The sequence below is a fragment of the Stegastes partitus genome, unplaced genomic scaffold (genome assembly GCF_000690725.1).
Source record: "Stegastes partitus isolate 25-593 unplaced genomic scaffold, Stegastes_partitus-1.0.2 Scaffold383, whole genome shotgun sequence".
Taxonomy (NCBI): domain Eukaryota; kingdom Metazoa; phylum Chordata; class Actinopteri; family Pomacentridae; genus Stegastes; species Stegastes partitus.
Window position 1 is genome coordinate 77,607 of NW_007578114.1, and position 134,951 is coordinate 212,557.

At 43.5% G+C, this 134,951-nt stretch overlaps 3 protein-coding genes across 6 annotated transcripts in view; 2 read left to right on the top strand and 1 right to left on the bottom strand.

The window, feature by feature from the left end:
• The first annotated feature begins 36,837 nt into the window (after positions 1-36,837).
• On the top strand, positions 36,838-69,842 carry kirrel3l (kirre like nephrin family adhesion molecule 3, like). Of its 2 annotated transcripts, none has more exons than XM_008284983.1 (15): positions 36,838-37,472; positions 57,355-57,510; positions 58,159-58,308; positions 60,284-60,441; positions 61,877-62,027; positions 62,175-62,280; positions 62,550-62,698; positions 62,814-62,941; positions 64,177-64,303; positions 64,941-65,041; positions 65,736-65,934; positions 66,737-66,856; positions 67,030-67,139; positions 67,310-67,399; positions 67,530-69,842. In XM_008284983.1, exons 1-15 carry the CDS (start codon positions 37,433-37,435, stop codon positions 68,019-68,021), a joined length of 2,277 nt encoding a protein of 758 aa, XP_008283205.1. In that variant the 5' UTR covers positions 36,838-37,432; the 3' UTR covers positions 68,022-69,842. The 2 variants fall into 2 exon arrangements, with proteins under 2 accessions (XP_008283205.1, XP_008283206.1); XM_008284984.1 differs by having other exon boundaries at positions 66,737-66,844.
• Positions 69,843-70,229: 387 nt separating this feature from the next.
• On the bottom strand, positions 70,230-97,929 carry st14 (ST14 transmembrane serine protease matriptase). 2 transcript variants are annotated; one of them, XM_008284986.1, is made up of 19 exons: positions 97,719-97,929; positions 88,039-88,183; positions 87,264-87,424; positions 86,039-86,109; positions 84,375-84,547; positions 83,622-83,657; positions 82,912-83,137; positions 81,412-81,551; positions 80,035-80,138; positions 79,499-79,608; positions 77,935-78,065; positions 77,329-77,433; positions 75,587-75,694; positions 75,126-75,239; positions 74,517-74,636; positions 73,876-74,056; positions 72,822-73,090; positions 72,103-72,239; positions 70,230-71,982 (listed from the first exon to the last, which is right to left on the bottom strand). In XM_008284986.1, exons 1-19 carry the CDS (start codon positions 97,743-97,745, stop codon positions 71,821-71,823), a joined length of 2,520 nt encoding a protein of 839 aa, XP_008283208.1. In that variant the 5' UTR covers positions 97,746-97,929; the 3' UTR covers positions 70,230-71,820. The 2 variants fall into 2 exon arrangements, with proteins under 2 accessions (XP_008283208.1, XP_008283207.1); XM_008284985.1 differs by having other exon boundaries at positions 82,912-83,140.
• Positions 97,930-102,224: 4,295 nt separating this feature from the next.
• aplp1 (amyloid beta (A4) precursor-like protein 1) overlaps positions 102,225-134,951 on the top strand; it is a 43,775-nt gene continuing 11,048 nt past the window's right edge. For both annotated transcript variants that reach the window (XM_008284987.1, XM_008284988.1), the window contains exons 1-6: positions 102,225-102,457; positions 127,623-127,802; positions 128,707-128,836; positions 131,823-131,935; positions 133,074-133,258; positions 133,362-133,660. In XM_008284987.1, coding sequence (XP_008283209.1) covers positions 102,392-102,457; positions 127,623-127,802; positions 128,707-128,836; positions 131,823-131,935; positions 133,074-133,258; positions 133,362-133,660 — 973 coding nt within the window. In that variant the 5' untranslated portion in view covers positions 102,225-102,391. The remainder of the gene's footprint in view (positions 102,458-127,622; positions 127,803-128,706; positions 128,837-131,822; positions 131,936-133,073; positions 133,259-133,361; positions 133,661-134,951) is intronic.

Genomic DNA, 134,951 nt, shown 5'->3' on the forward strand with positions numbered 1-134,951 from the left:
ACCATATTTGACGATACTGAACATCACTTTTACCTTTAGATTTTCAAAACACACTCAGTGTTTTCAGCTTTAAAATGGCATTTTGTTGCCTTTCTGTCCACTTGGTTTTCCATCATTAATACCTGTGGCCTACACCATCAATCGGTATTAATTAGCATTCCAAGTGTTTTCCTGTCACAGAAACCATTTAGCTTTTGCAAATATCCAAACACACCACTGTAATATCATTGCAATGCTATATTTCGTTTGCAAAGTGGCTCGCGGGGCAGAGCTGTCGTTTCTCATCGTGCCTCCACATTTTTATTATATACAATAAATTGAACCTGCTTTACAAGAACCGCATTTTGAACTTTCCTCACACATTGAGATGGAACGCATAAGCAATAAACATCAAAACTATTCAGATTAAAACCTCCCTTATTAAAATGTGCAGGTCGCCACTTGGAGGATCTGACACAGATAGAACTAATCGTGAAATGAACTCTGCCTTTCATTTAGATGTGAAGCATTGGTTTCACTTTTATCAAGATGCTCTTCACTTGTAGACTCCCCGCCATGAAGACATGCTGACATGGTCGCAGCTTCATTTGTACACTCTCTGTCTCTGCAGCGCATGTGGTCACTCCCACGGCGATATGGGGATGAAGACAGACCGAACGATGCTTTGTAGTGGATTTATCCTTTTGTGCGTACAGTCTTATCACTTGCCTAAGGCACTTTGCTACAACCCAACAGGGGTCTTGAACTTGTTCCTCTCCGCCACGTGTCCTATCTACCCCTCAGTCTCAGGGGGTCAGTCATTCTGCCGAGGCTGAACTCAGGGGGATAGAAGCAGCAGGAGCGAGATGAGCCTGGAGGGGATCTTCTCACCCTGAGACGAGTGATTACTTCGCTGGGACTAAGTTATGCTAATGCATTCATCTCCAAAAGCACCGTGATTATTTAGAGTTCCTCACCAACTGTTTTAGATTTTGCCTGCTTGCTATTTTATGCAAAGATGCTCTTTTTTTTTTTTTTTCCTCCCAGTGCTCCATTGGCACAGTGCTTGCCGAGCTGAGGGAGATAAGAGGGGAGAAAATTCAGGAGATTGTTGAATTCTTTGCCCTTATTTTAATGTGCCCTTGATGTGTGAATGAATGCAAATCAAAATATGTCTACTTTTTTTTCCCCCCTCCTGAATGTATTGCATGTTACAGTTTTACAGAATGACAGTGGAGTGGAATCGAGCAGATGATGGCATTGCATGCAGTATATCATTTCCGTTACTTCTCTGGCCCTCTAAATTGCCCTATGTTTTATTTAAAAGGTGCCAACGCTTTCACTTTAATCCATACAAAGTGTATTTCCTTCCTTCCTCTGCCTCAGAACTGAAGCCCTTGTTGTCCTATTTAGCCAGTTTTGATGCCATGTTCCACCTGGTGCTCTGCATGCTGTTTGCGATGAGGCGGCGTCCTGGCCTGGCTGTGGTGTTCCTGTGAAGCAGCGTCAGGGGATATCAGCATAATACCAGACTGAATATGTTAGAGCACATTCCCTCTAATCCTGAGCACACTGTAATCAGAGGAGACTGGGCTTCCTACCACTGTGACCGCGCAAACACGTGCCTTTGGTCTGCTGAACTCTGCAAAGTTGGGCGAGTGCGGGTGGGGGTTAGAGGACAAAGAAAGTGGAGGTAAAAGGGGTCTAAAGAGTTGGGAAGGTTGCAAAAAAAATCCTTGATTTTGGATCTATGATAGGTCAGGGAGATAAAGTGGCGATGCATGTAAGCTGAAAAAAGAAAACTGCTTAACAGAATGTTTTACTTAAATGCATCGGACACAACCTGACATGAAAGTACGTATAAACACAAAGCTCAGTTGCATGAGTAAATAGCAAGAACACTTCCTCCCTGGCTTGTAAACAGCCTATCATATCCCTTGATAATAAGGCACTTTAAACCACCATTGCTTGCCCTCTATTGCTGACATGCATCAGTGCAGGTCTCCCAACGCATGCCAGTCTGGGCGCCTCTCATCAGCACCGTTGGAGGCGTCAACCGGCGTGGGACTAGTGGTTACCCCGGCGAGATAAGCTTTGTAGCCTAAACACCCTCATGACACCGTGTCCCCCTCCACCTCACTAAAGTGATGCTATAGCAGTGACGTGCGGTGAGGTTCATGGCTGGTGAGGCACTTCATCACAATCTGATTTACAAATATATGCACTCTACACAGTCGCATATTTGCCATTTGATTGGCAGCAGTTTACAGGTTATGTTTCATATCTGCATTCTTTACACATACAAGCTGTTGCCCACAAAACGCATGTTTCTTCTTTCTTTTTTTAAGTTATTGCGGTTTTGCATGCAAATTAATTCTTCTTGTCAATATTTTGAGGAGATGTCACTTTGTGCTTAGTTTCACCCAATGTGGTTGTGACTGGTTTGAAGAAATACAAACAAATGATAATGTGACTTGTCAGATCATCCTGGGTTTGGCTACATGAGACTAACAATACGTGTCCACAGGATCCGTCATTTCAGTGCTTTCCATTCATTATGTATGTAAGCAACTGTGTGATGCATTCTGGTGGCATCAAGACAAGTTGAGGTCTAGGCTACCTTATGCAAAAGAGCAGTGTCCAACAACCACTTGACGCCTCTGGGAACCGTAGAAAGACTTTTAAACCAACCACTTTTTAATCTAAAATCAAGACAGATTCAGCAACTGCATGGTCTGTTTAAATGAAATGTTTTCAGAAACACCTTTTGGTGATTTAAGCTAAAGCTTCCAAATTAGGGGCCAGTTTAAAAAACAGGAAAACTGGGAGGTGGATACATAAGGGGCTGCAGGGTGGCGCAGTTGGTAGCACTGTTGCACTGTTGCCTCGCAGCAAGAAGGTTCGTGTCCCGGTGGGGCACCGGAATCTTTCTGCGTGGAGTTTGCATGTTCTCCCCGTGCAGCGTGGGTTCTCTCCGGGTTCTCCGGCTTCCTCCCACACAGTCCAAAAACATGTTGAGGTTAATTGGTGATTCTAAATTGTCCGTAAGTGTGAATGTGAGTGTGCTTGGTTGTCTGTCTCTAAGTGTAGACTGGTGACCTGTCCAGGGTGTCCCCTGCCTTCGCCCTAAGTCGGCTGGGATAGACTCCAGCGGTTAAGTGGTGTATAGATAATGGATGGATGGATACATAAGTTAACATTAACATTATTATCTGTGTAGCTTGATAAGCAGGCTAAAGTGGTAAACTTAAAGAAAGGAAAATACTTTAAAAAAACAATCATTTTTTTAATGTCAATAATTGTTGATCAGACCCAGAGAAAATAATGTTGGAGTGAATTTATCCCCATTACTTTGAAACAGAAAAAATTAAAGTCAATTTCTTAATTGTGATGCATTTTTTTAAAGCTTTATCAGCCATCCTACTCTATAAAACAATATTGTAAGGTGTCGACCTGACCATGTGAAGCGCCCTGAGTCAGCTCAGGTTGTGAATTGTCCCATATAAATAAAAGAGAAGTGAACTGAAATAACGTTGTATGAGATGCAGAATGCCATCCAGTGCAGGAATGAGGAGGAGGAGGTGGTGGCCAGGAAGCAAAAGGGGGGAAATAGAAGAAGTTGCAGAGAGGTTTGATAAGATTCTGAAGGCCTGCAGGGATTTGCAGAGAATTTGGAGGAGATTTCTGAAAATGAGAGCACTGCCCAGATGCGCTGCAGATAGCAGCATCTGCAGCATTAATTACAATAGCCCCCCTCCCTTACCCCCGCTGTACTCCACCACCTGTTTCCTTTCAATGGCCCCGCTATACGTGAGTGAAATCCAGGAATCCACATTCAGCACTATGGCTGATGCAATCCCATACAACCTGCATCCCTCCGCCCACCCATCCACCCACACACACACACACACACTCTCACAAACACACACCCACATACACTGATACCATGAACAATTCCCTGTGGGTATCTTGATGTCTTATCTATTAGGAAGTGAAAGTGAGAAAGGGAGCAAATAAAAGCTCTCTGTCACCTAAGATGTCTTGTCCGTGCGGTTCGTTTCTTCCTTGCCGCTGAATTGATTTGGCGACTCAACCGCCTCGCTGATGGAGAGATTGCCGACCCCAAGAGGACACCGGCGCACTCTGTTTTTGTGGCGTGGCGCGCACGTTGCCATGTAAGAGCTGTGTCGTTCCAGTGTTGCGGCCGCTACATATTGCTGCTATCTGAATCCCAAGATTACATCTGCTCGGCTTGGGATTGTTTTCATGCTGCTCTCATGGAAGGATGGTGAAATTGTATCACAGATTAAGCTCAACCTATTTCGCAACCTTCTGCCAGCGATGAGCTAAGTTGTGGGTCAATCTTTTACCTTCTGAGGTCGCGAGGTGACAGCAGGACAGCGTCCGTGAAGCAACACAGATTAATACAGTATGCCAAATGTCTCCAAAAAGAAATATCTGCGCAGGGGATTTGTGGTTAAAAAAAGCACCAGATCAACTCTCAGTGTCTGCAGATTTCGCTCATAAAACCAAGTGGTAAAGGCTTGGGCTTATCTGAATGGAGGTGAAGGATTGATGGGGGGATGCAAAAGCACTACAAGCCTCTTATAATTGAAGATCTCTTCCAGAGAGAGAGCATGCTCATGTGACAGACCACACCTCCCTGCTTAACCCGCAGGCTGTCAGCTCTATTGCCCCTTCTGGCCCAAATACTGCTGGGCTTTCCTCACTGATCAATTAAACAATTTAGTGGCAATTTAGAAATTTGTTGGCGAGATCAATGATATGGATTCCAGAAGTCTGAAACCCCACCGTTGAACCAGCAACACAAGCAGAAGCAACAACTTCTGAAGGATTTCTCTCCCTCGTCTAAACAACACGCGCATGCTTACGTATGCAAGCGAGATGTATAATTCGAGGTCTACAACAGAGGAGGGAGTAAGCTGCGGTGAAAATAATATCAGCTGTTACAACACTAATGAACACCAACACAGAGGCAGAATAGAGACAGAAAACTACATTTCCTTTTTTTTTTTTTTTTTCCTGCTTGACCTCCTGCTGAGATTCAGAGGCTTTAATTCTCCTGGTGATGTTGGGATCCAAACAGCTACAGTGAATAAACAAGATTACCCATTTGGACATGCCAGTAAATCTTATCATATTGGAGCAGGGAGAGGGGCTGGGAAACGGCACCAAAGCAATAAGGTTGACAGAGGCCAAGACACAGGCAGCCATGGTGGCTGAACACAATTCCAGCCTCAGACAAATCTTCCTATTTCCTTTTGTGACTTACTGTAGATGTTGGTCTTTGTTTGTGGAGAGGCTGTGATGCTTCCTATGTTGCGCGAGCGAAAAATTATCAGTCTTCACAGGCATGAAGCATCGAATATTATCCCCTGTCAGATATTAATCACCACTGGATTTGCAAGAAGGCTTCATTATACAACCAGATTTCTTCTTCTTTTTTTTTTTTCTTCCTGTCTTCCTCTTTCTGCTCAAGACATAAAGCAAAATGAAACTTTCCGAAGGTTGCTGCTGGAAAAATGTCTTTTCAGAGAGCAGCGCAGCCCCCTTGTACTTGAGGATGCTCTCATCACTTTGAATCGGATTTGGTGGAGATAAAAGCGGGAAGTCTTATTGGGTTTCTATATGCCAAGATTGAAGTCTAATTGTCTTGCTCAACATAAAGCAATACAGCGCCGAAGCCTCTTGTTGCTAAGCGGCCTCGTGCCAGATTTGGTTCTTAGCATGAGGCTAAACAGAAGCTGTGCAGCGTGCTGTAGGGCTGGGCATGATGAAGGTCGGGGGAAGTCAGACATGGCAGAATGCACCAGGCTCCACCAGACGCAGAAGGCAGCCGGCGGAGCTGTGCCACAGACAGGTTAGTCATGGAGTCGCTCCTGATTCCATCACGAGCGTCATGCCTCATCACGATGAATTCTCGTGACTGAGATCATGAGAGGCAGTTTTTATGGGACCATAACCTGTAAATAAGATGATTACAACAGCAAACATAATGTGGGTGGGGGCTGAGCACGAAGAAACATCACTGCGCTAAGCATACATGACAACAACAGTGATAAAGGATTTGGGGCTTATGAGAGCAGAAAGATGTGGGACTTGTTACCACAATATATTTGACATGAACATGCAGGAAAAGATTATGAGACACTACACACACACACACACACACACACACACACATACACTTGACTGCACTTGATATAGGGATGACAAAAAGAGGAAAAAAGCGATTTTTTTTTTTTCTCCTTCCACTGTCTCTGAACAGACGTTGATCTCCTCAAATCCCTGTGTATCTCATGTTAAATCCGTGTAATGTGGATTAGGACCTGTTGAAACATATATATAGTTATATCACAAGAACAGATTGGGGTGGACTTCTTTGCCAAATCCTTACTTATTTGCCCTAGAAAAATAAAATGACATTACTGATATCATACCATTAACTATTCCCTTAACATCTGCGGGTGTTTAGGCCAGCATGTGCAAGTAAGTATGATTGTTTTCTTGGCGCCGTTGGATTTTTTCTATGATTTTATTTTTCTTCGGATGGATTATATACTTAGGTTTGTCAGTATTAGTGATTTCCATTAGTCCGAATGGAAGGTAAGGAAGGTAAGGAAACAACCCGAATGGGGAATATTTATATATTCAGAAAAGCTAGTCTCATGCAGATTTCTACAATGTGCACACACACACACACACACATGCACACATCTAATATGACACTTAATCCCTGCTCTGTGCAGCCCTGTGTCACCCACTGTCCATTAGGATCACCACCAACCACCAAATCCTCCCCTTTTAGCTCAAAAAACATAACATTCCTCACTGAGTCTCACTCTCAAACAACCATTTGGTCTTTTTTTTTTCTCTCTCACTCACTCACCTCATGTCAAATTTCAGGTCCTGCTTACTTTTCCCCCCCAAAAAAAATTTCTTATAACGCATTATTTCTGAAACCTGTATTCTTGCCGCTATTATCATATTTTAACTCCCATCATTCTTATGGCTTCCCGCAGTGAAAATAGCAATAAGAAAACCTCCCCCAAATGACAACCAGAGAGACAAAAACAACAACATTACTCCCGCAGCAACACACAGGAAAGCAAAGACATGTAAATATTTTCCTAGCCGCAGAAATTAATAAATAACTAGCTAGCCCTTCCTTACCACGTGTGCCGAACACCTGCTAGCGGCGGCAGATCCGCAGTGTCCCAACCTGTGATGTTTTCATCCCACAAATAAATAGCAGCCAGGTGAAAATGGTGTTTTCTCCTGACTCCGCAAGGAGACCTCAACCCTACCCAAAGAGCTAGCAGCTGTCAGCTGCAAGTGAGCATAAGGGTGGAGAGCCGGGGAAGTAATGAATATACCAGATCGGAGTGACTTAGACTCTCTAAGAGCTGCTTGGAATATTTGTACAGACAATGCACCGCACACACTCCTCACCATGTCTGATACCTTTTGATCCCGGCAAGAGTGGAAGAGTCGGTGAAAGGGACGGGGTGAGACAGATAAATAGACAGAAAAGGATGGAAAAACTGTGTGCATGTGAGACGGGAGAGATGGAGAATGTTTGTGTGAGCGACCGAGCTGCTGTGCATTCATCTATCTGATGGTGCATATGTTCCCAGTGACCGTCTTGTCACACATGACCCTGATTACATATTGCTGCAACGCACGTACAGCGAGATATTATATGAGTATAGATATTTGTGTTCGCTGGGTGGTGAATGAATTGAGCTGTTTTGATACAACCGCTGATCCGGTGTTGGCAGCGAGAATGACCACGCTTATTGAATGGCTGCCTGAGTACTCTAATGAGGTAATATTACCACACCAAATGATGAAAAATTCATGTTACAAGTTGGTGTTGGTGCTGATGGCTCTCAGGAATTTCATTTGCTGTTTGATATTCTTACTTGCCAGCTCAGCAGGCACTATTGTATGATTGGAGCAGAAAAAAAAAAAAAAAAAAACACTCAGAGCTGAAAGCCCAAGCTATTACCACGAATAGCCTGTAGACACAGCAACACAAGTGGAAAAGCGTGTTTGTGTATGCACCTCTGTGCTTTGTGTTTGAGTTCATGTACTGTAGGTGTATGTGTGTGTCTGTTTGTGTATCTGTGGGCAAGAGTGTGTGAAACACAGGGCAGTGTAGGTGAAGGCATGCATACTGAATACTAAGTGATTATCCTGCCCATCTCATTGGCATTGGAGGGCTTGTACAGCTCTGATAAGTGCATTTATGGAAAAGTCAGCACAGCTTTATCTCGTCATTGCAGGTTAGATCGCAGATAAAAAGGATTGGAGTCCAAAAAGTAAATAAAAAATCAAACCTGAGATAAGACACCGGCTTCTAAGCCATACCAGCTTGCTTGAGACTCACACTGCATCATGACTGCTCATCAGTATGGCCCCTATCACTAACCCAGGGCTGTGTATGAGGCCTCGCTAAGACCGCCGAGGATGGTTCAGATAACATTTTCCTGAAGAAACTACTGATGTGAGATTGTGCTGCTTATAGTTGTCTTGAGCTGATTTTTGAAGGCTCGCGCAAAAGCGTTTCCCCCCTCAAGGCTACAGCGGAGCAATCATCCTGGGTAACATTTTGAGGTATGTAAATTCAGTCAGCTATACCTTCAAAGCATTTAATCCCACTCTACTATTTTTTTTCCCTCTCCCCTCATTCTTACTGTTTCCATACACTCCCCTGTCCTCGCCAATCTCTGCATCTGTCTTCTTCTGTACCTCTTTAATACATTCCTTCTCATTCACCTCAAGACATTCCTCTGAAAACCTCCTTTCTCCCTAATATCCTCATCCCTTTCTATGCCCTCAAGCCTCTCTGTCCCTCCTCTATGTGTTGAAATAAGGCTCCAGCAGTGGACCCTTAGGGTGATGGTGATGGAATGCATTTGGGGGGCCAGCAGCTTTCTCTCTCCAACCTGCATGCAAAATCATCCCAATGGGGAATCACTGGCTCCTGTTTACAACACAGAGAGGGGTGCGAGCACCATGGTAACACCACTGCTCCCCCTAGAACCCTTGGCAGATAGGTCTGCACAATCACCCCCAGTTAAAACGTTTCACTGTTGGATAAAGAAAAAAAAAAGCTGAGGAGAAGAAAAAAAAAAAAATTGGCTGAAAGTATGCTGGCGCACATCCAGTCACAGTGGAAGTCTGTTTTTTAATTCCTGTTTCATGTTTCTTGACTTAGAAATTAAATTTATGAGCATGACAGAATGAAAGATGCCTTTATAGTCGCATAAACACATACTGTAACCATAAATCTGCTCGAATCAAGTCGCGCACTGTACGCACAGACGCCCCAAAATGTACAGTCAGTGGTGCAAAAATGCCCGAGAAAGGACTCACAACCAGGAGGAACATACATGCATCCAGGCATACATGCATGAAAAACCCTCCCTCACATGAGCTTGGTGTTGTCAGAAATTGCTGCGTTTTTTTTTTTTTTTTTCACTCTGTCAGAGTGCTCAAGAGATTAAGCTCAGGGTAATTTATAGTATTTTTGGTGAGAATAAATGCTTTACCCAGGTTTCCATTTAAAAAACCAATTTATTGATTTCCACTGTGGGTTTTTGCTAAGTGACCCTGGCAGTTAAATATTCATAAGCCATTAAAAATAAAAGATGCACATTTTGTACGTTTGACCCGTTGTTATGTACAGCACACTCTATAATCTGTTCAATCCGGTATACTGTCCCACTCAGAGGTGAAGCGAGCACTGTTTTGCAAACAGAAAAACACCATTAGTTTCCCACATGTTCGGCGTTGATTAGAACTGGATGAAAGAGACTGCAATCTCCTCATTTGGCAGATAGAGAGGCCCACAAATATCTTCATAACATTATTCTCTTGCTGTTGTTGTTCCAAAAATGCATTTTTTTTCCCCCTCTCTTCAGAGTTCGAAAATTGCCTTTCATTATGGCATTTAGATAAGATAACTGGAGAGAAATACAAAATGAAACTTAGGAAAGCCATAAAACCTTTAATTAAGATGTGGATAAGTTTGAGAAGCGATAATAGTGTATTCTGGAGTATCCCTTTATGGAGAATGAGGGAGATGAAGGTGAAACGAGAGATGAAAATAGAAAGGTGAGCTTTATTCCCTTATATAAAAGCTGGGAAGGAAATATCTGGCACTTCTTTATCCAATAATGAGCATTTACTTGGAATTTTATCTAACTGCTTGCTCCCTCTGAAGGTGTCAGAGAAAAGGGTCACGTTTTGTTGTTTTTTTTTCTCGTCTGCTCAATACTGTCTTATTTAGTCCTTCGATAAGCTTCTCACATGTCTGCCATTGCAGGATTGGGACTCACTGGCTCAGTGTGAGTCCCCCCATCTTGAGAAATCATGCATTGCCTGCGATGCTCGCCGCTGAATCCCTGCTGGGGCTGAGCGGTGTTCTGGGATGCAACCCAAGTCTAATCATCCGATACAAGTTTAAAAGTAGCCATGGGTAGTTTTTCAGTGGCGGGGAGGAGGGACCACCATGAGGGGGGGCCCTGCAGAGACGCTCTGCAGAGGCAGTCGGCAGCTCCATCCAACTCTCCTCACATGAAGCAGGGCAGGTAATGAAAGGCAGAGACATAGATGAGTGATCTGCCTGCAGGACCCACCAGTCTTGATTAGTGCTTGTGTGCTTCTGTGTTCTGACTCTGTGTGTGTGTGTGTGTGAGAGTTGTTCTTTATTTCTGCCATCATTAAATCACTCATTCCACATCACATTCATTTCATTTGTTCAAAATGTTCCTGCGCTGTGTCCATTTGGTTTGGGAACATTTTGTCCATCTCAAGTGTCTCACACGAACACACACACACGCCCGACGTGACCACTTATGCATCCTGTGTTAACATGCAAATGTGTCCATGTTTGCATAACCAGGAGGCTAATTTGGATCTTCTTTGAATTCATTATCACTCCAACATTCACCATCACGGTCACCATCAGCAAAAGTAGGGTTTCACGTTTATTTTTTTATTTATCCTGCCTTTTGTTGTTCCTGCAGCTGTTTAGCATGTTGTGCGGACCACGTTGTTGTCCTTGTCGTACTGCTTTGACAACAGATTAGCGACCCTGAAAGTGCATTGGTAAACTGGTGAAAGGACGACTTGACACCAGGGTCAGACTCTGATTACTGTACTAGATGCTTGACCAATGTGTTTGAGAGATATATTAAATATCAGACATTGTTTGAAAAGGAGGCAGATAGCAATATATATGTCTTTTGAGCTAAACAATGAATTGAAATATTATCGCCAATATGACCCCATGAATTGCAGGAGCATCATTTCTTTTTTTTAAATTTAAGGTCAAATGTGTCCCAACATACAATTATAAAGAAGCATTATGGTGTTACAGAGATGGCCCGGCCTTCAAATCAGTTTAGTTTAGATAACTGTGAAATCATATTATCATTTTTATATTTGTTTCAATGAAAGAGAAATGCCCATTCCCACTCAAATCTTGACTCATGTTGCAACATCTGTCAAAATAATTGCAGCAGGACTTCCTTTTGCATATCATTTAGTCTATTTGCTATGCATTCTATCTGCAGCAGCCCACCACAACATCATTGGCTGCCACATATTGATTTTCCATTCGATTTTATATTTTAAAGTTAGTAAAATGTTGTTTAATTTTTCTTTCACCTACACTGTCTGTAAACAGTCTCTTTGTGCACACTCTGAATCAAATCATGCATGGGAGGAACAACGGCTTTTTTCCCGCGGACTAGAATCAACCCATTGTTCACGAATGGTTAGAATAACAAACCCTTCTGCACAAATTTGTCCAAAACGAATGCACTGAAGTTAGCTATCTGCTCTTGACACAATGCTATCAATCTCGCAGACCCAACTCTTCTTGTTCCAGATCGGCAGCCAAGTATCATCACTAACACTTAGCTGCTAATTCTTAGCTGCTCACTAGCCTTTACTGTCTGGAGCATTGCACGAACTAGACCTTCACTTCCTTTTCTGGGAGCGAACCCATTTGGATAACATTTTTACTTAAAGGTCGGTCTTTCTACACGCTTTACGGCTGATAACAACAGGCCAACCACCTCTGTCGGCATGCCGTTCCAATGCAGCTAACCTCCATCTCCCACACATGCAACTCCAACTGCCAGGTCCCATTAGTGCATGCTTTTAATTGCACTTTACAGAATAATTATGGAGCTATATTCTCAATGAGTGAGACCAATAAATCAATAAAGATACAAAAATCACCTATAAAAACCCTAAAAAAACTGCCAATGGACTCAACCAATCACCAATGTACTCGTCCAGTCGCTGAACTCTAAACCCTATAGGTCAAGGGTGTATGTTGGGTACTTAGGGCGTTCCCATGTGTGAGGCTCAGAGGGATTTGCCTCATCAGTATGGCCCAGATCAGGATGCTGCAGTATTAGTGGGTCAGCAAGTCATACAATAATTAAGAGGCAACACTTATTGACATATAGAAACACGCAGCATTCAAAGAAAGACAGAAAACAAACAAACACCCTGATTACCTTTCAGGGGCCGCATCTCCCAAAAAAAAACCAAAACACCCAACATTCCTTCACAAGTAAACTGCATCATTAATCACGTTTAGAGGGGAACATATTTTCCCCCAGATTGCGTATCACCATTATGTTTCTAATCAACATGTCTTTGTCATTTGTTTTATTGCCGTCCAACTGTTGGGACATTTTCAGCCAACCAATCATATATCAGATAGGGTGGGACGTAGCACCCAGGTAACCCAGAAGAAGCCAAATCGTGCTATTTTCCAAAACGTAACCAAGTGGTGCCTGAATGAAAGGAACAATTTTACTAAATGCATGATTTTTTTTTTCTTTATTTAACCAAGTAGTTTTATTTCCTAAATCTAAGCAAACAGTGAGGACGAACAAAACTCTGAAATCAATGATTCTTTGTGCAGCACAAGTTCCAGCTCCTGGGTTAAGGTCCTGTGTCACCTCCACCCATCCAGTCTCTTTGCAATTCTTTAAAAAGTGAGCGTATTTCTTAATACATCATACAGTTACCGTACTGAGAGAATGCAATTTAGCTGCAGCATAATTTCTGTGAGACAGGGTTGCTTTCAGAGCTCTCTGCCATGTAAATAACCGACCAACCCCTCCTGCACCGTCTGCAGCAAAGTAAGACAAGAAGCCAAACACCCTTCCCCGCTACTCTCCTATCTCCCATCCCTTTATCCTCTTGTCATTTACTCCTGATCCCTGATTTTTTTTTTCTCCGTAAGCCGACTTCACTTGGATAACCCTGTAAATGCTTTGAGATTCAATGAGGTTATCGCTCCTGAATATGCTTAATTACAAGCGCGGTTGTGGATAACACGGGTGTGTTTACAATAAATCGGGCAAAAAAAAACCAGATAAGGACGGATAAACAATGAAGATATAGGGCAGATGACAGATTTTCTCAGGTTGGTTCCTCGTGTTTTTCAGCTCATCTCACAAAAACAGATAACTAGTCACAAAGCCTCATCTCAGCCACTAAGACATATTATTCCACCCAATAATGAAGCAATAAACCGCGCGTCTTTCCCGTTGTTGGGATGTCGTGTTTATTGGCAAACACTGTTTCTGTTTGATAGTTACTGTGATTGGAAACTGGGGGATGACTGTTGATTCCTGAGAGACTTCCAGCAGAATTTTCGGTTTTAATAAAGCAATATAACCAATTTCTGTTTCCCTCGGCTAGCCGCTCGCTTCTAAAACCGAGCCGCAAACACAAGCTCGAAAGGCTGAATGATGGTTGAGGTGTTGAGGTACCTCCAGCCTGTGGTGTGCACCTCCTCAGAAATGTAATTACAGGACACATCAGGGCTGAAGGGATGTGTATGTATGTGTGTGTGTGTGCGACTGACCCTCTTGAGCAGCTTTATGTTTTCCCCCACACGTTTCCAATGCCGGTAGTGTTCGCTGATAGTTTCGACGACATGCAGCAGGTTGAGGAAAGGTTAAGTAATTTTCTCCTCCGCAGTAATGCCGGGCAAATTTCTATTTTGTTATCGAGCAAAATCATTTCCAGACACAACCATCTGCTTGCTGCATTTGTCATTATCAAGTGAGTGAGAGACAGTAAACATGATTACTTCAGGTGTATAAAGAAGCGCTACACAGCCCGATAACACATCATCTAGTGTTGTGGCGGCGCAGTCAATAAATTTCTATGCTGCACTGTATGCCTATAGCCCGGGTGTCTACGCTGTGACTATTAAAGCGCTGTTGAGGAAAGGCATAATTTAGCCTTTTAGTTTGTTCCTACTGGGGATGCAGCTGCTCAGTCGAAGTGGGCATTTTTACCCCCACAAGTTATTTTACTCTTTTAGTGACTTCCGTTTTTCACAGCAGCAGCTCTGACATATGGAGCTTTGCTAGGGAGAACTAACAGAAAGTTAATCTGCCCCTGATTCCCATGGCTTGGTCAAACTCCCCCCCCTTTTAATAAACTAGGTCACAACTAAGCACAGCCAATCTAGGAGAAGAAAAAGCCCCACCAACTAAAAAAAAAAAAAAGTGTGGTACAAAGAGGGAAAGGGAAAAAAAACAACAACACCATTAAGAAATCAAAATTAGGATCTCTTTGTTCTGAATTTGGATCATTCACAACTTAATTCTTCCGCTGCGGTACGGAGGGGTGGAAACCGCTCGCAGGCCAAGAACAACCATTGTCTTTGGATGAGACAATAAAAGAAGGAAGCGCTGAGAAGCCTACAAGCACAAGTCAACCCCCAGTCTTACACATGAACACCGAGCTGGTGTAATCCACTATAGACATAAGCTGCGGAATGTAATTGAAACAGTGCTGACAGCGGTGCAAAAGACGAAACACAGGCACAATGGAGGGAGGGTGAAAATGACAGTAGAACGCACTTCTTTTTTTCTTGTGATGCGGCGAGAAGCCCGTGTTTGGTTTTCCTGGATCGTCTCTTCTGTTCAATATACGGCGGACACGTTTCCTCTGTCATCTCTGATAACACAATAGTTAGGGGGGCTTATGTCTTTCAGACTGCTGACCACCTCTCTTCTCCACTTCTATCCTTTCCTTACCTCTCCCGGGCCTCTCCTGCACTTTGTCGTGGCAACCCTGCAGGCATGCTGTCTCTCCTCCCGAGCTCAAAGATTCTGCAGCACCTTGGATGTGCCTCTCGTGGGGAAAGAAGACGAAAAGAGAGCCTAAGAGCAAGAGAAAAAAAAGTAGTGTAGGAGAGGCGAAAGATGGGGATAGATAGGGGAAAAATGAGTTATGTTTTCATGTTCACAGCCTGTCCTTTTGATGTACACACCAAAACAACCTGAGGCCCACAGCAGCCAATCCCAGTGGCTAACATGACAGTCGGCTTGGCAGCCAGTCTGCACGCTGGAGACTCCGCTCCGCCTCTATTCCCGCCCTGTCCTGCCGCGCTCGCTGCCATCCCCTCCCTATCCTCTCTACCTTCATGGCGTCCCCCCCTCCTCGCTTCCCCGACTACCCAACCCTCCATCTCACATGCCAACGCACATTTGGCACCTCAGAACCAAGCCTTCCATTTCTGCCAGCCACTCTCACTGTCATGCCAATGGTTTTGGAAACAAGCGTGCACCATGAAACTGGCACACCATATGCAACAGAAAACGCTGCCCACTTACACTAAACTTTCTAAATAAAAACGATAGGCGGGGAGAAGCCTCTTTGTGTGCGAGAGATCTCCGTTGGACCGATCCCAGAACGAGAGAAGGAGGAACAATGTCGAGCGCAGACCCACATTCAGCAGTATTGCATTAGCGCACGGCTCCACATGAGCACACACATGACACACTCGAAGTATTATTCATTTTCATTACAGAATTCATAACAATGATAAGGCCAGTGCCAAATAAAAAATAATTACAACAAAGGAAAGAATACTAATTAAGATATGGATAATCATTGTATGCATACATGGCCAGCAGTGCTGTGATCATCACTGTTATTGTTTTTTATTGTCTTTCATCTCTGTTAAGAGGCGATGAAAATCAATGGCAGGCTCTCCCTGCGGCTTGGCAACCATCTGCAACACACTGAAGAGGATGGAGATGGTTCTGTGTTATAGCTTCAACACAAACACACACACACACACGGGCACATCCACATGTGTCCTCATGTATGGTACAAACACACACACACACACAGACACACAAACTTCTCCCACCATTGGCTGCTGCAGAAGAAGATTGCTATCGTGGTGAGGCAGGGTTTTAATTGATCTTGGTCACAGTTTAATGTGAGGCAAGGATTAGCTGTTATCGGTGGAAAGGGAAGAGGGAGAGGGGAAGGGTTTGGGGAGGAGATATCACAGTCTCTGACGTTAAAACCCGCCGCCCTTGATGACAGGAATTCTGTGATGTGACCCACAAAGATGTGAGAGTGCTGCTGGGAAAGTGCGAGTGGAAAGCTGGGCAGTGGAGAGACAGGCGACATCAAGCTGAACTTAATCCCAATTTCCCTGTGACGTTTTGGGCCAGATCCTGGCTATTTCGAGCCCTGTGTGGAACGAGGAAGAGAGCTGGTGCCAGGGGTTTGGCCTGCGCTATTTAAATCCACAACTTGTTATTAAGCCTTATTGGAGCATACAAGACATGAAAGTGAGGCACATTTGATTATTGGCAGGTGAATCATCAGAGAGCTAAAGGGCATAAAAGAGCGGCCGGAGAAGAGGTATGGGACTCCCTTTGCATCATGTACTGGCATTCAGAGTCAGAGTTTCTGTGGTCTTTGCGATTCCCTATGGTTCAATGAAATGGGAGATAAATAAGTTATAGGGCAGACGGGGTCAACATTAATCACCAAATTACACAGGTTCAAACGTGTGTCCTGTGCCCACCACATATCAGCGGGGATGAATATAACTTTTTTTTTTTTTTGGAGCCACAGATTTCAAAGAGTGCTTTCACTGTAGCTTAAATGCCAGGGCAACATGAAAAAAAACAAAAAAACAGTACAGTGTGCCAGTTGGTGAAGCTTCAAACTGAATGAGGGAGAAAAACATCACAGCTGAATGGCTGCTTCGTTGTTTCTCTGTACACAGCTTTTTTTTTTCTTTTTTCTACCAAAGAGAACATTGTGAAATTCCTAATCAGACAAAAAGAAACAGGGAACTTAGGAACAGAGAATGAAAACAAAAAGCAGAAAAGCTACTAGTATGACTACTAGTAAAGCAGCTTTAACACTCCAATCTCATGACTTTGTACATGGCAAAGAGCTACGCTTGGTTTTTCTTCAAGTGTGTTTCATTGATAGTGGAAGCTGGCGCCTTCAGGGGGTGTAGACAAGCAAAACAAATCATCCTCGCCATGAATCTGTTGCTTCTTCTGCTTCTCTTTTCTCCTCTTGGACAGTTTTCTCATTCAGCACTCTCCACTGACAGTAGACTATAGTTCAAGAGCCTCTTAACAGTCTCTCTCACCCCACTCCACCCCCAGCCGCCTGCTTTTCTCCGAGTTCCCAAGACAACACTTAACCCAAAGGATGGATGAAAAATCAGAGGCAGCAGAATGTTCAATGTCTCCGCAGAGAATCCGCTAAATGAGACGGGGTTTGATTTGAGATTGTTGTGCTGCTTTAGATGCATTTGTAACTTTGTTGTGCAAATGGTCAATTCGGTGCGTCGTAACGGCGTCGTCTGCGAGACAAACCGAGAAACAAGAGAGCATCGGCAATCAAGTCCTTTTCTTACACCGAACTCCTGATTTACGGCGTGTAACACTCTGAACTATGATTGACATGCTATTGATTTTTATATCGTATAAGCTAATTAAATTAGGAATGTTTTATAACCTCCAGCACCGAGCGGCATACTGTACAGCCTAACACACACACACACACACACACACACACCTTTATGAGCACCAAACATCTCTGTGCCCCCACTCATTCAGGGCCATAAAAACATATTTATGAGAGCATCAGGCCATTGAGCCACAGCAATGTTTGCCATTTTCTCTGCGCTCTATGATTCCATCCAAGCGTCAAGATTGATTCTGAGAGCTCCTACTGTGTCACCCTCCATAAGGAATATGTATAATTCAACAGTCTGTTTTTTTTTTTTTTTTTTTCCTCTCCTTTTTTTTTTTTTTTTTTTATAAACATACACTCATACTATTACCAGCCCTCAGCGACGAAGCCATCCAAGGAAAAAAGAGGATTGTCTGCTTGGGGGACAGAGCGGCGGAGGGGTGGTGGTGGTGGTGGTGGTGGAAGAGTTGCTGGTGGATTGGTGCAGCTTTTTATTCCCCTCAATGCCCAGAGTGCTGCTAACACTAGTCCCATGTTGTTCGTCATGCAGAGACACTAACAGACTGTCACATGGTAGGACACTGCCAGCTGAACAATCACCAACACCAATCCTGCCTGGCGATTGTCAACCTGTCATTTCTAATGGCCACAGTGGGCCAGATGCTCACAGAATAGGCAAAGGCAGGCGAACACACGCAGCAGCAGCCGCCCAGGTTTTGTACCTGAGCCTGGAAGGGGAAGCCACAGTTGTGAGTCTGTGTGTTCAGGCGCTGGTGTGTATGAAACCCTTTAGGGGGAAACAACTGAGTGTGTGCAGCAAAAAAAATGGTGTTTTCTCTGTGCAATTGTGTGTGTGCATGCATGGATGATTGTGTACAAAACAAAAAAAAAAAAAAATGGTGTTTTCTCTGTGCAATTGTGTGTGTGCATGCATGGATGATTGTGTACAAGTGCATGCATGGTGTGTGTGCGACTTTGTGGGCAAGTGTGTGTTTCTGTCAAGCGTCTTCCCGGCGACGGAGGGCTCACTGGGCTAGGCAGGACTACAGTCATTACATCCACGCTCTCGCACAAGCAGATGGCAAAACAGATGATCCTCGCTCATCTCACTCATGACCATCCATATTTATTTCATGGTTGCTGGCCCACAGACTCCCCATGCCTATCACTTCTCCATGAGTGCCTTGGCAGGGAGAGGGGCTGCCGACGCACACAAGTGTTTGGAAAACAAAATAGGCATGAAAAAGTAAGCAAGTGAGAGCGAACACAAGAAAAAGCTGTGAAAACCAAAAAGGGAAAACAATGGTACCCGCCAATTGGTTGCCCATCAAAGCTGTTAAATAACTTCACATTGATCAAAGACAGCAGCAAATCCATGTGTTGTTGTGAGCTACTGTTCATGACTAAGACTCTGGTCGATGCCGCTTGACGTGATTTATACCGCTTCTTGGAGTGCCAATAAATGAAAGGTCTGATTGGCTCAGTGTAGAACTGGACAGAATGGCTCTTCACTCACTGCCTTTGATCTCCTGCTACTTACTGGGGAAATGAGCAACCTAGCCTGAGACAAACTCACAGAAAGCCCCATACATTACCGTCCTATCCCCTGGAGCTAGGCCAGAGCTAAAAAGCCCAAATTGGTCCGCACCAACGTTGTTTAATGGAACCTGGTCTGACGACGGGCCATTTTTAAATTCACTTGACCAGCTCGATACAGACTGTGTGACATAAATGCAGTAGTCCTTTTGCTGAGGCAGGAAAGTTGGACCTTTTACCTGGTATCCTAATTATCTCCATCGTCTCTTCTCTCTTTTACGTATAGATTTGAGCATTAATGGGTGGATTTTTTTTTCTGCCACCATCATCAACTCTTACCTCGGCCTTCTGCTCACCCCTCTCCCTTTCCCTCCCCTTGCTCTTTTTATTGTTGATGTCTCAACACATACTTCGTGGCCTTACCAGATCTGGCAGCAGTCCTGGACGATGGATGAAATTTAGGTTAATCATAGGAAGTGACACAGAGGTGTCCCCCAGGGCCAGTGGCTGAGTGAGTAACTCAATTAAAAGTAAACAGCCTCAGACAGGGCCACCCATGCAGGCTTGATCTCCGCGAGCTTTGGGGGGAGAGGGAGGGGGTGGGTGGAGGGACATCTCAGCAAACTCTTGCCTGCCTTCTCTTTGCACTCCCTGGGCAGGCGATGGATTCAGCACTGGCACTGGCAAGGCAGAGCCAAGGGGCACAGTGACCGTGTGCTCCAGTTACTCTGTCGCAGATGATTCACCATAACTGAGGGGGGGCTTCGAGCAGGACATGTGACACACACAGATGAGTGGACAGCAGCTTTGTTCCATTATCAGTCAGCCATGGGATTCAGAGAATTGGGGAGGTGGGGGGGGGAGTGAGGAGAAGGAAAGGGCAGCAAGAGTGGGAATCATAAACATCACCCAAACTGCATTTCCCTCCCTCTCTTTCCCTTGAGCCAGACTCAGAGAGGGGGGCCATGGTGGGGATAGTGATAAGGACAGATTGTGACCATACTGTTACCAGGGGTATAGAAAGAGCCAAGAGGCTCAGAATAGATAGCTGGCTCTATCAAGGCTAAGAAAGGGCCCTTGAGTCTAAGTGCCATCATTTCCAATAGCAACAAGCAGATAAAAACAGCTGGTGCCCGTGGTGGAGCTCTGCTACTGATTTGTTTAACCCCGGGGCAGGAGACAGGTGAAATCAAAAAAAAAAAAAAAGTTGTGTTGCCAGAGTAACAGAAAAATATGGTGCTTATTTTCCTTCATTGAAAAGATATTTTTGTGTGTGTGTGTGTTGTATTAAAACGATAACAATGAGGCAAGATTGATGGATGCAAATTAAGCTTCTGTTAAAATAAAAAAAACTCAGTATTTTCTGTGTGATGCTGCTCAGTAGAGCTTTTGCATTAACATATCAGTTAAGAACCAGAAGAGCTCCTGGTTCCACAGTTTTTTGAGTTACAGGTGAAGTTGGCAACAGTCAACATCACTGAGTGCAGCATGCAAGTTTGGCTGCCTCCTCATTATGACACACAGTATGCAGTGTTTCCACTACAGAATGAACTCTGACTGCATGACTCAGGGGGCACATGGACAGAGAGGTGCAGTGCAGGATGTCAGAGCAGCAGGAGGTTTCTATAGTGGAGGAGGTGCAGTGTTCACCTGTGCTGCGGGAGCAGGATGATTCTGGAGCCAGAAAGTGCTTTGGCAGGAAGATTATAGGGTTCCTGCAGCCTTCTCCATTACATCTTTTCTTTTTATTATCTGTATGGGCATAATATTAATTCCTCCAGTGTGTATGCAAGACTCTCTGGAGCATTATCAAGCTTCTCACACCCATTACAGTCATAAACATGCTCGCAAATTAGAGCTCCATAGTGGCGAGAACCACGAAGTAGGTTGTAAGTCTGGGTTTGGGTCCTTTATGTGCCTTTTGTTAGTTATTCTGATCGGGCTCTTTGGTCCATACCCAGCGCTGTTAGGCAATCTGACAAGGAGGATCATGTACAAAAATAGTGAGAATTTCTAAAACTATTTCCAGAGGTGTTTGGAGAAATCTTTGCACTGTCATAGCAGTTAAAGCATGAGGACCACAAAGCTATTCAGGCTTTTGTTTTCTTTCACATTGATTTCGCTTTCATTTTGTTGTTGTTCCAGAGGATTTGAAGTCAATAACGCATCCATGGTATAATCAAAAGGGAAAAAATGTATTCTGTCAACCAAACAAACAATGATAGCAGGTTCCATTGTTGGCTCTTTCAAATAAAAAATGACTAAATATTGCCTGAGCTACGCGTTTTATCAGCTCAGGTGTGTCAGGGTAAGGCTCACCCACCCATCTAGGACTAAAGGAGAAGGATATTTCAGTAATTATGTTTTAATTACATGTTAAAAGGAGAAATGCTGTCACCTATTTTTTTACCAATTTTCCGTTCAGTGGATTAAATTTCCAGTCCATGCGAATGTGGGACATCGCATCAAGTCCGAACCTGCAAGGGCAAAACCTTTAAAAAACAATAAGAGTAGTGATGCAGATGACTGCCTCGCCGCCATCAATCACACAGGCTCATAGTGACTGGCAGGTGTCGCGTCTCCTCATCTCATTCTGGTTATCTCCTCTTGGCTCGATGGCTGACTAGCAAATAAGGTACAAAAAAAAAAGAAGAAAAAAAAAGAGGCGGTAATGTGCCATTTAACGTCACCTTTGAGTGCTGCGGGACTTGTTTCTGTGGCGATTGTAGAGGGCAGGTTGCGGCGCCCTGACCTGTAGTCTTTCCAAAAGGATAATGAGCCTCATGGCTGCCCAAATGAATGGCGTGGGTGGCCAAGGTTCAGCCTGTTTCCCCATAATGAGCTTCCATCCTTTCAACAATAAGCCGCAAGGCTTTTCTAGCCTTTTTAATGTCTACTATAAGAAACAACTATGGACAAAAAGCAGAGTTCAAATATGTAAATAGCCTAAAGCATGATCATGCACACCATTGCGTGGAATAGTGAGAGTAAACAATAAGAAATGCAACACCAGCTGACATTTTGAGGTCAGCATCATTCTGCTCTTCATCTCCGGCTCCTCAGCATTCCTGATTAGCTGTAGTGGCTTTGAGGGGGCCACATTCTAACTGTTTGTCCACGGAGCTAATTAAGAGCGACACACAAAGCAGCAAACAAAATAACATATCAGCTACATTAAATCTCCTCTGAAGGCGCTGAGCAGTACAAACATGTCACTCAGTCAACCTCCCACCCCCACCCTCAGGCCGTGGTGCGCTCGCTGGAGAAGGTAGACAGTGCAGTGATTTTGTCCATCAAACACATGTCATCTTCCCCGAGTGGGCAGGGAACAGAGGTGGCCGAGGGAGACAGTTGTTGCGGCGCACTATTGTGTGATGGCTGAATAATTGTAGTGTTTGTGTGTGTGTGTGTGTGTGTGTGTGTGTGTGTGTGTGTGTGTGTGTGTGTGTGTGTGTGTGTGTGTGTGGCGGGGGCTGAGGGGACCAGATAAGGGGTAGACAGGAGAGAAAGGACAGTCACTCACAGTACAGGGACTTTTCAAGTGCAAGCCTGTCAAGCATGGACTCCTGTGACAGCCACACTGAACTCCTGGTGAGCTACTATTTCCTCGACCATGGTCAAGATTACAATGATTGTCCTTTCTGCAAAGGCCACCCATGACTCCACAGACACAGATGTTTAGACAGACCGGCTGGGAACGACGGAAATTCCTTGCGCCCGCGGTGGTATAATGTAGACGGGGAACTCTGTGAAATCAGCATGTCGAGCTGTGTGACACCTGACTCTCCCGCCGTGAATTATGCAAGCATGTGCCATATTTATGGAATAACATTTCGAGTCCAATCATCCGTGCTGAATGTTTTCGCGAGGATGCCTCAGATAGTCGAGACTTCAGGATGAAAAGTGAAGTAACACCTTTATTGAAAAGGTGGATTCCACTTACCCTTTTGTGTGATAAATCATTACGGTGAGCTGCTAAGGAGAAGAAATAAAAGCGTTAATGGCATTTTCATTGACGAGATAAAGCCACCTGTAGACGGTGAATTAACTACCTTCTTTGATACCATCGTGAACTCGAAACACGTCTCCTTTCTCACCTTATTGTTCACTAATTAAAGGAAAATACAGGTGTGAAGTCAGTGTAGAAAAATGATGGTGTTTCGCCGCCGCAGAAGCAACCGGTCCCCGTGGAGCGCCGAGGGGTCGAGGGAGATCCGGTCGCTGGCCCTGCAGACTCTCAAACAGCCCCTATAATGACAGCTCTCAGCGAGGGTCTGATTTCGTTGAGGCTTTGATGTGACTGCTAATGGCTGCTGACAGATAGGCTAACACCCCACTCATCAAGCCGCGTCTTATTGTATTTTCTCCCGGCCTTACCAGGACTGAGCTCTTGACTTTACCAAGAATTGATTTAATCTGACCTTTGGCAGAGTTGAGTTAAATCCACATTAACCTGTCTAGGATTAATGAAGAGAGTGGAAAAGAACCTATTTGTTATAGTAATCCAACAAAGATGACTCAAGCTGGTGGCATTAGCTGTGATTGTGAGGTCTTGCCTGGCACTACGTTGCCTTCTGTCGCCTACATCTGCAGGATGTATCTCCGTCCGGCCCTGTCTCTCGAAAATGATGTTCCCGTGACGAACCTGCATTTATGTTTGGAAGGAAAAAAAGTTATTAAATCATGAAAGGTAAGACTGCGACAGAGTAGGAAAGACTGCCAGTTTCAGAGAGCCACAAAGTCCACCTAATGAGGTAGGAGGGGAGCATGGAGGCCTAAACAAACAGTACACTGACCCAGGAAACCAGGATTCACATCTCACCTAATTATTCTTATATTTAAGCTCGGTTTTGAGGTTTAGGCACCAAAACCAGGTCGTTAGAATCAGGAAATCGTGCTTTCGCTAATACTTTCTCAATAACAAGTACATGTTAGAAGCTTAATGAAGTTCAGGCACCAAAAGTACCTGGTGTGGTTTAAGAAAATGTCAAATTTGGGGTTAAAATAGCTGTTCTATTACTCTAAAATATATACTCTATTTTCTGGTTTACCACAGTGACAAGTCCCACAGCATCTAATATATGATTGGCTGGCTGAAAAGGAGCGACAGTAAAGCAAAAAAAATAAATCAAGTCAAGTCACCGTTATTCATACAGCACATTTAAAGCAACAGCTGTTGAGCCAAAGTGCTTTGCAGTAGAAAAATAAGATTGGCATTATGAATTAACCTAAATATCAAGGTTAACACCCTACAGTGTTATTTATGGTGTGAATTTACCTGAATAATTCAGGATTAAAACCCTACAAAAGTTATATAAAATAAAAGTATGCTCAACTATAATAAATATTAGATAAAAGCAGCCCTAACTAGTTTAAATATTAAGGCTAAGACCCTACAGTGTCAACAATTCTAGAGATTAATTCTCACGATTTTAAAACTATAGCTACAAAAATATAGATAGAAACCCATTAAATCCAAGGATCCTCCAGAATGAGCAAACTTTCTTTTTATTTCTTTTTTTTTTTTCTCCCTAATCTTGTCTGTATTTTTCTTATTTATATTCACAACAGCGAAGAAGACCGACTCACCTTTAACATGACGAGACCTCCAGCAGAACCAGGCTCAGGGAGGGCAGCCGTCTGCCTCCACCAGTTTGAGGAGGATAAAGGGGAGAGAGAGAACAATGACAGCAAACTAAATAAACAAAACAACCAAAAACAAGATATCATAATCGCCCGATCTCTCGGCACTACAGGTCATGGCAAAGATGTGTTGATCCGAAACGTATTTGTGTTACATCACTAACAAACCTAATGCAGCAGAAAATGCATTTCCCTCAAAATGTAATTGCGAGTTGAGTTAAGCTGTAAAGGAACATAAATTTTGGGAGACAGGGCTGCTCTGTCTGTGTCTGGTCAGATATGTATTATGCTGTGTTTGTTTAAAACTTGCAAACAGATGTTCGGGAACACTCACCCTCTGACATATTACGCTTCGTGTCAGGCAAGGAAAATGCAACCCATCATTTCATGCATGGATACAGACATGCACACGTATGCATATTCTGTCAAACATGCACGTGGGCAGTCACACACACCCTCATTCCCATAGTGGACTGTTGTTTATATCCCCTCCTACCCTACTTGAGCCGTGGCCTGGCCAGCCAACCATAATATTTGCCATGTGGCAGTCACAACAGGTTTGACTCCTCATTCGGCCCAGTCCGTGCACATTGAGTTAACAGGTTTCAGCTGCAGTGGGGGCATGTCAACCCAAGAATGCACTAATCAATCATATTTCACTTCAGGCACGCTCAGGCTAAACCACAACCTACCGTCATCCTCCCTCCCTCCTACGGTTCCTTCTTTGCTTTCTCTGTGTCTCCTGAGCACATAGTGCGGGAAACGCTTAATGAATCAGACAAGCTGTTCACATGGACAATAATGAGCAGGTTTTGGTTGAGGGGAACCACAATTTCTGCTTTCCACTAAAGTACTTGAGCTAGTGTTACAACAATAATGAATAGTACCACAGGGATCTCTGTTTAATATACTCCTATTAAAAGGTCAGTGCTAAACCAGACGTGCATGTTGTCGGATGAAGTGTTTGGCAAACGCATGCAACATTTTATGCCGCTAACACAACCAAGTCAATGCCAAGAGTCTCCGGAATGTAAAGCGAGAGCACTGTTTAGGAATTCCTCTTAACAAACTAAATTAGGTTATACAATGTAAACAATGAAAAAGCATATCTGTAGCAATAAGCCACTTAAGAAGGCTTTGATGTATTCATGGATAAATTGCCATATCCCCCCACCCCCTCGCACTGGCCCTCAGGACAACATCTTAACTGATATAAATCAGCTTTACTGCAACTGGTCAGAATTTCCTTACTCACATCAGAGCATTCAAGTGATCATCTATCAGCAAAGCTAATCTATTTTCCTCTCAAAAGGGGCCCTTTTTCATTTCAATTCATGGATCCACTTAATTTGAGCACGACCTGTTTTAATACAACACGTATTATGTGGAACGGTTGTACCCTTGAGCAATGTACTTTACCTGCATTTCACTGGTGCAAAGCTCAGCTTTGCAAATGGGTTCCAGAATTTGTGAGTCACTTGGGATGAAAGCCTGTGCCAAGCCATGAAATAATAACACTAATATTTACATAAGGTCTCAATTTCTCCTAACTCTTTTATTTCCTGCCGAGCATAATGGTTTGGGAACAGTGATTGACAATTCATGACAATCATGTTGTTAGCTGCGCTTTTGACAGACAGTAGGGGCACAACCTTGGCTTACAACCCCCAGTGTAAAATTTAATGAAGTCACGGGGGTAATTGGGGTGTGTCGAGGTTCGGGGCATGTTGCTTTGGTGTGACAGGGGTGTGATAAACTTCCTCTCAGATTCTATTTTCTAAAAACAGTTCTAATCATGGCGAGGATGTGGCCTTATATATGAACTGCCAGGGAAAGTACACAGCACACAAGAACCGGGGACGTGGTTGAGACAGGGATGAAAAATGCAATCAGGAAATACTGGAAGGAAGGCAACTGCAGAGAGCGAGTGGCCAGCTAATAATAGAGCTGATAAGAGAGCAGTGCAACCCAAACAATACACACACACACACACACACACACACTAACTGCTTTAAATTTGGTCTTGCAGAAAAAATGCGTTAATCATTTGCATGACTCTGGCAATCCCCCCTGAGCTGAATGTGTCGATGAAATCTGACCAATATTACAACATTTTGGATTCCTTCCCTCCTCCCAAAAAAAAACAAGTAGTCTACAACAAGTTTCACATAACAACTAATTCAGTTATCATAGAAATTATCACAGTCGCATTAAATGCCTTTTAGGTGATTTCAGCTCTGCGAAAAAAGAAAAAAAACAAAAAAACAAATAGATGTTTTGCAGCTTTCAACCTCACCCATAATCCTCCAACGCAGTCTCCGATGAAAATCATAATTTGTTATCTCCTCCGCTAGGCGAGGTCAGGAGACTAACAGGAAGGCTTTGTGGTAAATCAAACCCTCCTTTTCGAATCAAAACAACCTTTTCTTCATCCTCAAAAAACAATCTGTTAGGCTGCCCTATCTCCCAAGATGTCCCCAGTAACAGATGCTTATCCTTAGCCTATCCAGAAGAGATGAGGGAATGAGGCGAAAGGATCCCGTTCTCCAGATGTGAAAAAACCAAACAAAGGGGCATGTTTTTAGTGGCAGGGGTCTTGTATAATATGATATGATATTCTGTCTTTTCTTTTTTTTTTTTTTTAGAGCTCCTGCTTCCTATTTAACGTAGAAACAACAGAATCTGATGTGCTATCGAATTGCTGGAGTTACAGTGGACATTTTTAAAAACATGAAGCTGGAAACCTTTTTTTTCTTTTTTTTTTTACTTGTTGTATTTCATAACATTGATTTACCAATCCTGACCTGCCTATGGCAAAACAGAGGGGGTTGTAGGCTCCTTTAGTGGAATGGAAAGGATCTATTGACCCCTAAGACAGCTGAGTTACACTAGTAGATCTTTAGCTCTCTTTCTTGGCCAGTCTTTAGGCCTGAACACAAGGGACCTTTGTGTCTCTCTCTCTCCTTTGGCTGGCAGCTGTGGGCTAAGCACTCATCCATAGATCCACACATTTGCAATTTTGAAGAGGTAGAAGGCAACACAAGTCTATCTTTTTTTTTTCTTTTTTTTCTTGCCTTTCCTTCCCTTCTAATCTTGGAAATCTTGGAAAGGAGGCACAATAAGCACAGCCAGGGGAGGTTGATTATTCTGGCTGTGTATTTACTTCACACACACACGCTACCTTTTTTTTTTTTACTTCCCAAGAAGCAACAAAATAAGAAGACGACGACGACAGCAAGTCAAACTGGAAATGGTGGACAGTGTGAGTTAATTAAATAATATGCAAGAAATCTAATGGATGCACTTCGTAGGATGAGTGCAACAAATGTGAGTGGTTCCTATAATCACAGGGAAAATAAGATACGTGTTCAGGCTTACAGTGAAAGGAATGTGGTATTGATTTAGAGCATGTGGGTATTAACTTAAAGGCTTTTTAGACTTAAGTAGGGGATATGCGTATACGCTGGTGTATTTTTTGTTTATATCTCTGCTATATTCATGCAGGACCGTGAAGGTATGTTGAATAAGTATGCCCAAGCCATTCCAGATGTTAGATTTTAAATCCTGTCATCTCCACTTAGTGTAACAGTCCAGGAACTCCATTTGGAGTAAAAGCCCTTTAAACAAGGTAGTTTTGCCGAGCATTTGGTGGGATCAGCAGTCTTTGATCCACTCTCTTCCTCCTTGGCTGTTGGCTCCCCTGACCTTTTGCAAACCCAATGTGACATCCACCTTTTGAGCTAAGACTATTTGACAAATAAGTGATGACCGTTCACATTTTTAATTTAGAGGTATGATGAAAAATTAACCGTGGCCAACTCCAGACCTTGATTTTTAAACAGGTCTACAGTCTACCTATCTTTTCCACCTTACTTTCCCTCTCTCTCTGCTAGAGACCTTCACCAGTCCAAAAATCTTGGCCGGATCCGATATGGTCCCATGAAAAATCTATCTGAATAGGATAATTAGACCCAATCCAAAATGCGGCTGACTCTAACAACGAGAGAACACACCGGCGGCCGCATGATGCACTATCAATCAATTTGACCAATTAACAAGCAGCCACTGTGGGAAAGAACAGCATAATTATAATAGTAATGCCGTGGAAGAAAATGTAAAGTCATGCAAACGGAAATTATTGATGTGCTTCTAAGACAGTTTTATGCCAAAGGAAGCCTTAGGTGCACATCCTGCACAATAATAAACGTTGTTAAATGAATGAAGATATACCTTAGGCTCTTAGGTGCATTCAAATCTGCTCGGGTTTTGAACATACGAGGCGGCTATCCACGGCAGATATTAGAGTTTTTAGGAGGTCTTTCAGGTGTAGGATTAAACAGCGACTGCGACATACAAAACAATGACAAGTAGCGTTTACTGGATGTCACTGCACGTACAAAATAGAACAACAGAGGTTGGTTAGGTTAGCCTGTATGCTGAATATAATGAGTTTTGTGTTTATGGTGCAGATGTTAGAAAAGAAACTGCAACTCGATGAAGACATCCAGACAACGTAACCAATCATGATTTGTCTTGTCCGAGTTAGACTTTTTTTTTAAAGCCAATTAGAAATGCTTTCCATGAAGTAGGACTGTTTTGGGGGGAGAAAACAGTCCTGAAAAAGGTTCTATGGGGACAGGTCTTGTGATCAGATCACATACAAAGGTTCAGGCTGTCCTAAAATGACCCATAAGTTCCTGCAGTGGAAAACAACTTATTGACACATAGACCAAAGACGCACTACAATAAACTGCGTCAATGCCTGACCCAATTAGACTGAGTGTAACTGGATCACAAATATTCGGGTCTCGGTCCCTCAAAAATACAGTAGACCAGCAAAAGCCCGTACTGTCTGCCATCCATCTCTTTCCCTCCGCATCCCACTATTGCTGATCTGTTCCCTCCATCCTTCCTCCCGTCCCTCTCCCCCCTTTTCTGCCCCATAACTAATCCTTATTATGCCTCTCACATAAACTGTGGGTCTGGCACCAGGCTGCCAGCCACACAGGCTAACAGGAACAGGGTGAGAGAGGAGATTGGAGAAGGATTCTTAAGTTGTAACAACCCAAGTGGCACAAAAGATGCTCCACAGACCCTGTTTCCTTCCCTCATTTGGGACTTCTTCCATTATATTCCTCTGTCATCCCCTACTCAGCATAATAACTCCTGAAAGGTAGATAACTATTAATAGAGTTCGCACAGCACTGCAGTCATATGGATTGCCCCGCAGCGCTGTGACTAAGTAGAACTGATGTCTCCTGTGACAAGCGCTCGTGTTGCTGTCATCCAGGACGTGCAGACACTCTGCATACATTACTGACTGCTGGCTTCCCCCTCTCCGACCCCCCTTTTGGATGGCACCACAGCTGTCCCAAAGTGAATCCCAAATGAGAGGATCTGTCAGGGTTTGTTTGCTGCAGGCCTTGATTTGATGCTATTACTCTGCAGATGGAGAGACTGGCTCAGTCTGCAGGAGCCGAGAGCTGCTGGTGGACAACACTTGCCTCGGGCCTGGCCTGGTGGCACCGAAACACATTTTGAACAAACAGAAAGCTGAAACTGATAAGGCGGTAAAAACTGTTTTTACTTTCTTGGTGTCTCTCCCTAAAACAACATCCTCCTCTGATTCTTCAACACACCCTTGTGTTTGTGTTACAGAGGCCAAATGACTAAATCTTTCTCATATCTTTCTCTCATATTCCCCCTTCAGCCAGATGTTCCTCATTCATTTTTCTCAGACGCAGCTGCATGTGTAAATAATCTATGATTTCTCCTGCTGTATGGGTGGATTGAGGCGTATTGTGTGTCTGTTTAAGTAAGCAGTCTCCTCTTTTGCACCAGGGGTGTAGACCTGCTTTTGACTTTAGAGCAGCATCGTTAGTTTTTCATTGGGTCTGAGGGCGACAGAAAGTCTGTCAAGATGATGAGGTCAATCCCTTAACCACAACCCTGGCAGCAGCACTTTAGCACAGGTTATCCAACGCAAGCAGATGGATGACATCTTAGCTGAAAGTGCTTAGATACTTGTTCCAGGTCAAGTTAGATTTCCTGCTGTTGCTAGTCGAGCAGAGTCTTGCCGTATCACCCCTCTTGTTTCAGGCCCCCAAAGCATCTCTTTCTTCTCTGTGGCAATCATCAACCGCACCGACCAAGAGGAAGACTGACAGCCGACCCGCCGAGGAGGTGTGCAGGCAAGTCGACCAGAACAATAACAAAACTGGAGTCAGAGGCAGAAAGGGGAAGAGGACAGACCCTAATAATGGCCAGGCCGTGGCTTGACATGCTATGAAAAGTGACAGTGGACGAGTCATCCATTATTTATAGCAGTGCAGAGCTGGGTTATTTATTTTTTCAGCAGCATGAGCAGCAAGGGATCATGGCACAAAACAAGCAGCCAGTCGTGGCCTATTCATGTGATTGTCAGAAGACAGCGAGGCAAGCCCAGTGGTGAAGAAAGCTGTGACTGTAGTCGTGGCCTCGTATGGACACTGCATCCAGGACAGGATTCACCTTGACTGCTGCTGACTCTGTCTCTGTCCCCCTCATTGTCTCTCTTTCATGTCATAGACATGTGGGGTCAGTGTCAACCGTGGGTTGCTCAAAACAACGCGCTTGCTTACCTTTAACTCGCATTTTAATGGCATGATGAGGGTGTGAGTGCCGCTTTAATGCAATTTTCAGTGTTGGAATATAATTCTGTTCATCAGATTGTTATTCAGCTAACTGCATTAACGCGTTGGCAGTTTAATGTGTTGGCAGCTCGCTCAGTATTTTGTTTCATAACACTCCTCTTTTCCTCTATGTAAGGACTCATCATGGAATACTCTCCAAATAATCATGAACTGTTGATAGAGCCAACAATCAACTGACACATTCATCAGTGAATGGCAGAGTTGCTGATCTCAGTGTGAGACTGCAGCGGCGAAATCTATGCGTATGGATTAGCAGAAGTGTTCGATAGCTCCGTCCAGGGCGACCGGATCACTAGCGTTGTCTCAGATATTTATCACGGCTGAGCGGAGCAGTGTGTGTGTCTGGACATGGCTTAGTACAGTAAAGATGCCACGGACGCCATCAGGGTTTTTCTGGCACACAGAAACGCGCCATGACATCAGGAACAGATGTTGCACATGGTGAGGCCCATCAAGGGACAACAACTCTGCATCAGTGCATGAATATTTCAGACAGCTTACTGCTGTACTTATCAGTGAAGACGCAGTCAGGCTGGCCAAGGACCCAGTCAGTCTGATCTTAAATTTCAGGGATGTTGTAATCACTTTATTGGAGAAGTGGATGAAAACACACACTAAACTGATGAAGTGCTGGCTTGCAGAAAGAAGGAGTCGCTTTTACTCTGAGGCATTTTTATGACATGATAACAAAACTGCCTTCATCTGGGCTCAAACCTTGGCAATTTTGTCAAAACTTTTGTCCTTCTTTATCTACTGTAACATAGACTGCAGATCTTTTCCCTATATCTGTAAAAAAGCGAGGTCAACAGCCACATTCCTGTAATCCACACCCTTTCCCGAACACAGCTTGAACCAGAAGCCTCAACCTCTCCTTGACCCCTGAGGAAAAGAATCCCTCAAGCAGATCCCCGGAGAGACTTTCATTACAGACAAAAACAGAATCCATGGGTGGCCAGAGTCATATTCTGATATTAGGGCAGAGGACATGGATTTGATATGAGCCTGGAAATAGTCCTATAGACTGCAGAGTGAGCCTCGGGTCCACGTTGAGCTTTAATGGCCCTCCTTCTGCTCGTCAATCACACATAAAGAAAATGCTTAATTGCAAATTTCAAACCAGTGCAGTGGACTGACGTCATATTATTGGAATGGGAGAGAGGAGACAGGTTTTGAATTGCTCGCGAGCCGGGCAGATGGATACCACTGCCTCGCAAAGGTATATGTCCTTATGAGTTATGAGCTTGTAGCAGCATTTAGAGTTATGGTTGACACAGATCAGCTCAACATTCAATATCACAATTACAGTAAAAGCTGGTGTAATGTTTCTCATATGGATAGTAGCATAAACCTTCGAACCCTGAAGGATCCGAAACACTGCAATATGGACACACTACAGTATATAGAGCAGGATGTTAATCAGCCCAGCAGACTATATTTCATACCCCGAGACTCAATTTAGCAAAAGTGATTAATGTGTGTTTTAACAATAAAACATGATTATTTTATATTCCCGTATGAAATCTTTTGTACAACCAGTGTTTTCATTGAAAACTATGCAGAGTTTTCCCAAAACATTAGACGGTTTTGAAACAAAACAGGGCTCACATTCCTCAGCTTCTATCTCATGCTATGCCGAGTTTACTTTTGAGGGAGAAACGTCTTCTTTTCCTCTGGTAGTAATAATGAGGTTGATTTTATTCAGTTTGATATTCATTCAAACTAAACACACGGTTTGTGTCAGCGCGAACACATTTTCCTCCACTTGAATGTCCTCCACTCTCCGGCCAGACAAAAGCATTGTAATTTCTGAGGCACAGAATGCCATTCGCCATGACGGACGTCTCTCTTTTAATTGACCCCGGGTCAAATAGGGACTGAGATAATATTTTGTTAAATTATTCTCATTTCCCTGCGAATCGCATTTCCATATATCTCCACTTCATGCCTTATTTATCACCTCCTTACAATTACCATGCAAACGATGTCTTAACTGTCACCCCTTTCTCCCTCTGAACAGTTTAGTAAATATCAAACCATATTTATTATTAATAAACCCACAGCTGAAAACACCCTTTTTATCTATAAATTATTCACACGCTCAAAAGCTTGGGGAGTATGGGCGCCCTCCATTTGATGCCACTGAGGCCAATATAATTAAGACTATTGGCTCAAACCGATGCTGATGCATGCATCATCTGCTTCGCCCTCATCTATCTGTCCATCTGTGCGAGCCATAGGAGATCATACATTTCAATCACAGCGTCGGGCCCGGTGACAGACTTTGCACAATGGATGTTGGTTTTATTATCACAGCACAACTGGTGAGGACGCCCCGCTGTTTTACGGCTCACCCAAGCCCCTGCTCTTCAGTCACTCATTGACGGCTTCACACGTGCGCACAATCGCCTGGCAAACACACACACACACACACACACACAAAGCTGTTTATGTGACCAATGAATGATTTCTTGCGATTACCGTCTCGCACATTCGAGCACCGAGGACCCAACCTGAATTGCACTCGCACACGTGAAAACAAGAATCTATTTTTACACGCAAGCACACTTATGCAAACACGCGCACAAACACACACACACAAACACACACACACACACACATTCAGACACGCTCATTTGCCCATGTGCTCAGTCACACTAACCTGGGTTGGCTTCCCAGCTGTGCAAGCTGTTTCTTCCATCAACATGTGTTTACTGGCAGGGGACCCTTATGTTTGCATTACAGGGAGGCAATAAACAGGAAGGCCAACCCCAGGGTTTGAAAACTACTGTTTGGGGTGGGGTGGTTGTGGTTGGGGGGGGAAGTGGGGGAAACCCTCATGAGGAGTGAGCCCTAATCACTGCGTGGTTCAGGGTTTAATTAAATGCAGAGCGAAATGTCAAAAAGAAAAGACTCTTATTTTTGTGGGCTGATGTTTTCTCGAATCCACATATGCCGAAAGTCCTCAGTGTCCAAGTCTACACACTTTGATGAATTTTTTACAGTCTTATGGAGCTCTAACCACCTGGATGAGGGCATGTGTGTGTGTGTGTGTGTTTGTGTGAAGGGGGAGGGGGTGGCGGTGGATGTGTTAACATTAAATTAAGTATTTGCTTGGTACAATATACAAGTGAAAGACTGATTAACCAGATGACTGCAAGGCCTATTATTTTGGTTAATCAATAGATCCTTGAATAACTAATGAACGACATCAAAGAACAAGCCGACAAACAGCCACAGGCAAGTGATAGACTGCAGTGTTTTCATCTCTTTATAGAAGCCTTAGCTTTTGTTGAAATATGATAATGATTCTGTTCTCTGCTGTTCATTTTAGCACCCACAGTATGACAGTGAACAATAATTAACAGAATAAACTTAGATGAACTTATACTGCGATAACAACAAAAAAAATTTTTCTACATTTCCATGTTGATTGAAATAGTAATAGTTCAATTGTGTTTGGGTTTCCAGGTAAAGCTGATGAAACAAAAGACAACAAGTTCATCAAAAAAAGTGTTGACGGGTTAACTTTTTTTTCCTGACCAGCTAATTGATGAAGTGCTGAGGTTTTCGAGTCAAGTGATCATTACGCAATTTGGCAAACATCTGCAGTTGATTCTGCACTAATGCGCGTCTTGATTTCCAAATCTGTTGGGTAACGGGAAGCTGGGATTGACTCAGAGACAAAAAAATGACTGACAAAAGAGAAGTGTTGCTCTGGAGTTTAGTTTAAACGAAACCAATGCTGGGAATTTATATCATTTCACTTTGAAGTTAAAAGGGTATGAGGGATTATTTCAAAAAGTTCTCAACCTCCTCAGAAGCGAGGTTTGTAGCTCCTATTTTGGGGCATAACTGTATAGCATAAAGCCTTATATCACTGTCCACAAAAATTCAAATGTTATTTCTTTGCAGGTGGCAGCCTCTGAAACAAAAAAAAAATGGACAAGAAAGAAGCCTTAGCTGTGATCAAGTATTTCCATTAGATGATGTTTAACACCAAGGAAATCCACATAGACACACTGGGTAAGAACTCACCTTGCTAAAGAAGCTGGTTGCTGATTTGAAGCAGGGCAGGGAGAGCACCAAAGATCATCCAATCGGGACGCCCAAAATCAATCAAGTGGAGGCCATTTGGTCACAAATGATGGACATGTGTCTGTCCAGCACATACCTGAAACTGTGGACATCAGTTGGTTTCAGTCTCACCTGCTGACTTTCAAAAGCATCACCTGGAAAGAAATGACAACTAATTTCTGAGTTTTGTGGACAGTAATATAAGGCTCTATAGTATACAGTTAGGCACCAAAATGGGAGCTACACAACTTTCCTAAAGTACCCTTGAAAAAGATTACATGAAATCATAGGACTTGTTTGACCAACTAATAGAGGATTGCTGAGCTTTTAGAGTCAAGCGATCATTACACAATATGGCAAACATCTGCAGTTGATTCTGCACTAATACTTACACATATCTCATCTTGATTTCTAAATCTTTTGGTTAATGGGAAGCTGGGATTGATTCGGAGACTAAAATTGACCTATGGCTGACAAAAGAGAGGAGTTTGGTTGAAGTGAAACCAATGCTGGGGTTTCTTATCATTTCTCTTAAACCTCACTTTAAAGTTTAGTGACATGGTAAAGACTGCTTAAACTCACAGGACGTAACATCAACTCATGATTAAATCATGAATCTGCGATTATGGCTCAAACTGAAATTTGGGTTCACATCTGGAAAATCAATGCATATGTTGAGCCAGTTGCTAGTAATGACACCACTATTCTAAAATACTCCTGGAAATGATGGTGGATTTGCAGTACCTTAAATAAACCTAATCCCCAGATGAACACAGCAGTCTGCATTTAGCTGCTAAACATGGACCACATTGTCTGTCTATCTTTATATCCTGCATTTTAACATGATTCAAGTCTCAGCAAACCCCAAATGCAGGCATTTAACTGGGAGTAAGTGTTTTAAATGCCCTCCTCGTGACGCCCCCTTCAGCCAATAGGAACCCCCTGGGGGTGGGGGCTACCGGGTCCCCGCCACCACCACCCCACCCCTGGCAGGCATCTGTGGCAAAGGGGCTCCTCCGACTCAGTTGCAGCCAGATTTGGTGAACTCCCCATCACCAGATGACTGTCAGTGCGCATTTTCCAACTGGCAAGAGGGAGTGAGAAGTAAAACCGGGAGAGAGAGAGAGAGAGGCAGAGAGAGAGAGTAGAGAAGAGGGAGCGATAGTGTGTTACAGTGTGGAAGTGAGAGCTGAAGATAGTGAGAGACTTCCAGCGGAGCGGAGGAGGCGAGAGGCAACTTCACCGGAGGTTATCACTGCGCACTGCCGAGCGGAGGAGAGATCGCTTACTAGCGCAGCATGCAGGTTAAAAAGTGGACCGTGGATGAAGCTGCTGATTGAAAAAAAGAAAAAAAAACAATCCGCCCGATTCACTAATGGACTGCTAGTGAGAGAAAAAGAGCGCAGTGAGAGGAGGCTGTGCCACAGTGGCAGGGAACGGACACTGGAGAAGAAGAAGAAGCTGATGCAGAGGGGAAAGTTACCAACTGTGGAGATGTATTTCTAACTGAGAGTTTACACACTGCTCGGACTATTCAGAGTCATTTCTGTACGCTGGATGCTTTTATAGACCAATCTCAGCTGTCCGTCCGGTGATCCTGATCCTGGTACCGCGGTTGGACCGTAACCAGCTCGGTCGGAGCGAGAATCTTTCCACGCAGACACAATCAGCGGCCAGAGCTACTACAAAAAATGTCTTCGTTATACCTCATCTTTTGCCTTATGGTCACAGGTAAGACGTGCTTCTTTTATTTCCTGTTGTTTGTTACCCTGTGGCATGCAGGTCTTTATTGATGGAGAGGCTCCGACCGCGCTCCGTACTGGCGCGCTGCGTCAAGCCAGTCAGTGCGCCGGTACAGTGGGGCAACCGATCTTGCTGCAATGCTACATCTCGCTGCCGTTAATTGCCGGTAAATGTTTAATTAGTTTTGAAAGAGTGATTACATCAGGAGGTTTCTGTGTCTGCGAGCGAATCCTGAATGAATAATGGCACTGCGTAAATCGGGTTTGCTGTGATTTGTGTCTGTTCTCGTACAAATCTCGGATCTCCGAGAGAAGCGATCCGTCTGTTTCAGTGGACGAGGTTATGGCTTCGGGGCGCACGAAAGTTTAACTGGTATGATTTTTACGCATCAGAATGCCGCGTCTTTCCATGCGCACAATACATTTCCTCGTGTCTGTTAAACCGAGGATCGAATCCCGAGAGTGGATACATAAGCAGGTGAGGATAATACAAGCTCCGCGCAGTGCTCTGCATCTTCTCTCCTCCCTCCTGAAGTTAGTCAGTGGTCCCCACACTGATTTCCATGAAACAAAAAAAAAACTAGAGCGAGACGGGATTTCTGTGGCTGATGTGGTTGGGAGTGAAGTTTTTCTGTTCGAGTCGTGCGTAAAAACGGACATAAAGGTGGTTTGTCTCATGCATTTGTGATGGAGCAAAGCAGACTGTGAGTGTGAGGGGGGGAGAGAATGAGTGAGATAGACAAATTGCCAGAGAGAGAAAGCATTTGTTTTTTCTGGAGACAGGCAGAGACATAAAGCACCTGTCTCCCCCCTCCTCACCCCTTCACCCCTCCTACACACACACACACACACACAAACACTAAACCTCCTGCTGCTTTTTGTTTGCAGAACTGAGTTGCCCAGTTTGTTTATGAACCGTCATTTGCAGAAGCCATTAAAGCATCAGTGTAAAATTAGACTCTGAGCTGCGTTTTAAGGTGAAATGACTCCAATTAATTGCATTTTCTTATTATTAAAGTAATCCTGTAACAGAATGAAGCTAAAAATAGATGCGTTCTTCAGCGTGAATATCATCACTGTGAACAAGCAGGCTTTCTGAGCAGCTGGTACAATTTATTTCACTAATTTTGCGCTGCTCTTGTGACAAAAAAAGAAGCTTTCAGCAATTAACACTGAGCAACTGTTGACTTATCAGTGTTTGTCAGAGTCGATAAACTGGTATTAACACTTTGGGAGGAAATAATTAAATTTAAGAGGACGCACAACAGCATCACACTGACACAGATCTCCTCTGGGCGGGACAACAGATAGAATAATGAAATCTAAATCCTTTTTGGCTTTTTATATCTTCTGAGCCTCAACCCGGCACTGTTTGTAGGTTTCCTGACTGAATCACACAGTGAGCTCTCAGCAAATGGCAAAGCGTGCTTAATAGCCATTTGTTGTGCATACATCTTTACCTTCAGCGCTGGTTCCGCATGGTTTTGTCATTATTCAAAGCTCGGGGGAGGGATATGATACCCGTAAAAAAAACCTCCGCTCCCTGACTGACTAGCAACAGCTGGATGAGAAGGAGCGGTAGCCAGACAGTGGCATATTTCCCCCACGACCCCAACCCCACCACACACACACAACTCCTCTCACTCCCTCACACACACACACAAATAATGAAAATGGTAACAGCTGCCCTAATTAGAACCTAAGAGACCCTAGACCTCATTTATTGTGTCAGTCTTAAACAGAGCCACAGATGCTCGAAATTGGCTGCATTCGTAAATGTATTTGTAGTATCAAAATTTGGCCACAACACACGGCTTCACTTTAAGAATTTTCATGTATGGCATATTGCATACATTTGTATGTATGTAGTCTTGTACAACACAGATAATTTACTTTCTCGGATAGTCCCCTGGGCTCCCAGAGGAATTGGATTCCACACTGCATCAGTATTCTGAGTAATCTTCAGTGAGCTCTTCTTTGGAACCTTTTGCTTTGGGTCGCTTGCGTCTCATCGGGCCAAGTTCAAAGGCTGTGAGCTGAGATTACAAGTTTCTCTCCCTTCCTCTTAAGTCATGTCGCCACTCACGTCTCACTATAGTGTAAGGCTGTGGAAATTTTCCACCTTGCTTCTTCTCACAACTCTTTTGCCTGGTTGCAGAATGTGTGACTGTGGAACACGAGGACATGAGAGCGTATCTGCTTAATGGGCCTAAGGCAGATGGCAGACTTTCACCGAAGGTTGAAAGCCGAGCTCACATACTTCATACAGACACAAACATGGAGCTGAAATTTAGCTGAGGAAGTGATAAACCCAGACTGCGCCCCTCTCCTCCCTTTCCATCCTTCCTTTCCCCATTACCAGAGATTTGTCTTTCCCGCATGGAGCACATCTATGCTTGTGGACGCAGTGGCAACACGGCCCAAGAGGTTTGTTTTAGAGAACAGTGCATATTTTATGAACCGCCGCTCTTTGAATTCTTTCGGAGGGAGTGAGGGGCAGAGGGAAGCACAGTTTGCGATGAGCTTGGTGATGGAAGATGGAGGGAGGGGGGAGTCTTGGAAAGGGGATAAGACTTGGATGTGTCACCAGCATCTTGATGATTAAGCGGACAAGCAGCGGGTAAACACGGAAGAAGACTGCAAAGCATTGTTAACCTTTTCTCCGTCTCTGCACACTAACACAATCACTCTCTTTCTCTTCCTGTATCATGTTCATTCCTTCTCCATGTCTCTATGATAGAAAAAAGGACTGGAGATAAAGTCGGTAAGTGGTATAAAGTTTGGAGGCAAGAACCCCAGCCAGCCGATGAGAAGTGTGAGATATGAGGTGCACAATAGTGCAGACGCAGCAGAATCCGAACACAGCTGAGTCGTGAACAGAAGTGTCTTGCATTATTTAGGAGACATAGTCATGGCAAAGATATAGATAATTTTTTGGGCCAGTTTGATTTCCTGTCTCTGTGAGCTCTGCGTAAGGGTTTCGCTGCGAGGGTTTTGTATTGAACACTTTCTCTGAATCTTCTGGATTCACTTGTGGCCACAAATCAACTGTAAGTCATTGTATTTGTTCTAGCTGTATCTTAATCTATAAAAACAGACATGTCTTTTAGTTCTCTCAAGCGTTCTACCCGGAGAACTGAAGGTTAGTAGCCGATTGGTTTCTTATAGAGGGACATTTTCACATTATTTGCTCGTGCAGACACACATGCAGGCAAGCCACCAGTAATGAATGGCCAAGATCTTGAATTCCTCAAGGCGTGCCATGCAAACTTGGCATTGTCTGTCTGCCCTTCTTCATATCCTCTCATTCCCCCTTCCCGCACACGCACTCGCAACATTTGCGGAAGAAGAAACTGGAAGGAGAAAGGAAACAATGGCGCTTCATAATGTTGCTTGTCTCTAATCAGCTTTGCCATGCGGGTAAACACAGATAAAGAACTTGGCAGTGTGTCCTGAGGCTTTGTTATCAGCTGTTAGCAACTTAACTGGATGCGCGCGCTGGTATGGCTCAACGCAGGAAGCCGCAGTAGCCAGGTAGCAAACTGTTGATGGCATGTGGCCTCTTACAGTGTTATTTTTACCTCTGCACGCTCATCCTCTTTTTGTCGTCACTCTCTCCTTGTGTCTGTCTCCGCACATCCTCACCTTGTCTTCCTCTGTGGCGGTCGGAGGATCCGGGGAGGAAATGACAGGGAATAAGGACAATGGAGGGCCGTGTCAGCTTCCTGCCATTGCTTAGAGTCTTCTTCTTCTTCTTCCCCCCGCTACGGCTCCTCAGGCTGTATCATCAGCATACAGACCGGTGGGGACGGCACAAATGTGTTTACTCTTTTATTCTTCTGTACAAACACAGTAATGGAGAGAAAAGAGAGAAAGTGTGGGATTAATTCTGTGCATGTCATTAAAACAGCCCCCCAAGGGAAACAGTCACATTTATACAGTAGCAGCTATTTTAAGAAAGACTTGTATTGCATTTATCTCCCCCCCCTAAAATGCAAGTGTCACTTCCTTCTCGAGAGATGTATCACCATTTCAAAAGGACCCTAAGCCCAGAAACCAACATACAACAGAAAAATCGCAGAAGTACTCGACCACACATTCATTTTTATTTTCCAATCAATTCCTGCCCTGCAAGACAAGAATTTCATATCTCCTGCCGAGACACAGAAACCAACAGCAAATTGAAATTTATCTTCTGCGTTGCAGCAATATCTGTTCCTGTGTTATCTCCACCAGCCGTGTTCCTTAACCTCGTATTAAACACGGCTCTATTGGAGAAGGATTGTGGCAGCCGAAAAGGGGGTCTCCGGGTAAAAAGAAAAGTTCAGTCAGGAATACCGTCAGACAACATTTATCTAAGATGCTGATGTATTTTCCTCCACTTTTTTAAATGTAGTTTGATTGTCAGTTGCACTCACTAAAATAGAGGAAACATTTCAGCAGTGCACACTGAGGCTTTGTGGCATGTGCACATCATCCAGAAATGACTCACGAGGAGCTCACGGAAGCAGCACCCTTAACACACATACACACTCAGAGGTCAAGGGCACACGCTGGGGCAGTGGATGATAAGCCGAGATGAGTGTTTGGCATCTTTAGGGCTGTGTGCTCTTTCTGGAGCAATTAGTCAAAGTCCAACTGTCTAATTAATGATGCTCCAGCTCTCAGGACATGTCATCTCCTTAACCAGCTAGGGGTGAAAAACACATTCAAGGAAACAAGAGATTGCCTGCCTGCTGCTCACTTTATTAGTGGTGGAAACAGTGCATACCCTTGTGGGACTAAATATTCCAACAACTCGTTCCTTGAAGTCCGCCCCCCCACCCTACTTATTCTTCTTTTCATCTCTCCATCCTGTCAGTTCAAACTGCCTGGAACGCCAGGGCTAATATTGTGTTAGTGACTCAACCATTAACCAAAATAGCGGGTTGGCTGTGGCTCAGTCTCTTCCTCCTCGGCACAATGAAAGGCTGCTCTGTGTTGTTGTGAGAGGCTTTTTCCTTTTTTTTTGGAAGGGTTGGAGAAAGTGTAGCTTTATTTTTCAGCGGGGAATTTCGGACAGGGCTGAGAAACTCGCCCCGGGAGGTCCGTGAAAGACGGCAGCCAATTTGCTATCAGCTGAGGGATGTCAGTCAAAGCTTATTGATCGAGCTTTTAACTGCGGCTCCCTCAATGGCCAAACATGTTAATGTTATTGAGCCGTTTGGAGATGTGAGTAACAGCGAGGTGTGTGGGAGGTTGAGGTGGGTGGCGGTTGAACTGGGAGGGGTGGGTGGGTGGGTGAGGGGGGGTGCAAGGTGTGTCTCTCTCCTGCTGTCTGTTTGGGCAAAGAAAGCTGATGCTAAGACAACAATGGACGCAGCATGAGAATTGAGGGGAGGGAGCGAGAGAAAAGAAAAAGAAGGCAGAGGGGTCAAAGGGATTTACTGCCAGGAGCCTAGCATTTCAGGTAATGGATATGCTTGTATTGGTGTAAACCAAACCTGCTGTTTTTTTTCTTCTAGCACGGCAGAGGTGAAAAAAACAACAAAGGTGTAACTGACTGCAAGTCTGAGGGGGATTAATAGAAAGTTGATATTTCAACACCTCGGGCTAAAACATAAGATCTCAAGCGTACACTTGGACACGCAGAAAGTGATTGTGTGTGAGTGTGGAGCTGTGGATAGCCGGCGTATGAGGATGAGTAAACCGGGAAGCTTTTTCTGCTTCTGCCACATTCCTGTGAAGCTGCAGCAAAGAGGGCAAGAACACATGGCTAAGTGCTTCCCAAGCTGGCTGAGGTAAACCTAACACCCCTCCTGGAGGAAGCAGCCCAACCATTGTTCCAGCACATTGCACCCGTCTGACTGAGGCATCCTACTGCTGCGCAGATCCCAGGGGGCTGGAAAGAGAACGAAGCAGAGGAGGAGAGGGACTGATTGTTCCCTGCTCAGACTATCCACAGATGGGGCTATGGCACAGGATGCTTGCTGTTTGCTTTAGAAAGTCCCAGGCGTTTGCTTTGCAGTCATGGTGTATAGAAAGCTCTCGGGGATAGAGGAGAGTACCTCTGGAGACAACAGCAGGGGAAGGGAAAGAGACAGTGGAAGGGAGAGGGGAAGAGAAAGGACGGGATAGAAAAGGGACCTTGCTTAATATGATGTCAGTGTGAATATAGTGTCATTGCCAAGAAGGGAAGACAGATGATACAGCCATACAATGATAGGGTAGTTGGGCGAGAAAGTGCTCAAGTCCTCCCCTGTTTCCAAACAGAGACATATAGAGCTGGAGATAATGGAGAAGGGAGGGAGAGCAAAGAGAGTGAGTGAGGAAGGGAAAAAGGGGAAGGGATGAGATGCAGGGAACCCGGGCCGCATCCATCATGTGGTTTGGTGCAGAAGCCATTTGTACCTATTGTTCTCCATAATTTGTTTTCTCGGTGCCTGCTACGGGAGGGGTGAAGGGGAGACACAAAAGCTACGGCAACCATTTATTTTTGCGCTAATTACATAAGTGAGACAGAATAATTAGACGTATAGCTAAATAGACAATAGGCCGAGAAGGAGATGCGCGCAGAGAGATAGACGGGGAGAGGTGTAGATGAAATTCAAATAGACGAGAGGCGCGGCCCTCTATTTCACATTCAAGAGTGCAAGGGAACATGTTAAAAGGAGTAAAGGGGATGGAGAAGGATAAAGGAAAAGGAAAACGGAGAGTAAAGGAGACGGGGCGATGGAAAGGATAAAAGATAAGAGGGAGGGAGAGAAAAGCCCTCTTCACAGACTGCACTTTGAGGTGCGGCCCAATGCTGCTGGAATAGTCACCTCATTTAATACACCTGCTCAGCGGGAGGGGAGGGAGACATATAAGGAGATGTTGTAAAGAAGAAGAGAAAAAGGGCAAGAGAGAAGAGAGGGAAAGAGGAGACAGATCTCATCTCAGCTTCTTCAGATCAAAGGCAGAGAGTGGCTACAGAAAGCTGTTTGTTGTGGCTTGTTTGGGAGGGTCTCAGTCTGTGTGGGGTCATGGGTTCACCAGGTCTGCTATTTTGCTCAGGCGGGGATTGCGCTTCAACACAGCCGCACGCCGAAACCCCTTCACGGGCGGCGTGGCCCGGGACAAATTTTCTAGAGAGAACTTGCGAGGTGGCGAAACTGCGGGAAAGCAGACGGAGAAGTTTGTCGAAAACCGCGGCACGTTGTAAGTTAAATGCGAACCGAATACGGTTGTGCATCTGCTCAGGTTGGTGTGTGTGGGCGGCACATGGGTGTGTTGAGCGTGTCACCGGGCTTTTAGAACTGTGCCACGGGGAAAAGATAAATAGGCCCTTAATGAAGCCACTCAATCACGGGCCGGTTAAAACAGCTGACCAAAGATTGAGGGGCAGTCAGGCCTGATTGGAGGCCTATTGAAGAAGCTCTCGAGTCGTCACACTTTAGATTAACCATTCACTGCACCATAGACCTCCGCCTAACCACCCTTCATTCTCTAAACAGTCCTCTGACACACTATAGTGGCCCAAGTCAACTCCCTGATTGTTCTGGTGAGTTCTTTAAAAGCCAATTTAAACTCAGTCCTTTGTTTAACTCCCCAGGAACTCAGGCTGGGACATATTGTATTGGTTGTGTATTTTTGAGTGTGTGTGTGTGTGTGAGAGAGAGCGAGTGTGTGCGCTCTTTTTATGGCTTAGGCTTAAGTTTTGTGTGAGCTGTCTCTGAGCATGTGATGTTTTGTTAAAAAGAACTGGATGTATCTCAGAACTGGCACAGACTAGTTTTGTGGGTGAAAGAGAGGGTGCATGAGAGAAATCAATGGCCCAATTCAACCTATTACAGCCATGACTGTTGCTGTAATGGTGTGGAAATGGACAGTGGTCATGTGGATCCCTTTTATACCTCCAGGCTCGGATCGCAACTGAGGCTCTGATTCATTTCCTCCCAGCTTTGATTTAAAAAAAAAAAAGTACTCCGAGGGTTTTCAAAGACTCTCACATGATGGTGACGAGGGGAAGAGATCCTCCCGTTTTGTGGAGGAAACTTCTATTCTGCCAGGTTTGCCGAAGGACAAGCATAACACTGGGCTGCAATTTTCCTCAACAAATAATGACTCCTCTAGTCCTCTCTCTCCTTGCAGCCGTTGCCTCTTTGATCCCAGGTAATGTGTTAACAAGCAATGGGTTCATGGAATACCCATAACGTTAGTATGTGTATTCACACCGAGGTGTTAGAGTGTGTGTGTGTGTTTGCACATGTATGGCTTCATGGGTGTGTGTGTGTTTTCACACCAATTAATGAATTGCTTTATGTGCCTGCTGAGGTGACGATGGCCTGTCTCCAGTGGGGCTTTGCTTTTTTTTTTTTTCCCTTCTGTGGTACCCTCAACCCACGATGGCCTCGGCCCTCTCTCACACTAACACGTTAATGAGACCGGTCTAATTAGTGCTTGTGGTTCCATACAGGGGACCAGAAACCACAGCACTATTGTGAGTCGGCCTAATCAGGAGACCACTCGAAAAGGCAGAGGACCCGCTACTGCAACAGTGAGAAAGTTCGTCATATAGAGAGACCTGCTTAGACTCACACTCAAATTAGCACGTCGCCTCTTTGGGATAATAGTACAGAGAGAGGGGGGAAAGAAAAAAAAAAGACAGACAGAAAGCGGTTGTATTTTCAGATTTGTGACCACTGAGGATCAGCCAGTCACTCCCTCCCATTTAGCTCCCTCCCTCCCGTGGGTAGCGCTCCTCCCCAGGGCGATGCAGAGAAATGATTTTGCTCTCCTTCATCCCTCTTCTTCACTCCAGATAATTCAATCTGTTTAATATCAAATGATATCTCCCAATTTTTCAGCCTATTTTAACCTTATCGCTCAAACAGCCACCTCTGGGGGATGAGCCTCGTTCTACCTTGTTAAAAAAAAAAAGAAGGGAAAAGAAAGAAAGGCAGAGGTAGCCCTGGAAAGAAGGATGGCAAATAGCTCTCCAAGGAGTGCTTTTAAAAGCCTCTGTTTGCCATTCTCATGGGCCATATGTGAAACAGTGGGCAAATAGATTCAAAGAGAGAGAGGAATAATAAAGGATGGAGAGGAGAGGGATAAAGGGAAGACAGAAACAATCTACAGAAAGGGAGGGGAGCGTAGGTGATGTGAGTTGTGGTACTTGAGGTCTGGGGCTCTAACTTGTGTCCCACAGCACTTAACATGCCCCCAGCCATCTCTCCTGGCAGTTAATTAGAATCCAATAAGGTTGCCGCCTGTTGGTCATTGTTCCTCCAGTGTGTTTACCCTTTCCAGAGGCTCCATTCGCTGCTTAATCTGCCGAGAAGCTGAATGTCAATAGGTCAGGCCAAGACTCCAGAGCCCTGAGAGAGAGGCAGAGACAGAGCAAAGGGGGAAGGAGAGAGGATTCGGGGGGATGAAGGAAAGGGGTCATTTTTCTCTTTTCCCCTCAATATTGTTCCCCGCCGCTCCGTTCCCCTGTTGTTGTCCCCCCTCCTCCCCTCCTCCTCCCGCCATCCTCTCGCATCTCCTCTTCTCTTCTTTTCTTCTCACTTCTAATCCGTCCTCTTGATTGTTCTAAGCTGCTTTCAGCCAGCCCCTGGGAGGGTGGGGGGGTTCTGGAGTCTGTTTTAATTAAGATTTAAAAGACGGCTCCCTCAAGAAGGGAGATTTAAGAGCAGGATGGACTAAGCAAAGCAAATGAGTGAAGGTAGGACAGATTGTAGAGAGAGCTCAACAAATATCAGAAATCGGTATGAGGGGAAAGTTAAAAAGTTATTATTTAACAGACATAGACATGCACGTCACACACACACACCTACACATTTGCACAAACACAGACAGACATTCAGGCAGTTGAGTGCCTAAGCCAAATAGGATTTTTTTTTTTTCATTTGTAATCACGCGGCACAATCTATACAGATTGATCTCAACTTCCTGTGATTCATACCATATCCTGCGAGGGTGATATGGGATCAGTGGTACCCAGCAGGCAAGCTGAGGGAGTTATCTCCACACTCTGTCTAATGATCGATCATCTCACCAGATGGGCTTAAGAGCCTGCAACGCTTCACTTGTTTATCAGAGCCCCAAACCTGGGGGCTCTCGGTAGATGTGACCTGCAAAGAAAGTCTTGTTTTGCAGACAGACAGATATAGTGCATGAAAGAGCTCAAGAGGCGTGCTTGAAAAGCTCAAAGTTGGCTTCTATTGTCTTTGTAGTATGACCAGACGTGGATAGAAGCTCATTTTCATTCATAAAGTGGCTCTACGTGGGTGGCAGTGTGGCTGCAGTGGAGCTACTGCTCCACGACAAAAGATGATTTAAACTGTAGATGTTTCGCCGCCAAAGATGCAGACGCCGTCACCTTTCAGCAGTGAGCAAGACGACGTCTGTGTTCATCTGCATGTGTCATTGCGGGCCAAGAAAAGGCGTGTGCTTTTGCGTTTTGGTAAAACAGTCACATAGCACACATCTGCCCCTACTGCAAACCTCGCATTCTTCAGCCGGGCTAAAACCCCCTAAGAAAACACACCCCGAAACAAAGCGCACAATGAAGTGTTTAAGTTCATCAAACCACAGACTCCGCTGCAGCCGGTTAAGGTGTTAAAGGCCAGGCAAGGGTCAAGAGCCCAACCCATGGCATTCTCCGCTATGATACATCCCAACACACAGCCACCATATGTCCAGGGTTTCACAGTCAATGAGCCAACCCACCCAGAGTGACAAAGACCTATTCACACCCAGTTGACTCTGAGGAAATCTGCAATGCCATGGTATGATTGGGGCAGAATGCAGCACTAGTCCAGCCAGTGCGGCCGTTGGAGAAAAACAATAGACCTGAACGAAGCGGAGAAATAAAAGAGGTGTTTAAAAAAAAGAAAGGGCTAGGTAGACAAAGAACTTTATACGGGACTTTGAGTGGATAAACGTAAGCATGATCTTGCCCTCAGCTTGCTACAGCTCCATCGCTTGCCTCCATCAAAGCCCCCTGAGACTCTCCCGGCACACTCTGCCTCCGTCACTCACAACTCTCTTAATAAGGCCAGCAGTAAACGGCAGGAAAAAATATGCAGGGATGAAAGATCCTTCTCTCATGTTCTTGCTTTGAGGATGTGTTTCCGGGTGTCAGGGGAAGGTTGGAAAATGCAGCTTTATAGAGTAATGCTGCATTTTAATAGAAACAATAAACCCATCCGCTTATAAAATAATATTTTGTGTCCCATATCCTGTTGTGTAGCAGCTCTGGGGAGTTTTGGCAGGTCTGGAAAAAAAAAAGGGGGGGAAGAAAAAAAACACCTCAACTAAGCTAAAGGTATAGAAGAAGCCCATGCCAAAGAATAAAGTGTGCAGAGCTCCTGGGGGAGTGATAGATCACACATATATTCTTTCACCGCAGCGATTAATATCTAGGAAAAAAAGGTCAAACTTGACTTGAAACGGTCCAGTATATCACAGTTACATTTGGAGGCTGCATTTCATACATCAATCCCTGCTGTGATGTCTCATCAGCCTGGTCACACCGGAGAGACCCACACTGCAGATTATCAAAGATTGATGGGGTGTCCTAGTTAAAGACAGGGGAGGAGAGATGACTGGTTAGCGAGGGGAACTTTGTGTTACCCTCGGCCCTTTCTGAGTTGTTGATTACGGCTTCCTGTGGCCTTTTACGGCCAAACACATCACCACAACTGGCAAACGTTATGCCAGGCTTCGCCGCTCGTGAAGACCCGACCCCAGTCATCTACAGGTAACTTGCAACTGCAGCACTTTGAGGCGCTCGCACAAGACGCCGGCGGCTGACTCAGGAAGCTCGAGACAAGGAGCGAGCCTTCCATCTCCTCCCATCCCACCGTCTTCCTCTTCCTCCTCTGTACCAGAAGACAAAACAAACTGACAGAACAAACAGGCAGATTATCCTAAATCCTTTTTTCTCTAACACACAGCCTAACCATCTCTTATATCCACTGTTCCCTGTCATCCTACCCATTTCTTGTTCAGAGTGCTTGCTTAATAATTAATTGATTAATTAGTTCGCTCATTAATCATTTATTCATTAATCATGGCCTGATTTTTCTAGAGGAAGCGGTGCAATCTGAAAAAACCCCTGACTTCACATTTCACTCTAATTATGCTCCTTTACTAATCAACGCTTAAGAAATGGAGTTTCAGGAAATTAGTTTTCCCCTTCCATTCTTTTTCTCAGCACAAAGCAGGATGTATTGAGGTCGGCAGGTAACATTTTTCCCTCCCGTTCTTGTGTTCTGGAAGCTCTTAGTCATCAGTAATTTTAAAAGAATGTTTCAACTTACAGGCAATCTGATGAGCGGAATATAAATTTGATGTTAAATTAAAACTTGTATTTTCCACACCTCTAGATGGAAAAGAGCAGAAATTCTGGTCACAGACTAACCACAGACATTGATTAATAAGTGGCAATTTGAAGGCTGTTTGTAAGAACAGAGAGGTGGCAGCATTGTGAATCACGCACTTATTGTTTTCACTGGATCCATGGCTCTCCTGGGAGTGGAGGTAATTTGTTTAATCGCCAGGAGTTATGTTCTCTGGACGAAGAGATGGGAAGATAGGACAGTTCAGAAATATGCTCCGTAATGTGGGCTGAGCATGAGAAAGGGAGTGAAGAGAAACATTTTGAACAGGTTTAATTAGAAGTGTTTGCGCGCCTTTGTGTTCCTGTTGGATGCAGAGTTCACAACACAGCTCAGCTGCTTTCTCTGAAGAGGCTCTTGTCAGCTGCTGACAAAAAAGAATTATGCATCAAATTAAAAAGAGCTCCAGTGAAATGGAGGCAAGTCGGGCATTAACCTCTAAGCTTCAAAAAGCACACATATTAAGCAACACTAATGAGACTCTCATTGAGCTAGTTGTGTTTTATATTCAAACACACACAAAAGCACAGCTTTGACTTCAATGTGCCATCGCTGCTTCTGAATGAGGTTGTCTCTCTTATTCATCTCACCAGCAGCAAACACTGCAGAAGTGAACAATAGCGTAGATGGCCCTTTTACTCTAATGAGATGCATACATTTACAGCATTACCACCCTCATTAAAAAATAATAATAATAAAAGAAAAAAAAAAGTATTAATTATGAAACGCACTACTTCCTATCGTGGAGAGCCAAGGGGGTCTCCACTGGGCTCAATTAGGAAGAGCAGGCCGCAAATCCCTTGACTAAATTAATTGATACCCCAGAGCATTAAGCCCAGAGTCCCAGTACAGAATCTATGTAGAGAATTCCTTTGTTTTCATTTCCACAGCCTTTTAGAAAAAGCAAGAGATGGAGGCAATTTTAACATTATCTCCTCATTGTTTTATGGATTTTTAATCTATCATTTATTAATATATTTATTTGTTTTGCTTACTTGTTCTGTCTGCAGCTGGGAAATGATTATTGTTGTTTCTCTCTCTCCCGTTCCTGCCCATCTTTGAGCTGCTGCCTCTCCGCCACATGTCACGTATACCGGAGCTGTTTCATCCACCATGTCAGCTGTTATGAACACACTAAAGCAGGGCTTTTGCAAACAGCACAAGAAGTTAATGATTTAAAAGCACAGTAAATTATACTGAAAGCCCCTTCCATCCAAACACTGGTGAAAGAGGGGGTGGGAGCCAGAGAAGGGAAATTGGGATACAGAAAGAGAAAGAGAAGCAAAAAATAAAAAAAAGAAGAAGAGGGGAGGGGGGGGGACAGAAAAGGGCTGGAACTGTGACATAGATCCAGCCAGCAGCTGTCTTGCAGGGAAAACACCAGGGGGTAAGCAGGAACGAAATGACAAGACTAGCTCAATCAACATCTTGTCAACACTGCTGGCTGATGTGTACAGACAATTTCATACCACCACCACCGACTCCCTCCTCTTTTCTCTCTCTTTTTTTTTTTTTTTTCATATGGCTTTTTATTTCCTGTCCTCCTGCCAGCCAGCCAGTCACTTGCTATCTGTCTGCACGGAGTCAGCTCTCAGCTCTTTGGCTCTTGGCTTCAGAGTAGTGAGGGTGGTGGTGGTGGTGGTGGGGGGGGGGGGGGTTTAAAAGCTGTGCTAGAATTATACTCAGAGAGATGCTTCTGCCCACTAGAAACCCTAAAGATACGGGACTGTGACACTGAGTGCGCATCTATGCGTGCGCGAGAGTGGCGAGTGTGAGGAGACGCTATAAGAATGAGTGTATTTATGGCACATTGTTGGGCACTGCAGCACAGTAACCATTCACTCACACACTGACTATGTCACATCAGCACTCTTGGTCCCCCCCCACCCCAGCCCACCCCAGCCTCGATCTACGCAGCCAGCCAGCCTTTTTTCTCCTTCCTCTCCTTGTATGCATACCACTCTATTACACTATCCACTGCATCTGTTGTAGCAGCTACCCAGGGAGAAACTCTGCCGCTGCTCGCCCATGCGATCAGCCTCGCTGCTGCCCTGATGTGTGCAGCGCCCTATTCCAGCAGGGAAAAAACCTCGTGGTGACAGCCTCGGAGACAGACTGATTACAGCATTCCATCAATCCCCTCTCAGGCTCGCTCCTTTGCAATTGGAAGCTGACAGGAGACTACTTTTTCCATTTTTACCTTACCTCAGTTTTTCTGGTCTTTCTAACATATAGTGTTTTTTGTGTGTGTGTTTTTTTTTTCTCCTCCTGTTGTTCCCCCTACCCTGCTTTTCTTGAGTGTTGTGTTGACAAGCTGACACAAACCCCTGTGATTTTCACACCAGGGATGCAGAGAGCGAGAGAAAAGGGACAGGGGATACAGGAGAGAGAAGGGAAGAGATGGGGGGGAGAGAAAGTGCAAGGGAGAGTCTGGCAGGAGATGGCAGCTGACACAGTGTCTGGAAAAGCAGAGTGAAGGCAGAAAGAGGCATGCAGAAAGCAAATCAACAATTAGTAACACCTTATATAACTCTCAAGGGGGGCCTGCTAGGCATTGATTTCAGGGATCACGGCTCACTGAGTGTAGACGTATGAGTGATAAGCAGAGGAATGAGAGGATGGATTGTACATGGATGCAGGAATGGAGAGCGAGGATGCCCTGGGTGGGGGTATCGGCAGAGCAGCAGGAAGGAGGGAGGCGGTGTGTGTGGTGGGGGGGGAGGCTGGATGGATGAGCGGGTCCACTCCCTAAAAAGGGTCTAGGTCTGAGCCAAGATTTTCACAATGGAATAAAGGCTGAAAGGGGAGGCTAGGAGGATTAAACTCTGGCAAAACAGCTCTTAAAAAGCTGTTAGACTGCAATTTGGGCACAAAAACGCAGAATGGGAGAAAAGATAGTGAGAGTGGGTGGGTGGGAGTGCAGCTGAAATGCAACGTGGGAGAGAAAAGGATTGAAGAGAGCCGGGGCTGCATTAAGGTACGAGACCATCTGCAGAGAAACAAGTCGGAGCTGTTTGCAATGGTCCGAATCAAAAAGAAAACAAAACGCAAGAGGTGCTCGCACACATGTAAGCGCATATGTTGGGTGTCGTACCGCCACGAGCTGGTGGGTGGTATCCGCTGTCGGCCCCCCCCTTCAAACCTCTCCCGAAGTTCTGTAGGAGTCATGGTAATGAGCTTAGTAGCCAGATCAAACATGATATGGGTGCAGGGTCTCCTTTGGGACGTACTCTCTGGTTCAGCTACTACTCAGCGCTACTGTCGGTTTGCGCGCACACACACACGCGAGCACACACGCAGGAAAAGGAAGACAAAAGAGCCTGACTCAAAACAAAGGGATAATAATTCCATACAGAGAGAAATGGAGCTCCCATTTTCCAGCCCGATTTAGAAGCCTTATCTAGACAAGGCACAATGGATGGCATTTGGGGAAAGGGGTTGTTTATTCCAAGCTTGACACTTTTTTTTTTGCCAATTGCCTTGTTTTTTGTACTGTTTTCCTCCTCATTTTCTACTCTTGAGCTCTTATTGTGGAAAACTCACACCAGCTGGTCTAAGGCCTTTTTTTTTTTTTTAACCAACGGGCAAAAACGCAAGTAGATATCTGGTGCTATTTTTTAACATTTTGAATTATTACTGCGCGGAAGCAAATCGTCCAGTCAAGTTGAGAGCACTTATATTTATAGACCCCACAGGACTGGCTGTTGCACTCTTCGCACTAGATGGGAATGAGGACATGGAATAAAATCAGGACTAAAATAGGGACTCTCTCTGCGAACACGCTCCTCTCAACAACATATGCGGTTGAGTGTCATTGTAAAACATGGGAAAATGAACAGAGTGCAGGGTTTTGATGTTATTTTGCGTTTTATTCGAAGGACTTGACTCGCTGGGTTAAATTGACTTATGGCCTCAAATGCATTTTTTTTTTTTTATTCTCGTCAGATTGCGTAGCTGATTATGACTGTGCTGGAGACTTGGTAGCAAATGCACTGTGTGTGTTAGACCCACATTTTATCTAAAGGTCATCTGCAGTGCCATTATCTTTCACAGTCTTTAGCATCATGGCCAGTGCTTACACATACACATTTTCAGCACACACACACTCACACACACACACGGGATGACTGCTTCAATCTAATTCTATCAAGGCAGATGTCCAGCGGTGGACGGATCATTGCTGACATCTGTCCATCTCTTCCTGATCCTTCCTGATGTGAATGTATCGCTATCAGTTCAGATGAAGGAGAGAGAGAGAGAGAGAGAGTGCAGGCAGCGCCAGGGTCAACGCAAAAGCTCTTTAATAGGTTGCGTCCACATCGGGGAAGGCTGTTTTTTTTTTTTTTTTTGCACTTAACTCCAATCATGTGACAGAAACAGCAAAGTCAGTGTGTCAGAGTAACTGCTAAATGTGCCCTCCAGTGCATGACAAGTTGCTCTCCCTATCAACACTGCCCCATCTTCAACACTCATTCACACATTCGGATGCACCCACAGACACAAACATACATACGTGCACATTTTCAGACAGGCAGTCTCGAACTGAACTCACACAGCCAGGCAGAAATGCACACACACACACACATAAACTTAGCCTCATGTGCATCCAGCGGCGTGAAATGATATTCCATTTTGAGAAATCCGGATTAAAATGTATCAGGCCAAATGTGTTTTGACCTTGTTACTGGGGGATGGAAAGCCACACACACTCAAGCAAGGTAAGAAACATGCATTTTTTTGTAGCGTGGACTGGCAAAAGTACATTTCAACTGCATTTAATATAACATTAAGCACATCACACGTGCTACGACTAATCTGCTCCGCACATATTTACCTGCGCAATATTCAAGACAACGTGATAAATAAAAACTCACATCCGCTGCAGAAATGTTGGAATTTCATGGGGATTGAAGTCTTTCTTTTTGAATGCGATTCAACTGCAGCCAATACGCCTCATTTTTAGTCTGGGCGAAAAACACTGAAAAACTACGTTTGTGTACATGCATGTGTGTGTACGTGACACTGAGAAACGAGCCTCTTCACACCCACAGCTCCCCTACTTCTTCTGACTGCCTCTCCTCCACTTCTTCTTTGTCTGGTTCCGTTCCTCCCTCTCTCTCTCCCCGTCAGAAATGTATTCATGTAATTAAGCTGCTAATACACCGTCAAAGAATTGTCTAATTCAGCAAGGAGGAATTAAAGGAATCTGGCATGAGTCATTAGCCAGTCGAGATGTTCTGTTGAGCATTTTCAATAAGGGATCTGGAGAGCAATGAATCACTCATATGGTGTGAAGACATTCTCTCCAGCACATGCTCTCTGTACTCTATATTTGTACGGCTGCATGTACACATGTGAGCGCGCGTGGCGTTAATTGCCATGTGCAAGCATGAGAAATTGCATGTGGGTGAGGTAAAGAGAAACAATTCAGTGCATGTAATCCATCTAAACAATCAACCAATGCAGTGAATTATTACCCATTGTAAACATTTAGATACTCTGGGCAAGATACTTAATTGCAATCAATGTTTGTACTGTTGCAAGTACAAAGAGCAAAAATCCCCCAACTCGCTCTGCAGAGGGGAGGAATATGAGAACGCTCAATAGCTCATAAAGGCAGAATGTTAGGGACAGACGGGCAGACTGTAAAAGCAGCATTTCTGAAGGTATGACGGGAAAATGCCAGCCTTCGCTAAATGCCTAATAGCCTGAGCTCCAAGACGTTTCACTTCTCATTGACGCTCTCAAATTGGCCTCTTTTGATCCACGGCGCGTGACACACATACAGTCTACCTGTTTGCGCCCACTGCTCAGTCTGGCTTTTAAAAACCTCTTTGGTAAAATGATGTAGCGGGAGACAATATTGGGGTGCTAACATGCATTGTTCTCTGATCTTTTTTCTCTCTCTCCCCCTTTCTCCCTGCTCAACTATCTATTAACGCCCCAGATGGAGAGTTAGAGACAATGAACGCATGTGAGAAAATGGGGCTTTGAGGCGGATTGTTGAGAACCCCGCAACGGTCTTGAGTTTGTGGAGAACTCACGTTCCTGATGAGCTCACTGTTTGGCGGCTTTAATTGTGCTGTTGCGTGACAGAGGCGGGAGGGTGCAAAAAAAAAAAAAGGGGGTGAGGGAAGGCGAGGTTCAGTCCGCGGTGCACCCTGAGATGAAGTGGGTAATTGAGTGCGGAATAAACACTGCCAACAACCTCGGAAGCCCCCTTTTCAACAAACTCGAGAGAATGGAGTGAGAAAGAGGGGGAAGAGAAAAGGGGTGAGAGAGGGAGAGAGAGAGAGAAAATCCCAGCTACCCTCTGGGGGGAAAAGCTGCTATTGAAAAGCTATTAAACTTGCATTTAGCAGGATTGATTGGAAATGAAGAGGCCTATTAAAAGAGAGGGACAAGGGGACAATAGCGCGTCTCTGGCCGCCGTATGTTGCCCTCCTTTCAGTGGCTTTCTTTGCCGCGGGTTGGTGGGGGGGTGGGTGGAGAGCAACCCTGTCTGTTTAAGCGCTCCCACCAAGAGAAGCAGTTCAGGGGGGGCTTAGCACTGCCTGAATAGAACCCTCTTTATCTTCCTCTGTCCCCCTTCCCTTCCATTCTCCACTGAGCAACAAAGAAAGAAAGACGGAGAATGAGGGGAAGGTTTTTTTTTTAAGTCCTCTTCCCCAACTCGCACAGACACCCTACTTAGATAACCAACCAACCAGCCTCCCTCCCCTCACCTCCTACCTTCCCCTACGGATTAGTTACCTCTGGAGCGTTGCCATCTTCCCCTTGCCAATAGGGTTTGTAATACTCAATCTTTAGCATAGTGGCACAAACAGTTTGGGAGCTGGGAATCCGTATTCACACTGTGTTGCTGCATGCGTGTGAAGGCGAGCCAGCCAATCCGAGGAGAGAACGCGGCGCCGTGCTTAAACACAGCAGCAAGGCGGCGGCAGGCAGGCAGGCAGGCAGGTGTCTCCGCTGACTTTCAGCAGGCTCAAACGGATGGGTCCCCCGGGAACTTTAATGGAGTTTTGATTGTTTAACATCCATTTTTACAAAAAGCACAGAGTGGCAGATTTTTCTCCCTCTCTAGAAGTGTGTTTGCTTCATGTCACTGAGCATATAACCATATGGTCTTGGGAAAGAGTTAAATAAGTTATGAGGCACAGCTGACTCTTCCTCTTAGAAGCCACATTTGCAGGGGGGGGGGGAAGAGAGAGAGAGAGAAATAATATTTTCACACGTCAGCCTTGTCTCAGTAAGTGCCCTGAAAACAACAGAGTGGGCCGACCACTTCATGGGAGCCTAATTTTTTTCACACCCCTCTTATAGTTCACTTTTCTCTTACTGCGTCTCTGCTGGCGCTGCAGAAACGTGCTGCCGTTACAGTCTCAGAAATGCCATTAACAGCACTATGGGCACCTGTATATTTTATAGCTATTTAGTTAATATTCGAGTGAATTGGTCAGAGATATGATGTTCACATTGTCCTTTTTTTTCCTTTGCTTCTCTCAGCAGCCACCCAAGCGGCCTACTTCTCCCAGCAGCCCCAGGACCAGGTGGTCGTAGCCGGTCAGTCGGTGACTCTGCCTTGCGTCATCGTGGGCTACCGAGGAATGGTACAGTGGACCAAAGATGGCCTGGCGCTGGGCGGAGAGAGAGACCTACCAGGTACGAACACTGACCTCTTGTTTCTGTCTGTCTGTCCGTCTGTCTCACCCTTTCCTCTACTGCCCTCTCTGTGTTTATTGCCCTCTCCGTCTCTCTCTGTCTCGCTGCGATCAATGCCAGGTCTCATTAGAAATCAAGTCTCTCTCTGTCAACCGTTGGGGGTTTTACACAAATGAATGGTGAGAGAACAATGTACTGCAGACAGGTCGGCGACTGCTGCACACACCGAACTTTAATTTGTTGGTTAGCATTTTAAGAGTCTTGTAGGAAGGTGGATAATCAATTGGCTTTTGTCACGCGCTGACATTTAAATGTGTGGCAGACTAGAGAGAAGGTGGAGAGGCTTCCTCTTGACCTTAGCCACCCCATCTTTATTGTGTCTGTGTTTAAAGGACATTCTCCTTATGCAGCAGCCGCCTCACGTGTTGCATTTTCCAGCCTCACGCTCCTCTGCTAACACAATGGCTCAGTGCCTGGCTCTGTGAGGTGCTGCTCGCTTTCATTTTGTGTCTTAAAGAGCCTTGCCACGTTCCTTTCCGCCTTTGTTCGGGCCACAAGTCTGCTCATTTTATTGTCCTTTCATTATGTGTTTGTTGTTGGTTGGTTTTGTTTGTCTCTGACTCTATTCTCTGTGCTGGCTTCATGCAGGCTGGACGCGCTATTCCTTAATGGGCGACCCGCTATCAGGCGAGCACAGCTTGCTGATCGATTCAGCAGAGTTGGCGGATGACGCGGTGTATGAGTGTCAGGCTACACAGGCGGCGCTGCGCTCCCACCGTGCCAAGCTCACTGTACTAGGTAAGATACACAGCTCACGCATGATCCTCACAGCCGGCCCTCGTGCCAAGGCCTGCAGGCTGGCAGAGCTTGGGAAAAAAAATCAGGGGAGTGTCTTCATCACAAAACACAAAAGCATGTGGACAAATAAACTAATAACACATGTGCAACACTCCAAATAATCATATTCAAATCGCACCGTGGACAAAGAATACATTAAAATGCACTCGTGATTTGCAAGTCATAGAATAATTTCTTATCGGTACTCATAGATAACCATGTTGTAAATCTAGTTTCCTGGTGAAAAACATGTCTTGAAAGCATAATTCACACCAAGCAAGACTCAGCTTTGATATTCAGCAAGGGAGGAAAAAAAAAAAAAAAGGAAAGGCCCGTACTCTGAGTAGTGATAATCAAGACTGTGGACGTCTAGAATAATGTGATTGCTGCAGTCACAAATGACTTGCGTAGTCGCCTGAAAGTCAGGGTCTGCACAGTTAGCACATTTTACAGTGAGCCACAACATTTGTCAACCGCAAGGCGGTTTTTACATTAACGTGATGTGAGTGATCTACTTCTTCACACAGACGTTCAGAGGTGGTGGTGGGGGGGGGAGGGGTTGGCGAGGAGGAGAAACGCCAGGTCTTGTGGGAATCCAAATCGACAAAGCACTGCTGGCATCTGGTGGCATGCAAAGGAATATCACTCTTTTAATTAGTCCTGTCAATTGTGCATAATTTGCCCTGCAAGCAAATTTTCAGAGAGAACGGAAAACTCAGAGGGAACAATTACACAGACCTGTTGCCGCAGCTTACGCCAAGAAGACATAATGCGAACCTTTTACCTCAGAGCCTCCTGTCCTTGAATCTATCTGTTGCCATTAAGGTGTGCGTTCTGAGTTCATTGAAACAGGGTGATGAGATAGGGTTGCCATGGCGAGGCAAGCGGATTGAGATCATAACCGTTACGTTGGAACATTTCAACTAAATGCACAGCTTCAGAGAGCTCACCCATGCTCATCTGCCCACCTCTCTCCGTCCAGTGTCCCCGTCAAAACCTCGCGGAGCAGCACAAAGCGGTGCAGCAGCCGTCGCATACCCACGCACGCACATAAAAATGCATATGTGGAGGCAGCCATGAAAGTTTATGAAACTGCCACTTCTACATTAAATGCACTCCCGGAGATCAAGCCGGGGTGGTTCATGAACATTATATGCATTTCATAAACATATAAATGAAATCAGGTGCATTGCTCAGGAGCCGGCGGTTTATGGTTTTGTGTGGACATTAAAGAGGTAAAGGGGGGGGTCTGTGGCGGTGCATGTGTATGCATATGCCTGCATGTGTGTGTCTGTGTAAATCAATGTGGCCAGATGAGACCAAAGCAATCCTGTGCAGTCAAAGGAGTCAACGGTGGGAGTGCAGTCAGGGGAATCGGCATGGAAATTAAAATCACCTAGCACTCGGATTCCATTAGTGTCCGTGCCGCGGCAGCGGAAGGACCTCTGACAATTCAGATACACACAGTGAAATTGGTTCGGTGGAGGGTGCGAGAAAGGCCAGCACAAACCCCATGTTTACGCCTTCTCTTATTGGTTGGGGAGATAGACGCCTTCATCAGGGGTGGCGCGCTTGGCTTGCCAGTGGTGCGTGCGAAACCATGCAAATAAATGAACAAATAAGCAATTCAGTTGAAACATCACTCTGCAACAGTAAGAGCAAATAGAGCAATAATGCCGGTCCCAAGAAAGGAAATAAATAAGGTTGAGTCTGTTTTTTCCCTCCAAATGACAAGTGTTCACGGTCTTTTCTCCTGTCTGAAACTACACCTTGTTAAACAGACACTTGGCAATAAGAAGGTATTGCTATATATATTGATGCTGAGCTAAGAGCAACAACAAGCTCAATATCAGTATTACTTCTTCATGGCTCTGTAGCCGCCTGGAGCTGTAATGAGTCTTTTTGTTTTGAGTGGTATGTTTGTTCTGCTTTACAGTTCCTCCTTCTGACCCTGTGGTGGAAGGCGGCCCCGTTGTACGTCTTAAGGCCCACACACCGCACAACCTCACCTGCAGAGCCTCGGGAGCCAAACCTGCTGCTGAGATCACCTGGTACAGAGATGGAGAGGTCATGGAGACTGCAATTTATTCCAAGGTACAGTGAGAGCAGATCTATGCCCGGCATTATCATTCAATCACTAACACCCACACGATATTACAAAATGTAACAGCGGGCAGGAATAAATGCAAAGCTATTCAAAACAGAAATATTTTCTCTTAGGGTATAATACTTCTCATATATTCTTCCATTTCTCTTTTTATTTTTCTCATCTTTTCTCCATGCTATCTCACAGGTTTTTTTTTTTTTTTTCTATCGCCACCCTTCTCTCGCAAGATTTCTTCTCTCACTCTCTGCAGTCCCCCTCCCATTTCCACTCATGCCTGACCCCCTCCTCCCACCCCACCTTCTCCTCCCCTGCCTCCCCCCTTCTCACTCCCTAACCCCCCTCCACCACCACCACCACCATCCCCCTTTGCTCGCTAATGCAGCGACACTACAGCATAACTGGAGCATGCCAAAGCTCAGACAGGCATGAGTGTTTCATACAGTAGAGTTTCTGCAGAGAAGAAATCACCCACAACAATGTAGAAACACAATGGGGATGCGCCGGAGCGTAAGCCAGCTGCGGCTGGGAAAGTGTCACATTTTTCATGCTCTCTGACCACGCTAAACGACGCTAAACGCCACATTTAAGGAGGCGAGAGCCTGCAGTGAGAAGGGAGGGAATAGGATTGGAGGGGAGCGCGAGAGGATGGAGAGGATGCGAGATGTGAGGAATGTGGGGGAAAGGAGGAACAGAGGAGGGGAGGGAATGAACACAGAGTTAACTGGTGCTATAGCTTTGTGAAAAACCAAGAGAATGTAAGAAGTGAGGCTCTGGGTAGGCAGCGCTTTGTCCGAGAGAGAGAGGGGGTGGTGACAGGGAGAGATGTGATTTGATCTAGCATAAAAATGCGTTTTGTGTGTGTCTGGCTGAGGAAGTGAAAGACCTGCTCCATTGATTTGGCTGTCCAGGGAAAAGGTTCAGCTCGCCCTTGCTCTTTTCCAAAGATGTGTGACACTTCTTACTCACTGTCACCACTCCCAAAAAAAGACACACAGGCGCCTTGGCTATCACTTTTTTTTTTTCTTCTTCTTTCCCTGTGTATGTGCGTATGAGGAAGAGAGGCAGAAAGTGAGAGAGCAGTGAGCCATATCCTCAGAATCTACACCTTTCCTCACTTAGGGGTATTGATTTCTGTGAGCAGTAAATAGATTTAAAAGATGATGACAAACAAGGAGAGCTGACGGGGAACACTCTCAGAAATGTGGGAACAGCACAATATCCCCTGCTGCATCGTAAAATATATGATTTAACTGCCATGCCAGAGAACAGGATGGCGATATTAATGCCTCGCACGTGAAAAAAAACAAGACCTGCGGTGTCACAGAGATATTTCTAAGTGGTTCGGTAACAAATGGCAATTGGCTTGTTTTGTGCGACACTACACTGATTTTCAACTCCTGTGTTGTTGTCCACCTTTTACAGTCACTAATGGAGGATGGGAAGAGGGAGACGGCTGTCAGTATGCTTCCAATCGTCCCGGAGGACAGCGATTCTGGACGCACCTACACCTGCAGGGTTCTTAACCCAGCTGCCCCTGCTGGACGACAGACGTCCGTCACTATCAATGTTCAGCGTGAGTCCAGCCCTCTACAAGGACCTCTAAAATAACACACTGTTGTGGAGTGCACGCTACGAACAGTGTCCTATGGAGCAGAATTAATGCCGTTGCACTGTTAAAGCCAAATTTAGTCACTAACAAGGATGTTTTCTCTTCCAACAGACCCTCCTTCAGTGACTCTATCAGTCCAGCCTCAGACTGTGACAGAAGGAGCCAAGGTTCTCTTCATCTGCTCTGCTTCGGCCAATCCAGAAATCACCGGATACAGGTATCTATCCGTTGGGTATCTACAGTAACCATAATACAGTTATATTAAGATGCGATACGCTGCAAAACATGCCAGAATAGAGATGAAATCAAGCAAAGCGGCGCAAGTTTGCCAAGTGTTTAGCGGATATATTGGGTTAAATGGGCTGCTTGATTGGCAGCATTGATTGGCACAAGCTACGAATCAGCTAACAGCCACTTTGATACGCATGGCTAAGTGCCTTCCCCGAACTAATGCGACTGTATAATGTGATTATTCATCTGTCCCAGGTGGTCCAAAGGAGGAGTGCCCATCTCCGAGGCAAACGGGGACAGCCTCGAGGTGACGGTGGACTACTCCTACTTCACCGACCCCGTCTCCTGCGAGGTGTCCAACTCTGTGGGCAGCACCAATGTCAGCACTCTGGTCGATGTCCAATGTGAGTTTAACTGAAGGCAAACACTGTGTATTTTTGAGATTTTTCTGAAGTATATGTGGCTTTTAAAGCAGCCTCTTATTGATTCTCACTCGCTGTCTGTGTTGCTTCACCCCAGTTGGCCCCAGACTGCTGTCTGAGCCTAAGCCCATGACGGTGGATATCGGAATGGATGCGGCTTTTACTTGTGCCTGGACCGGGAACCCTCCTCTGACCCTGGCCTGGACCAAGCACGGCTCCAGTGTGGTAAGGCAACAAACGCTAGTCGCCACTTTATCTTGATGGCAAAGCTTCAACACCACCCCTCAACACCGTTCCTCCAGAGAGAAACATTCGCACATGGCCTTGAGGCATGAATCCCTCACACTTTTTCCCACACATTCTTTTTCAGGCTGAATCTTCAACACCTCCTCTCACCATACTCCCTGAGGGCTAAAGCCTCTGGCAGAAAACTGTCTGTCCACTGACAGATTCATACACCGTCATCGGGGCACATGACACGCTGTCATAACTCAAACTCAATCAATCAATCAATCGATCAGTCATTCAATGACTGAGGCGGGGTGTGGCTCGAGCAAACAGAATTGCAACATACGCTGCAACTTTTAGTGCCGCTTCTCAGACATTAGAAAGGCCCAGCTGCACTTGAGTATCCATCTCCTCAAAGTCAATTTCGTAGGTGGAACAAATGGGACATTTCCACCTTCACTTTACATCATCCTGGTAAAAGTCTTTCGACGCGCACACCATTAGTGGGGGCATCCCATAGGAGCTTTTTTTCCTGGCAACTAATATAATTTCTGAAGCTATGCTGCAGAAAGCACCCCCAGTAAAGAATGCTGCCGGATGGCATAAGCAATGCTGTCATCTAAGAGGGGAGAGCGCTTTCAGCCACTCTGAGGGAAATGCGCAGGCATTTTTCTAATCCACCCACTGCCACTGTCCCTCACACAGCCACGAGTAATGGATTAATTGGGTTACTCCATAAGTGTGTTGAAATAAAAAAATAAAAAAAAATTGGACAGAGTGAGAGTTGGGGGTGGTGGTGGATGTGAAGATGGAGGGAGGGAGGAGTGGGGGTAAATGGATTAATCACAGCTTGATGGAATGACAGGATCAATGAGCTAAGGAGTGAGTGAGTGTAGCAGCTCCAAAGGCTAGGGCCCACTCACACATAGTACGCTCCGTTCTGTCCCCACTGTTTAATTACAACAATCTCCCCAGCAGCACGGTCACTCAGCGGTGGCTGGAGTGCTTAATGCTGTGATTAAAGCTCTTCACAATGAAATTAAACTCAAACCACCAGCATTTGTTACAATGGTCAGCCCACCTCTGTGCTGCCTCCACAATGAGTGGGCCACTGATAAAGGTCCCAGTTTCCTTTGTCTGCCTCCTCTTCCAACCAGCAGCAGCAGCTCGTTCTTTCTCACTTTTTCTCTCTCTAACACACTTCTCACTTGTCTCCCTGGATCTCTCACTAGGTGCTCAGTAACGGTAACACCTTGCAGCTGAAGGCTGTTACCCAGGAGGATGCTGGAACATACACCTGCAAGGCCATTGTACCCCGAATTGGAGTTGCAGAAAGAGATGTTACGCTCACTGTAAATGGTGAGTGGCTTCTTCTGTGATGGGAAGTAATTAAGTGTGACTTTGCGGTACCTGAGTATTTGCTTTTTATGCTTCCTTGTATTTCTGCTTGTTTACATGTCAGATAAAAGACACTTTAGTATTTGACAGCTGTAGTTGTTTTTACAGATTTTAAAATCTTATTATGGCTCCCACACTTTTTGGCTTGGGACATTAGAGAAAAGTCATTAAATAAATGCACATTTGCTCAATAAAACTTTATTATTTCTTCTTTGCAACATCATTAATCATCTCTGATTTATGTTGTGAGCCCTCGGATGGGTCTGACCCTTAAGATTGGATATCATTGGACAACTTAGCAGCATATAAAGTAATTAAACTACCTCCGCCATGGTGTTTAGACATTAAAAATCTAATATTGTAATAGAAAATATGTCATTTTACTGCAGAACCGATACTATAAATACAATGCACACTTATTAATTATGCACTTCTGCTTGATTAGGATTGTGAACGGAGAACTTTTGCTTCTAATGAAGTTTCTTTTCAGGGTTGCTTGTAAACTTTGGAATTATTTAGTAACTGAGTTTGGTAATGGCCAACATTACTTTCACTTCGTTTTAACTTCTCTACTCTCTGTCTTTGTTTTTCCCACCAGGTCCACCTATCATCACAGCAGAAGCCACACAGCACGCTGTCAAGCACTCCAAGGGCAAGCTGGAGTGCCGCGTGGGAAGCAGCCCCCCACCTGATAAGATTGTGAGTGAGCCTCTTATTTGTGTTGTGGCTCGGTTACTTGTGTTCGCGAGCTCACACACTCCTTGTTTTTTCTAGCCACACCCACACGAGAGCGATCACTCAGAGGAGCTTTACCCCTGACCTCCCCTTCACACCTTTGAGCCAGCACATCTCCACCTCACACATGCACACACACACATATTCACAACCGTAATTGCACAGACATTGACTGGAACAGTTCGGGGAGCTGCGCAAGACTGGCTTCCTGCAGGTTTCAGCCGAACCACATTCAATTAGCGGCCCGAGAGGCATCACTCGGCTGACCCTGTTGAACTGCTGAGCGTACGCTGGGCTGAGAGAGGATAATTAGGGTGTGAGGAGGAGTGAGAGACAGGTGCCCCGCTGGCCCTGCGCTAGAGACAGCGGAGAGGAGCCTTATTTCATAGTGCAGCTACCTAACCCTCCTTAGGCCTCACCTGCAGGGCAGACGTGGGAGGCAGCTTAAACATGAGCCTATGAGCTGTGTCAGCCCCGGAGCACCTTAGAGGTCGGCGGCGAGAAAGCAGAACAGAGCGAAACCGGTGTTCAGTCAGCAGGCAGGCAGGGATCTAAGGATAAAGAGCGGCGCAGGCCTTTACTTTGCTTACCTGTGAGGAGTTCTTCATAGGACGGTGACTTACCTCCCTGTTGTCTATTGTCTTGCCCCTCTCCGCAGGTGTGGACCTTTGGGGACATGAGCCTGTCGTCTGGTTCCTCTGGTCGTTACTCAGTGCAGACAGTAGCCAGCGACCACGGAGTCGTGTCCTCGTTGGTGCTATCCGAGACTCTGGCGCAGGATTTCCAGCTGCGCTACAACTGCACTGCTTGGAACCGCTTCGGCACCGGCACCGCCTTGGTCACTCTGAAGGAGCAAGGTAATAAACCCCGCTGGGGCCCTGCACAGAAGTGATACTCTCAATTCTTACTTTGAAGGGGGCTAGATTAGGTAAAAGCAGTGCCCCCGTCTTGTGCTTATCTTAATTATGCTCCTCTAATCGATATGATTTAATCAGCAGATGGCTTCTTTAATGAATATGTTTGCCCCATAACATAGATATTGATTGGGGACAAAAGTCAATTGGAGGAATCCACACGTGTTTGCAGTTGGGATCATATTCTCTATCACTGTCTCGCAGCTGAGCTCAGCAATTTCGGCTGCAGCCCCCTTAAAGTGGTCTTAAAATTAAAGTACTACTACTACTACGCTGATCCTAGTGGAAACCTTTGTTGCAGCAGACACCAAAAATAAGGTCCTCGCCAGTAATTTACATCAACGTAGCAGAGCGGGGTCTCCAGAGAAATGGGCAGCGGTATCTCCTGGAATCTCTAATTAGATTACTGTCTATTGCTTCATTGCATGTCAGGCCTTGTTACCCTTCTTTCAGAGAGATTAGAGACAATAGCCAGGCTGTGAGTTGCTGGATTGCCTGCATGAGCATATGCTACAGTAGCTGTGAGAGGACAGGGGCTTACTGCAGATGAATTTATAGGCAATAGCGCATTTCTGGGATTAGCAAGACAAATGAATGTATCGCTTTCTTTCCTTTCATTTGCTCTGATCTGCACTTTTGACACTGCCACTTACGCTCCGCTATCTCTCATTTCATCCCTTCCCTTCTCATCTATCCTCACCCTCGTCCCCACATATTTCCCCTCTTATTTCCGTTCTCCTTTCAGAAGCCCTGCCTATGTTGATAATTGTCGGCGGAGCGGTAGGCGGAGGCTGTGTCCTGCTCATCTGTGTCATCACTCTGGTCTCCCTCTGCTGCAGGCACACAGGCAAAGGTGAGCTCAACGGTTAGTATGGGCAAGAGGGTCAACAGCCAATTCTTCAAATCAAACAAACTCAAGTATTTGTGAGCCGAAAATTGAACCGTTCGTGTTCAGTTTTGTGCTGCTTGTTTGCATGTACGACTGGATGTACCAATCTGCCGGGTAATGTCAAGTAAACCTCTTTTCAATCCCCACAGGTAAAAGGTGCACTCGTCTTTCCAAGAGTGACATCAGAGTTCAGATTGTTCACAGCGATCACAATGCTACGCGTGGCAACGACGATGAGGAGGATGTCAAAGAACCCATGGTAGGTTTATTTGTTCACCTTCTCTGTAAGTCAGATATCTGTATCTCTCTGAAGGTGGGGGGAAAGTCACAGCAACACTGTAACATAATGCTCAGACTTTCTTTTGTTCTTATTCAAGTAAGGTCTTGTTCATCCTAGTAATTCTTCAAAACTGCTTGGTCTTCCCTCAGGCTCCAAACAGCAGCGAGTCTCCTGGGACGTCGCGCACAGAACACAGCGACCTCCTGGAAGAGGAGGAGGACGAAAGATCGGACATCAAGGTAAAACTGAAAACACTTACTTGAAGAAGCACTCTCAATATAGAGAGTGTGCTTTTTTTTTTTTTTTGTCCTTTGCACACGATACTGGACTAATATTAAAATGATTTATTTTTCTCTCTCTTCCTCACAGGACCCTACCAATGGCTACTACAATGTCCGTGGCCACGACGACCGCCACATCCGCAGCAGTGGATTTTCTGAATACGTGCCCAACTCTCGGCCAGTCTACACTCCATCACAGCTGCCCTCGCCCAGCCCAATTTATGGTCAGCACGGCACTCAGCCACGTGTCTATGACTTCTCCCACCGATACGCCACCACCACAGCGGGTAGAACCTCGTACGAACAGCAGCAAGCTGCCCAGCAGCAGCCTGCCCAGCCAGCGAGTATTTACCCCACCGATCCCCTCTACAGTGGCTCAGCTTACCTACCTAATACCTACGGTCGCGCCTTCACCAGCTACGTTAAGCCTGCTTCCTACGAGAAGGTGGATGCGTATGACCAATCAGATCAGGCCAGCAAGGTGTCCAGCTCATCTCGCTTCTCTTATGCCTCCTCACAAGTGTCCTCCCAGCAGTCCGACTATGGCCGGCCCTCACAACGTATGCAGACTCATGTCTGATTAGACAAAAACTGGAAAAAGGAACGAGTACAGGAGCAGTGAGTAAATAACCATTGTCACGTCCACATACATGTGGCTGGACTAACATGAACAGAGACTTTCTTTACTGAGACAGTCCTGCAAGGATTCGTTTGGACAGTATTTGGAGGGAGTTGTGATTTAGGTTATGGGATAACCAACCAACCTGTGATGGATGGCAGGATCTACGATAACGCTAACTGTAGAGCTCCTGAGCTGGAAAATTCAGCAGATTGTGATGTTCAAGTCAAACACTTGATGGACATTACAGTGCGATACCTCACTAAGTTATCTCTACATGATGACCACCCAAACCTGTGGAGATGTTCTGTGAGAGCGAAGGCCAATTTGGAAAAAAACAAAAAAAATCGAAATGCATCTCCTGAATTTGGGTGGCCAAAACGCCTGGGGTAGCTGTTTACCTGCATTCCAGAGTTTACTTTGTGTCAACACTAAACGTCCAAGATGACCTCTAAACTACTTTGAAAGAAGATACCAGAAGCTATTTGAGGAAAAAAAAGCGATATGACCAACCTTTTGTTGTTTGTCATTTGGTGTTTTGTTGGCATGCGAAAGGAATTCTAAGCACATTTGTGTCTCTATCATCAACAAAAGACTGAGCTATCCACAGAGACAGACAAACTATTCTGCACAACAGGCTAGCTGTACTGACCAACAATTGCTACAGGCGACTGTACTGTAGGACGAGTCTAATCAACGGTGGAATACTTCTGGCCTGAGCTGTGTTCCTGGAGCTTCTGATAACAACCATAACACGTTGGATTTAGCAGTTTGCTTACCAGTGGATCAAAGGAGTTTTGAAGAGAATGTGTATTTTAGCCTCCATTTTAATGGAGGACTCTGTGTTAACTGTGTGTTGTACCAGGATGGACAAGGTAAGGCCATGAAAAACCCAAAGATGGTAAATTTGTATTGGGGAAAACATGGGGTTTGACACTTAAAACTGCTGTCCTACCCTTGGTATTGTTGTCTGCTGTGTTTTCTGATTGTAAAATGAAGAGTAGGATATTACCTGAACAATCAAAAGTCGAGGTTTTTGGAAAATGGTGGCAATCTTGAACTTGAAATAAACTTGAATGCAGCGTCAACTTCAGCAGGCTCAGGCGGCGGTGAGACGTGTAAGGCAGTCCCGATGTGGACGATACACTCTTAAGTTCTACAACTCAATCAAATTGTCTCAACATGTTTACAAGAAACAGTACTACCCTGAAACACTAAGTATCTGTACAAATGGCTGAGCCCATACTTTCTCTCTGTTGCATGCAAAAATGATGTGTCTAGTGAAACTCTTCAGCGTTTATATTCATGTCCATTTCATGTTCGAGACATTGGTTTCTGCACCTGTCCCGGTTGCATTCCACTTCCTGGATGTTTCAGTATGGACGCCTGTACTGCCATTTGTCTAAAAAGCTGTTACCAGGCAGCCTAATGCGAGAACAAATGTCACTTAAAGTGAGAAGGCAAACATCATCGCTTGTCTTTATTTTTATATTTTATATAAGCCTTAAAGTACAGCGTGTAAGCTGCTCTATTGTAAAGTATCTTTATATACATATGTATCTATCTTGGTTGATTTATTTGGATCCACAGATTTTCTTGTCTAAGTTGTTCATCAATCATTGAATGCAGTTACTATGCTTTTTTGGAACACAACTAATTGCCATTTGTTTGTTCATTCTTTTAATAATGTATTAAGAATTTTATTTGCTAAAAATGAGCTATTGTTGCTTGTACCTTTGTACACATATTTATATTTAAATAAAAACCATTTCCGATAAAGAACTGGCTTGCGTGAATCCTGTGAGTTAATCAGCCTGGTGGGTAGCTTCATTGGCAATGGAGAACAGCGACAAACAAAGCTTCCCATGTAGCAAAAGTGATGAATACATAAATTAGCAGCACTGTCTATGTTGATTTTCCTATTCCCCCAGTGGTGCGCTGCTTTTAATGAAGACAGATGAGATAGTAGAACCCCCACTGTATGTGTATCCACCTCCCGAAGCCAACATGCCCATCTCGTAGGGAAATAGGATAGAGCTGTGACAAAGGTAGGTATTATCTGACAATATGAGTTCGTCTTGTCACCTCTGTTCCCCAGGTAGGCACGCTGTTCACAACAGGGAGGAGAAGTACATGCTCATTACAATTCTACTGTGAGAAGGGACAAGGTCTCCCAAGACATGCATTTATTATGCACAACATAATACAAAACAAGACCCCATCAAAGACAAATGATACAGGTAATGCAATTAGGTACTGTGGAATCAGATAAAAGATGTTTATTATCATGACGCTTTGGTATAAAAAAAACTACACACACACTCAAACAAAGGATGTAAAGTAAGTCCGTAATACGAATCACAGTCTGAGTGTTAATGAAATTATCTACTATGTAAAAGTTGAGGCCTCTCCCTACTTTCTGAAAAATACACATTTACACTAACAGAATTATTAAAAACAACCAGCTGAGCCATGTCCTCAACAATAATTTCTCCCGCTTCAATAAATAATACTTCAGCAAATCTTTTGGTGTGCTTATTCAAGACTTATTAGTTTCAGAATAAGTCCGACAAATGGAGTAAAATAAACCATCCAGTCAAATACGTTGTTTAAGCTGAAGTTGATTAAGTTGATCGTGACCAAAGAGAGGAAGCCCTAATGGGAATAAGAATGGATTGCCTCGCTCTGGCAACTAGTCAAAACCCTACTGATTTACATTGACTCTGAGCAGCGTGTGTGATTGAAGACCCCAATCACCCTGAGCTTAACTAGAGACCTGCGCAAAGGCCAGCTGGACCTCATCTTCATCCTCCCCTTCTGAATATAACATTTTGGCAAATAATTCACAGACCAGGCAAGGCCAGTAAGCATCTGTAGAAGTGAAATAAAAAACACTGATCTAGGACGCCCGTTAAAATCAGAAACAACTTAGGAATCACTCCAGTCTCATTCTTCAAGGACCAGGCTGGTGGTTTTTACATGTTTTAAGTCCACTTACGAAAAATCCAGTATACTTTCCTGCTGGCCGTTTTCCAAAGCAAACTGTGGGCTTTTAGATTGATTAAGGCATTTTTCTACCTTGCAGGCAGCTTCCGGGTTTCATTCATTTGAGTATGATATGAAAATGCCCCAACATGGATGTTGATTCTTTTTGTCTTTTTTTTTTGGTCTTTCGTTTTTTTGTCAAAAATTAGATTATTATGTAAAACCCCACATTCATAGCCATTTACTGCATGAGCCTACCGGCAATGTGCAACATTCACTGCAGCACGAGGATGAAGGCTCTCACCAGTTTAGAAATATATAATACTAAGGCTTAAACACAAACACAATAACTTTTTCAGTTACTGTACGCAGAAACACACTTTAAAATCTGTAAAAGAGGAAAAATGATTCCCCAATCTATACATATTTCATTATTTGTACTCGGGGTCTATTGTCTTGGATTGAGGGGGATAAAAGACACTGTGCTGATGAATGCCTTTAAAAACTATACAAAATTCAAGACAGTGTGGTGTTCTTGTGAATGTGTGTAAGTGTGAGTGGGAGGAGCTTAAGAGCAGGTTGGCAACCAAATAAAGTGCTTAAGTCATTCATAAGAGAAGCTGGGTCCATGCAACAGGATCCTCAGCCTGCTGCTAAACGAATAAATCTCAGAGAGGCTCGTCCTGAATCAGACCGAAAATGTTCCGACTCCATTATTTTTTTAGCACTGTGATGTTCCCCACTCTGCATCCCTTCCCCGTTTCTCACAACATCCTCAAATATTGGTCTCCTTCTTGATCCAGGCTCGTAGCTTGGTGACCCTGGTGTAGACTCCGGGCTTGTTGCGACGAGCGCAGCCCTCACCCCAGCTCACGACGCCGGCCTGGAACCACTTCCCACTCTCCTCGAAGCACACCAGGGGGCCCCCGGAGTCGCCCTAGTGAGCGCATTCGGGGGAGAATGGTTATGAGATTGGGTTCGGATGTGAGAGCATGATAATTACACAGGTGTGAAAACCCATCTGGATCAGCCCATTCTCCTTTCTGTACGATCTCACCTGGCATGCGTCGACACCTCCAGCCAGGAATCCGCTGCAGAGCATCCTGGAGGTGACTTGGCCTTCAGTAACCACGTTGCACACGGTGTCATTGATGATTTTCACTGACGCTTTCTGCAGAATCTGTGCCTTTTGACCTGCAAAAGAGGGACAAAGGGGTCAGCACTCTGCCACGTGACCTCTGTGTTAGTCGCTAGCATCAAAGGTGTTAATAGGCTGGATTAATGCTAGCTAATGAAGGTTTAAGAGGCTTCCCAGAGGAACCTGACATCTGTGTTGATATATGGATATGGAAGACAGCTTAATTGAATAGAACAGATTAGAAAAAGATGAGAGAAAAGGTAGGCAGGATGGAGTGGAGGAGAAGTATGTCATGATGGGAGAGATAAAGAAATGGGAGGGACATTAAAGGAAGGAGAGAACACTGGATGAAATGAGGAAGAGATGAAGGGGAGAAAAAGGCAGGCGGGGGGGGGGAGATGAAGATGAAGGACAAAGAAGAGTAGATCTCTGTGGGAAGGATGGGGGAGGAGTGGGATGTCTTAATTTTGAAGTGAGTTAGATATGCAAAAAGGAAAAACACAATGTAGAGTATGTCACGTACAATTGAAGAATACCAGTATAAATATTCAAAGTTGTAGTAATCATAATAATTAGTTACAATGGAAAACACAAAATGACTACAGTTCTACCCAGAATCTCCAATTCATGCATAATACCTCCTTCTCGGAGTGCGCCCCAGCCTGTGACCCAGCACGATATGCCTGCAGGGAAGACGTGGGAGGGAGATGGTAGGCAGATGGGTCGGATGGTGTCGGTGAACTTCAGTGGCTCGCTGAGCTCCAGCAGTGCAATGTCATAGTCAAAGGTCATCTGGTTGTAATCCGGGTGGGCAATGATCCTCTTCAATGGGCGGCGCTGTACGTCGTCCTGCTTGTATTGGTCCTGCATGCCACAGTAGCTTTGCCAGTTGGATGCAATATAGTTCCTGTGGTGGAGCAGCATCACGGAGCAAAAGGCTTCGGTTTATTTACATGCAAGAAGCAGGACGGACGGATACAATGCCGCCAACATGTGTGCAATCTGGCACGAGACGAGACAGCAGACCTGCAACATGTGCTGCATTTATAATTTAGACATTCATCCTGTTTGTGTGCTGTTCTGTCAGCTAAACAATATGAGAACTGCTTTGACTATAAAGAAAGTGAATGTAACAGCAAAATGACCAAACCTCTCCAACAGTCTGAACATCATGAGCTTCATAAAATGAATTTATCCCACACATTCCCAAACTGAATTCCACTCTATTTACACTATATTACAAATAATGACGTACAAAAACATGCAAAATAAATTCCAGAGACCATATGATGAAGAAATATGGGAATAAAATGAAATACCAGCATTTCATATAGCAAAATATCAACAGTGACTGTGAACCTGTGAAAATGAACACATTCCCAGCTCAATCATAATGTAAGTGAATCAGCTTGAACAGAATGGTTAGTGCACCACCTACAGGGTAGCATGATGAATACAGCTCCATGCTTTCACGTATAAGATGTATATAACCTGCACTACCACAACTGTACTTTTCTGAATAGCATCATTGGGGCAATGTTTCAGATTGTTGCCTAAATGCAGCTCCATTGTGTGCAGTTTTACTTTTGTCAGCTAAATTCATATTTGAAAATTGCAGCCCAAAGTGGGAATCTGCAACACGGAATATCGTGTTTTGTATGTGTGTGTGAGTGTTACGGATCTGTGACTCACTCTTGACTGCTTGTGACAAAGCAGTGAGCAGCCGAAAGAAGCCACCTGTCCGAGATGATCGAGGCGCCGCAAACATGCCCGTAGGTCAGGAAGTGCAGGCTGACCTGCCAGGGCCACTCCCCGAGCTCAGCGTTCTGCCCTCCCACGATGCGGTTCAGTTTGTAAGGCCTGGTGCCACAATCTGCAATTTAACAGCGAACATAACGGAGGGCAAAACACTTAGGTGAGACTGGCATGGAATGATCAGAGAGAAGAATCTGAAAGTGAGATTAAGTCGACTTGAAGCCATCGTGACGCCGGCCTTGGCTGTGAATGCTATAATGACTCTTTGGAATCCTAATAAGGCACGCTGGCGTATTAGCTGATCATGAAAAAAAGAAAAAAAAAAACACAGACACACCCTGAGGCTTAAATGCAGGAAAAAACAAAAACTTCAGAGATGACAAGAGCTGCTTTCAAAGAAGAATGAAATAAATAAAGCAGTCAAGGCCCGAGGCTCTTTTCTAACAGACAGCCCAACGCGCAGCTCAACCCAGCTTCTCTAATCTAGTTTGAATGGCAGTGACGAGATTAGGTCCACTTTCAGCAATTTTTAAAAAGCTGAATTCTGTAAGAGGGAAAGAGATTAAAACCTGTCTTACCGCAGCCCGTTTCATCCGACATATCGGAGCAGTCGTCGATGCGGTCGCATTCGGCGTTCACCTTGTTGACACATTCTTCGTTGGCGCACTTGAAGCTGAAGTCGGAGCAGATGCCCGTCGCTGCAGCGGGATGGAGACAGGTCCCAAAATGAAAACACATTTTTAACCAGTAAAATACTAGGCAATCAGCGAGGCTTCAAAGTGAGGCTTGAATGCACAATGCCGAGTGATTGAGGAGCAGATTGCATTGATTGGGCGTATTGATTGGGGTTGAGGTCTAATATCCCTCTTTATTCACAGAAGTGAAAATCAAAAGGAAACGCAAGAGTGCCCTCTGTGTGTGTCTGTGAGTGAGTGAAAGGGAAATTGATAAAGAGTGAAGCAGAGAGTAGGAGGAAATGAAAGAAAGAGCACGAAAAAAAAAAACAGTGTAATGAAAAATACTTGGAGTTAAGAATGAAGTCTTCAGCGCCACATCTTTGTTAAACCTACAGCTAGACTGAGCTGCAGATGAAGATTAATTACTTAATGGTTTGTGTAACATGCTTAAAAATGACTCTGCTGGGGATTTTCCAGAGTGCTGGGGAGAGAATAAGCGCCGGCACTTACAGGTCTTACAAGAGGCCTCGTCGCTTCCGTCTTCGCAGTCCTTCTTACTGTCGCACACAACATCCTGGGGCATGCAAAGCCCGTCCCCGCAGCGCCACTCGTTCTCCTCGCAACCTGGAGGCAGCGAAACAAAGTGATGATGAAATTATAATAAAATAAAGACAAACTTGAACAAGAAGACAATCCAATAAGCTTCTGAAGGACATTAGTGCTGCAGCCACAGGAGACACTGGCATCTGTCTCCATTTTTCTTGCATGTATCACAGCGTCTGAAGCCCCAATTCGCTCAGCGGCCGTCCAAACAAACTCCATTAGTGATAAAATAATGACCCTGCACAGCCCAGGAGTTAGTGACCGCTGCATTAGCCGTGATGTGACTTTAATGTTAGCACAATCAGCGTAGCATTAAATAGTGGTTTTGCATTCCCTAAAGAGCGCTTCAAGAGATGGGGGACACTTACTGCATTGTTTCTCATCGCTCCAGTCTCCGCAGTCGTTGACACTATCGCACTCCCAGAGTTTCGGTTTGCACAAACCGTTCGCACAAGCAAACTGGTCCTTTTCACACTCTGAAGCAAACAGAAATCACATTAGACAGTGAAAATGGAGGAGATGGACATATGAAGCATTTGAAGAGGCAACACAAGTCACTGGATATACTGTGTACCAGAGGAGTCGTAAGATACAGTAATTATAGAGAGCTAAAAGTTGGGGCCCTAAAGAAATAGTTTGACATCTTGAGAAATATCCACTAACTCTTGCAGAGAGTTAGGTGAGAGGATCAATACCACACTCATATCTGTAGGTGTGAAGCTACAGGCAACAGCAGCCACTTAAATGGAAGACTGGAAACAGCTACCTCGGTTCTTGCAAAAGCTTCCTATCGACACCTGCACAGCTAAATATTATGGTATAGTTTATTAAATGTGTACAAAATAGACAAGTCGTTGTTGGTTTTTGGTCATTAGCACCAACTATTTTATCTGGAATCCAGCAACATTACAGTGAAGACGAGACATATACACCACAGCTTGGGATCTTTACTCTTCAAATACCTCTGGACAGATGCAGGGTGGGTATTTCCCTCCATTTCAGCTTGTTTTGCTTCACTATGCTCCTCAGATTTCATCATCCTGGGACAGATGCAAGCTGAGGTTTTACCTCCTGTTTCCATTCCTTTTGCTACGCTAAGCTAATTAGCTGTTGGCTATTCTTAAGACCCTTTCCAGTTATTGATTAAACGACTCATCTCTGTTTGTAAAGTTGTATATTTTGATTTTTTTTTCCCCCACAAAAATGCTTCAGTCCATCCTTTGCAATGTGCTGAACTGTGAAGTCTCCGTCTCTTGCTCTACTACAATAATTAACCGATTAGTTAATCGCCAACTACTTTGATAACTGATTAATCAGTTTGAGGAACTTCTTAAGAAAAAATGACGAACCCATCTGTTTCCAGCTTCCTAAATTTAAACATCAGGTTTGTTTATTTGACTACAATAGCAAACTGAATATATTTGGTTTGCATGCCTTCTTGGGGTTTCAAACCACTGATGGACATTTTTCACATCTTCTGACATTTTTTTTAGACCAAACTACTAGTCGACTAATTGAACAAATAACACATTCCTATTGTCCACCCACCCCTTTGCTTCTTGTTGCAGCTCGAGCACACCAGCTCATCTACAACTCTGCTCAAACACAGTAAAATACAGCATGCTACGCAATGTCAAGTTGTAATATTGCAGTAACTCAGCCACACATGTGTGAAGCATAAACCGACTCTGAAGAAGAATAAAACTGCAGAAAGCCCCATCCTGCAAGCTGACAGGATTGGTTCCTTTGGTTTCTAACGTATGAGATCTTGGCTGTCTGACTTTTACAGACTGTCCTTCAAAATGTTCAAAATGGAAATACTCAGCCCTGGTGATGACTGCTTACTTTGCTCGTGGTGTGTCTTCCAGCGTATCAAAACACTATACGGGCATGTTAACAAAAAGCGTGATTTTCACCGGACAGGTACATGTGAGTGGTTACTAATCTTCTTATCTAACTCTCAGCAAGAAAGCAAGCGAGAGTATGTCGCAAAATGTCAAACTATTCCTTTATGGAGATGAGAGGGTGGACACAGAAAAAAAGGGATAAGAAATCTGTTCAAGGATGAAAAGCAAAAAAAAAAGTGTGGTTGAGCCAAGAGGGAACTTACGGCACTTCATCTCATCGCTCATATCGCCGCAGTCGTTCCAGCCATCACACTGCAGTTCTTTTCCGATGCAAATGCCAGAGTTACAGGCAAACTTGGTGGGGCAAGCTGCTCACATAACACACAGAAGAAGAGCGAGAGTGAGCAGAGGGGGGGGGAAAATAAAGGACAGAAAGACGATGGTGACAAATTGAGCGAGAGGGAGTGACAGTGTGTTCACAACATCCGTCATGTTGCCAATGCTTGTCCCTGGCGATCGGAGCAATTATAAATCCATTTTGGTCAAACTGGGAGACGACATAAAGAGCAGAGGGTATTGAAAGTGGCATGCTCCTGACTGACAGTGGCAAATAAAATAGACCCAGTAAACAAGCTCTCTGGTGATTAGTCTAGCTCTTGAGTTTCACTGCAGCAGTTTCTAAGCCTCAATCACTAAACAGCTCTATTTGACTGTCAATCAGCCCCCATCCTCTAGTCTTTCAGACAACACAGTTACTCCCCCATCTCGCTATATAATGGCAGCCTAAGAGTGTCACTGTCACACTGTAACATTTCATCCATCCTGCCAAGTGTCGTGCAAATTTGGGTGAGAGACAAGGCTTAACTCACGGTTTGCGGGATCGTAGGCGCTGTACTCTGCTCTGAAGCCCTTGTCAGTGTCAGACTCATCGGAGTGGAACATCACGTCTACGACATTGCTGCTGCTGGTCAAAGCCAAAGTGGACAATTCTCCGCAATACCTGAGAGACATGACCAAATTAAAAGCAAAGTTCAGTCATATTTTTTTTTTTTTTAGTTGTAGTAGCTATGACGACAAAGCAATTAGGATTAGAGGATTAGGGAACAGGCAGCGTCACAACAAGATAAAGAAACATGAGCAGCCAGACAAGTTGCAAACACACCAACAGATTAGATCCTTTAAAATATTTATATTTAAAGATAAAAAAAGTAAAAGTGGGAACACCTTAAGTGTCAGTAATTCCACAGGAAAATTGTGTACATGCAAAAATACGACAGTCAAAGTTGAACCAAGAAGTCGGTGTGTGAACTGTAATGGAGGTTTCAGGAGATGTTGTAGATTCCTCTTGCAGAGAAGTTTGGCTCAAGTCGTAACCTCTGGGGCAAGTGCAAAAAAAAATTGCAGTTCTTTGAAAGGCCACTTGAGGCTGCCTCCAAAAGCAAGTAAATCGCTATAGACGTCCATGTTGAAATGGCCAAGCAGGAATAAATGTGTCTACAGCCTGGTGTAATACAGCCGTTTGGTCTCTATAGCTATTTTTATTGTTTATGACAACTGTATCAGGGGTAATTATAATCTAACTCACCTGAATAAATTCTATTAAAGTTATGCATAATTAACAGTGTGACAGGTATGAACCATCACAGGTTCATCTATGACCCAGAGACGTTTGCATGGCCGTCCTCAGCTGCGCCATCTCTTTGCTCATTTTTGGATTATCAGAGATTACAAGAGATAGCAACAGCCGGAGCGACCACACTGACCCTGCACTCAATATCGCATTTTTTTTTTCCTCCCGTCTTCCATGCGGTATGCACCAAAGCAGCCCTTTCAAAGCATGTAGTGCTTCATGCAGGATGAATACATTAGGACGTACAACTTCGTCATAACATTGTGCCTTAAGCTTTGACCAGTTTGCTCATAAATCTGTTGCAGTGTGAAATCACTTGGCTGTGCAGAGGATTGTAGGTCAGAATGGCTGCTGGTTTGGATGCTGCAAAATGAGACCAAATGTGGAAGGACATCCTGGTATTTTTGGACATACTATGTGTTGGGGCAAACTAAATCTTAAAAATACCAGTAATAACATACTATATAGTATGGTATTATGGGTAATGGAACAAATCCTGAGCTTCAGAACTGCTCATCGGGACAACTGTGGGTGATGTCACAAAGGCTTCATCCATATTTACAGTCAACCTGAAGCTTTGTTTTAAGGTAATACATGACTAGTTGTTTGACTTCTCATATTTCCTGTCCAGTCTGACGTCTTTTCAGTGTTTCAACATGCTGAGAACAATGAATTTATTTACTGATAACAGGAAGAATGACACTTTTTTTTGAATAAGGAGCTGGATTTTTCCTTTAATGCACACGTTCAGACAAGTAAATTAAACAGGATACCCCATGTCATGTAATGAAAATGAGTCTTACTTGGTTCCCATAATTTCCACATAGTCCTTGTGACACACACGGATGTCCACGCCGGGCTCCTTCATGCGGAACATGGTGAACTTCAGCCGCACCTTGTTCCCAGGAGGGACCTATGACACAGAAGAACAGGTGATTGGTTCCTAACAACCTCATTTACCATGCATGTCACTCCTCCACCAACACACACCCCCACAACAACACGTCTATACCATGTAAATGCAAGCTGCAACACATTAAAGCGGGCTGCGGGCCGCACATATACGACATGTACACACCAACAAACAAAAACCAACACACAAAACACTGCAGCTCAGCTAGAGCTGCAGCAGCAACAGCAGTCTGACAGATGAAGATAGAAGAGGTACTGAACAGCTTGGCTTCTGTAGTGCTGCCTCAGCATTCCTCTCATGGCAGGCTAAGGATGGTGGAGGAGGAGGACGAGGAGGAGGAGGTGGAGGAGGAGGAGGAGGTGGGTGGGTGGGTGCAGGGGTTCAGGCAGAGGGAGGGGGGCCAGGGAGAGAAGTAGTGTTGCAAACCTTGATGGACCACTTGCAGTCCACAGCAGGAGGATAAAAGCTGGGGTGAAGCGGGGAGGTGAGGACTCCATTGTCGTTAGAGAGGACACCACCGCACATTTTCACTGCAACAAACAGGTCGTATGTTCACATTATTGCACAGTAACATATTACAATTTGTATTAGATTTAACCCTCTGAATCCAAAGCAGTATCACGGCTGTGCTCAAGTTTGTTCTCACTGTGGGATCATGATCAATGCAACGAAAAAATTCATGCACCTCTATGGAAGCAGCACAACCATGGCTAGAAGTGGAGAGAACTCAGAAATGTCTCCTATTCAGTGTGATAGTTACAATGCCAGAAATCCTAAAAAAACAACTACCTATAGATTGTTTATTTTACAAAATGTAAAAAACCCACAATCAACATGTGTCCCCGGGTGTTACCAATACTGGAAAATGGTGGCACTAGACTTATTTTAGGGCTGCAGGGTGGCACAGTGGTCAGCATCATTGCCTCTCAGCAAGAAGGTCGCCGGTTCGCGTCCCGGTGGGGGCACCGGGACCTTTCTGCATGGAGTTTGCATGTTCTCCCCGTGCAGCGTGGGTTCTCTCCGGGTTCTCCAGCTTCCTCCCACAAGGTCCAAAAACAAGTTGAGGTTAATTGGTGATTCTAAATTGTCCGTAGGTGTGAATGTGAGTGTGCTTGGTTGTCTGTCTCTAAGTGTAGCCCTGTGATAGACTGGTGACCTGTCCAGGGTGTCCCCTGCCTTCACCCTGAGTCAGCTGGGATAGACTCCAGCCCCCCATGACCCTAGTGAGGATTAAGCGGTGTACAGATAATGGATGGATACTTATTTTACTGCTTACGTGCTAAATGTGTCTCTATACTTGTCACCACTGTGCTCTGTAAGCACAGCCTGCAGTTCAACCAAAGAGCTCAAGAATTTTTGTCACATGACTGCCAGTCATGAGACAAACTGATGAGTGCAAATGTTTTTTTACAGAATCTTATTTGTGCAAAAGGTTTCTTTTTAAATGGGACTGGAAAATGTAGTATAAAGTGATTTTGATTAAATATCACAATTTTAAGCGTAGGTTTGGTTAATTTTCCTCCGTGCCACATATGATTAGTCCAAGGACTGTTGCAAAGTTCAAAACTCACCAAATCTTTCTGCTTTTATAGTTTCTGGCTCTGATGAAAGGTGTAATTTTAGTGATTTATAAAAAAAAAAAAAAGAAGAGATCACGTCTTTCAAGCCCACCGATGAGCATTTGGGTTCAGAGGGTTAAATATATGAAGTAAAAACCATTAAACAAATCCAGACGAGCTGTAGATATAACACAGAACGCAGCCGTAGATGAATGAAGCACTGTGTCAAATGTCATTAAATTACCGTTTCTCATGGGGATGGCTTTGTACTCGGCCACAAAGCCAGGGTGGCTGACATCGGTGTCAGTAATAAAGTTAATCAGCATGATGTTGCCGGATGACACCACCTCCAGGGGGTTGGAGGGAGGCCTCTTACCGCACTGTCTGCGAGAGAACAGTGAGCAGTCAAGCAAAGTGGTAAACACATCAGGTACAATTATGGAATCACAGAAAGGTGTTTATAACAAACTGTAGCAAACACAACCGTGAAGCATTCGCCGAATACCTGATGCATTTACTGAATGGAGTTTACTCCTCCTAAGTATCTGCAGAGTGCTCAAATACAGCTGTAATTCTTTTCTAGTCAGAAGCACTAAAACACCAATACAGCAAACAAATTTAAAAAGCTTTAAGAGAAAAATAATTTTAAAAGAAATCAATATATAAGCAGTGAGAAGCAGAGAAAGAGATAAATAAGGAGAGATGGGCCGGCACTAGACAGAAATTGCTTAGGCGGAGTTTCAAAGTCAAACATTAGGTACATTAGCAAAAAGTTTCAGCACTGCTGGCGGCAGAGCCATGGAGGTGTGAATGACGCTGCAAGAGCAGCAATACATCTACCTCCAGTAGAATAATGTCATTATAGAGTATTATATTATGGCTCTCATAAACCCCATGTCACCTTGGATAAAGCTGATCGCTCAATAGCATTATAAAAATTTTATGCATCGCTTGGTAACGCATATTTGTTTGGCAATGGTTTCTGAGTTTGAAACTGCCTGCAGCTACAACTGATGTTGCATTCAGGAGCCTGTAGTTATAGAATCATGCCCATCCCCCATAGACAAAGTGCAATTACACACAGTGGTGTAGCAGGATTCAGGGTGGCACCTTTCACAGATTTGAAAGGAGAGGTCTTTTTGAGCCAACTCAATCTCACAGAGGTCTCAAAAGTTGACAATAAATGGGACGCGTAGCGCTAAAGGCTTCAGAGCCAAAAAGAAAAAGGGAGAAGAAAAAAAAAAAAAAGGAAAGAGTGAGAACGTTGTAAACATAAACCCAGTGAAAGGAATGAAGTGGAACATGTTCCACCCACATCAAAACAGCTTTTATTCCTACATCCCTCTGCAACATTTCAGTCAAATACAAAGTGATTCCTAGTTGTTGTCTTCTGGGAATCATGTAGAACTGTATTTTCCCTCTCTCTGATCTTCAAGGCTAAATAAATGAGACAAATGCTGGTTGAGGCCTATCAAACAAACCCTGCTCTCAAGGTTTAAGGCAAAATGAGAATGTGATTTGTGTCACAATTTGATGCAGTGTAGTAAAATGAGTCAATTTAATAAATTAAATTACTCTCACGGGCATCGGCGCAGTGAGTGCTGCACGGCATGCGGCTGGTAAATAATATAATGCTTAAACTGATCCATCCATCAGGATTTAACTGAAACAGAGCATCGTTACTACCACTTGTGCCACGCTGACATGTGTCTCGAACCCTCGGGACGTTCGCAGCCCTACTTACTGCGTGATGGCCTGAGAATCGTCGGGGCTCAAGGAGTCATAGATGGAGACAAAGTCGTCATTGCAGTCGTCCTCGATGTGGAAAGAAAGGAACTTGACAGATATGGCGTTGTCCTCCGAGGCTCGGATTTGCCACTGACATCGAGACTTGGGGGGGTAGGACACTGGGTACCCCGGAGACGTAAATTCGAGCCCGTTTTCAACTGCCTCCAGACGGTGGAAACATTCTTCTGGGAGAGACAACAGTGATTATATCCTATAGTGTGCACAGCCATACAGAACTAGGCAACAACAACATTATGGTCTTCATCGTCTTTGTTGAGCACATCTTTTAGGACGCACTAACATTTTTAATTACCCAAATAACCCATCTATGACACATTAGAATCATGACATGGGTTCTTTAATCCTTTATGCTCTCTATGTGTAAAGAGGTATTCACGTAAGGATAGTACAGCTACTATGGTAATGTAATGTAATAGAGTCTAATCATCTCAAGGTTATAAATCACCAGACAGTGTCAAAGGAAACCGCCGGGCATAGAGAGTGACTTGCCCTGGCCTGATACAGGGTTCTCAATCTCTGACTAGAGCAGGACATGTACAGTACCGGCCAGGCCAGCCATTCGTTACAGACTGGCAGGAGGGTGAGCATCTAGCCAGCTGGAAAATTACAACTGCGAGTGATTGAAATGGGACATGCTGTACTCACTGGCTTTGGGGTTCCTGGCCATGCGAGGATCTGTGACTGGAGACAGAGAGGGGTGGGGTGACGGAGAAACAGGAGGAAAGGTAAGAATGGGTCACTAAAGTTGTGAGGCTGATAGAATTTGATGCATGAGCCTAAAATATTTGGGTTGCACATTTTCTGTTCCATTTCCCTGCGGTTAAGGGAACTGGTGATGGTGTGTAGCTCTTTCTGCTCCATCTCACCTTGCCCTACAGCAGCAAGCCATACATCTCTGTCTAACTATCTGGGACAGCAACATCAAATCATACCCACAGAAATCATTTTAAAGAGGACCAAAACCACTGAGTCACAGGGCCAGCGCTTGGCTGGTGGCCAGGATGTGGACAAATGCAATGTGAATGCTGAGAAGACAGAAGGAAGAAAAATGGCTGTCTCAAGCCAGGCCAGGGCCCAGTTAATATCATTAGGGGATCCAAACAGCATAAAATGTGCAATCTCAGATGCAGCACAAGCAGAGAGGTCTGGCTTATCTGTCATCATCTTATCAGCACAACTCAGAGCGAGCCCCTATAATACAAGTAGAAAGCAAACAGAATACCAATGCTGATAGGAGATGACAATGACCTTATTCAGATCTGTATTCACATGGCTTTATCTTTGTTGATTGTTGAATTTCATATTCTGGAGCCAGCTGCAGCAAACACACACTTGTGCCAATCTTTTTTTTTTTTGCCTCTTTGGCGTCCCATCCTGTCTGGTCCCGGTGGTACCTACGTGCGGTGGTGACTTCGCTGATCTTGATATTGCTGCGACCGGCCGTGCTGCGCGGCTCCATAAAGCCAGCCTCCAGAGCTTCCAGCACCCGCTCCTCCGAGAACTCCGGCACAATCTCCTGTTCGCTGGCTGGAATATCAAACTGGGACCAGTAATAGGCTTTCACACCCTCGCTGGTGCAGCCAAAGGTGAGAAATGCACAGAGAATGTGAAGGAAGAGCAGAGAAAAACCAGTCATTAACAAGCTTTACTGTTCAAGAAGAAGTAAAACTTAGTGGGACGCGTGATTTGGAGAAGTCTCAACCACAAAAGCTAAAATAACTTAACTATGAGTGTAAAATCCTGTCAGTGCTGCCATCTAGTAATAGGTGCATGGTCTGGTCACTTGTGATGTTGTACAAAAGGGCCATAGCCATGCTTTTTTTGTGTGTTAGCTGACTCAACAAAACCTGAAACCCCAATCAGGGATAGAGAATATCACAGTAGTTGTTATCAACATTCTTTGTAAACCAGGTTTTCTTTACTCGGTGGTGTGCATGTCCCATAAAACGGGCTGTTTGACAGCTTATTTGACTTTTCTTCTGCACAAAATGGATCGGTCTTTCGTTAAGAGAGACAGGTTGTCACAATTGAGAGCAACAAGGTATATAAAAATGTATTTTATTTTTAATTGTGATTTTAAAATTGTACATCATTTATTTTATTTAGGATTTTTATCTCTGTGTTGTAAAGCACTTTGAATCACCCGGTTTAATACAAATAAAGCTTTCTGGCCTTGCTTTGCTTTAAAAAAAAAGAAAAAATGCTGTCACTGCAAATGACATAAGAGAGGAATGCTGGTAGAAAATTGTTGTTTTGTGTAAATGATTGTTATTTCCAACAAGACGGTTGCACAATTAAACCGCTGAACTTTGAACTTGTGACTTTTTAGATCTGACATTGTCCCGTAATGGAGGATACGTGGAAATCCCTTCAATTTTTGACCAAATCAAACAGAAACTAGGGTGATTGATTGACATTTTCGGTGCTAAATACCAATGGACTGATCGATATTCTAATCCATGTTCTATTAGCTGAAATGCCAGCTTCGTAAAATAGACTCAGGACCAAGCATAGAAACTTTGTACACATTCAAACATCGGCAATGCAAGTGGGTTGCTGTGACAATTTGATGAATACAGTTTGCCTCCTGTATTTCAATGGTTTCATTCAGTCGGATTATTAATGTACAACTCAACAGGTTTCCAGATGAAATGCATTCCTTCCATTAAGAATCGGTATTGAAAATGTAGTCAGGAAAGGAATTAGTGAAACGGAGGCGCTTCAAATCCGTAACGCTGAATCAAAGTTCTTCCTAAGGAGGGTAGCTGTGCAGCACGGTGATCTAGCAGGCTGACACTGAAATTAACTCTGACTTTAGGCTCAACACACTACGCTAACTCATCAATCTCAGCCCTCTGCACTGGGGCGTGAACTGCTGCGATGCACTTCCACCGTTGATTGATATTTCGCTACAGCGCAACACCACACAAATAGCTGGGTGTGGTCACATCTGAGCTCGTTACGCAAGAAAATTCAACAAACGTGAAACAACCTCCGAGAATCCAGTGCAATGTTAAGTCGTTTTGGCTCCATCAAGCGTCTTAAAGACTTGTCAACAGTACCTGAACGCAGTGATGGTAGATGCAGAGTGGTATTTCTCAAGCAGCGGATCTCTCTTGTAGTTTTCCTTCAGCTGTGAGGAGAAAATGTATTTTTTTAACCGAACAGAGCATGTACAGGGTTTTCTGCTTGTGTGCCTACAGACAACGTATGAATTAGCATGTTAACATAAAAACCGCCTTCCGTGAAAGCGCGGTCCTCAATTAACCGTCTCGCCCTCAGCTGCAATGAGCTGCGGACTGTATGGAAAAAGAAAAAAAAAAAGGCTGCAGTCACACTTTGTGGTCTTAAACGCAGGAACCTATCATATATGAAACCTGCCCTGCGCTTCAGAAGAACACTACGAGGGATATAATACACAGGCTAAGTCCTGACTGCGTCTCCCCTCGAGGTAACATCAAAACAGAAAGCGGAAGACGAGGGAGTTTCATTAGTCGGTGATAAAAGCTGCTATTAAGATTTTACAGAACAATGCAGCTGATTATCACAAGATAAAACATCAAGACCAGATTTAAAAAATGGCTCTTTTTAAGGCTTGAATCAGCAAATACCATCCAGGAGAAACAAAGGAGATACGATTTTCCAGGCCTCCACAAACAGGTGGTGCTAGACTGAAGATATAAGCTTAAACATGACGCTTTTACCTCCGAGGCATTGTTTACTCGAAGCCGTACTCCACAAGTCGCACCTGTCGCGTAAAAGGTAACCTATATTCGCAATTATTCTTTAAAAGCTGCTCTTTTCGTTATATGCAAGGGCCAACCTTGTACACCACAAAGCTTTCCCCCCAAATTGTCTAGTCATCTAATATTCCCGTCCACCACTTCCACTCTAATTCGCACCTAACACCCTCACTTATGTAGCTTTTCACTGAGAAAGTGTGCGCTTGATGGGTTCGAGCGAGCGCTTTTTTGTTATCAACGTTGCTCCTAAGTGGTGCTACAAACATCTCCACTGCCTCCAATAATAGGAGATGCTGTTGAGGGAATTACTGAGGGAATGCTGCGGCGTTTTATTCCGCCCACGCTAAATGTGCCTTCAGCGGTTTCCGTGCACTGGGAAGGACGCATTTAAAAAAGCATTTCCAACGGCGGCAAAACAACGTTCAGAGCTAATCCTTAACAAGAGAGGAGTGTAATACTGTGAGCAAAATAGTTAACAGCAACAATGAACGTGACTGAGTGAGAACAAAAATAGGAAAAACATCTTTGGGGCGTCGACACTTACAGCTCCCTCCAATTTTCCCGCCAAATCCTGGAACTGTTTGCTGTTGGTGTCCTCCAGCTTCTGGTCGTACGGCACGTCAACCAGCTTCATGTGGCCGCTGAAGACCCGCTTCGAGGGTTTGAGGTGCTGACTAATAGTGGCTCCTGAATCAGCATCTTTAACTTTTGGAGGAGAGAGGCAGACGAGAGTTAAGTGTTTGATCAACAAAATGCTATGAGATAGCTGCCTGGCGATGAAAGAGGAAACTTTTTCCAACGGGCCTTCAAGGACGCTCTTAAGTTGTACAGTGCAGTCTCACACTGCGAAGACAGTTTGCTTCTGAGAGCAATTAAAACGGCCAGTTGAATCAAGATGGTGTTTATCAAGACTTCAGAGGCCTTTTTATCCGTCTCTGTATGTGTAAATGACAAGAAAGGCTGTGCCATGGACTCAGTGACATTTTTCTCTTTTGCATTATTAAAGGAGAACGTCGGAGCTGTCAAATAGGCTAACACTAATGGGAAATTACAAAGTCCAAACAAGCCACTCTTACGCTCTTATATCAAAGAGCTGAGCCTTCACAGCGAGTGTAAATGATCCACGTTTGAGTTTATGCCTGTCTTGGCAGCAAGTGATGCTAGCACTGCAAACTTTAATTTATGCAAGAAGTGTCCAGAGGACGTCCAACATGTGCTAACTGTCTTCATGTCTAATTTACCCAAACGTGTAAAAGCACAGCGGCTGTGTGTTGAACACCGACCCCTGGATGATTCACGGGAAAACCTTCGATACTTACAGACAAAAAACCAAATGAGAAACGCCGCCACGGCTGCGAGGACGAGAAGCGCCACAAGAACGCCGATGAGGACGCCGGTCTTCCGCTTCGGTGTCTTCTCTTTGCTGTTCAGGAAGTCAATCCGCTCGTGACGGCCATTGTAGCCCTGAGGCAGAAAAAAGAGCAAAACAAACAAACAGAAAGTATGTCATGATCTTGATGCAGAAAATATTGACACTGTGAGCTACAGCTTTAGGTTTACCCAAAACAGATTCCTCAAAAAACCTCAAGGAAGTGGGTCACTGATCAGCGTTCTTGTCAACATAAATCCAATTTTGTGCTCATGTATTGCAATATAACTAATTCAAATAAACATTGCAGGGTAGTAAACTGGAGAACCTCCAAAAGGTTTTTGTTTTGTAAGTCTCTGTGCTTATCTGTGCATTTTGTTGCCTTTGTACTCGGTGCAGTTATGATAAAGTGGAAGCTGATGTAATTTAATCTAATCTAACATTATCAACAGAACACATATATTACAAAAGAGTTTGATTCAGTCACAAGCAGAGCTAACACTAAATCAATAACCAATGATTCTGATAACGATTCTATAAGAATAATAATTGATTTCAGTAATTTATAAAGAAAAAAACTCCTATTAAATGTGAATACTTTCTGGGGTTTTTCTTCCTTCTTTGTGAGAGCAAACCGAACATCTCTGGATTGTGGACAAAACAACACATTTTAAGATGCTTTCTGGCCTTTAAGAAACACTGATCAACACGTTTCACCATTTTCTGGCTATTTATAACCCAAACAGCTAATTGATTAATCCAGAAAACAATCGACAGACTAATCAACAATGAAAATCAGTGGCAGTCCTGGTTAGAAGTCATTATCTTCTCTACAATAAGTCCCAGATGAGCATTTGTACGAAATTTTAGAACATAACTGACATTGGAGAAACAACTGTGTAAATACACTAATCACACACAACAGAGGTGATAAATACATCACTGTCCTCCTCACTTAGACTTTTGTCAGTGTCTGGAATTGTTAAAACTTTGGTCTAAAAAAAAAAAATCGGACCCGCTGCCACTAAGAATCTAACAAAGAAACATCCTCGGCGTAATCGAGGTAGACAGAACAGTTTAACCGAAATGAAAAAAAAAGAAAAACGCAGCACTATGACATAATTAGCCGCGCCACACTCCATGTATACATACTGTACGTGCATTCAGGAAGCCAACAATAACCAAGAGATAACCTTGTAGGGAACACAGGCACTGAGCTTTAGGCTGTGTGCGTCTGTCAATACTCTGTGTGTGTGTGTGTGTGTGTGTGCTGTTGAGCTCTCTCAAGTGGGTGGACTGAGAGAAAGGTTTGAGGCCGGTTAGTAATCAACACACAATGAATTCAGTGCCTGTAGCCCATGAGTGAAGAAGCCCGAGTGCCATTAGGGATGGAGAATCACTTTGGTATTAAATCAATTTGTCAGATGTGCTGCCCCTTAAGATGGGGGCTCAATTACATGAGTCTAGATGATAACTCATGGCAATTAAGGCCTATTCTTGCCCGGCTCGGGCTTCCACACATGCTTTCTAATTGGAATCTGTAACAGCAATCATGGGCCCGAATGAGGGGAATCATTAGATATGGGGTCAGCAAGTGCTCCGGGGTCTCTTTCTATCAGTCACCCTGATCACAGCCTAATAAAACCATTACATACTCTTCATCATATTCCATTCTTCACTAGTAGAAAGAAATATTATCCCCCCGCCCTTTTTTTTTTTTTTAAACTCCGTGTAGCATTTTTTTAAGGACACCAGCTCAGTGATCGATGCCCTCATTAAACCGGGAAGCGATCGTCAGTCTTAAAGTATTAAGAAAAGGCCGCGACATGCCGACACAAACTAAACAGAAGTGTTAATGTTTGACAAGAAAAACAACCGGGGCAGCAAAAAAAAAAGTGAGGGATGATCTTAAAGTCTGTCGCAAGGGAGTATTTCTATGTAGTCAAACCAGTCCGTCAGGTAGTTAGCAGCGGTGTGAGGTGTGGTCAAAAAAAAAAAAAAAAAATCGGCTAACCCACAAGCACTGAGCTGTTACTGAGTTATTTCAGCAACTCAAGAATCTCTTATACTTTGAGTTAACAGCACTCAATTATTCCTATTTTAACTCATTTTATACATCTTGATTTCTAACTTATATCTATTGGTAGACTTCACTTACTAAATCATGCTGAACAAACAGTACGGAGGCAGTCAAACCTACACGTTCCAACATTTCAAAACCTCTTCTAGTCTAAAGCAACGCAACATTTGGAGTCACAAACTGGTTTGCGACTGTCAGTTACCAAATTGTACATGTACCTGAGTACATGCTAATTAACTTTTTCCCCCTTCGTTGCCCCATCGGCTCAAACCCGATCTCCACCCTGGGGCCTAAACTCTAAAACCCTGGAAGACGTAGCTGACATTGCAGGTGTAGTACGTGAGCGTACGAGGGCTGGAAATGGTAGGAAAAAAAGTAGGGATAGGACACACACGATGCTTGGAAACAACACAACGCCATTAAATGCAAAGTGAATTAGAAGCATCACGGTTTGATCAGCTGTTCAGTTCATCGGTGACAATCGAGGGTTTGTACATTTTCGGACACGATCCAAAGTCAAGAAAGCCATGAACATCTGCAAATCCTGTGCAAACATTTGACTGAAAATGCAAACAACTCAACAAATGTGCAATAAATAACCACAGCAGTGAGTAAGCTGCTGCTGTCACTCTACAGCACACATGCTTGATTTGTGTACATTTTGTGCAGCACAACCACATCTAAACATCAAAAATTTCCCAACGAACTAGGGGTCGACTGACGTGGTGTGTCAACGGGCCGATACCAATTATTCGCAAGCAAGGACACTAATAACCAATATTTAGAATCAATGAACATTTGTAGTAAAAAAAAAAAGTGTCAAAATATAAAATAATACCAACTCTAACATAGAACTTCTGTCTTAACGTGTGTTTTACATGTCTGTGATTAAAAGAGAGCATCTATCTATGCAATTTTGATTGGATACTACTTATTAAATGCAACCAATCAGAGAGTGTTGTGGGCGGGACATTGCTGGAGATCACAGAGGCTGCAACAGAGCTAAAGTTGCACATTTTTAAATTGACTTATTTCATCAGGAATCGATTGCAAAAATAAACAATATCGATAACTGAAAGAATGCTAAATATCAGATCTGTTAATAATGAATTAGTGGCAGGTCCCTGAGGAAAATCTGCAGGACTCGCATAATGGCGCATAATAGCATCGAAAGTTTCAACAGCTGACAGTCCACATGCACTAAGCAGGAATGCACCAAGTGTGAGCTCATGCATGCAGAGATTGGAGTCTTATCTTCCACAGTGTCTCCACTTCAGCTGGTGTGTGGAGGCTGCAGAACCTTCTAAGTGTCTCCCACAACAAACATAGCCACCCTCTGATTCCAGTTTTTAACCTTGTCTTTTTTTTTTTTTTCCTAATTTCTTTGATAGGAATCAACCACACCTTATTTATCTAATGTGACAAATGTAAACCTGGAGTCTGACTGAAGCAGTTTATCCACAGCTAAAGTGAACTGCTAAACTTATGCTCTGCTAACTGAAGTTAAAAATGATTGCGGGGCGAAACTTTTTCATTTCACAGCAGAAATCTTAACATGTCACAGCTGCAAAAGCCCAGGTGTAAATAATCGAACGACAGCTAAATAAATTCCATTTAGCTGCTTCAGTTTCAGAGTCCTGCTGGTTGTGGCGCCTGCTGACTCACCGTCACAACTCACAAGGACACTTGAATAAAACAAAGCCGTCACTAATGCCATTAGTAACACCGCTCCTTTTTCAGCCGCGACAAATCAAGATGTCTGGAGTTAAAAAAGAGGGAAAAAAGGCCTATGGGGTTCTAGATTTCACACACTTATTATTTTCTTATCTCGGCCAATCAGCCTGTCTGTACATGCCTTATTTTAGAACAGCAGCAGCACTGTTGATCCTTTAACCCGTCCTCTTAACTAGGTGTGAGCAGCATGTAAGCAAGATGTATTTTCAGACAGCTTGTTTATTTGGTCACACAGGTGCAGCCAAATAATCTATACTCTACCTGTTTTGTAACAAACGTGGACATAAGCAATTGACGTTCACACTCTGTGCCATGTTGCTCACCATTTAACTTAACTCTACAATGCATCTGTGGTGGTTCTTATTGCTGCACTTGCTCGTGTTGTTTGTCAGCACGTTCTGGAGGCGAAGGAATATCCACAATTATGCAGCGTCACCGTTTCTTTGGGGGTAAGGTTTAGCTCCACCCATACAGCTTTGCACTGCCATAACCCTGCTGCAATCAAAAACGGCAGTTTCTTTTATTTAAAAAAAAAAAAGCTCATCAACGCAGCAAAAGCACTGATGTATATTCTATGCATTTATCTTCTTCGTCCAACCCCGGAGGCCACATTACCCACAATTAAGATTTATCACGCTGCCTCGAGCTGCAACGTCAAGTCGCTTCACAATTTACGCATCCTATGGAGTCAGAACAAGGCTTTTTTTTTGCGTATATGCCGTTGCATTCCCCAAGCCCTGCAAACAGGACTTTGTAAAATTGATAGCATTCCAATTTATGAAGCTCTTATACGCCTCGGTGCTGCTACCAAAAGGGCCAATCAAATACAAACAGCCCATCAGTGCAATTCAGGCTTCAGCAGTGTCATAACTTTCAGTGAACAAACTCCTACACACATCTCTGACCCGACGGTAACCCCTAGCAGATATTTAGCGGTTGGCCCATTATTGCGTGCTGCAGGCCCTGCCAGGGGACTGCGTATGAGGGAGAGTGGCCTTGTGGCACATGTGGAAAGTGTAACTAGGTGGCAAGCTGGGAGCAAATAGGTCAACAAATCATCGCCCGTACTGCATCTGCTGGAAAATGATTGAAGGAATTGTAATACTTAAGGTTGTGTCCACTGGCGTACTCTGTACCTCCAGATTCAGACAGTGGCTAAAGCCAGAGGTCTGATAAAGTGAATATACAGTCTGTGTAAAACTGAATATATCTGTTCAACACTGTCGAAGATTAAATCTGCTTTGTCAAATCTTAATTGGAATGTAACATTTACTGGAGCCCGGCGTTTCCTTTATATTCATTTAGGAGTCGTGTAAGTCAGAATATCACCACAGCCACAGCTAGATAAAATGGCAAATTAAACATTATCATCTAGATAACAAAAGGCCTAAGGGCATAGAAGTAGCCCTTTAATTATGCCCAAGTAACCAAATATGAACAATATTAATGCTGCAACCACTTCGAAGCACCGGAGGCAAAACTAAGACCAACAGGGACGGACATGGAACAAATACCAAAAATTACCCCCTGCCACCTCTGCTGGAAAACAATTACAGAGGAAACACTAGGAGTCAATAATAAGAGGCTTTAGCAGCGCATTCAACTTCACTCTTGTTGCTCTGTATCAACGTGACTGCTTTTGAAATGTGGGCCGAAACACAGAAAGAAAAGCAGCGTGGCCTTGCCTGAAGAATTATTTACTGACTCCTCTGCTGAGTCACCACATAAACAGAGAACAGCCTGACTACATTAATCACAGTATTCCCATTTGATCCAGTATCTAAGGCTGACCTCACTGTCTGAGAGAGAGACTGAGTAATCAAATATTTACTAAGGAAGACATGTGAATTTACCAAATAGCTCCACTCAAGCCACTTATGTAATATTTAAGACAAATATCTGTCTCGGCTTTAAGATTACACAAGTCAAGGTGTGGTTTGACACGTTGGATAATTGGGGATTTCCACTAAAATTTACTGCGTTTGGTGGCACTTTTGATGCCTTTCTCTTTTTTTTTTTGCAGTGAAATGATTGTGTTTTATATCATAGATCCATCCACATCCTGTTCTGTCCTATATCCGTCACTGAGTTTGTGAGGTTAGGTATCTCTTCACCACAACATGCGAGAGCAATTCGACTTTTACACCATTTTAGCAAAGGAAACAGCAATAAATTGTGGTGAATTGAGTACGGACGAGAGAGAAATCTGACTTCCTGCAGTGTAGCTGTAAATGGATTGCAAGGACGGACGTACAAATCACGATTTCATATTGTCATCTCTCTACAGGTTAGAGATGTCATAGGTGTTTTAAAGTAGAGACAAACAATTTGAAATAATACTGTTAGCAAACTTAGTGACATTTGGCTAATACATAATGAGACTCATGCTATTAATAAACGTCATTTATTTCGGGAAGACTGAACCCATCAGGGATTGTTTTGTTTGCTCCACAGCACGCCTATAGTTTACATGCACGCTGTGGTTCAACTGCCAAAAGCCGCTCCTTGTGTATTTTGCAGCACGTCTGACCCGGCGTTTGAACTGTGTCACTGGTTTAACAACACCGTCCTCCTTATGTGACCCTTTTAAATCTATCAAACAGTAAATATTGAACTGAAGCTTGACTTTCAAAGATTAGATCGCAGCTTAAATTTGCAAAATCAGTCAGAAAAAAATCGCACAGTTTCTCCAAATCGTCCAGCCACATTTTAAAGACGCGATCGTGTTCAAACATTTGCAGAAACATCAACAATTCCTACAATCAAGATGCATGCTACTGAACAATAAAGCGATCCACAGCGTCACACACAGTTGGGTGAATATTGAACTCATTCATGCAAATGTATGCCGGTAAATAGGCTGGCTATCTACATCAATGTAATTTTTGACACTGATGTGCGGCTTGTCATGTCTTTGGGAAACCTCGCACACGTTTCTAAATATAGGGGCCAATTACCTGAATAAAAAAAGAGGCTTAGTTAGCTTGCTAAGAAACAGGAGGTCATCTGAGAACACACTCAGACTTCATTTGTGTTAAATACGAAAGCATCTCCGAACGAGCAGATTGCAACCGAGATATTTTTGAAAATATGCTGCTGGTTATATTAAATCTTTGTTAATGTCATTCTGAAAGAAAACCAGCTCCACTCGCCTGAACCCTGCTACTCGCACTCTTAGAAGTACATTTATTGGTACACAACATTGGGCATTTCCTCAGGAGCCAACACTGTTTTCATGAAGCTGTCAAATAAAGGTTGGAGGGCTGGTGGATTTGAGCAGCGCTGACCGAAGCCTTGTAACCATTAATGAATCCCTTTGCAGAGAGAAGTTCACCTTTGGCTGTCTGTCACTGTTTTGTTTTTTTCCCACCCACATCTTCTACTGGTGTTCCAGAGAGTTTCAAATAAGACGGAATTACAATATGAAATAACAAGAGCTGTATGGATATTTACATAATGCATGCATGTTCCAGGAAAATCTGACCTGCAGGTTGGAGGCAAAACAGGCTTTTGGCAGTTTTTCACATCCTATAATCACTTAACATACAAGCCTGCCTAAATATTACACTACTAAAAGCCTTCGCTGCCTAAAACAATGAAATATCGCTTTCATCCAAACAGTCTGAATGTGAGGCCGGCGGCTCTGCTACTGATGCTGCACCACACCTCTGTGTGGGGGCACAATGGAAATAATACTAAAAAAACTGTTTCTTAGAAAAGTGTGTAAGAGTTTGAACAACTCAGGCTTAACAGCTCTGCAGTTTGAGACACTTAAAGATTGACCAATCACTGGCCTGTCTGATTATCAGATCTGATATTCAGCATTTTTAGGATCGCCGACATTGTTATGTTATTTAAATCTAATTTTTCATCCATCCATTATCAATACAGCAGGTCGCCAGTCTATCACAGGGCTGCACAGAGAGACAGACAACCAAGCACATTCACACCTACAGACAATTTAGAACCACCAATTAACCTCGACATGTTTTTGGACCTTGTGGGAGGAAGAACCCGGAGAGAACCCACGCTGCACGGGGAGAACATGGAGACTCCACGCAGAAACACCCCCCAGGCCGAGATTTGAGCCCAGGAGCTTCTAGTCGTGAGGCGACAGGGCTGCTGCTGCAGCACCGTGGAACCCAAATTGATTCTCAATAACATAAATTTAATTTAAAAATGTACCACTACGGCTCTGCTGCAGCTGCCTCTCTCTCAGCCGATGTCTCACTTACAGCACCATCTGATCGGTTACATGTCCCAAGTAGCAGCCTATCAAGACCGAAAGATGCATGTTGAAAATTGGACGTATGGAAAACCTACATGAGTAAAAGGCATGAAGTTTTTTGATGTTGCTTTGCGTAATTTTAAATTTTGACACCTGGAATTTCATTATCAGTGTAAATACATATTGGTTTCGAATACTGATTATTGGTCTCCTTGAATACTAATTGCAGGCATGGGCACAATCAGTCAATCAATCAATAAATAGATATTAACTCAACAGTTTATACTTTCAAGTTAACTAAAGAAAATGACAAATCTATATGAGAACAAATGCCTTCCATACAGTCCACATACATACACAGAACCAGTTTTGCAATCCCAGCTGCTGATACTGACACAGTGTGTGTGACTGACGCTCTCTAGGCCTCTGTCTGTCTTCCTGCAGGGGAAACAGGCATCAGCTCTTCCTAGTGCACTGTCTAACCAGATATAAATCACAGGCTATAAAACAAATAGTTCACACAGCTTTAAGAATTGTTCTCTGCATAAGAAAAATCTCCTAAAAGGTAAACATTAATGGTAAAAAAGCAAATCTCATGTACTGGGGATGGACCGATTATCAACCTGGCCAAGTATCCAATCTAATATTTAGCTTTTTTTTTGTAAATACTAGGACTCTTATTTCTTTTAACAAAGTTTTAAAATGCTGAAAGGTTGCTTTGGTTCTGATTAAGCCTCTGCGGTTTCGAGCGGTGACCCGCCCATGTGACCAGCTACACATCGTGAGTAATAGTTCACCAACACCGAAGAGGAAATGTTGACAAGTTTACTATCAGTTAAACATATGTAAGACACAAATAACAGCGTGTAGTGTTCACAAGTTTTATGATAAACCGCAAAAGTGTATCAGCTCCAAACATTGGTTTCCTAATACTCTGAAACCGCCACATCAATCAACCCCTAACATCTAAGTGTGAGGATGCCCTTTTACCTCATCTGGCTAAAAGAAATAAAGAATAGCAGGAAACACATTCAAGAGCTGAACCACAACATGTTAATTAAAACATTTCCACCCACATTTCCAGTAATTAAATCTTAGATCTTATCTTAAGAAGTCTGTTGTAAAAGATTTAAACAAGCTCTGTTCATGTCAAGGGTCACTTTCTGGACTCGTGTTGAAATCAAAAACTTGAAATTTGCAAATCCGTCTTTGCCTCAATGAAAAATGCAAAAGAACCTATTGTGAACACTGGACAGGTCCTGTAGTTTAATCATTCATTCAGAGGGCGAAACTCTCTGAGCTGCTGAGGCCCAGAGACAAACCGATGCCAGTAAGCTGTAACAGAAACCCTATAAAAAAGGCCAAATGCAGAGCTGTGAGGAGAAACGTGTTTGTGTAAAAGTAGCTCTGCCATAAACACAGAAACCAGCAGCCAGCAGCAGATTTTAGGCCCAAGGCAAACTTTTTTTGTGTGTGTTTTGCAGTTAAATTGTGCGTCTTTACGCACCAAAACAGCTGCCAGTGACTCCAACAAAAACATGTTAAAATAAAAAAGGTAAGCTGTTGTGTTCAATTTGAACAAACTTACGTCGTATTCGTATCTGGCGGAATGCATCTTCAACCAGGATCCAAGTGGAATCCAACCGGATCCAAAACACACTTTGAGTTTGTGGCTTCTTACTTGGTTCCTTTTTTTATCCAAGAGCGCAGCAAAATCCTAAAGTTATTTAGCAAAAGAAATCAATAAGTTTGCTTGAATCACAGTGACAGGGGCGTCTTCCTGTGTTGGACTGAGAACGCTGGAACACCTGAAACCGACCTTTTCCTCACACACCTATGAAACAAGCCCCGCCCTAAAAAAAAAAAAAAAGGAAATACCTGCCGCTGCTGCGCGCGCTCGATCCAAACACACCGGACTCACTGAACGATAAGATCAGTTACACAAATGATTGCCCAGGTGTCCTCTGTGTTAATATTACAGCTGCAGGGGAACGTTTTATTCAACCACCTGCTTGTCTGTTTTGGGGGATTTGCATGCAAGAGAAAGTCTCCATTTTCATCCCATGTGTTCCCCCTGCTGACCGTTTGTGGATGTTGCTGCCAAGTAGAAGAAAATAAATGTTTCCCTGCCATGTATTATTCACATACAGAATCTATTTGTGGCATCCTGTATTCTGTATATATATAATATATAAACTGCACGTTAAATTGGAAATAAGTCCAAAATATGGGTGTATTTATGTTGAATATATATAATCAGGATTTGACACAAAAATGGATAAATTGGGGTTTTCTTAACGCTTTACAATGTTTACAAGGATCCTTTATCATATTTTAATTTTTCAAAATTGTATTTATTTACTGATTTGGTTGTGTCTATCATTCAGTTACCCAGCAGTTTAATAATATTCGTAATAATACAAATAAATTAATCTATACATGACATGCCAGCCTTTACAGCAATTAGTCCACACACGTGATTGGAGGGGGGAAAAAAAAGTATTACACTATATTTTAATTTCTAATAATATCAATAGCTTCATTTGTATGGCTTTTAAACACAACGTTAATATGGGCTGTTTAAAAAAAACCTAACAGATAATAGATAATTAAGATCAAAAACACAAAATGAACCAAATAGTTCCATCAAATACCAGCAGCTGAGGAAGATGACAAAAGAGAATCTTAAGAAGAGATTTAAGAGGACACCGACTTAACCTGCCTGAAATTCCAAACATCATCACAAGTACAGACTCAATGGTACCAAAATTGAGTTTCTTTTCTTTTTTTAATTAAATGTCGAACTCAATGAATAGCTTTTGCGATATGTGTGTTTGTTCACTTCCTCCCAACCTTGATCCTTTTTGCTCCGTGACACCCTACAAAGACGAAGCATCCACTTGTAGCTCTTTCCTGCAATTTATTAATTTTTTTTGCTCTTAATGTTGAAATGATGAAGAAGTTCAACAAAACAGCGATTTTTACTTTCTCAGAATATTTCACTGGAATGATTTTAAGAGGCTCTGAGATTTTACGAGGCTCCAAAAACAAAGTGTTCACACTCAAGTCTGAGACAAGGACGTGTCAACTTTGCATTTGTTTCAAATTTTATACCTTTTTTTTTTTTAAATTGCAAATTATAGTATGAGTTTAACCATTTGAGTGAATGTCTAAAAGAAGGGCGAATACCTTTCAACGAGAATACTTGGTTTGGCTCCTTTTTGCTTCAGTGACAGCAGCCCTCCAGCTGAATAGTCTCCACAAATTTGTGCAAAACCCGTTAAGCCGTGTTATCCCGGTGTGATCCAAACAGCTTCTTGTGATGTCAGAAAGTGGGGTTAAGGTCAGGTGACGGTGGAGGAAAGTTCATCTAAGTCTGCACTCGCTGCTCCTCTTTGGTCTTCCAGTCGAAGCTTTGCTGTATTTTAGCTCATTATTCTGCTGTAGATTGAAAAAAATAAAAAAGCAAACCAGAGGGTGGAGCATGTCTCTGACGAATGGACTTTTTCCTGGAGCAGAGTGGATTTGATTCGGAGCAGGTGTCCAACTACACAGCAGCAAAACACCCCCAGATTGAAATATTTGAATCACCATGTGTCACTGTGAGCTGCACATTTTGCAGTATCATTCCCTCTCCTGTTCTTGTCCTTACATCCACCCTTCTGTTACTGCCACTAATCTCAGACTTGGATTCATCAGTAGATGAGTCATCCACTGTGAAATGCTGCTATGTCCTAACACACCCCAGGCATTCGGCCTTGTTTGCGCCCATGAGAAGTGGTCCAGAGGCCGCTCTATTCATCCTCTGAGACCACTACTGGAGAGTCTTGTTTTGATTCTGCTGATTGGAGCTTTGAGTTCCTTATTTAGCGAATTCTCTATCAGTGATGAGGCTGCTCTTCTTTCTCTCGGTTAACAAAGCTTGATGTATTGATCCACTGATGATGTGCTCACTTTCGGTCTGCCCAAGCGTGCTTTGGATACAACTGATCCAGTTTCCACAGAGTGTTGCAGAGTGCCATGCACTGCCCTCCCAGACACCTCCAGTAAAGCCTTGATTTGATGCTGAGAAAGTGCCTCTAAGCTCAGAAAGACACTTTGATTTCTGACCTTTTCACTTAGTTCTGATGCGATGTTTCCCACTATCAACATGCTGCTTAGTGTTCTGCAGGAAACTTGAAGCACAGCCATGTTTATGACAAGAGAGCAATGGTTGCAAGTTCCCTTTAACAAGAGCAGATCCAACACACCTGAGTGTCACTTGAATGTAATGGAAGGCATGAAATACAAGGACCGTTTGTACAGAAGAGATAACAGGAATGTGGTTACTAACGTGGAAATAGTGAAGAAACCTTTTTTCTTTCTTCTTTGCTTCACATGTTGCATTTTATTGGTGAAGTACTTTTCATTTACAACAAAAGGGAACAAACAAACGATACCTCCTACCCTAACAAATCTTTTTGTCTTATTTTGGACAATATCTTCATTTAAACATCCATCCATCCATTATCTATACACCGCTTAGTCCTCATTAGGGTCGTGGGGGGCTGGAGTCTATCCCAGCTGACTTAGGGCGAAGGCAGGGTCACCTGGACAGGTCACCAGTCTATCACAGGGCTACACTTAGAGACAGACAACCAAGCACACTCACATTCACACCTACGGACAATTTAGAATCACCAATTAACCTCAACATGTTTCTGGACTGTGTGGGAGGAAGCTGGAGAACCTGGAGAGAACCCACGCTGCACGGGGAGAACATGGAGACTCCACGCAGAAAGATCAGGGACGCAAACAACCAGGGATCTAAAATAAATAAATAAATAATTTTTAAAAAAAGATAAAACAATTAAAAGCCAAGCCATGATTTGTCTTTTCATACAAATAGAAGACAGCTGAAGTGCTACAGAGCAAAAGAAAACAAACAAACTATCTAACAAAACAAACAAAAACCAAATCGCTACTCCAGCCAATATTATGGTCTCATTTTGGAGAATAGTTTCATTTATGCATTTTATTACTCTAAATAAATGAATAGACACATGCATTTTAAATTAAATTAAATTAAATTAAAACAGATAAAATAAACTAATAAAATAAGAATAGATTAAAAAGCAAACTAATAGGGGGAGCCATGATTTGCATTTTCATATGAACAGAATGCAACACAAAGTTCTGCACAGAACAAAAGAAAAACTACATAAACAAGATAATACCACCATGACCTTTATTTATTTATTTATTTATTTATTTATTTATTTTTGTCTCATTATGGACAATATTGTCATTGTGCATTTTATTATTTTATAATGTATTAATTAATAGACACATAAATGTATAAAATTAAACAAAAACGCAAACAAAACCTAATTAAATTGTATGTATATATATAGAGAGAAAATTAATTAATTAAAAGCTAAACCAAAAAGATAAGCCATGAAAACAAACTTTCAAAAAAAATCTTTTTTTTTAAATTTTATTTTATTTTTCTTAATAGATGTCTTTGCTCTGTTTTGTTTTTCTATATTCTGTATTTGTCAGTAATTTGCATTTTGTTCACCTGTACGCTTTCCTGTGGAAGACCTTCTTTATCTAAAGCCATAAATAGTTGTGGTGCTTGCAAACAAAAAAAAAAAAAACAAACAACTGTGTGTGCATGCAGCCTCCTCCTCTCCTCTGAGATATTACATCCAAATGTAATCTGCATGCAATTGTGCCAGATGTGAGGCCTTAAGAGCTTTATTCACTGGACCAGATGTGGGGGTTTTTTTATTTTTATTTTTTTCTTCTTTCCTCCAGATGACATTATCATGAAGTCAATCTGCTTCCTGTTCAGTTTAAGCATATTAAAATTCACAACGCGAATCTTTTGGAGGTTTTTTTTTTTCCTTTTTGTTTTTGTCTCTTTAATCCGACACAGGAACTGGTTATGGAGCTGCATCCTCCATCCGCAGCCACCAGATGTCTCTGTTGACTAAAAAAGCGCCCCCGCAGCCGAAGGAAGCCGTGAGTAAAGTCTGTGATAAATACCCGCAGAAACAGGGCTTGGTTCTGTCAGACTTCATCCACATAAAAAGCCCAGGCTGCCATTGGAGAGCCCGTTGGCGAGAGCGCACAGGAGGAAGAGGAGATATCGCAGGGAAACGCAGCGTCCATCACTTCCAGCTGATGTAACCAGACAGCGTATGTTGGAGGCAGCTCTTTTGCATTAGCAACTTCGTCACCAAATAAAGAAAAAAAGAGACAAAAGAAGGCGAGAAAATGGGACATACCGCAATACCTATATTGATGGCTGTATTGTCCTATTGCGTGTGGGAAAACGTCGAGGTAAGACAATCTGGATCGCTCGTAAAGGCGCATTGCAGTTTGTTTCTCTGGATGTGTGTCGACCTTTTACATGTTTATCCATCGCTGTGGATGTATATATACATTTTACGCATACTCTCATCTCCATATTACTCACAGTCGCCCTTTATCTAGGGCAGGTTTAATTTCTAAATGCACCCTCGAGCTGCGTCCTATGTCAGCAGGAGTAAAAACACGCAGCAAAAAAACCGCTGATGCTGATAGTAGGGAGAAAGAAAAAAAAAGGTTTAATATGCAAATGCTGTTAAATGAATGACATGAGTGGACTCTCAGGGATGAGGATGTGTGGTGGTTTTTTTTTTCAGTGCTTTTGCTTCGCTGCGTCAAGTCTGGGCCTGACATGATGGATGTCACAGGCCTTTTTTTTTTTTTTTTGCTGTGTGGAAAAGGATGGAGATCAAATCCCATCTCGTTGCATCCCATCTGGCCTTGTCAGAGGAGGAAATCTTTTCTTCTTTTTTTTCTTTCTAGAGGAGTGGTGCAGCTCTTGAGCAGGATGGAGTCATGCATATTCAATTGTTGTGCTGTGTCTGCAATGCAATGGTTAAAAAAATAATAATTTACAGTGAGAATGAGGAATTCGAGGATTAAAAATCAGATTTGCAGTGAAGAAGAAGTCGATGCTGCTGCGTGTGATTCAGAGGAATGCTAATGAGAGATGTGGGGTCATCCTATTGGCATGTGTCTCCATCAATAGGCAGAAAGGGGAGAAAGTGTCTTGTACAGTCAATGGGCCACCAGCTGCTCCGACGTCCCTCCTGTCTCATCACGACGTCCAGCAGACCCACACTTTAATGGACCTGACCTTTTGTTTCTCAATAACTCCTCAGTCAGCCGTCATCTCGGGCCTGGGATTCAGGTTGTGTGAATGTGGAAGGGAGGACGAGGGGAGGAGGATGAGTCACGATGTCCCAGCTGGAGCTGCTGTGCTTCAGGTCAAACGCACTTCTTTCCCATCTGGAGAAACGAGGAGTGAACACACCTGCCTCCCGGTAGCTCGGATAGAAAGTTCAGCATCTCCCCGAGTTCCTAAAGCCGCCTTGTGAGATGTTTATTTATTAGCCATCTTCCACAGCGAGTCTGCAGCCCGTCATAAAGCCTCTTCCTTTCATTCTGAAATAATTTCGCTTCTCTAAGAGCCTTAGCGGGATTACTGCTATGCTGAGGAACAGGCTTTAGCTTCATACAAGGAGACCTGCCCATGAAGGTTTACACTGAAGATTACACTGTGAGAGGGTTGACTGGCTGGATTACACTGTGGTATTAGTCCTAATAAAACTGTCAGCTTCCCCTTAATTTACTCAACATTAATTCCGTTAAAATGTGAATTGGCCAAATTTGTTTTGATCGCTCTATTATTGTAGAATATTCAAATGAGTTTTGGGATAATCGGAGTATAATCACTGTTGGAAATTGAATTTTGGATTAGTTAAGGCTCGCTACACCTGTTTTTTGAAATAATTTTTTTTTAGCTGAAATGCACATTCAGGATTATCCGGTGTTGTTGTTGTTGTGAGTGGACGGACACATTGATGCCGGGCTGTCACATATACATGTCTGAATTCCCCGCTATGTCAGCTTTAATACCTGTCGCAGCACTCAGAGCATTAGCTAATTGACACACAGAGCAGATCTCCCCCTGACAACAAAGGTCACAGAAAAACAACCGCCCTCATGGAAGCCGGGGAACTTGTACAGTGTAGTTTGACCTTAATGGGAAGCTGTGGACACTGTGGATGACACATGATAGAAAATGTCTCACTTTTGGTTATACATCATGATATCGTGGTTGGTTTGATAAGAACTTGCCACCAGCAGTTATAGATTTATGGTTAGCAGTGATTTATTCATGCTGTTTATACTGAGATGGCTGTGATTTTGATATCTTTGGCTGTTTTGGGTTTGAGGAATGTTGGATTTTTTTTTACACAAATGTCATGTTAAGTCAAGTCAGATGTATTTTTAAAGCTTATTTAAAATAACAGGAGTTAAACCAAAGTGCTGCACAATTATAGAGAGCAACACATAAGATATAAACACAATGACTAAAACACCAATCAGAATAAAAACACAATAAAATAAATAAAAATATAACAAAAAAAAAAGATGCAACATGAAGTGAGGGTGTCAAGCTGTACTCAAATCTGAAGTGCTTTACTGTATGGAAGGTATACGATTTGCAGGGTTAGCCAAAACTAGACCCTCCTGCCTAGTTCATTATCCATTAAATATTTCTCAAGTCATGTTCCAGTCATTACAATCCATATTATAGCCACTGATTATTTTCATCAACTAGGCTCATCAATATATCAGCTTATTTTGTTCAACCAGAACTCTGACACCCTAAAGTGTTCAATATCTTTATTAGGATTGGACCGGTATGTTTTTTTTTCCAGGGCCAGTACCGATTATAAGTCATCAAGGAGACACATAACAGATTTATTTTTAAATTTAAGTTGTCGTCATGTAAAGAGTAAAAAGTCACATTTAGGCTTCTGTAACTCGAACGTCGTAGCATAAATGAGCAGATTATGGATATAAAGAAAGTTTAAAAGATTCACATAAAGACTAAGGAAGCACTGTAGTATCACAAAAGTGTAAAACAAAATACGTTTCATATTTCAGTGACCATTACCAAACAACATGAGTCAGTCTTAAAACGTCCATCAGAATCTGTTTGCCTTCAACGTCGCATGAAGTTGCTTTGAATTCGTTTCGTGCAATCTGCTCTTTAAGAGTCTGGAAATTCTGCGATATTTTGGAGTCAACATTCAGAATACCATGACATTTCATTGCAATGCATTTATTTGTGTCTTAGGTATGTTTAATTATAAGAGAACTTTTCAACATTGTTCCTTCAGTGCTGATAGGCTGTAACGCGTGATGCATAACCAATCAGATAGAGCTGTGGGCGGGACTTTGCTCATGACCTCAGAGCGGCAACTACAGTCCATGCAAATATAGAGGCATTATAGCTGAGAAAGCACAATTTTAATTAATTAATTTTAAAATAGATAACAGATAATTCTAACAATCCTGAATAGCTGACCCACTAATCAGCCTGGATGATCATCGCTTGACTCCTAATCTACAGTTACTGTCATAGAAATGGTAGAAAACCAGAAAATTAGGTCTGAACAATATGCAGAAGAAATCAGGTTGGGATTATTTTTGAAAGATCGGTGGGTTATGTCAGTGGGAATAGTCATTTTTGCTTTTTTTTTGTCCATTTTTTTTTAAGAAGAAAAAAAATCTAACTATTTTATTTGTACTATGTAAAATGAAAAACAAGCGTTCTGTCAGGAGAATGTGACTGAAAGGCCAGGACATGTCTGTAGCACCACAGTGCCTCATTTAAAATGGTATACTGTGACAGTTTTACTTTTAAAAAATGCACAATTTAGAGGTTGCACTTGGCCGTATTACAGTTTGGATAATATTTCAGTTAGTTCATCAGTTATTACCTCCGGTGGTGGTGATGCTGCAAATCAATGAGCAGATCTGCTAAATGCAATATTAGATTGCGTGTTAGCCAAGACTTGTCAATTTAACCACTGAGGTTGTTTTCAAGTAGCTCAGTCATGACAGGGGTGCATGGTATCTGTACTTTTAACATCAGAACTGTAACAGACATGATTAGGTTGTTAATCAACAGGAAGGTAACAAAACAATTAAACAGTGTTTTAGGATGTTTCAGCACAAGGACGCACTAGTTACAGCTTCTCAAATGTTTGTTGTGATGCTAATGAAATATCTGCCACTGTAGAATAGGTTTGGCAAAATCCATGACAGCTGAAAAATGTATATTACCTCGTGGTGCTGTGTATATTGCTGTACAAACCCAGGCTTAACCATCAGGGAATCGCAATAATACTCACTTATCAACAAAACACAAAGCCAGACCGGAGCGAGCGAGGCTGACTTTATGTAACAACAAAATCCCCATGCAGGAAAATGTGATTTAAAGCAAGCAGTCGTACAATGATTGTGCTTGTGTGTCGCCATATTTGATTTAAACAGGAGGCTGGGGACTACAGGTGTGCGCTCAGGTTCAGCACAGTTCCGCACTTATCAAGACAAATAACTGCAATGTGAACCAGAGGCTGAGCGTTTCGGCCCGGAGAGGCTGCAGAGGAACAGCGGCGCAAACAAATATACAGTATCTACAGGTTTCAGGAAACGCAGACGGTTCGGGAGCACATTAGGCACAAAGGGAGGAAAGAGGGAGGCGAGCACGGAGGAGGCATTATGTGTGGAAACTCAAAAAAAAGAGGTGGAAAGATAGGGAACACATTTTAGTTGAGGCTGAAGATTAAATAAAAATAGTGAGTCACAAAGTCGCCGTGTAACCCGGATCACCCCACTCTGCCACCTCACAGACAGCAGCAGCAGCAGCAGCAGCAGCAATTTCAGGCTGGAACACGGCCATACAGATTCATGCACCTCCCACCCCCATCTGCTTTTCAATGCAGCAACACAAGAGGATTTGTTTTGAAAAAAAAAAAAAAATCGGGGGAAAAAAGATGAGGACAACCAGATCTCCCTCTCTCGCACACACACACAGACACACTCTGCCCTACACTCAATTAATTTTAGAGCCGAGAGATAATCGGGTTCCACTAATGGATTCCCGTGTGCTTGCTATTCTCTACTATATCCGTGTGCCGGTGGGCATTAAACGTACCATTTTATTGTATCACATGTTTTTTCCCCCCCTCTGCTCTCTGTATCTGGCTTCCTTTCCAAGTTTTTCAAGTGCGACACACACACACACACACACACACAGAACCTGGATTAGATCTTGCAGAGTCATTGTGAAATGAGAGCTACGCTGCGCCGCTGGAAAAGGAAAGCTGTAACTGTGCTGTAGCAAATTGAGTTGTTACCAGAGGTGACAAACTTAAAGAATGACATTAGCGCAGCCTTTGGGACGTTGTTGCAATCGACAGCATTGAAACAATGCCTTGTGTTTGTGAGTGTTTGTTGGGGCGGCTGGTTCATTTTCATTCTCGGTTGTTTACAGAATCTGGGAATAGAGAAAGTGTACGTTGGTGTTTGTGTCCCCGGGCGTCGAGTTCATCCAGCTTTTCTGCAGAAAATAAATTGACATTAATTGCGCATTTGCACGGCATCCTCCCGATAGGTTCAAGGGGGCCTCTGCCAAATCCCGGCTAAGATGATTCATCTTTTCTTCTGCACTCTCTGAATTATTTTTAATTATGGGTCTCGGTTAAATGGGGAATAACTCCCAGGATGGAGTTTAATGATATTTGCTACTGAGGCTCATCGCTTCGTGTCATCTCCGCATCGCCCGTCATGCAAAAAAAAAATTGATTGACCCCATTTGATGATTTGATTCCTTTGGTTTCCCCGATTGCACGTCTCTTTCTAGGTTGCGCGTAATCAAAGAATTTCGATTAAAGCTGCTCCCGGTTGCCCAAATGTTACTTTACCTTTCATCATCCACTTACCGAATGTCAGATAGAACATATATATGTAGATTCGTGGGGCAATTTCAAGCTTGCAGATCAATTATGACTGCTTACACCTGTGTCTGGAACAGCTGAAGCCCAGATGGGAGTGTGGATGTGTGCAAGTGGCGGGGTAAGGAGGGGGGAAGCTGTGTGTTTTGCAAATCATAAGTTTGCCCGGTGTCACCTAGAGGGATTGAGATATTAGCGCAGCCGTCCTGATGTCATCCAGCTCGAGCCTCCTCTCCGGAGTTCTTGCAGAGGCAGAGATATCAGTGCAGCCCAAGGTCTTCACACTGCCACAGTAAGCCTAATGGGTTGTATTTCTGTGGAAAAGTTTTAATGCCAGAGCAAAGCAAGCTGTTTAGTCCTGCACACAGCCGGTGGGAGGTTTGAGCGGAGCAGCCCCAACCCTCCTCCCCTTCAAAACATCTGCAGTGTGGTGATAACACTTGTCCTCCATGTTCAGGAGGAAAAAGAGGGAGTGCAGTGAAAAAAGATTGAGCGAGAGAGAGAGAGAGAGGGGATTGCCCTGGCACAGCGGATGATTTGAGAAACAGAGGATGTGGAGAGAGAGTGTGCATGTGATGTAGAGCATGCAGAATGCTATGTGGGCTGCTGGGTGGAGTGCATGAAGGAAACCCAGCTCTATTCCCACTCAGTCCAAGCAGCTGGCAGAGGCAAGAAAAATCCCCGTGGCCACAGCGGAGCTCAAAGGTGTATGAAAGCAGGATTGCAAAATCTCATTTCCTAACAGCGCTGACTGCAGATTCTGAGAATTTGCGAGGTTGTCGGGTTCAGACCGGAATTAATATTCCGCAGACGAACATTGGGAACTGTTATGGAAGAAAATTGATGCACATTCTCGCTCCACCAAAAAAAAAAAAAAAAGGACAAAAAGCTCATCTTTAATACATAAATCCAAATGTGACAAAGATGGGTGGAAATCACTCACACACAATTAGGTCACACTGACAGAAGACTCTGAAGTACAAACACACATCCGCCACACACTTGCTGCTTTGTGAAGACGGTACACAGCGGCAGAAGACGCATCAATTATTGAGGGCCGCGAAAAGGTCTGGGCGCTCGCTTGTCGACGGGGCTTTGGCACTTGTCACGCACCCTCTCAGCGCTCAGACGCCAGCCCTCCCTCTTCATGCTACCTGGTTTTTATTGCATGTCCGCCCCCCTCCTTCGTCCACATCCACTCGCCCCGCCCGACTCCTCGCTCTACACGGCACAAAAGAAAATCCTCCGGCCCGTCTCCTCCTCGGCTCAGCCCCTCCTCATCCCTCCTGTCTGTGTCTTGCGTCCCAGCCTCCTCTGTTCTCCGCTGCTTCGTCCCAAAAGGCGCTCCTCCTCCTCCTCCTCCCCCTCTTCCTCCTCCTCCTCCTCCTCCGATGCTGCCTCTCCATCTGCCTCAGCAGCTCTCAGTGGCCAGTGACATCTTTTTCGCTTTCCTTGTGTACACTTTGATTGTTTTTGAATAATTAATGCTCCAAACTCAACCTTCATTTTATTATTTTTTTCTGCCCCTGTTTGTTATTTTCAGAGATCTGACTCTTATTTGCATCTGCTGCTTCTGTATTCTCACCACCCTCGACTACAAGATGTTTTTTCAGCCCAGTCCAGGAGCTAGTTTGGAGTTTTACATTTTTCCTCAACGCATCCCGTCCAAGTTACTTCTAGTGTTTTCCTCCATGCCTCTGATAATTGCAGGACACCTTCTGCACTTCTGAGGTTTATCTTGCTGTCAAACATTGAGCCTGTTTTTGATGTCAGATAGGGAACTAAGTGTGTCAGTGAAGGGTTTTATAATCACCCAGAAACCCCATTTTGTTAAATATCTGGTATTTTCCGGGAAAAAAAAGACTTCCAAAATCATTATCCGCAGCTGTTTGTGACCAGTGTTGGACTGAATTTGTTGTAGAGGACGGCACAGAGAGTCTCCCTTCCCTTGAGACAAAATGTTCCCACAGCATTTCACTCAGCCTACTTTGTAGTGTACACAGATGGAGTGCCTACTGGGCCTCGGCGATAAAAATGGTGATGTGTATCAGGGATCGACGCTTGATCAGAAACAATTGTTCTAAAGGATGTTCGATAGTTTCGCTTAAGTGCATTTAGATGCAAACTGCCATGAGAGCGCATAATAAACATGCAAAGTTCGTATTTGCATGAACATGAACCTAACAGGTTCTCCCTCCTCCTCGCTCATAACAGCCGATCTCATCGTATGTGCTTCAGCAGAAAGCAGCTGAACTTCTCTTTTTAGTTCTTGGAGATGTTTCATTTCCAAGAGGCTTCTGCAGCTCTCGTCCTCAGCAATCCATTTACATCCGAAGGATAAAGGACTCTGAGGACGCCAATGTTCACATTCTGGACAGAAAATAATCGTAGTTTGCAAAACTATGTTAATCTGGAACAGTGACCTCTAAACGGAAGAGGAGGACGCCACATATCACCTACTTAGAATGCTGTATTGACATTCCTTATTAGAAGGTAAATGGCACCTGGCAGTTCTGTTGTAACCGGGCCTTTAGCCATGTAATTCTGGATAAAAAGCAAATACCTGTGACTCCCCATTAGTTAGTTAGAACTGGATATGAGGTGAGATGTTTTCAAGAACCAAAAAGAGAAATCCAGTTGGCTACGACTAAAGCTCATAAGATGACCTGTATGACCGAGAACCGAAACAGACATATAGAACTGTATCTGTCACTCTCCTTGTTGGCTTCCATTGCTAGGCTGCCCAGGCCTTTCATTATATCTGGCCTATAGCCCGATGTAGGACGCATGTATAAGCCACTGATTGTGTCAGTCGGTTTTGTCCTTCTAGTATGTGTGTGTTACCGTTTTCTTTAGACAGGAAACAACAACAACCTTGGAGCAGCAAGTTACCGCCATAGACTGTATAAAAGATGGACGTAGCAACCGGCCCTGAAAAATGAAGCCAACCCGGAAGTGTCAAAAACCTGCAATATCACTACGTCCGCTAGTCCTGACTCCAAAAAGTCCTGGCTCCCATAGAAATGAATTGGAAAAGAAATGATCACAGATCACGACATACCGCATTCCTCCAGCTCAGGATTTTTTTAAAAATTAGTTTTCATAATCAAATCCAGAGATCAGGTGGCCAATCTGAAAATAAATCAATACTCAATTTTTTAAAAATCATCAACATTTTGCGGGGCAAGGGGCGTGGCTGGCTTGATTGACAGTCAGCAGCGACCATACAGACGAAGCGAGCAGAAGGCGGTAAATGTGGGAGAGGGCCCGCCTCTCAATCCGTCTGACCAATCGCTGCTCCTATGGCTCCGCCCCCCTCCGACGATTTTTGCGTCACTGGCTCCAAAAATCCAAGATGTTAGTAGCAAAACTTTGGCTTCATTTTCTCAGTGCAGAAACCAACGGGTGACGTCACGGTAGCTACGTCCATCTTTTATACAGTCTATGGTTACCACACTGACACGTTTTGCCGAGGATTTGGATGGTGCAGCCAGGCAGCCCTGCTCGTATCTTTATGGTGGATTATCCATTTTAATGAGAGCCCCTGTCTCCCCTGCATGCAAATGTTCCACCACATCAATTCCACCTGTCACTATGTTAACACCAAAGCTGCACCTTCACTTAGCCCCCCCTACGATGACTGTGATTGGTTTAGAGAAACAGAGACAAGATAAAGTGTTTTTGTTTAGTGAGGTGCAGCCAGACTATTATGTTCTACAGAATAGGTCCACTGGTGGAGGTTGCTGCCAACACAGACTAGTCATCGCCGTTGCTTCAAAAACACTCATGACTCCATGTCTCACCCCCTCCACCTAAGTGATGCACCGTCAACGACAGACTATACAGAGGCCAGTGCAGGGCCTTTGCTTGGTGTTTCCCGGTCTTGGCTTGACACTTGGAACCTTAGCTTGACCTGCAGCTTTGCCCCTTCCTGTGCCTCCATGGTTTAGTTATTGTGTGTTAAGGTGAGATAATTCTGTATTATTTTTATTTTATGTCCAAATTTATTCATTTGTGTGCGTTCGTCATTGTTGTGTACCATTTTATAAATAGTGGCCAAAGTACTTAAATTAAAATAAGCTTGTATTTCTGCTGGTCTTTAAAGCAAGTCATCAGTGTCCTCCATTATTATCAATGTCGACTGAAATGAAACGTTTTATCATGATGGATTTTTCTACTATATCTCCCCAGTGCCTGCTATAAAGAAGCGGTCTGGTGGTGCAGACAGCTATCGAAGAGAATCAGGTGCAGTTGTGGCTGCAGTCAGTGATGGGGAGAGACAAGTAGTATTTCATTCTTTTCTCAGCTCAGGCTCTTTTGTTCACCAAGGCCAGGCTGTGCCAGTTAACAGCCAATACTTATACAAGCCAGCCTGACAAAGTCTAACTGTGGCTTGGAAAAAAAATAACGACGTGACAGCACAAACGGAGGTTCCACGCCCTGGTGAGGCTTTTTTGTGTAAAGATTGCCTCAATGATTAAACCATTTTCCCTTCATTTGGACAGTCTGTGGGGACTTTATATCCAGAGGAAATGAGATAACACTAATATTTAATCTACTGCCGACTGCACAGCCGGCACACATTATCTGACCCCATTCTAAAATAACACAGAGAGTCAGAGCAAGACAGGACATGTCAGCCTGACATGATCTCGGTTATTATTGTTATTTTTGTGAGGCTGTGCCTTACAGTGCTGCAGGAAAATGTCGAGACTTTGTGTTAAATATGATGCATGCAGACCATAAATGGATGTAATAGCAGCAGCAGCAGCACCACCGTGCTACTTAAATTAACTTTCAAGGGAGATGATTTAACAGATTTTGCGATGATCAGGTGGTTCAGATTTAGCTGTTCTTTTGTGATTAATGTGTGAGCACTACTGGAGGAAGTCTCAGAAGGGAAGGGTGTTGGTGGTCTTGACTAAAGTGAAATGGAAAGATCATCAGCTGTGTGGAAACGTGTCGGCTGTGCGTCAGTGAAGCTGGGAGGCATGTGACACATTCTTAAGTCAGTTATTGATTTACTACGTTGATAGTGAGCTAATCTCTGATCATCCAAAGAATATGATGTGTGACTGATAGTGGAATCGCTGTTAGTACAGTACAGTTTTATTTATAGCTTTAACTCGTACTTATATTATATTATATTATATAAAATATAGAAAAGTAGAAAATCTTCTCATTTGAGAAGCTAAAACCATTCTCTGATTATCAAATTGTTCTCAATTAATTGTTCTCAGTTAGGCAATCAATTAGTTATAATCATACTGTATTCCTGTGTAATTTCCTGCGTAATTTTAAGCTACAATATTCATGTCACTGTCTTCGCTTGGTACCCCTGCCGACTGAGCCGCCGTGTTGCCACTATATATTTAGATGAAATTATTACCTAACTGTCATTTAATTAGCATAATATTAGCACAGCAAAACATTTTATAATATCACGAGGGAACATTCAAGTTTTTGTTTTCTCAGGAAAAAGTACAACGAGCCCGACTCAGCCCGCCCCTGCGTTGTGTATGTAATTTACAATGGCATGTAAACAACCAGCAGGCAGTGATAAGGAAAGCAAAGCAACAATTAAGCCGGCGATCAGCGACCTGCCGCGGCTACAAAGTCGAACCCAACATATGCTGACTGTTTTATGTGAGAAAGAAAGAGAGCGAGAGAGGTAGACTCATAATGAGTAGGAGAGAGAGAGAGAGAGAGAGTGACATGCTTGAAATTCTGTAGGGAACCAGTTGCTACGGTAACAGGGAAGGTAGCTGGCTCCTGTGGGTGGTGTTACCATGGCAACCACCCTCAGTGGCCAAGTGATGCTGAGAGAAAGAACGTAGAGAAGAAGGCTAAAAAAAAAAAAAAAAAAGTGTTTACGCGTTCGATGGGAACAAGTGAGGCAGACGAAGAAAGTGAGCAGAAGCTGAAGTACAACGTGTTCAGAGTGATACCGGCCCTGCTGCTGCGCGCTGTTTCAACTTTCTCTTTTATATTAATAAACTTTTGCAGAACCTCGGTTTTTTTGTTTTGTGTTTTTTTGTGCCGTGGCGAGTCGGTCCCAGCTGACCCTGCAGCATTAGTTGTTTATCCTGCTGTTCATTACCAGAGCACCTCATTACCGTGGCCGAAGATGCTGTGCAGGGAAACAAACTCTCCGAGTGACCTGGGAAGAAGAGGTTATCCCCTCAATTTGTCTGTGCAGTTGCAGGGGTCACGCCGGTCATGCTGTGCTCTTTTGTCAGCAGCGGTGGGCGTTTTGACCTCTCACTGGGCGTTAAACGCCAGTTTGTTCTCACTGTGGTGACACCACATGCCTCAGAGTTAAAGCAGTGAACCAACATGGAGTGAAACAGACTGTTACATACGTACTGTAATGCTTAATGTGGTGGGTAATGTGTTGTATGTGGTATAGATCTGGGGTCTCCGCTATTAATAGAAACATAAAGTGTTGCTTTTAACTCAGGGGACACACCCCCTCCGTAATAAATACATACAATAATAATAATATTAATGTATACATACTCTGCTTTTCCCTCCTGCTGCCTTCAAGGGAATCTCTCTCAACATATAGTGCATAACCTCAAAGCCTCATTTCCATCAGTTGCATCTGCTAGACGGGCTCTCGGGGGAGATGGCACAGTATGATCAGAATCGTATATGTGCATAAATAAGAGACAGAAGGAATGAGATATATTTTAACCTCTGTTCCCTCTCCACCCCCGCCCCTTATCCATGCAGGATATTACTCAATCTTCTGCTGAGAGCCTCTGCTGGTTTTATTGCTTTGCCACCATATCAGTGCATTGAGTTCTGCACGGCTTTATTTAGTTGCTTCAAATTTAGAGTTTCCTGAACAGAATTGACAGATAATTTAACTTTGACTCGCAGCTTCCACAACAAGTCGCCCCGCTTAAGGTGCCGTTGGCTTCAGGAAAACTCCATTACCAGGATCCTTTGCTTGTTTTGAGAAGCACAAGATTCAGGGAAGGAAAGAGATACCATAGCTGAGAGACGAATTGAGTTTAAGGCACAATTTGAAACGATGCAATTAGCAAATTGCAGAGGCTGCAATTTAGGATGTATAAGGTGTTGGAATGGGATTTGGTTTTATTTAATTTGAGCAGGTTGAAACTTTAACTGTTTATTCTTTAAAACATCAATCAGTTTTTACTACATGGTTCTGCTCAGCATGGTTTGTTTGATGCAATCCCAGTGTCCTTATTTAAGAGGCATAACTTGCACATTTACATTTGCTCTTTAAAAATTCATGCTGTCCTCCTTGTGTGACGCTTTTGATGGCAGCTAATGCTCATTCGCATGTTTTAAATCTAATACACAGTGAATATTTAACCCAAGTCTGATTTGAAATTATATTTTGCAAACCTCAACCACAATATCTGTCTGAAAAACAATCACAATTAGACTCTTTTTCCCCAATTGTTCAGCCCTAGAGGACACACTACATTGTAAAACCTCAAAAAAGTGAATGAAGTGAGTGGGGAGAGATGACATCCAAAGGAGAATACCCATGAAGAAAGACTCCTGCTGGAAAGACAGCAGAGTCAAAGACAGAACAAGGGGTTTGGAGAGACAGCGAAGGCCCCGAGTGCAAGATAAGGAAGGAGGCAAGAAGCTGCATCAGATCTTATTTATGCTGGCTGCCTGCTGTTCGTCAGGGGCACCGTAGAAAGACAGCCTGTCCTTAAGTGGATCAATTATTACAGTCTTTTAACCTAAACATGCCCTCATTTGGGCTTTGAGATTGCCTTAATCTACTTAAAAGATGCTCAAGGGCACGATGATGCTGCTTTAAGACCTCCAGTCTTGTCTCCCTCCTGCACAAATGCACACTTGTCTGATACCTCACTTAGTCGTAAAATAAAGTTATCAAAATTGAAACTAATGCTACTTCCTAATCTCCATTAACGTGCTTGAATTCGTGATTTGTTTCCGGGGTTGGATTAGAAGCACAGGCGGTTATTTATAATACTTAATTTTAACGTTGAAAAGACACCATGAAAATTTTTTAAAATACTGCCCTTGTCCTGTTGTGGTCCCAGCACGATTTGATGTGTTTGTTTAGCATTAAAATATGCAGTTTTACTTCTTAGGACCAAGAGCTTTTAAACCAGCAGGAAAAAAAACAACATAACAGTAGCTAGAGGCAAGCTGTAGTAATAGAAAATAATTGTCTTAGCTCAGTGTGTAATACATTTTAGCCGTGACAACGCATGAGATTCACTTAAGCATGAAAATATTTGCTAATAAAGATCTGAACCGCTCAGTCCCAGATATGACTCAAGCCTGTCGAATGTATTTACAGCATAAATACAGATTTGCAGAGCGTGTTTGCATTGTGTCAATCTCAATCTGCCTCTCCGAAAAAACCCGTGATTCAGTGTCAATTGTGTTGATGCCGGGATGATTCAGATAGACCTGCAGTGCTCAAATCTCCGCTAAGCCGTTGATTCCTTCAATCCCCTGAGGTAGCTCTTCAGCTTGAAATTGCATCTGCAGGCTCACAGCGTTTGGCATTAACATGTTGGCATTCCCATGTTGTTTTGCTTAACTGTGAAGGAGGTTCAGCGGTGTTGCGTAACAGCAGAGATTCATCAACAATGCCAACAGAAGACAAATTCATTTCAGCTTGGCTGTTTGCTGAAGAAGCCGAGTCTTCCAGGCACTTGGTGTTTCCGGACTCTCTGTTTTTTTGGCTGCATTTACGAAAAATTATTACGCAGCTGTTTGTCTCCCACGTATCTGCAGGAGGTGGTTCCGTAGAAAGGCTTGTGACCAGCTATTCTCTGTGAAAACATGCACAGTGTGGCGTCATTGTGACTCAGAAGAAGCATTTGTTGGAATGTGGGTGGAACTGAGAGGCAGACATGTATAGCTACTCTGTGCAAAAGTGTCACAATCGCTTGTCTCATTCTGAATATTGCCTTTCCACAGAACCGAGAACACCACGCATGAAATCAATTTTACATCTGTGGGAGTTTCCTATTGTGTCCTGCTTATTGTAATGGACGTTTTTGACAAGTTTTACGGAAGCAGCTGAAAGGCAGGATGTGAAAAAAACAAAACAATAAAGCTCGCAGGAAACATAGCTGTTCTCACCATATTGGCTCCACAGTGGAGGCAAAATTCAGGTGCGTGCATTGTGGAGTAAATGAGAAAAACAGGATATGTCTGAACATGAAATTAATGAGTAATGAGTAAATGGGAAAGGTGAGGTTTCTGTTCCCGGAGCTTCAGCTGAGTCCCGTGATGCCATTATATATGTGGGAAGTCTGTATCCAATAAAGGTCGTGTGATTCCAGGAGAATAGAGTGACCTTTACAGAGCTTATGGCTGAGCTGCAGCAGTCTGTACAGTGCTAGTTTGAAAGATATACACTAAAACCCTGAGAAATAATTTGCTGGGCTGGTGCTGCATGTGCAGAACCCACTGCACACAGCTCGGAGGATCCATTCTCCTAAATAACCACAATCATATAACGGTTGGCACGGCCAGCCTCCACATCTATGGAGTCTCTCGCGGTGATGCCAGATGACATGTCCTGTATTTTAAGCTATACTTGAAATTAAATCAAATATTGGGAGCTGGTTTTGGCTGCGGTTCCAGACCTAGATGAACCGTAGTGATTATGGGGCCATCTGCTCCCAGTGTGCCCAGCTGGAGGCTGGACCGCTGTAATCTGAACTGATGAAGCCCGACTTACCCTCCAATGTTTGTACATCTCTGCAACCGAAAGCCTCTGTCATAATGGTTGGTTATCAACTACTGAAATGAGGCATTTTGTTCAGCATTCAATAGGCAACTTTACAGCTGTGTGTGTGTGTTTTACAGTAGGAAGCTATAGAACAATACATAAAACACAATGCAATCTTTTCCGCTCTGCCCATCAGCGTGTTCTGAATCGAAAATTAATGGCATCAATTAGCCATTAGTCAGAGACGTATAATAATGACTCCATGTGCAGAGCTAACCTGCTCTATCCTCCTTTGTCCCTTCTGCACCAGGAGAGTCTGGCAGACTAATGTTGCTGCTCTCTAATAACTACATGCCACACCAGGAAGAGGCCTGATGGAGCCTATGAATAATTAAGCAACATGATTACAATGATGAATGCTCCTAAATCTATCTGGCCATTTAGCACCAGACTGGGGAGGGAGGCCAAACAGCAGAGTGTCACGCATTGTGTGAAAGCTGTTAGGGAGGGAGACGAGAGGGATATCAAGGATGGGGCGGCAGGGGTGGATGAGGCTTGGCCTTGGGTAGGAGGCAGAGGGAGAGAGAGGGAGGAGGAGGTGGGGGGGGGAAAGGGAAAATAGAAGAAGAGTGAAGGAGGGGCTCAGAAGCAGGAAGACACCCACCATTCAGCCATCTGTGCTGCAGAGAAGCACAAAGACGTGCTCAGGAGGGCCTGTGTGTGTGTGTGTGTGTGTGTGTGTGTGTGTGTTTCATAAATGTATGCATCTAGTATGAGGCCTATTTGTACGTGGGTGTGTTCTCTGCATGAATGATGGCAGTTTGCCAGTCTACAGTGTTCTACTGAGCAGGAGCAAGTCAGGTTGTTCAAATCACAAATGACAAAGGTCAAAGTTAAAGTCTACTGGATTTGGTTTGTTTTTTATTTCTACGTCTCCCCCTTCATGCTCAAATTTAGCGACTTGAAGTAGAAGTGACAATGGAGGATTGATATGGTTTCTTCAGAGCCGATATTAATGCAGATTATTATAATTAATCAGGAGACTGATATTTGATGTTTGGAAATGTTATGTATTTGCAGTTGAGAGGAAAATCCTGGGCTCACCATTTAGAAGAACACAGACTCCAACACAATACTGAATTGAAAAGCCTTTGTTTGTTCATGTTTGAACTCCGGGCCGTATCTGGGTGTTTTGTGCTCATTTTTCTTTGCAGAATAAAGTTCTGCACCTCTATGCAAACAGCATAAGCATGGCTGGACGTAGAGAGAACTCAGAAATGTATTGCAGCTTCACTCAGTTATATTGCCATTATTTAAATTAGTTTCCTTATCAACAGTATGACACTGCCTGCAGTCCAGCCAAAAAGCCCAGAATATTTTGTCATGTGGCTGCTGAGTCACTAATGGCTTCACAGTTGTGTTGAGGAGCTCAGAATTTTTTTTTTTTTGCTTTTTACAGAATCTGTCAATTTTTTGTGAGCAAAGCGAGTCTAAAGAAATATCAGGATTTTATAGTTCGCTTTGGTTCAGACAAAACTGTACACCATAAATGACCCCTTCATGGACCATTGGAAAGTTTAATTTCTCTCTGATTTTACAGTTTCTGACTCTAATAAAATGAGGGCCATTTTGGCAATTTAAATTTTTTTTAAAAAATACATACCTTTAAAACCCGCCATTGGGTTCTGGAAAATGGAGAATTTTGGATGTCGTAATCAGTGAGGTCGATCCGTAATTAAAAACAAGTTGTGCTGCCTAGGACTTTGATACTGCAAAACTGAGAGGTAGGTAGAGTGGTGCCAGAAGCTCTGCTGTAATTACACAACTGTCTACTCGCTGCCTGTTTGTACAGTCATTTACTACGGCATGTCTAAAGCATACTTCTATGATGTCAAATTCCATTAAATAAAAAAAAGGGGCTGCAAGGTGGCGCAGTTGTCTCGCAGCAAGAAGGTTGCCGGTTCGCATCCCGGAATCCCCCTGCATGGAGTCTCCATGTTCTCCCAGTGCAGGGTGGGCTCTTCCCGCTCCCCCCCACACAGCCCAAAAACATGTTGAGGTTAATTGGTGATTCTAAATTGTCCGTAGGTGTGAATGTGAGTGTGCTTGGTTGTCTGTCTCTAAGTGTAGCCCTGTGATAGACTGGTGACCTGTCCAGGGTGTCCCCTGCCTTCACCCTGAGTCAGCTGGGATAGACTCCAGCCCCCCCCCCATGACCTTCGTGAGGATTAAGCGGTGTATAGACAATGGATGGATGGATATATATACACACTGTATCATCGACAGACGCTGTTGTCAAATCACAACTCAGAAAAACAAACAGGTCTTGGGAATTTACAGAAGATGCCTCATCTTTGTGATGTTTGGTTCCACTATCACTACACGGTGTGTTTCAGGGACATCCCAGGTCCCTGTAGAGTAGAAGGGAGTAAGTAGAGATTAGCTCCTTGGGGGTCTGATGTCTGCCGTTAATCATCAGGTGTCAAGCAAGCTCTCTACGATGCATCTCTGACCTGAGAGTTTGTATTTACGCAGTCTATTTTCAGTTGGATTTCATACATACAAGTACATAGACGCAGGGCGCGTACCTTTGATCACTGCAAGCATGTACGATAACAAAGGAAGTACGGAACAAATGAATTATAAATACACACAGATGCACACAGGAACAGATTCAACCATGTAAGGGAAGATGCTTTGTGTGTACATAACGCGGCGTGTTGCTCCCAGCACACCGACATTAAAAGACTCTGCATCTGCTCGGACCATTAGGTATGACTCTTCAATGTACAGGCGGGCAGCAGCTTGTAAAAAGGTGACAAATGATGGGTGGGCTTCTCCCCTCTGCCTCCTCTGCTCTGGCTTGCCTGCCAGGGCCGAGAGATTGCATCATGACAGAGGATGAAGTCATCCTGCAACATAAGGGTGGAACAGGTGCTGAAAATTTAATTAGAACAGGATGGAAGATGCTGTTGGAACATGTAAATGTACTGGCCTGGCCCGAACTCAGCCCTGACTGACTGACAGACGTGTTTACGCTCAGCTTACAGCACATCATATCTGCTTTATTTTTATTTTATTTTTTTGGTATGTGTGTGTGCTTCTCACTGCAGCATAATTTCTACCACTGGAGGGATTTCTGTAAAAAAAAATATAATGAATTGTTATTGTATGTGAACCAGCTGCTCCTCGGTGTCCAGTGGTTCAGGAGCCGTCAGTTTCCTTGTGGTGGTTTTCTGTGGAGACTGTGAAGGTGCAGGCGTGATTACAAAGTTAAACAGCACAGTCAGTATGCAGTGGATAAGGAGAAGCCGAGCGGAGAAATAATAGAATATCAAGGGAGCTAACGGAGGCAAAGAATCTGGTGAAAAGGCAGAAAGCCAATCGATGTCTCTGGCTTTATATCACCAGGTTGTTATTAATGATGCCGCATTCCCTGCATTGGGGAGCTGTCAGGCTGCTGGGCTGTCTGCCTGTTCAGCCTCATCAGCACTAGGACATGATATGTGGGGCTCAGGATGGTTGAACAGCACTGCTTTACCAACTCCTGCCCCCCCCACTCCACGCCTGCAGACTGCACTGTACGGAGACGCTTCGGTACACTACAGTGTTTTCTCGCCGACTGAATCTGCAGCCTGCCTTTTACTTGAGAGGTGTCATTGTTGACAGATTGCGAAGCCGCATTTTGAAGCCAGCTGGATCCGTGCGTCGAGAGTGTTCAGAGGGACTTACACTGCCACGCTCACGCCACAACAGTCTTAACATCATAACGTCTAATTGGCTTCAAAATGGAAATTGCGTACCACCGAAGACACTGCAAATCTTGTACTGCATGTCTGACGTTCCAAAGGGAATTACAGCTATAATTTGGAAATGTAAAACATGGATGAAAACGCTTAATCAAGGCACAAGAATGTGATTCATTCACTGGAGCAAAGGCTATTTTTAGCCGTGAATGAAAGCCTAATCCTTCACAACAGAGGACTATTGTCTGGGCCTTTTTAATCTGTTTCTAGTGAATATTGCAATCTACTACTAAACACGCCAAAGCATCCTGAAGAGGACATTGTGCTGTTTGATTTTCCGTAAACATCACGCATCGGTTTTGTTGAAATAAAGGAGAAAATTAAAATCTTTCACGCATATATTCAAATAACGCCAAGTAGCATTGAAATATGTGTGAAACAGGTTGATCATGCAAACTAATTTACACGTTAGCAGCTCAGTGAGGCTGCACTCAAACACAGCAGTGCTTTGAGCTAAACGCTGCTGACATGCTGGTGTTTAATAGATTTAGAGTGCACTATATAGAGGTTGACTGAAAAGGTTTTTCAGGGTCGATACCAATAGCGATTATTAATAATCAATCAAGGAGGCTGATAACCAATATTTGGAACCTGTGTGCACAATGAAAACACCAAGTCTGTCACAAAACTTGATGCATAAATGTGTTAATGTTTTTCATATGTTCAATGAAATAAGAATGTTTTAAGTATTAAAAGGTTGTTCGTCATGACAAGTAACCACAATGTGTTTGCAGACTGGTGAATAGAGAAAGCTGTTTAAATAATGTTTTAGGGATATTTAACATTTCAAGTAATGTTCCCGTAAGGTTAAAAGGTAACTAAGACATAATGTTTTAACTGCAACATTCAAACAATGTGGTTTGAGGATGTCAGAGTCACAGATTATGGGAAATAATGGCAAAAGAAGAACAAACCAGAGTTCAGGAATTGTTATTGTCTACTGATTTTTATTCCTCTCAGAAATTTTGAATTCAGTAAGTCAGAATTTAAAATGTGAATTCAGAGTTTAAATCAGAATTTAAAGTCAGAAATGATATCAAGCTTTTTTTTTTTTCTTAGAATTCTGGCTTTGAAAAAAAATACAATTAAGAGTTTAAACTCAAATTTTAAAGTCAGAATTCCAAGAAAAAAAGTCATATTTCTTATTAAGAAATTAGGATAAAATAAAAATAAAACATCACAGGGGCCTTAACCCTCTTCGTATCATTGATGACAGATGACAAAGCGTTTTTTTTCAATGCATATTGGCAAAGATTCAACATTTTATTTGCATGCTTGCAATATTTTAAGGATATTTTAACGATGTTGGGGAGATAGCTCATTATACAAGTTAATTCTATAGAATATTCTCACTACGATGACACAGGACGGTGGTCTTTTAGATTGTCTTTAGAAAACGAAAGAAGAACATCTGAAAACACAACCAAGCAGAACTTTCTCAGGATGTTTTCATAACAAAACAAACATTCTCGCGAGGTTTTCACTTTTAATTTTCTGTTTATTTTTACGTCTCTGTTAATTGCAAACACCAGCTAGCTACAAATCACCCATCCTGTTCCATTTCCCTTCATCATCCACAACCCCCCCAGACCATCCCGTCCAATTGACCATCTTTATCAGGTAGATTTTGCACTTGGTTAACTGACCAATTTCCCGTTTAAACGAGATTAGCAACTTGGCAGATGCGTTCCTCCGCTCTGCAGCACAGACAACGGCGCTCTGGCACCCAGATATTTCTGTGGTTGTTTCCTGGCGGTGCTTCAGGTTGGGAAAAACAATAATGTGATTCAGAGCTTAAGAAGAATAGACGCAAATTATTAATTGAATTGAGCAAGACGGACATAAAATATGGATGCTTCACAGTATAATTGTCTGGCTTTATCACAAAAGCTGCATTGTTTAGTCTAATACAGCAATTATGGTTTCATGTGACTAAACATGATCAAATAAGCAAATGAAAACGGCGTGTTCTTGAAACAAGTACGGCCAACATTTGCTGGAATGCAAGGCTGTGCTTGAACAGGATCCTTAGAAACTGTTAAGCAGAGGTTCAAACACACTCTTGGCAGATGTTTTGCAGACCTATTGTGTTTTGGGTTTTGAAAAAGAGTTTTGCAATCTGACCAATCTGCATGTTATAAATAAAGCTGGCACCACAAAATACATCCATCAACTAATGCGTCCTAAATGCTCCATTTTCATAAGAACAAAGAGATGTGACGCACGCTGATCACTGTTGTTGTTGCTGCAAAATGAAACACCTACAAAGACACTGCGTAGCATCACACGGGGTCTAGTAGCTCATGTGATGTCAGCTCCTGAGTGACGTTTGCGTGATGTCGTCTGTTTTGCCGACCAGAATGTGAAGACGGATGTGCTCCAAATTGGGTCAAAGACAAGCAGGAGGTTTGTGTCCTTTGTGGGAGCAACAGACTTAACCGAGGTGTACATACAGTATTTCTTATAAGGGGTTATCATGAGAGGGAGATCTAATCGGGCCCCAGATCTGGGCTGGAGATTGGGAGTGCGGCCTTGCTGGGCTGGAGGTCAGGGCCTCGGGCTCCTGATGGACTGCTATTGATTGGGGGGAACGTGGCGATACAGTTGCAGTCGCTCAGCATTGATTTTCTGCAAGTGCAGTAGTGGAGAGCCGGCAGAATGAGAGAGCCGGACCAGAGGGAGCTGCCAGGTTATCTTCTCAAATATCCGGAAGTTCTCTCTTTTTTTTTTTTTTCCCTTCTTTGTGGCACTGACCTTCCCTGACTCAAAGAGATATATCTATTTAGACATTAGCTCAGCAGCTACTCTAGACAGACTGTTTCAGCAGCTTCAGCAGTGTTTTCCTGTGCTTATCTTACAATACACTTAACCAATTAAAAGATCCAATTCAGCTCTGTCAATAACAAGACCAGGCAGTCAGTAGTTGCTCAGAGGTAAATGTAACCTTTTTCGCTAAGACCTGGGACCCGGATGCAAGATCCTTTAGTTGGATACATTACTTATTCCCTGTTTATTCCTTTTAAAATAAAAAACATCTATTTTTATGTTTATATGCACATGGCACACGTGTATGTGTATATGTATAGATATGTAATAATATACACGTGTCTGTGTATATGGACTTTTCTTATTTATCGTGTCCTCCAGTTTATAGATGCTCACATCTTCTTCCCCTCTCATCCCTTTTAGACGCTACTTGAAATAGATATTCATATAACCGACAGATGGTATGATTACCTCTGGACCTAATGTGTTCCTACTTTGTTCTGTTTGCATTCAGTGAAACTAATAAAAAAGAGTTTGTTTTTTTTTAAAAAACTGAATTTTCTAGGGTGATATTACATTAATATTGTGAAACTAAAAATAAAAGTGTTGCAAGTTAACCATGTAAAATCTGTGGAAAAAAAAAACTAAATATAAATCAACTGTTTTTCAAAACCTACGACAGTGATTTTAGATGTTCTTTAATATGTTATCCGTACCTTCTGAGCAGCTCAGAGCTGCAATGCCCCAATGCTGTGATTAATAACTTGCAAGATCTTGAAATTTGAGCTGGAAAACTATCACAGTGAAGATGAGATGAGTGAGATGTCAGCAAGTGGCAAAACTGCAGAATGGCTGCAAAGTGGCAATGTTTGAGAGCGGTATATATCTTTTTATTTTTAATTTTTTTGGAGAGAAATGAAAACATATGCACTCAAGAAAATAAAAAATTGCAGTTTTGCAGTTTTTAAAAGCAGTTTGAACTTTGAATCTATCTCACTGTGCACAAGAGAGTTTTACCTATAACTCTGAATTCCTAAAACCTCATCTTTGTGTAGCATATTTAAAAGTTTTCTCTATGAAAATCAGCCTTTCCTGCCTTAAATGGCTCAAGTCCTCGCTTCTCTCTCCATGCAACACTCCTCAATCGCTGCAACTCGAGCACACCAGCTAACCTACAGGCTGTCTATAAAAGATGGACGCAGCTTCTTGCTCTGGAAAGTAAAACTGGTGCAGAAGTATTTTTTAACATGCATTCTTCCTAACAGCCAGCAGGGGGCGACTCCTTGGGTCGCATAAAGAAATCACATTTCATAGAACTCTATTAGAAAGTGCTGCTACTTTTTACTTGATTTGTTCCCACAGTAAACATTTTCCTAATGAGTTTATGGTCTCAGTTTTTGAAATATGGCGTTATGTTTATTTCAGAAATTATGGTTTCATTTTACAATAAAAATAGATGATAAAACAGAGTATTCTGAAGATGCTGGGGCTATCGCTATCATATGTCCATATTTCCTACACCATCAACACCGTAAAACAATCTATGCTAGAACGAGTAATTCAGCCAACGTGTGCAAACAGTAATTCAATTTTAAAGACGTATTATGACACAGGAAGCTGCAGCCTTTAAGTTGACAAGTTACTTCCTTCATTTCAGTCATTTTTGCGCTGCGGTTTCAAGGTGCAAAATGCTCAGTAATGGTGTTGTTTATTACACTCATGATGTCTTCCATCATGTTAAAAAACACAATATATGAACATCTTGTAAAAGACTTGATTATCACCAGAGTGAGTCTTTTAAAAAGTCCTTCAGTAAGTGGATTTGAAATAATATAATTGATTACCTGTCTCGAGCAACTTGGCAATCATCTCCTAATTGATATTCCAACAATTTAAATGAATAGCAGGAAAGAAAAAAAAAATTCCAGTAAGTTCTGTGAATGCGTTCATAAATCTTAAAAAACCTCTGCTATGCTTTGGGAAACGGTCAGCAGTAATGAAAAGTAGATCCATAATTTGTAAGAAATCTGCTAAGACATGCAGAAACACAAACTCCTCTTAGCGTAATTATAATGCATAGACTGCTCGGGGCTTATTATATTTATTGTACATTTACTCCGAGGGCTTTTATATATTTATTTTATTCGGCATGAATTTTAATTAGGACTTCAAACACTTTAGCTCCGTTCGGCCAAAGCAGGGCTTTCCTTTGATCAGGCGTCACTCTCCCATATTTTTCCTCCTCTACGTCTTCCCTTTGGGCAACTTCCTTCTAATTGGCTCAGCGTCGCTCGTCTTGCCTGTCGTCAGCGGCTCTATCTCTGTCTGTCAGTGCAGATGAAAGGATATGAGCTTCCGTGGTTTGTGATGCCTTCTTTTTTCTTTTTTGGGTAGACGGTAAACATTATCACATGTTCTCTATCATGAGTGTTACTGTCGATATATTGCACTAAGAAACCCACATTGCTTTATTTTACATGACCAGCAGGAGACTGTCTGCAGAAAAACATCTTATTTCTGCACCAGAGATGACTCAGGCATTCAGTGGAACATGATTTTGTGTTTTTTTTTCACAATACTTGGTGCTGTCATGTTGTTTTTTTTCTGGAAAATCCATTTTGTCTGTTAAGGTAGAAGAAGCAGTGCTTGTTTGTGCTGTTTATAGAGCTTCTTTCCTGCCTACCTAACCCCTCCCAGGCTTTATTCCTCCCTGGGCTCCCTCTGTCTCTGTCCTGTGTGTTAATGTAGTGAAGTGGCGCATCGGTCAATGAGCTTGTATTAACACCTGACTCCCAGCCCTGGCTGCTGTTTGTTCCTCTACGTGGGGTCCCCTGGGCCCTCCCCCAGGCCGAGGCAACATATCCCTCGATCAATAGCAACATCCTAGAAGGCCGGTGGAGGAGGGGATGGAGGGGGAGAGTCTTTTACATGCTTGCGTAATTTTTTTTTTCTTGCTATGCACCTTCCTCTTCAAACCCCCCCTCTGTTTTCTCAGATATCAGTCGTGTCAGCAAACAGGCCGCCAGTCGATAAGTCGGCCTGTTTATTGGAGCTTTTTTGTCATTCACTTTGGGCGTCTTCTATGGATCTCTCAGATTTTTTAGGTTTGCCATTATTCTCTTGAAGCTGGCACTGTAGTCAATCCTCCCGTGCATTAGCCTCCTCTGCGTTCTCCGCTTCGATCTTGCACTCAGTCTTTACGCTCGTGGCCTAATGTTGGATAGTGCTAGAGTGCATTTAGGAATTATCTGTGGTTTATCTGCCTTGGATCTGCTTCAGACACAATATTCTCTGCCACTGTGTTTGCACTGACTCCTCCTCATCTCTCTCTCTCTCTCTCTCTTTTTGTTTTTGCTCTCTAGGCTCTGGCCATGGCCGAGGTGAACGGGCCAGGCCCCCAGCTGGCCGAGCCCCAGATCGCCATGTTCTGCGGCCGTCAGCTCCTGCACATGAACATACAGACCGGCCAGTGGGAGCCGGATCCTCAGGGCCGCCAGGGCTGCTTCAAAGAGCCCGGCGAAATCCTGTCCTACTGTCAGGAGGTAGGGATCCGAACAACCTGAACAGCTCAAATGAATCAATTCTACACTAACAGCAGAGTTTTAAAAAAAATAATAATCAGACTGAATATTACATGAAGCTGCAGGGAAGTCAAAACTCATGTTCCTTTTCCTGTAATTTGATTTGTCTAACACCTGCCCTATCAGATCTATATATTTAAGTATATATAGTGGAGCGATAGTGGTCTGTTGGAATATTACAATATTCCATTTGTGCCACCATCCACCTCTCCTCCTCTTGTTACCTATTGCTGTATGTGTACTCATTAAGACGTTGCCAGCGGTACACATACTCTCCTCACACTCCTCTTTCACAAATATTAGTTTAAAGTAGAGCAGTAAAGGCAGCCAAGCGCCATCTGGAGGCCAAAGTAGACACAGAGGCAGCCATGAGCTCGAATGGCCTCTAATGCGATTAGCTGAGACATTTTACACAAAGCCTTGTTTGGGTTTTTTTTTTTACTTGATTTTTGTAAAAAGAAAAAGCATTAGTGTGCATCCACTCTCTCTTTTTATGATTACTATCAAATCTGGCTATGAACACACCCTTCAAGTTTAAATATTAACAGCCAGATGTAAATTTTGAAACACTGAATGATTCTAATTTTAGTGCACCTCATCTGATCTAGCCTCTTCTAGTAGTTAGAAAATACGCTGCATGACTTTCTCCCTTGTTAGTCGTCTCCCCACTGACTGTGCTCTCCCTCTTCTTCCTCTTCTTCTTCTTCTTCTTCTTCTTCTTCTCCCCCCTGATCCCGCTACTTCCATTCTACCCTCCGAACCAATTCCTCCCCCGTCCTCCGCTCCTCTTGTCATCGATCCCTCTATTCTGTCCGTCCGCCTGTCTGTATTCTGCGTCTCCGTCCTGCATGTACTCGTGCGTCAGATGTACCCAGCGCTTCCAATCTCCCATATAGAGGAGTCAAAAAGACCCGTCACCATCCCCGCCTGGTGTAAGAAAGGCTGGGGCCACTGCCAGACGCACCCCTTCATAGTCCTGCCCTACCGCTGTCTGGGTAAGAATTTACATTTGCATTTACATTGATTTGCATTTTTCCAGGCTTTGCTTTGTGTTTCCTCAAAGTTGTTGTGGAAAAATACGCTTCACATAATATTTGTAGAATCACTGTGCGCTTCAGGTTTGTGTTGAAAACTAATCACGACTGTGTGTCGAAGCGGAAAACTACATAAATGTGTTCATACACAATAATACATGCAAGATAATCATGGTTTTGGTTGTTTTTTTTCCAATGGTTTAAATTTTAGTCTTTCAGTCCCAGTGCCACAGCTTTAAAAGTCCAACCCCCAAAATCCACCTGCAGGTTTGAAAGTCAAATTATCTTGAAAAACTCACTAGAATTAGGCAATTTATTAGAAGCAGAAACTGTAAAAACAAAAAAGAAATGTCAGGAAGAATCAGGGCTTAAATCTATAATGTGTGACGTGCAGCTCTGCCGGCAAAAATTAACCAAATGTAAGCTTAAAATCGTGATATTTCATTTTATTCCACCTGTTTGAAGGAAAGCTAACAAACAAACAACCATGTGATCGAAGTTGTACCAGAGTTTCATGTCACTTTGAGGAGTAGAATATTATTGGTATCAGCACAGGTCACGATAAAGGAGGACCGAAAGATGGAAGATGCTCCTCAAATAAAATAAAATTAAAAAACTCCTTACCTGGACTATATGAACAAGAAAGGATCTCAGAATTAAAATCTTGGTTTTTCCTGCACTTACAAACCAAAGTACATGTGGGACTATCACTCGTAGAAATGGCATCTAAACATTTATCCCTAAACTGCAATTTAGGAAAAGGTGCTTGTGTTTCATACATGTAGCAAAGCAATTGACAGTTCTACAATGACGTTTCTTGGCACCATCACAATCTGTCTACGCGCTAGAAACACCAAACAAAGAGACACAAAGGCGAGCTGCTCGCTACAAATCGCAGCCGCCCAGAGCGACAGTTTGGCCGAGCTTTAAACCAGGTGCTGTGGTGTCAGGCGCCGCTTGATTGGAGCGCGGCGCTGGAGTACCGGTCCAATCAATCAGAGCAGGAGGCAGGAAGAATAGTGAAAGCAACAGGCTGAGTGGGTCCAAGTGCAGGCGACAATCTGGGAGAGTGTTTAGAGAGAATTCACACACGAAACCAGGACGAGGTTAGTCACATGAAACGTGAACAGAAGCACATCGGCCCAGAACCGGAACAAAGACATGCCAAAACTAAACTGTTTGAACCAGAAGCTGCTAAAAAAAAAATCCTTAGACGCATGAATGACCTCGTTGCGACCAATAGTCACGTGCTAAAAAATTGTTTTCAGGTGAACTGCAGTTCGTAGTAAATTATCTGTTGTATTTTTAGCCACCATTTTATCTTCCAATATGGATCACACCTATGGGCTTGTGGGAAAATGTTGGGCAAACTGATTAAAGAGTAAAATAAAACATACTTGATGAATGAAATGGCTCAAAAACAGCACACGGAGAAGCAAGTTGTTGGAAGATACATTCAGCATGGTGAAGTCATGTGAGAAAAACAAATCCTTGAACTACTCGTGTGTGACGTGACGTTCTGTCAGGAAACTTAGCCTAATCTAAGATTTAAGTTGTGATATTTCATCAGAGTCCTTTATTATATATGTCCTTTTAAAAGATAATCCCAATAATAAAGCCTTTGGTCTTTCTGGATTCTGTTAAAAACAAAAAATTCTGTGCTCCACAGTCTAATCGTTAAGCTTTTAGTGACTCATCTGCCACTATTAGTCACATGGCAAAAATTCAGAGGCTGTGTTTACACAGAGCAGAGAGAAAGCAAGTGTGGAAACAAATAAAAGATGTAGGTAGTAAAATATCTTTAGTATCTAGAGCCACTATTATATTTTCCAATATGGATTTCACCTGTGGGCACATGGAAAAATGTTGTACATACGGATTTCACCTTTTAAAATTTTTAAGAAATGATTAATGCATTCAATTCGACCTTTTTGGGGGGGATTTTTTTTGACTATATAACTGCGTCAAACTGCACAAAAGACATTTTGGAGTGAAGGAGTTTCCACTGCGGACAAAAAATGGACCCACAGCGAATAAAAATGTGACAAAATGAGACGCTCAAAAACTGCTTGAGCATTAGAGGGTTAACTGTAGATAAGTAGTATTTTTTTTAAAAAAAAGTGTAGGCAGTGCAATACACACAAAGCACCATGTAAAGATGAGCAAGTCTGTGCAGAGGTCATGCACGTTAACAGCCACTAGGGGGCCAGATAGACCAACGATGAATGAGTGAATGAATGAATGAGTAATGAACAGAGAGTCTCGTGGTTCAAGAGACGCTTTCCGTCTTCTGCTCCGTACAACTGGCTGTGGCTCATTTGACTTGTGTTGCCCGTTGTATCGGTGAATACTTTCCCTTTGTGCGTGATCGTTAAATAACAGCCTGCAACAGTACCGCTGTACGAAGAACCCGTTTTAAAGGAGTAAAAAAAAACAGTACGCAGGAGGCAACAGGACATGTTTTTGGCTCTTGAAGTCGAGAGAATCGACCGAAATATAAAAACTGCTCATTTCTGTTCACTTTGCCACATAATACAAAGCCCTCATCTGCATTTATGATTTCTGCAATGAATATTTCACAAACGTTTTAAGCAAAGTACATTTTTACTTTACGTCCTCGACTTGCTCGTGTAACTACAGTTTGTCTGTTCCAAGTGCTCGCACATTACACATTTATGCTCTCTGTCAGACCTCATCTATGCACCTTATCTAACTATTCCAGCTCACTATCAGACTTCTAGTTCATCTACTTTCTATGTGTTTTGGGTTTACTTGTTATACTCTTTCATTCATTCCTCGCTACAACGTGTTCACGGTTGATTTTTCATCTGCTTCCATCTACTTCAATCACAGGTTTAACTCTTTTAAACTGCTTTGACGATCTCATGCACTGACTTCCCTTCTTCTTCTTTTTTTTTTTTTTCCCTTCAACCCCGCTCTGCTGCAGAAGGCGAGTACGTGAGCGAGGCCCTGCTGGTGCCCGACCGATGCCGCTTCCTCCACCAAGAGCAGATGGATGCTTGCAAGAGTTACGTGTACTGGCACAACATTGCCAAGGAGGTGAGTAGAGAAGCTGCAGCTCTAAATTCTCGAGACAAGTTTACAATTTTACGTTAAGAGCCAGTGAATAAAGAGTAGAAAGGTGTTCAGACGATATTATGAGACCTTCCAGTGGTGTATTTTGTAAATGTTGACCCATTGTGGATCTAAAACCTCTAATGCAGCTGCCCCTAACAGCAGCAGCAACACCACACTAGAGGTGTGTTGTGTACAATGTCACACTTTGCCAGCAAACAGAGGTGTTTATTGCAGAGCAGAAATGTGACACTTCCAGCAGTAACACTCCTTCACATCACATCCTGTCAACTTTTTCTTTGAAACACAAAAATGCGTTTTTTTATTTTCGAGCTCACTCAATGATAAATTAAATTTAAATCAGAAAACATTGGATTTCCAGCTTTCCGACGGTCTGTGAACTACACGTCAGTGGCGTTCTGTTCCATTGGAAACCAAACCATTAAAAAAATTCAGCAAAAAATAATCTGTTTTCAATAAATGTATTCTGTAAAAATGAAAAAATTCTGCACTCTTCTGTGCAACTGTGAAGCCATTAGTGACTCAGCTGCAACCTACAGTCAGGTGGCAAAAATTCAGGAAATTTATGCCTTAACTGAGCTGAGCTGCAGGCTTATAGAGAGCAGATAGGAGACAAGAATGGAAAGATATTTTTAAAAAAAGTAATAAAATATGTATAGCATGCAGAGCAATCATTTGTATTTGTTAACATTGTTTGGCCCTTGAAAAAATGTGATACAGGTTGATTGCATTTTTTTTCTTCAAATTTTCTAAAATAAATAATCAAAGAAATTCAACTTTAGCCTCTCTTTTTTTTTTTTTTATTTTAAGAATTTATGACAATAAAGTGTGCCATACTGCACAGAATGCATTTTTGAGTTCTCTGTATTTCTAGATACTTGCCCTGTTTCCATAGAGGTGCAGGAATTTTATATTGCAGTAAAAAAAATGAGCCCACTGTGAGTAAAAATGTAATAGGAGCAAAAAAAATGCCCAGAAACTTCTTAGGGTTCAGAGGTTCACTGCTGATTAGTGACACTATGTGAGCACTGCCTTCACAATACTTACAAATCATGTCCTAAATTTGGATACCCTCCGCTCAATCTTCTTTTTTCTGTGTCAGGAATGCACCGCAGACAATCTGGAGCTCCACAGCTACGGGATGCTGCTGCCGTGTGGGGACCACTTCCGGGGCGTTGAATACGTGTGCTGCCCGAGCCGAGGGAGCTCCAGCGGCAAAGGCGAGACTGAGGAGAGAGACATCCCTGCTGGTTCCCAGACACTTCCATCCCAGAAGCTCAACTCCATGTAAGATGATTCAGCTTGACCACATAACAGTTGCTGTAGGAGGGTTTGTTTAAAATATTAATAGTCATGAGACCACCCACTGTTTTTTTTATTTCCCTCACAGCACCAAAGTGACAGCTCCCACTCCGAGTCCCTCTCCGGACACAGATGTGGACGAGGCCGATATGGAAGAGGAGGATGACGAAGTGGTGGAGGAAGAGGAGGAAGAAGAGGAGGAGGAAGTGGATGAGGAGGAGGCGGAGGAAGAGGAGGATGAGGAGGCTATTGCCGTGAAAGATCCCGAGGAGTATGAATACCCCATCGACTCAGGTCCCTACCAGACGTCAGACTATTTGGACTCATTCTACTACGAGAAAAGCCACAAACCCACCACATCTGCACCTCTGATGAAGGGAGACAGCTGTGAGTCGTCCTCGTTTTTTCCTTTCTTTTGTTTGGGAAAAGTCGTTTAGCATCTTTGGTTAGCAACGCAAAAAATGTCAAACTCCTGCAGCATACACCATGCGTTCAAGCGCCTCTTTCTAAATGCAGCGTTACTGTGTGCTTTATTTATTTCCACGTCAGGCTTCCCATCAGTACGAACAAACCACTAACCTCGCTCAATGTGCATTTGTGTGCATGTCAGGTCGATCTGGTGCACTTTCACACCCGCTTCAAGGCCCGAGCAGAGTTCATGCTCATGTGCAGAGTAAATAGAGCAGTCGACCACTTGACACATGAACTTGAATACGAACGAAAATCAGGAGGATAAATCATGACAGCGTCTCGGTGTCTGCGTGGCAAACAGAGCTGAGCACTGGAGGGAAAAGCCAAAGCGTGCTGGTGTCTTATGTTCACAGGTGGTTTGAGGTCGAGTGTGCTATGGTGTTGTCATTTTTGTGGAAAGTACGAGCAAAAGCTCTCATTCTAGTTTATGCTTTTTTTAGAAAATGCTCGTTTTCTTTCTGATTTGTGTAACATTTATTCTTGTCTTGTCTATAAGTCACATAGCAGCTCACTGTTTTCATGGTACAGCTTTTCAATTTGAATAAAAGACAATGCAAGAATATAAACTACAGCCAGGAAAGACTGCTGCACATTTAAACACATTAACACTATAATCAGTAATATAGATTTTGTTTAAATAAATGGCATTAATGGAGAGTAAAGTTTCTTACAGACATGTGAATTGTGAGTAAAAATCATGATCTTACTCGGCGCAGTGACGTTTCCGTATCACTTTCAACGTGTCATAAGTCTGAACCACATGTTGTTGCATTACTGGATAGTCACGCTCTAGCAACAGACTTTGAGTTGTGCAAGACGATCGGATAGGAAATGGCTTCGTGCACATTTCAGCAACAACATTGATCCGAAAACATCACAAAAAGCAAAAGACGGTTTGCGTGTCAAAATTACCTATTACCAACTGAAATGTCCATAAAAATCAGACTTTGCTGCGATGAGACAAAGTCTGTAATTAAGACTTGACTGATAGGAGCTGAAGATGAATTTGCTGCTTCCAGCTGTTTGTAGGAGTCTTTCCTCTGAGTGCAGCATCAGGATCCATTTGAGCGTCTCCAAAGTGAGAGAGTTGCACGAATGTATACACATGGAACAACAGCAGTAACTTCATTCATTACTTGTAGTTGTAAATCATCCCCGACATGGAGACGGGATGGATCAGGATCATAGACTGTATAAAAGATGGACG

What these genes read in the sequence shown, in the direction of transcription:
- kirrel3l (XM_008284983.1), top strand. Translation starts at nt 37,433, where the DNA reads ATGTCTTCGTTATACCTCATCTTTTGCCTTATGGTCACAG. An exon ending in CGGAGAGAGAGACCTACCAG is followed by an intron (nt 57,511 to 58,158) that starts GTACGAACACTG and finishes GGCTTCATGCAG; the next exon opens with GCTGGACGCGCTATTCCTTA. An exon ending in GGTCACTCTGAAGGAGCAAG is followed by an intron (nt 65,935 to 66,736) that starts GTAATAAACCCC and finishes TTCTCCTTTCAG; the next exon opens with AAGCCCTGCCTATGTTGATA.
- st14 (XM_008284985.1), bottom strand. Translation starts at nt 97,745, where the DNA reads ATGCATTCCGCCAGATACGAATACGAC. An exon ending in TTTGTCACAAGCAGTCAAGA is followed by an intron (nt 73,091 to 73,875) that starts GTGAGTCACAGA and finishes GCTCCACCACAG; the next exon opens with GAACTATATTGCATCCAACT. An exon ending in GGGCGCACTCCGAGAAGGAG is followed by an intron (nt 72,240 to 72,821) that starts GTATTATGCATG and finishes CCTCTTTTGCAG; the next exon opens with GTCAAAAGGCACAGATTCTG.